A 101,353-nucleotide genomic window follows, 5' to 3' on the forward strand; every position below is an offset into this window, starting at 1 on the left:
TACCTTTCTTCATCTCACTCTCCCTCCCTCCCTACTCCCCTTCTCTCCTCATCGATTCACACCCGGCTCCCTTCAGCCTATCTCGCTGACATGTCATTTACATTTACCACGTATCCCCTCTCTGACTTCCTTCCTCACCTATTTCCTCCCTCTCCTTCTCACCCTCTCGCTGCCCCACACCACCCCCCACATCCTCTCTCTCGCTCTCCTACACTCTCTCCGTCTTCCTGGCTCTCCTTAATACTCTCTCCATCAAACACACACTCTCTCACTCTAGATTTAGATCCCCATTTTTCCATTTCCTCTCCTCTCTCCTCAATGTACCTCTTTCTCTCTCTCTCTCTCTCTCTCTCTCTCTCTCTCTCTCTCTCTCTCTCTCTCTCTCTCTCTCTCTTTCCCACTCTCTCTCTTTATATATATATATATATATATATATATATATATATATATATATATATATATATATATATATATATAAATTTGGGTTTGTTGTAGCGTCCTCTAACCCAATTATTTCTTATGAAATGCATAGAGCCACATGGTTGATGATGATGATGATGATCATCATCATCATACCTGTTATTCACCGCTGCCTAGATATTGGATGTTGCCTGTGCCGGCTTTTGCTAGTCTCCCCATAGGCCCTCTCCCCTTCCATCACAGACTCATAGGATCTCCTCACCACGCCGGCAACACGTACCCCTCCATCAACCACCTTTGACCTGGGGAGCACGGTATACATTTATAGTACTAATACTTTGCTTCAGTTGTACCTCAGAGAATTGAGGTGAAAATACCATTGATTATCTCTCGTTGCATTTTGTGCGGATCAGAGCTAATTATCTTGTAATAGATAGCGGGTGGAAGCGGAGAGCAGCGCTCTCCGGGGAATAATGGATTTTTTATCTTGTTAAGTGGGAGGAGTTGTGCTTTGACAGGGTAAGGGCATGCGGTAATGAGTTAGACTCCTGCAAGCGAGCGCTAGTGTGCCCGCCAAAAGTTACACAGGGAAATGTAACCTTACTCTATGAAAATGACAACGCGAGACGTCAGACGCAATACATCATAATGAGGTTGATTGTTTTAGAGCTTCCAACAAGAATAAAACATGATATGAATGAATAGTAGGTCACATATGTATATATATTTTATTGTAGTTATTATCCTCTACACCAGGGGTTCTTTCACCCAGATATCCAAAAGGGACTTTGGTGTCCCCATATCAACGAAAAATCCTCATAGATTTCCATGACTTCTACATTTATACATTACTGAGAAGGAACACAACAGACCAGGAACTTAAAATGCAGATGAAATGTTTCCATTTCACTAAGGGCTGAAAAGACAGTGCAGCAAAGAAGAACGCTCTTCTATTTTAATGAGGGAAAATTCATAGAGCATTGTTATACATTTTACTGAGCCAATTGGCGACCCAGTTTGGGTCGGGACCCTGAGTTTGGGATAGGCTGCTCCACACCAATGGGGTGTCCAGAAAGATGGAGTAGGGGTGTCCAAGGATACAACAGGTTAGAGGGAATGTCAACGGCACAAATTGACAAACTAACGCTAAAAGATGAGGTTCCTCATACCACTTTATTTTTTCCTTGCGTGCAACAAAAAGCATTGTGTAATGAACACAACCGCTTTCTTGTTAAAATCTGTTCATCTATCAGTTTTAGTTGGGGGGGCAACACATGAAACTCCCTTGTTCTTTAAGTTCTTTGAGTCAGTTAGTTCTTAAAGTTTTTCTTAAAGGTCTTAAAGCAAGGTGATTAGTTAAATAACCATTATTATAATTGTGTGATACAAATGCATAAATACATATATATATATTTAAAGTTCTAATCAAATCTAGTCTCCGTTACTCTCCCATCTAACAATAATCGTAGGCTGCATTTTGAAGATAATTATTGAATATAACAAATCAACAGTATTTTAACAGATTATCGAAGGAGACTACAACAACCCTCGATGAGATAGGTTGTGCAACTTATTTAGCGTTAAAAGTTGCTTTATTTTATGCTGGCCCGTATCTGTTTGAGGGGCTTTGTGAAAGGGTTCTGCTATATTAGCTTAAATCTGAAGGGGATGTGTCTTTGGATAAAGGCCAGTATCAATATTGACAGTGGTGGAATGGGCCGTGGCCTTATGCAGGTTCAAACAGCTTTAGACACTCTCGTCTTTGTGCCTCGTCCCCTGGTCCGGCGTTGCTCACTCTAGCGCTAGCTCCCCTCGGACTCGGTAAGTATAGACTTCCATTCCCTCTTATCTTGTTGATGTACGACTGCAGTTCTGAAACAAATCTGCAACGTGCATCGTTTTTATAGATTTCTAGGCATTTTCTTTTTTTAGACTAGTCCTTCACAAAACGTCAGGGAAATTCATAGGCCTATACGTTAAAAGTTGCGTGACACTAGTCTCCTTGTTCTTTGTTACTAGTTGACTGAAAATGCTTATACCTGATAGTATTAAGATGAAAACTTACCAACTAGAAATGTTGATTTTCCACAAAGCAGGGTTGATAATTGTTGTCTCTCAAATATAAACATTCACTCATTATAAGAAAGGTAAACATTTTTATTCTAATCCTAATTTATTTTCAAATTTCACATTTCACCATTCAAAATAAAGGATTCCAGTTCTTGCAGCACACACAACAGGTCACGGTAGCCGCAGAAACAGCAGTAACAGCAGATGTGGTTATTTCCTGATGGTCTTGCAGCTTGCAGGTCTCCTGTCCAGTCCCTATTGGAACATGCTGTCGCGCAAAACGCTCCTAGCTGGAGCTCTACTACTCTGCTGCTGTGAGTAGGAATACGTCTCCACTCTGACACAGACCATTATCCTCAGAGTCAAGGCACAAGGAAGCAATGAAGCCAGGGGATTGGAACTGCACAAACTTTTGCGTTGCATTCATGCATGGGCCCTGCATTCTCAAACGTGGGTTGTTAAACAGATGGAAAGCTTTGCACAAATGTAATATGTTTCCTTCCCCTGCACCAGAATAAAACCATGCATTGAACTCTCAGCCCGTCACATTTCCCTACATTCTAACACCAGATCAAACAAGGCACACCGACACATCAACACGTACCCATTCAGTGATCTATGGTAATGGCGTTCCCGTAATAGAAACTGTAACGGGTGTAAAAATATCCCAGTTGCCTCTGGGGTTGAAATGAGCCTTCCCCAAATCCCTTTAGCGGCTGTATGCACACAAAGCTAGAGGACCGTGCCTAGTGCCGCGTTGAGTGACTGAAGAGTAATGGTCATTTAAAGCCTGAGTGAACTGAGGCCTTATAAAAAATTAGATAGATTTTTGAATGGATTCCATCGGGCAGAGCTTGAGGCTTTGTCACCGTCTAGCTGCAACATGGAGATGAGTGTGCGGCCGCCTCGTGAGGGAGGTGGAAGGCATGACGCACGTCCTGTTCTAGCGCTGGTCTCACTCAGCGGGGGTGCCGACGCTCGTCACCATGGTGATGAAACAGTTCCACCGGAAGTATACAACCTATTGGCCTGTTTGTTTAAGGCAGAATATGTTTCGCTCGGTCGAGCCAAAACGCACATATTGCTTTGAGCACTGTTTGGCAACAAGCAACAATAGAGTTTACACTACGGATGCATTGAGAGCGACAATTGGCAATGATTTACTAACAATTCCCTTGGGATCCTAAATTCAGGCCACAAATGCGTATAATGAATATATGGTTTGATTATTGTTTTCCAATAAACACATTTTGGGACGTGAGAGCAACCAACAGTCTGGCCAATCAGTATGCTTATCATTAAAAGGTGTGTGTGTGTGTGTGTGTGTGTGTGTGTGTGTGTGTGTGTGTGTGTGTGTGTGTGTGTGTGTGTGTGTGTGTGTGTGTGTGTGTGTGTGTGTGTGTGTGTGTGTGTGTGTGCGCGTGTGCGCGCGCGTGTGTGTGTGTGTGTGTGCGTGTGCGCGCGCGTGTGTGTGTGTAAGTGCGTGTGTGTGTGTGTGTGTGTTTGCACGAGTGCATATCTGTGTATATGGTGTGTGCAGGTTCCAATGCCATGGTGCCAACGTGATTTAAACATTATCTATGCGCAGCAGATGAGGTCAATAAGGCTCGTCTGCTGAAGAAATTAGTGAGTAATAGAATATATTTTCAAAATAAATGGTCCTGGGCAGAGAAATCAAACGGAGCATTTCCTTATACAATTGGTGCAATATTATATTAAACCACAGCAGCGACGGAAGAGAATTGGGCCCATATGAATTGGGCCCAATTTTTTAACAGAAAATTGGGCCCATTTTTTGTTCTGACTTTAAACTCAGAATTCTGAGATTAAAGTCAGAATTCTGACTTCAAAGTCACAATTCTCACACGTCTCATTATCACATGTGGCCCTAATCCTCTTCATTACTAACGGAAACTTTTTATCTGGTGTATTTAGTCCTGGCGTCAGCTCCTGCATCTGAAGCTGAGAAGGGCGGGAACGGGACCGCCGTCGGGACCACCGTCGGGGCCGCCGGGGCGCGGCGCCGCCATGCCGCACAAGATGGCCGACAAAACAAGACTCTTGTGTTCAGAAGTAAAGTGAAGACCAAGAAGATGAAGAAGACAACGGGGGGCGGACCCAGACACAGGAAGGAGCCACGTGACGACTCCGCCTGCACCAGGAGCCGAGGCATCTGCCAGGCCAGCCGCTACCTCTGCCAGGGGCGCTACCTGAGAGACAAGTGCGCCGTGGCCCGGACGCGGCAGTGCTGCGTGCCAGGTGACCCAGAGCCCGACAGGAGCCCTGCTCAGCTCCAGCTAAACTCTCTCTCTCTCTCTCTGCATGTGTCTCTCTCCACCTGTCTCTGGTTTTCTCTCTTACTCTGCCTCTCTCTCTCTCTCTCTCTCTCTCTCTCTCTCTCTCTCTCTCTCTCTCTCTCTCTCTCTCTCTCTCTCTCTCTCTCTACCTCTGCATGTCTCTCTCAGTCTTTGACTTAACTGTCTTTCTCTCCTTTAATGTGTGTGTTTGTGTTTGTGTGTGTGTGTGTGTGTGTGTGTGTGTGTGTGTGTGTGTGTGTGTGTGTGTGTGTGTGTGTGTGTGTGTGTGTGTGTGTGTGTGTGTGTGTGTGTGTGTGTGTGTGAGTCTCTCTCTCTCTCTCTCTCTCTCTCTCTCTCTCTCTCTCTCTCTCTCTCTCTCTCCCTCCCACCATTATCTATGGTTTTCATTAGCTGGACCCTGGAGCATCCTCTGTGCCGGTCACCATAACAACAGAGTCCGGGCGTGTGACGTGTACGGCTGTGGGGCGTACAACCAGAGAAGGTGACAGTTTGGACAGTTGCATGACTGAGCTAGCCTTTTGACGGACTAAATAACTGTACCCGGATCTGAATCCTCCGACAGAGGTGAGGACCTCCATGAAGCTGTGGACCTGGTGTGCGGCGACTTTGCCGTGGTCAACGCACCGTTCTCCGGCGTGCTGGCAGGCCCCGTGGGTCGCGTAGGACATGACGGCCTCCAGTACGACGGCGTCAAGATCATCAGTGATGGTGAAAGTATTCAGCAGCCTGAACGTGTCTTCATGTCGTTTATATGTGTTGTGTTGTTCTTTAATTCAATTCAATTTTATTTGCCTAGCCTTTAATTACCGGAAAACTCTCAAAGGGCTTACCGGTTATATTTATTCCCCCGACCCTAGCCCCCAAGAGGACCAGAAAAAAACTCCCTTAACTAGCAAGAAAGAAATCTTGAGGAGGAACGCAGAGTGGGGGATCCCTCTTTCCAGGGGTGATCAGGAGGGCAATGGGGGCCATAACTAACATACATACATACATACATGCAGGCAAAACATTTTAAATCGGTGACGGGATGCTAGCTGGTTAACCATAAGGCACCTAGTCGCAGTCACCGCGACACGCCTCTTGTGCAGGCCGTTTCAGACCGAGGCTCAAGGGTAGAGCGCGCGGAGGCTGAACTACTGTGTGCCCTTGTCTTCACACCAGGGTCTTATTTACTCCCCGTCGAGGCTATTTAAATCGATCTTCTAAAATACACGCAACCCTAAACGCCAGCTGGAGGCGGAATCAATAGGCCCCCCGGCCACAAGGAAAACATAACGTAATAACATAAGGTATTTATTGACGAACACGGGGGCCATTTGATGGCCATTGTTTAACACAACCTTAGCCCTTTGAACACTAGGGTGGCATTATTGACCTATTATGTTCTGAATTGACGTTGCTGTAGGAATTCGATCCATGGGAACAACTGAGGTTTGTTATGTTCAGACGTTTTCACAACAGATCTCTGTCCTCAAATGACTACTTCAAGAAAAGCAAAAGAGTAATTTCACTAGTCCGGCCCAGGAGATGGAAGCCTTCGTTTGTGGTGTGTGTGTGTGTGTGTGTGTGTGTGTGTGTGTGTGTGTGTGTGTGTGTGTGTGTGTGTGTGTGTGTGTATGTGTGTGTGTGTGTGTGTGTGTGTGTGTGTGTGTGTGTGTGTGTGTGTGCGTGCGTGCGTGCGTGCGTGCGTGTGTGTGTGTGTCTGTAAGTGTCTCAAAGAAAGGGGAAGAGGTCATTTGGAGGGATTAGTCAAGTTTCTGCAGAAACTTGGCTGCAAGGCCAGCAAACTCACTGTTTCCTCTGTCACTAAGACCGGCCGTAGCCAATCCAATTCTGTCCAGGGCTGATAATCGACGAGAGAGCGAGGAGGAAGAGGAAGCCATTATAACGGCGCCCAGCGCTCTGGTCAGCGTTTGCATGTATGCACTCCGTTTTCGGAGATTCTTTTGTGCGTGTACATTAGGAGAGACTTTGCAACCTATAACAGTGGGAGTTTGTGTTTGTGTGTGTGTGTGTGTGTGTGTGTGTGTGTGTGTGTGTGTGTGTGTGTGTGCGTGCGTGCGTGCGTGCGTGCGTGCGTGCGTGCGTGCGTGCGTGCGTGCGTGCGTGCGTGCGTGCGTGCGTGCGTGCGTGCGTGTGCGTGCGTGCGTGTTTTTGTGTGTGTGTGTGTTGCATATCAGGGCATTGAGTGTGCACCTGGGGTCCCAACCTTGCATGGAGCTGTGCACGCATGCATGTCATTTTTCATTCTTTTGGTACTCTTCTGGTATAAGAGGGCACTGTGGCATGATGAGTAAACATCGTTACTCTCCCGTCTTCCTCCACCTTTAATCGAACTATTAAGGGATGTAGCAGCCTTACTCCTTGGCCCCTTGCATCTCTACAGCACACATACATGATTAGGCCATCCTAAACACATTACTGCACTGTGATGCCTACGCCAGCGCTGAGATGTTCCCTCATTAGCACTTCCGAAGGTTTTAATGAGCTTGTCCACGCGTGCTTTGTTGTGTCGAAGATTAAACCACTTTAAAGTTTCTCCTGCCGGTTTTCTCCATTATTTATCGGGGTCCAAATAAGGCAGGTTAGTATCTGAGGTGTCGTGTACACAGGTAAAACGAGACAGTTAATCTAGTAGATAAAGAATAACAATACTTTTTTTCATGAATTTAATGAATGTACCCCTGATAATATCATGTAAATCAACTACTCGTCTGGACTCTCTTCGCTTTATCACTCCGCTCTACCTCCCATTGCAGGCGCGGCTACGGATTGATAAGGCTTTCAGATGAGGCCTCCGTTTGTTTTATGACAGACTATTAAATGTTGGTTTATCCGTGTGTGAGGATATGTATTTGTTTTTCATTGTTGCACATTTTTAAAAGGTCAGCCAAACACTACGATCAAAACAGGCCCTTAATCAGTGTAAGACGATACCGTGCTGCTGTTTCCAATCAGCTCGCGCAGGAGTGTAACGACTTACCCTGCAAATATATCACAAACAACCTCCCTAATCTGAGTAGAGCACAAACAACAATTTCAATGATAATGATTGCGTCTTCCTTCCCTCTCCAGTGTACTGCGTGAAGATCTTCAACGTTCGTCCTTACCGGTACTTGGGGGCCGTCTCCAAGGGGGAGGGCTTAGGCTACGTGCTGCCGCTGCAGGACCGTTTCTCTGGAGTCACCTCACACCTGGAGGTCCAGATGTGTGACGGCTCGGACCCCTCCCGTTTCCTCTGAGCCGCCCCGGGCCCTCCGCTCTGATGAGCTGGCTCCTGATCATTCACTTTGCATACAGGCTTTGGTATAGCTCAGACTGCATGGCTGCAGACTGTGCGTCGAACCTGACATTGTTAACTAAATAAACTGCAGTGCTGACCTTAATCAAGACACGTGTATTCTCAAATGTACGCTCAAGTGTAAAAATGTACATGGTGGTGCAGTAGGCTACACGAATGGAGAGTGGCTCAACAATGTAAGCCATGCTACCTAATGGGCCTACAGTTGGTTTGCTAACCAAATATTGGCTCAACACTACCAAATTAGAGCACAGCTTGAATTAAGGAAACTTAATTAATTAAAGTGCAAGTGAACCCAGGATAGTAATCGTTGATAATTTGTCTCTGTTACCTAACATAAATAATCTTTTTTTATTCAGACGATTTGCAAGCGGCTGTTGCATAAGAAGGATGATACACTCGAGCACTTTGGAAGTAAACAAGGATTCAAGCCCAATGCTGGGCGGCACCCCTTGTTTGAATGTACCTTACATAATCCACTCGCACTTTGTAAGAACAAGTATCAGAAGGTTGGCATGGAAACATGACAAACTACAGCATGCAGGCTGGCTGAAAAAAAATTAGGAAGAAGGCATTTAAAATAGAACATTTTATTTATTTGTACACAGATGAAACATGATTGTAGAACCACATCAACGCAGGAGGTGCGGTCAGCTAATGAATACATTTCCAAAGTTATTGACTATACCTTACCCAATTCAATCCAAGTAGGGTACAACTATTTTGTGGTCATGGTGAACGCTGAAGAGGGCTAGCTGCTTTTGGGGCTGCTGGGGCCTGTAGAGGCTGCTGGGGCCTGTAGCTAGGAGGCTGCTGGGGCCTGTAATAATAATAATAATAATAAATGAAATTTATATAGCGCTTAATATGGTACTCTAAGACGCTTTACATATTGGCCTATCAAAACTATGTAAAACAGACTAGGAATAAAAGAAAAACAGAGGTTAAACATTAAGAATAAGGTGGGAGTTAGGTGGGGAAGGCTAGTGTGAAAAGGTATGTTTTGAGGGCAGATTTGAAAGAAGAGAGGGTTGGAGAGACTTTGATGTGGGAGGGGAGTGAATTCCAAAGGGTGGGGGCAGCAACTGAGAAGGCCCGTAGCCTGGAGCTAGGAGGCTGCTGGGGCCTGTAGCTAGGAGGCTGCTGGGGCCTGTAGCTAGGAGGCTGCTGAAGCCTGTAGCTAGGAGGCTGCTGGGGCCTGTAGCTAGGAGGCTGCTGGGGCCTGTAGCTAGGAGGCTGCTGCTGAGGCTGGGAACTTGGTGGACACTGCTGGGGCCTGTAGCCAGCAGGGGCCTGGGGCCAGCAGGGGCGTGGGGCCTGTAGCCAGCAGGGGCCTGGGGCCTGTAGCCAGCAGGGGCCTGGGGCCTGTAGCCAGCAGGGGCCTGGGGCCTGTAGCCAGTAGGGGCCTGGGGCCTGTAGCCAGCAGGGGCCTGGGGCCTGTAGCCAGTAGGGGCCTGGGGCCTGTAGCCAGCAGGGGCCTGGGGCCTGTAGCCAGTAGGGGCCTGGGGCCTGTAGCCAGTAGGGGCCTGGGGCCTGTAGCCAGTAGGGGCCTGGGGCCTGTAACCAGCAGGGTGCTGGGGCCTCTAGCTTGGTGGCTGCTGCTTTTGAGGCTGCTGCTCATAGCAAGGAAGAGGTTGCTGTTGTTGCTCAGAGCTTGGAGGCTGCTGGGGCTCACGGCTGGGAGGCTGGCGGGGTTCAGGGCTGGGAGGCGGGCGGGGTTCAGGGCTAGTAGGCTGCTGGGGCTTATAACTAGGAGGCTGCTGGGTTGCATGGCTGGGGATCTGTTCGAGCATGACTGGCTTCTCTTTGGGCACAAATGCAATCTGCAAAAGAACATACCTAGGCTTCTCCGGCTCATCGTAGTAGCCAGTCAATCCTTTCCTGCACGCAGTTATTTGAAACTGTGGATGCCTGCTTTTGAGGCTGCTTGGGCCTGTAGCTAGAAGGCTGCTACTATTGAGGGGGCTGGGGCTCATCGCTTGGCGGCTGCTGCTTCTGGCTGCTGCTGGGGCTGGTTAGGAGGCTGCTGCTTTTGTACAAAGGTAAAAGATGCCAAATACTGTTTACTGTTTATTGTACTTGCAGTTCATTTAAGGGGCGTGCTTGCCTTGAGCAGAGGAGTATAAAAGGACAGATATTGTGTACCCTATCTCAAGGCACTATTTGCGCTCTTGCATTGGCAGAGATACTGTAAAATCACAGCAAACGATGTATTTGCGCCTGTGGGCACTCTGGTGTATGACATGTTTAGTTGTGACTAATATCAAGGATGTTGTCGAGTGCTAGGCAGCCCACAAAGCATGATCACTTTTTCAACCATTCCCCTGTGTAATATTGATCAGGAAATATTATTTTCGAACAATTGATGGATATCGTATACAAGGCAACTTGTTTTGAATCAAAGTTTAATCTAATCTTATATTCAAATCAGAATCATATTGTTGTTACATACTAGAAATTGTACTTCTAATGTACTAATTGTTCTTAATTGTTCTTATGCTGTGTGGACCTGAGACTAAAAATATTTAAAATTGACCTGGGCATGGAAGACAAAGTCTTCGCCCTCTGAACACCAAACCCCAGAAATATCCCCCCATGTCCCCTGAGGTAATCGTCAGCCGATATCCGATTGTTTTTGAAGAAGCCAGAAAACCAACAAAAACTAGTTCATTAAAGAAAAATAATAATTTTCTAAAAAGTACTGAGACTGTTTCTGTTGAGCAATGCCCTATTGGTTCTACATCCGGGACCCTGGGGTATATTCCTGACATTAAACCCCTTTCTCTAATTTATAAGGGATTTCGTCAAATTTCGAAAATTAAGAACATTATGTCTAAAAGGAACATTTTGTCAAACATTGACCATTTAGCAAACGCATTCAACTTTGTAACTTTTCAAGTTATTGTAAGTTAAGTTGGTGTCGCAGTTATGGGACAATTATGTGAAAATTTAAAAAAAAATAAAAATGCTATTGTTAGGAGAATAAACTGTGGGAATCTTTAAAGTCCTGTACGTCCTCTTGTACTTTTATGCTTTACTTTGTAAACCCACGTCCTGTGAGAAACAATTATTTGGGTAATTGTGATTGACAGCTAATAGGCGTAATAGGCGTATTCTGTGGGTGGTCGGGTTAATAATTGTAATGACGTGTCATTCAAGCCTTCTGATTGGTCGGACCGAAAAGTGAGTTACAGTTATTCCGGCAATTGGTTGCGTAATTCAGACCACTCTGCAGCTACACAACCTTCACCAGACCTGCTTGTTGATGTAATGCCATATATGCAACAGAAGAAGGCGCTGTCTACCAGTGGTCGTGTGCAGTTCTTCCACATTGCATGCGTTGTTGAAATAAAAACTGAAGTAACGAAAGCCTATTCACTTTGAGTGTCAGCGGATTTTTACAAATCACATAAACTCTGGCATGAACACTGGAACCAGCTAAAGACCTGAATTTATTTATCACACTCCCTAAAGGTGAACATGAAAACCCTTGTTCGTGGCCAATTGTTGGATTGTCCATGTCCTCCCATACAGCCGCTGTAGGATTATGCCACAGTTGCATGAAGCATGATCAGTGGTTAATGCCAGTAAACCAGTGTACTGTCCCAGTGGTGTGGAATGGGAGCAGCAGGCACTGGTGAGCTAGGATAGGCTGGGAGTCTGGTTGCAGCAGAATACGGGACGAGGCTCCTTGGCTCATATACTTATAGTCCGCCTCTTCGCTGGGCAGGAAATCTGACGTCGATCGCTTACAAAGGAAAATCCACAGTGGTTGCAGAAGTCTCGAAGTCAACCTGACCAGCAGCGGGGAGGAAAAAAAAACATAATTCAAGTTTCTTTATAGTATTGGATCTATTTGTTCAACCTCTCAGGACTTGTATTTGAGGAGAAGGGCAGCAGAAGAGGGACACCATGCCACGGCGGACCGTGCAAGAAGTCACCGTGCAGGACGTCCAGAAGCGGAGGAACCCCAACAAACACTATGTAAGTAACAATGTAACACTGTGAGTCAAAACAAACACTATGTAAGTGTAACTATGTAACACTATGTATGCCTAAGTCAAAACAGACACTATGTAACTGTAACAAACACTATAGGTCAAAACAAACACTATAGGTCTATGTAAGTAACAATATAACACTAATGTAGCCTAAGTCAAAATAAACTCCATGTAAGTATAACAATTTAACACTATGTAAGTGTAACAATGTCACACTATGTAAATCAAAACAAACACTAATTAAGTGTAAAAATGTAACACTATGTAAATATAACAATGTAACACTACAAGTCAGAGAGCAGCCCGATTAACCAGTAAAGTTCGGTTCATGTTGTCTGTTTGTGACTCTGTGCCCACTGCCCACCATGGTGTTTAAGGCCTTCCTGCTGGATGGTTCTGAACTTCTGGTGGACCAGCGGTATAAACTAGGCTACAACAAAGGAGATATCAAGTTACATTTTCCACAGCTGCATTCTCCAGATATGACCTGATTACTAACGTTTTAGTATGACTGAGAACGATCTGAAAAGTCGTTGACCAAAATGATCATTACTATAAAGGCTACTTTGTTTTTATGTTTAAGTTTAAAGCAAAGGGATGGCTCAGATGTTTAAGGGGAATCGTCTTTTTTAGATATAACTAAGCTTACGTTTTAAAACACGAGTAGCGAATTGCATATCTATAAGTAGGCCTTGCATGTTTTGATTTTTTTTACCTTTCAATGCATATTTGGAACATAGGCCTACATGTGTAGAGATTTCGGTAATTATCAGGTCATTACATTTTCTCGTAGGCCTACAGATATTGATACTGTCTGCAGATTCCGTCCGGTGGTAGTCAGTCCCTCAGAGGTCCGTTATGGGTTAACGTTAGGCCTGCAATAAAATAAGAGATAAGGAGAGGAATTTGTCAGCATGCAAACTGTGACACATCGTTTTGACACATGGATGGAAGCCTTCGGTTTTTCTTTAACTTGACTCAGTTCCTGCTGTGCTGTCATACATTATAATAAATATTTGTCATGTTTACAAGTATGTGGGTGTGTGTGCGTTGGAAGTTACTGCACCAGCAGTAACTGAACACCTCAGCGTTAATACTATGCTGCTCCAGCAGTTGAACTCTAACCCATTGGTGGCCTTTGATAGCACTGCTTTACGTCCCGCTAGACTAGAGGCGTATAGGCTTTTAGGATTCAACAGGCTGTGCAATGTAAATATCAGTATTGATCCATGAGGGAGTCTGTTCAGTTTGAATGGTCCTTGTTTCACCACCCTCTCCCAGTCTACTAAATATTTGACGTTTAAGTTGGGAAATAATGCACAAGACAAGCATAGTTTTATCCGCAGCTGTTATCTAAAAAAATAATAAGATTCACCTCCCACTGTTTGCTATGTGTCGGAGAATAGTGGTTAACTATTCTCCTCCACATAGCAGACCGTGGGAGGTGAATGTGAGTGATGTAACTCTCTTTCTGATCCAGAGCGGAATTTGTGTGTGTGTGTGTGTATGTGTTGGCTTGTAATTTGTGTTGCTTTGTAATCTGTGTGTTTGTAATGTGTGTGTGTTTGTAATCTGTTTTGCTTTGTAATGTGTGTGTGTGTGTGTTTGTAATGTGTGTTGCTTTGTAGTGTGTGTGTGTGTGTGTGTGTGTGTGTGTGTGTGTGTGTGTGTGTGTGTGTGTGTGTGTGTGTGTGTGTGTGTGTGTGTGTGTGTGTGTGTGTGTGTGTGTGCGTGTGTGTGTGTATGTTGTCAAGTAATATTATTAGTCACTACATTATATGTATTATCATACTTTTTCAATGGCCTTTATCGCTTGGTGCAATGTCCCAGATATTAATCCTGCAAATAAAAATATATTCAAACCATTCCTTTCCAATCATTCCAAGGATCTGCTACAGAGAAGGGTAGGTTAGAGCTTCAGTGAACGAACCAACTGTTCTAGTATAGGCATCGTGGATCTAAGAGGTTACCTAGTACAAAGAAATCAAACGTATCCCGGGAGCTAGTAATTTCCAAACTCGTAAAACGATCCCAGCAAATTCACCAAGTGCACGGATCCCAGAGGAGAGCCATCATAACAGACGTGATCGGTAAGCCACATCCCTGGCTACGGGTTATGCCCAGGGGTAAGGCACCGATGTAAGTGGGGTAGGCGTCTGATGCAAGGTAGTTAGGGGCTGAGCGAGTCTCCTCACCAGCCTGTTACAACCGTTACTGGATACAGGTTTCCCTGGCACCTCCTTTCAGGTGGTGGTAGAATTGACGGATCTGACAGTGTGCACGTGTGTGCGTCTGTGTTTGTGTGTACGTGTGTGTGTGTGTGTGTGCGTGTGTGTGTGTGTGCGTGTGTGTATGTGTGTGTGTGTGTGTGTGTGTGTGTGTGTGTGTGTGTGTGTGTGTGTGTGTGTGTGTGTGTGCGTGTGCGCGTGTGTGTGCGTGTGTGTGTGTGTGTGCTAGCTTGATGAGCTGAATAACAGACCTTAACACGGTCAGGAGGTCTTATCATGGTCCCGGCCTCAGCAGCACACACACAGACTGGCAGACCCCCCCATGGCCCTCCATCTGCCCATGCTGTGCAATGCTGTTGCACAAAACAAAGCAGTTTGATCAGCAAGCAGCACAAAAAAACAGCCCTTATTTATCTACCATTAGCCGTGCATTTTGTGCACGCATGATTATTATAAAAACAAACACTGTAGGCATCCAGCATCCTTTAGTACATTTCAATGCTAATGGGCTTGAGGAACATTGAAATGTAAGCAAGGTGAGGTGATTGTTCATATTTTACGGGTTGAAACCATTTTTCTTCCAACAAACCTATTTTCAAATGGTGCTAAACCTATTTATTTATTTATTCTTATTTATCACCCAAGCACTTACAAGACTAACTCTAGCACAAGAAACAAAATTGTCATTGGTTTGGAATTGTACATAATAAGTGAGGGCAGGACTGTTAGTTATAGATTCTCAGTCTGGATGGGACTGGCAACCAGGGGCTTCCCAGGGGATCTTCGAAAACGCTTTTACACCCCATGTTTGTTTGTTGAAAAAACTCCAGCAAGACTTTGGTGATTAGATTGAATGACATGTTCTTTAGTTGGTTAGTGTTGACTGGCTCTGTAAGTTGCTGAGGTTGGCAGTCTTGGTCCTGAAAAACAAAGACAAAACGGAGCTGGTTAGTTGTGTGTCGAATTGAATCTAGCGTCACATTTACATTTACATTTAGAGCATTTAGCAGATGCTTTAATTCTAAGGGATTTACACTAAGTACATTTGTCAGAAGAAGGTGAAACAACAATATATCGCTGTTGATCAATTAGGGTTGTTCATGGAATAGAACCAAGTGCAAAGCACTTACAATTGCTAGATAAAACCATTCCCCACAAAGATAGCTAGGATAAGACGCTACACAACTAAGTACTATAACTAAGTACGACATAGTGAGCGACGTGCGTACATTAAGTGCCAGGACGTTCAGCATACATTAGTTGGAGGGGGTGCCTATGCAGAGCCTAGATGAACCCTGAACAAGTGAGTCTTGATTCTTTTGTGGAAGCTGGAGAGTGACTCTGCAGTACAGGATGTCACGATGCTTCATAATGCTTGGAACCTCTCCTGTCCCATGTCATCCCTCTTCATGCCTTAGAGACTTCACTCCTTCCTTTTTCATAGGAAGTATATACAGTGATGTGTGTCTGCGCCAGACAGGACATGAAGTCATGCGTTCTGCTGCATGTGATGACGACTGAGGATGACGTCTTCTCAATCCAATGTTGCCCAATTCAAGTTCCCGAAGGCTACTGTTGCAGCTATTGCAAATAATAGCCTGCCATTGTTTTCATACCCTAGGGCCCTCATTTAGCATGTCACGCTTTTATTAAAAGCGACTGACGGGTTCAGCAGAGAACAACAGCTGACTTTAAGTGCTAAGCGACCATGTTTGTCCAATTAAACACAGAATTAATTTTAGATTTGTATTTATTTATTTGATATTTTGTCTAATTGATGTTGTTCTCTGTCCTTAATCCCTTGATTGTTTTTTGTTTTGTGCTTGTTTGGAAGTAGCTGTCTGAATAAGAATGTTGCGTTTATTGGTGGTTGTCAAGTGGTGTTTTAACATAAGTACACAACTGACCAAGGGGCCTTACTTCACATAGTGTATCATAAAATGGAATTCCCAGGCCTGCATTCTTAAGGATAGTTTACCAGCACTAACTAACCTGAGGCTCTGCAAGAGGTATACTAATAAAAAAACGATGGGAAAATAAATAAACTTTGAGTGATGAGGTTGAGAGGAATCCCACTTCTGGGATGACAAAGTGGTCAAATGGGCCGACATTATCGAATCATTGATCTTATCCTGTCGTTAGCCTAATGGCAGTTTGGATGCACTAACCACATTTTGTTTGTGTCCTATGTGTGTCTCAGGTTTACATCATCAAAGTGTTGTGGAGCGATGGGAGCACAGAGATCATCTACCGGCGATACAGCAAGTTCTTTGATCTACAGGTGAGGGTCTTCTCAATGCTGCTAACACCTTTTATGTGTCCGTGTGTCGTCCAGCATGTACTCAAGGGGTCAGTCAGGTAAATGGTAAATGGGCTGCATTTAAATAGCGCTTTTCTAACCAGTGGCCACTTAAAGCACTTTACGATATCGCCCAACATTCACCCAGCCGAGCACACATTCACTCACGGCGGTATCAACAATGCGAGGCGACAGCCAGCTCATCAGGAGCAGTGCTCAGTGAGGCGTCTCGCTCAGGGACACCTCGAAATTCAGCTAGGAGGAGCCGAGGATCCAGGTAGCAACCTCCCGGTTACCAGCCGACCCGCTCTGCCTCCTGAGACGCATGCCGTTGGTGTCTCAGGTTCGATTTGGAATGCTCCCTGGATTACAGACAGAAATTAACGATAGCGTTTCAATCCGCACATCATCAACGCACACTTCAACTGCTATGTTCAGGCATTCATTTCAATTCCATTTGATGCAACGTTTAATGACCACACAGCTAAGGCTGGTGGAATTCTCTTAAAAAGAAGGCAGCACAACAGAGCAGTAGAACATATTTAGAATATATATCCATGCACATTCTTAGTGCCCTCAGTTGTCTGACAGACAGCCTAGCCTCAAGCAGAGAGAAACAACATGGGACTGGTAATTGAAGCATTTGTTTGAGTTTTGCTTATACCTCTTTGTTGGCCTTTTTACTGAATCAAATAATGCTGTACAGAACCAGAACCCAAGCCTAATAAATGCTAAACCAATGAAATAATATGCATGTTCATGTATATTATGCATATAATATATAACACAGAGCAAATGGTAAGAAAAATACATAGTCTATAATACAAAGGTAGTGGCTGGGATAACCATCAGTTTGGTGGAGCAATTGGCCAGCAGGCGTTTGATTGGGAGGCACAGTTCAGTTGGCACGTCTCCCCTCATCCAGCCGTAACCACTGGTTCTGCTGTGGACCCTAGGAGTCGCAGTCTGACCTTCAGTTTGCAGTTCAGTTTACACAGTGGTGAGGATGGATTAGATCGTATGGCAAGATCGAAGACGGAATGGCTAAATCTATAACACAGTCCCCATGGCGACACTGTGGCTACTGCCAACCCCTCCTGGCCCCGCCCACATGACTTCGGATAGGTTACTGGGAACAAGTGGAAAAATGAACCGAGGACCGCCATGGAATGAATAACCACAGAAATGTGTGAATCATTCTTCTGGTCGTCACACTAGTGGCAGTGTGTGTTCTCTTCACGAGACAGCCGGTCTCTGGCCTCGTGTGACCATCCTGATCTCTCTAGTCCACATCCTGCTCCTCTCTCCAGATCAGGCGACCTCCAGTCTGCTGAGAACCCCGCCCAAAAGAGAAATGACGGGACTGATCGCTAGTGCTAGGAGGAGGGGGTTTAAGTTTACGATGGATAAGATGGGCAGCAGTCTCCACTATTCCAATACGTATGCGGTGCCGAAGCAAAGGATGGCAATCAACAGAACAAACAGAACTAACGTTTATTTGAAGTGGACCAATCTCTCAGAGAGGGGGTTTATGTTTTTGCTTCGGGATGGGCAAAGGGAGCAAGCACATAACGCACTTGACGTTATTGAATCCGATTTTCTGCAGTCTTTTGACCAACGTAAGGTCATCCCAGGGAATCACATAGTGAAACACGAGGCTTCCGAGGCTGGCGGACGTCATTACAGTTCTTCTTCTTTAGCACTTCCTTGTTTTGCCTCATCGATCCAGACGCTCCACACTGGGTGTTTCTGATCTTTAGGAAACCCCGATGTTTCAGGAAGAGCAGAAACCCGAGGAGGAGCTTCATATTGCTGGCGAGTGTGTACTCCAACACGGGGAGGGATAATTGCATTGCTTTCCATTCCCTCTTTGATGGGATCCCATCAGCAGGAGTTTGTGCAGGCAGGATTGCTGGATGGGGCACGGAACGATAAAATGAATGCAGACAGGGATTCACGGTACAACAACAACATGGATTGGAACCGTGCATGTTATTGTTGTTATGTTGTGCAGTTCATCAACCAAGGCTACTTTGTCAACTAATTTAATAAGGTTTTTAAAGAATGGAGAAACGCATCTTCATTGGTTTGAATTATTTTTTGGACAATGAGAATAATGTTTTATGGATTAGGAATGGGTTGATGACCAATTGACAATGGAGCCAGTTCGGACTCATGAAATCGATTAAATCATCACATCAGACCGATTGTAATGAGAATCTTTTGGATTTGTAGCCACTTCTCTGTTAACTGTCTTGGCCAGTAGTGTGAGCAGGGACATTCCCTGCTGGGATTTGACAGGCTGCTGCTGTTGCTAGCCCGGGGGATGGCCATTGTGATGTGAGGTGGATGAAGAGAAAGCCCCACATGGTGAGATCACAGGCTGTTGGGTTAAGGTATGATACCATTAAGCTGGCAGTCCAGTGGGGGGTAGAGGTGACCTTGCCTCGTTAACTACTTTATTCCCCCTTGGGCCTCACTGCTATTGACGCTGAAACAGGATGCTGAACCCGGGCAGTCTTTGAATTCAATTTGTGTCATTTGGGGGTCACATGTCATGTACACATCAATTGCTATACCCCTCACTGAAGTACTGCTACGTCACCTCCTGGAGGCCAATACGACTTCCCTTACTATCCAGTTCACAGACCCACCTCAACTAAATGTTGGTTGAGTGTTGTTTACTCCTTTTGTGAATCTTGATTCCCCTGGCCTTGGTATGTGATTACAATGCATTCTCTCTCTCTCTCTCTCACTCACTCACTCACTCACTCACTCACTCACTCACTCACTCACTCACTCACTCACTCACTCACTCACTCACTCACTCACTCACTCACTCACTCACTCACTCACAGGCTCACACTCTCACACACTCACGCACACACACACTCACACACAGGTTGTCTAGCACGTGTTGTTTAATGGCTACTCTTGTGTCAGCTAGCCCTGGTTTTAATTTGCGTTTGGCGGCCGAGCGTATCGTTACACATACTTGTGTGTGAACTCTTGACAAAGGCAATAAAGAGGTAGTCGGTTCTTCCCCTATTGGGAAGCTCATCTTTTCTGCCAGGGCAACGCCACTATCCTTCTCACCCCAGCCAATGTATCCAGTGATTACGACACACCGACATTGTGTTGTGTTGTGTAATGTGATCATCATCAACATCGAAAAAGAGCATGATGGTCCAGTCAGTGGTTTGACTCCAAGCCGAAAGGTTCCAAATAAAAATCCCCATTTTGTCTAGAGCAGCCTACTGAATCCCAGTGATTCCCCCATGTGGTTGTCCAAGGAAGTGTTGTTTTTATGTTTCCATGCCACCAGGAACACTTTTCCATTCTGTCCACGTGTCATTTTTCTTTAGATATTCACACAAACCCAGCCCCCCATCCAGCGTTCTTCATTATGTATTCCTGTATTTAAATGTTGTAACAGATCCAAAACGCGGTGCTGCTTGCTGCCGTTCCACATCATATTTTCCAGACACATGAAGTTATTTCAAAAGGAGGAGAAGGAATAAGTTTAGGGTATAGAAGAATCACCGGTGTCGCTGGAGAAACAAAGAAAGACTATTAATTTTAATGATACACCCTAGCATGTAACTGCAATTGTTGGCAGTGTGTTTTCTCTTTTCTTTAAACAAAAGATGCCTAATGATAGATTTCAGATAATAAATCAGTAAAAGGTCAGAAATAAAGTCAGGGTTTTAAGGAAATGATAGTAATAGACAGTAATAGTAATTTGTATTAACACGTCTTTGAACTTGTATTGACTGGTTATTTACAGGATGCATAATTATGGATCTACAAATCTTTCAGTGTGACTACGCATTAAGTTTTCTCAAGGTATTCTCGATGGTCTCTTGAAATATTCTGCAAGGAGTTGAAAGGTCACCTCCCTGCCTCTTTTCTTTAGAGCGGTCTTCTAAATTGGTCGTTTTCTCATGATATTTCTGGGATTCAGCGTTTAATGAATGGTTGCAGCCCAGCCCAAATCCACACACAATCTGCTCTGCTATGCTAAACCTAAAGTAGGTGTTTTGTTTGTGTTCCTGAAAGCCCTCCAGTCCACCCTGTGCTAACATGCTGCTGAGTCTTCACTCTAAACGCAGTGGTATGACAGGGTTGTACAGTGTGGGTGAATCCCCAGGGCAGAGAGAGAGAGCAGGCATTGTCCTGGGACATTCTGAATGTGATTCATGAACTGAGGCCTTTTTAGACTCTCTTCTCTAACCGCCTCTGTTGGTTGTCTGGTCGATGTGAGCGCTCCCAGACGAGACAAACGACATTTCCCATTTTTGTAAATCACATTACTCTCTCTGAACCATGGAGAATTTATCCCATCAAATGACGGCATTGCCAAAGTTTTACAGTAGGACTGGGGTTTGCAGTTTGCGAGGCATAATCGCCGGGGGCGGAACGAGCCGACAATACCAGCTTCTGTTCCACCTTCTGTGACGTCGCTCGCCTTGAACCCCGGTTGATTGATCACCCGAGTTAATCAGTGCTGGTTAAACTCATTCATGTCCTTCCTCCACTACCTTAGTGGAGGAAGGACATGAATGAGTTTGGTTAGGGTGCCATGTCAAATTAACCATCTATCAATTAGTTCCACCGCCTTAAAGCTGCTGTAGGTAAGATTTGGGGGTTCTAAGGAGAGAATGCAGAAAAGATTTTGAAACCAGAAAAAAAAAATAATTTCACCAGCCTCCTCGTGTTTGTCCGTCATTGAGGAGGGTTGCGTTCATTGCACCTGGGATTGACAGAAGAAGATGGGTTCCCCGATCCAATCGGGGAAGAGATGCCCTGATTGGTCAGAAACTAGCAGGGTCCCAGGGATAACAGCTTGGGATTTTCGAAAACAAAAGACGTGGATGTAAGGGTAAAGGATTTTGGAATCTTAGCGGTCAATATGTCCGGAGACACGATGGGGCGCTATGGAACTCTATGTTTACGTCAAATGAAATGCAGCCCCTGCTGCTGCTTATACAGTAGATGTGTCCTTTCTTTAAGTGAAGACGTTCAAGGGGACACTTAACCAAGCGCGTTTTAAAACCCTGAGTGGCTAGAGAACCCAGACTATGCTGTGCTTTTAGCCCTTGACGAATCTACGGCTTAAGAGAGTGTCTGTCTGTCCGTCTGTCTGTCTGTCTGTCTGTCTGTCTGTCTGTCTGTCTGTCCGTCCGTCCGTCCGTCTGTCTGTCTGTCTGTCTGTCTGTCTGTCTGTCTGTCTGTCTGTCTGTCTGTCTGTCTGTCTGTCTGTCTGTCTGTCTGTCTGTGTGTGTCAGCATTCTGTCAAAACCTCTTGACTCCATCCAGATGCCATATTGTACTATGATCACAGAGCATATTAGTGTTTCAGTGTGGAGATGGTTAAAACAAAAAGGAAAAATAACCGGGACTAGGCTTGCATCGTGTCCCATACAGACGCATGGCAGCAATTTAGAGTTTTTTCTGGTGCGTGCGTGTGCGTGTGCGACTGTGCGTGTGTGGGTGTGTTTGTGTGTGTTGTTGGGTGGGGGGAGATTGTCTCTCAGCCTCAAATTCACTACCTCCTCCGCATTCACTCTTCCTTCTTTCTGCTCAATGTATTGATATTATCCCACTGTCCCTAATCCTGTTCCCATCTGATTAAATTCTTAGTTTTTAAGGGGAAAGTAAAGATAGTGTATGGCTCTCAAATGAATGTGATGCATGTTCTTCTAGTCTAGTCTGTTCCGTGGCATAGATAGGACGTACACGAGTGTTTTAGAAACAGGCCTACCTGTCTTCCTTACACCAGTCTCCTCTGAGTCCGGTCTGTGTTGTTGTACCTGTGTGATTTATTGATCGAGTTAAAGTCTCAGATTGCTATGCATTTCCTTTGCTCTGACCATTACACGGATCGTCAATACAGTAATCAATCCCCAGCAGTAGTAGAAGTATTCTTGGCGGTGAATGTTATGGCCTTGACACACCGATCCGACGGCAAAGAGCCGCCACGAGGGCAGACTGTTGCATTGCCCTCCTAGCTTTTGTCTCTGCCGTAAAGTTGCACTTAGACACACTGCAAAGACTATAGCCAAAGGCTCACTAGCACGTATGTCCTGCGTGACAGGAAATGGCTCTCCCTACCAGCAGCTGGTAAGGAGAGTGGGTCTGTGTTCGTCATTCAGAATTGTACTCAGGAGGAGCCCAGACTGGGGATGTGTACGTACACCAAGCAAAGCAGCTTTTTCCCACCAGCTCACACAGTTCTCACTCAGACGGCTGGGTAATATAGCTTCTACGAATCGAGAATGAGTGAAACCGACGAATGATCAGATGAGATAAGAGTGGATGAATGAGATAGTCTTTTTGTGCGTGCCGCCCGGACGATGTCGCTGGCTGCTGGGCTCACTTCCGGTTCTCTTCTCGGTCGTTAGCCGCTTAAGCAGAATGGCCAATCCCCGGGATTCCCCCTCACCGAAGGCCTCTGTCCCCGATTCAACGCACTGAATCGGCCGAACGAGCGCGGACGAGGGGTGACTTATGGCTACGGTACGGGACACACCGCAGAAAGAAGCGCCACAGACGCCGTTGCAAAGATCCACTCACAATTGAATCCGATCAGTTTAATTTGACCAGGGGTCACCTGGATCCAATGCTGCTGATGGGGAAGTCGGCACACTAGCTTTATATTGATAGGCATTAGAAGTTGTACGATTTTGTTTGCTTTGTTCTTATGTATCAACAAATGCAACACATACAGGGAAAGTCAAATTGGTTAAACTGTTCCATCTGGGTCTTGTTGGTGAACATTTGTTTTCTTTTTGACCAATGACTTTGCCCAGAGGCCCTTCTGACGGCGCCCTCTTGATAGACCTCTCTTCCCAAGAGAGGTGTCTTCTTTCATGTTGGAGATGGAGGTCGCGCATGGGCCTGTCCACAATCCAACACGCCTCACAGACACGGATCAAGAAGATTGGCTTCACATATGTGTTTGTTTATCTCTCTCTCTCTCTCTCTCTCTCTTCTTCTTCAAACCCCTTTTCTCGGATCTGTGTTAAAAGTTTCCGTATAAATCCACAGGCCGTCAGAAGGCTGCCGTAGGTGTGAAGTCTTTTTGCCGTAGGCTAGCCGCCTGGCTCCGTGGCTCCACATCAGGCCAGGTGACTGAGGGCCGTGCGGTCTCAGCGTGGGTGGAGCCGAGTGGGCGAGGGAGAACGATGAGAGAGCATTAGGGAAGAGAATAAAGTGAATGTAAGGGAAGGAGAGAGGGAGGGCGGGCGGTAGAAAGAGAGAATGCCAATAAAAGAGCCCATGGTGACTCAGCCAGGTGTCATTTCATTGCCCTCCAGTCGCTTGACGCGCTTGCAGCTGGAGAACACACACACACATACACACACACAAACTCACACACACACAAACACACAATCAGCTGGGGCGGAGTTCCTTAGCCTTTGAATTCATTAAAACACTTAAAATTCCACTATGTCAGTGCTATGCTAACCCAGCTATATAGCTGCACAGCAGGAGAAAAGACAGGATATGTAGTGGGAGGGCTGTCCATACACCATCTGTCCAGTGCATTCCTCATCGTTAACAGACTAGCTTTATTGGCAGGATCCTCCTTAGGAGTTGCTGAATTGTAAGAGAATAACAAAATATGAACATGCAATGTTTAAACTAAACCCATGGCCTTCTTGTATGTATGTTTGACTGTGTTTGTGTGCGTGTGTGTGTGTGTGTGTGTGTGTGTGTGTGTGTGTGTGTGTGTGTGTGTGTGTGTGTGTGTGTGTGTGTGTGTGTGTGTGTGTGTGTGTGTGTGTGTGTGTCTCCTTGCTTTTGTAATGCGTGTACTTTGAATCTTGTGTGACCCTCCTTTTAGTAAACAAACCTGTTGTTTTTCAGATGGAGTTGTTGGATAAATTCCCGGTGGAAGGGGGCCAGAAAGACCCCAAGCGGAGAATCATTCCTTTCCTTCCAGGTAAGATATTCAGGGGGTCGGACGGTCCCAATTTACACACACGCGCACACACACACACACACACACACACACACACACACACACACACACACACACACACACACACACACACACACACACACACACACACACACACACACACACACACACACACACACACACACACACACACACACATTTAACAGCTGGTGCACAATTCAATGTTTAATGCATCTGGTAGGAGCTGTTATCTACAGACCCTACTGGAAACACCTTCTGAAACCACTGTCAGTTTCCATGAATAAAGCTCAGCTTTCCAGGAATTTCATCTCCCTGCATAATGTTCGTTAATTAACATGAACTATCTAATATTAATTAGCTATCACTCTGTTATTCTGTTATTGTATGGCTTTGCATAATAATAGCCTGCAGGAATATTATAGATTGGATTTACTGAGAACTGTGTAACAAATATATCACTTCTGCCAGGTAAGACTGAGATTTTGCCAACCCTGTTGCTTTGAAATCATGTTTGAATGATGCAGTTGGCATTGACCTTAAAGGCATTGACCTTAAAGTAGTCACAACTTTTCTCGGTTTTGGGAACTCAGTGGTGGAACGAGCTCCCTGCCGTTCTCAGGACCGCAGAGTCGCTCACCATCTTCCGAAAAAGACTCAAGACTCACCTGTTCAGAGTCAACCTCGACTCTGCATAGCCACCCTCCCCCTTCTGGCCACCATTGTACATTGTATTGTATTGTGTTGTATTGTATTATAATACTTAACTGTGTAGCAACTGCAGTAGCTGCTATCATTGCTGTAACACGGGGAATTGGTTAGCCTAGCGATTGTTGTACTTGCACTTGGTTCTATGAACATCCTTACTGTACCGACAGCGATATAATGTTGCACTTCTTATGACAAATGTACTTATTGTAAGTCGCTTTGGATAAAAGCGTCTGCTAAATGCCCTAAATGTAAGTGTAAGTATAGCAAAAATCACAAACAACATGGATACATGTTCTCTCTAGGGTTTTTATTGTCTCCTCATGGAGAATCTGGTTCCAGTTATCCGGGCATGTCAAAAGAAGCACTCCCCCCTGAGGGTCCCGCCCGGTGGACCCCACCCTCGTGTTTTTCTCCCGATGAATATCTAGGGGGGGGGGGGGGGGGAGGGGATGAGGGGTTGATGAGGTGAGCCAGAGGTCTGGAACTCATTGAGGGCTCTGAAGCGTGTCTGCGCACACATACACACGCACAGACGCCTAGGAAAACATAAAACACGGGAAACAGACGCGATACAGAGAAACACATGGCCAAACCTCGTAACTCTCGAGACGACGAACAGACGGAAACGTAGATGGGTCGAGCCAGCGTGTGTACGGCGATGGGAGAGCGGAGGGGTTGGATTCTTCGGGCCGTGTTTAATTGACAGGAAGTACAGTCTGACCATCAAAAATGGGACATAAAGTACATTTTATTTTTATCGCCCCTTAATCAATGACAGTCTCAAAGGGCTTCAGATGCCACATCAATTAACGATACAGCCTCTCCTTTTGATTATGCTAATCGGCGGCCTAATAAGCATATCCATGCACCTTTGTTATGCTGTTAGGAATGATGTCGAACCATGAGCGTTCTCTCCCGCAAGTTCCTACCCAGCCAACCCAGTGGACTGTGGCAAATGTTGCTTATCTACCATACATCTAGGTGGACACGCCCACTAGTGATGTCACAAGGGAAAAGGGAAAGGCAGATTCTCAAACTGCTCGAAACGGCCAATCACGCTGACACCTGTTGGCATAATATCACCCCTTTAACCCGAGTCAGTGTAGTTCATTATACAACATCAGCGTTGCTTTGCTGTTCTGCATGGCGACTCATGAGTGAACGAAGGCAACTTAATCAACTCCCTATGGCTCTCTTCATATGAGATACATACTTTGATTTTAAAACCCTATCTTCATTTTGGTTGTATCTACATTAAACGCAACGTGAACGCATCCCCCTGGTGTCCTAGCAGTGCGACCTGTGGCGCTTTGTTCACTTTCCAATCAAGTGTACACTCAAATCTGTCCTCCGCTATGGGTGTTCAGCCATCTGCGGCAGCTGCCATGCAATGATGATTAGCAGATCGAAGTGACTGCTGCCGGGCAACAGTGACCGCAGTAATGGCTTCTTCGGTTTGCCTAACTTTGATGACTTCAGGCAATGGTGAGAAGTTATTGATGAAGGTATCTGGATGGCGATCTCAACGTTATTAAGACGTTAAAAAAAAACGTGAGCGTGGTTGTCGGAGAAGCTGAGTGCTGCACAGGTTCTTCCCGAACTCCTAGACATTGTTGTCATTTAACGTTACATAATTAGTAAAGCTAAAAAAACATACACTTCTTAGAATAGCTTGCCTTCAAACTGGCACATATTTTGTGGAGACGCCGACGCAGTAAAGACGACTTGTTTTCTTCCGGCACTTCCCCGCAATTGTGTACAGGGCCTGTACATCGATATGTGACGTTGCACCGTGTAGCGTGCCGTAGAAAACAGATCATCTTGCAGTTAATTAAAAATCGTTTCTTTACGTATTTGCTGTGGTAATGAACAAAGGGTAGAGACTTATCTTTTTGGAGTCAGCGGGGGCCATTATGTGGATTTAGCGATACTGAAATGTCCACGCAAAGTAGGCTGTGCCTGAATTGTTGTGTTCCTCTTATTTATGATCCTATTTGCCATATGGAAGTTGTAGAAAAGAATTAGTAGACTATTAGTACGAGAGATAAACAGACTATTATCTCTAAATTAGAAATGTGTTCTAGCGGAAGTAAAATGATTGATTTCTGATGTGTTTTTCCTGCATCCGCTCGGACCGGGTGAGGGTTACAAAACAAATAGATAGATATTGATCTATATTCTTTACTCTCTATTGTAAATTATTCATAAAGCCTGAGATCGTGCACCTGGACCATATATTTGTGGAGCTATTAATGATCAACTAATAGCTTTTTTATGTTGCAATGTCGTAGAGTTCAACGACGATGGCTGGGAAGGAATTGGTTAAGACATTTGAGAAAACCCCATCCCCCAGTCTCTTCCCCGTCTCCACTATGGTGTCTGTTGAGGTTTTGAGTTCTAATGACATCTGTCATGAAAGACATGACAGATGTCCAAGTCATGGGCTTGGCTTACATTTTTCCAGCTGGTTTGGATAACTCAACATCTCATCCTGCAGGAAGTGACTATATTCTCAGGAAGTGACTATATCTTAGGAAGTGACATGAAGTGACTGTATTCTCAGAAGTGACTATATTGTCAGGAGGGCATGGCACTATATTCTCCAGGTGTTTGGTTCCTGCTCTGGAGTATTTCTCTTTGATACTCTTTTTTAACTGTAGACATTCTTTTAGGGTTAAAGCCAAAGCGTAAACATTTTGCATCATATTTGTAGCGCACCATATTTAATCATATTGTTTTTAACTTGAATGATTGAATCTAGGCTGTATTGTTTTAAACAGTCCTTCTATAACCTTTCTTAATATAGCCAAACTTTACATTTTCTTTACATTCCTGGTGGAGCAGTTACTATCTGCTGGCCTTTTACTGTCTTTTCTGTGGAGAGACAAATATAAATATGCAACAGAGAGATGGCAAGAGGGAGAGAGATGGCACAGAGAATGAGATAATCAGCTTCAGACAATCTTGTGTTTTGTTTCATGCTGCTGCTTGTCGTATTTATTATTGTTCACAATGCTGGAGATTTGGAGATCATCATTGAAATGGTCGACTTCTTAACGCGTGACTGCTGGTCACTGATTGCGCTGCTGAGGGTTCATGTGAAGCAAACCGTCAAAGCCGCCATCTTGTTGCTTCTTTCCCCCTTCATAATAACAATAATAACTTTGCTTGGTTATTCTTTCCTTTTCGTCAAGAAGTACTTGGACATACAAGTTGCATTTTGTTCCTTAGTCAGTGAGCCTGTCCTAGGATATGTGTTGGGTACATGAGCAATCTACCAGACCTCAGTTGCCAGTGAGACGCCTGCTGTCTGCACCAGTGGTTAACAACTTTGGAGAAAATAAACAAATAGAAAGATAAGCCCCTGTCTTTTGCCGTCCTCCATTGCCGTGAAACAGTACTATTAACCAATTTTTCAAAATGATCTAGACCACCAAGCAACCACCATTTGTGTGTCAATCAATCTGATTATTGGGTTCCAACATTTTATTTTTTATATTATGTGAATGTTCTCGTACTTTCCTAATTTCTCAGCATGTTGGTGCACTTTGGGCCTGTCACAGTACAAAGCGTTCCGGGCGGACTGTTAAGAACACCTTCTAACCCCATCCCCCATTAGGACAGCCTTGCTACTCACAGAGCTACTCGTAAATGGTAAATGGACTGCATTTATGTATCGCTTTTCTAACCGGTGCCCACTCAAAGCGCTCTACAACACTGCCTAACATTCACCCATTCATGCACACACCGACGGCGGAGTCAACCACACACGACGACAGCCAGCTCGTCAGGAGGAGTCAGGGTGAGGTGTCTTGCTCATGGGACACCTCGGCGATCCGGGGATTGATCAAGCAACCTTCTGGTTATCTGCCAACCAGCTCTACCTCTTGAGCCACATTCCGCCCTTGTAACAGAACAGTGTACATACCATCCCTCCAGATTCAAACATTGTCTCCCGTCGCGCACGTTTGGGTGAAACCCTTCCTTAAAGGGGTCTTGTTCGGTGTTGCGAAACAGGACCATTGTAGTTATTTTACAAACGGCGTCGGGCCTCAGTCAGCAAGGCGGCAGCGGCACAGTGTAATTACCGCCTCAATCACAGACAATCTGCTGCACACGCGCGCACACACATACAGATGCACATCATTATCATTCCCACCGCCCCCTCCCCCCTCCTCATGCTGGTTCCTTCACTCTTTCACCGTCGTTCGCCCTCCTGTGAGCTAATCGCTTCTAACGTTGGTCAAGGGTAGAGACGTCGCAGAATGCAAGAAAATGGTCGGAGACAGGACGACTGAAAAAAAAAAAGACTACTTAGTCTTGTAGCGTCTTGTCCTAGCTTTCATTGTTGTATACAGGGAATGAGTTAACCTAGATAAGGTTAGTGCTTGGCTCTTGTTTCTATGAACATCCTTACTGTACCGACAGCGATAGATTGTTTCACCTTCTTTTGCCAAATGTACTTAATGTAAGTCTCTTTGGACAAAAGCGTCTGCTAAATGCCCTTAATGTAAATGTAAGTATGCTGCGTTTATTTTACAGACAGAGGATTGAGTTGAGGAAAAGGTCGCACCAGCACGAGCACCTCGACAGGCTGTCTCACTCCGATCCTTCAGTCCTCCGCTGCTGTTGTCACTCTTTCGTATATATCGTGCTTTTCTATTCACGGCCTCCTGCCTTCCATGGCTCAGCCCGCTCCTACGCTGTGCTGCTGCTCTTCTCAGGGAATAAACCTTGTTTCATACCTCCTGGTCCACACTCTATGCAAATTTCCTGTCACCTCCCCCCCCCACCCCCCCCCAGCCTTATTTGGTCATCCCCACCCAAAACAGGCCTTTTTTCATCTGCTGCAGCCAAGCCCCGCCGAGCATACAGGGTGGACAGTGTCGAGTCAACGCATTCCTCCCCTCAAGCGCCGTCTGGAGGTTGACAGAGGGAGGGAAGGAGGGAGAGAGGGAGGGAGAGAGGGGGAAGGGAGGGACAGCGGGGGCGGACTTTCTGCTTCAGTCGAGAACCAAGTGGTCTCAGGACCCACAGAGGAAGGGATGACTCGCTGGAGCGCTGTGTCTGTCTGTTCCTTTATTACAAGCATCCAAGCATGCCTCACGTTGATAGGTGGGGGATCAAGGCAATCTCTCTGTCTGTCTGTCTGTCTGTCTGTGTGGCGAGCTGGCTGTCTCTCTCTCTATCTGTTTGGCTGTCTGTCTGTCTCTCTGTATGGCTGTCTGTCTGTCTGTCTGTTTGTGTGGCTAGCTGGCTGTCTCTCTCTCTGTCAGTTTGGCTGTCTGTCTGTCTCTCTGTCTGGCTGTCTGTCTGTCTGTCTGTTTGGCCGGTTGGTATTAATTATGCTCCTGAGTCAGCTGTTGATGTGGTCGGTGTTGGACGTGGTCAGCAGGGGGGATTGAGGTATAGGAGATCAAGGCGCAGCCAGATGTGTGTGTGTGTGTGCGTGCACGTGTGTGTCTGTGTCTGTGTGTGTCTGTGTGTGTGTAAGGTCTTACGGGAATCTGCCAAGTAAGCAGGTATACTCAACTGTTGACACATGAGGTGCAAAATAAAAAAATAACTCCCTCTCTCGCTACAAGATAATTATAGATGAAGGAATTGGCCTCGTCTGGCTACATGGCATTCTCTTAATAAGGGGTACTGAAGAAATGCCTGGTTTACTCACACTCACTCGCTCACGCACAACACACGCACAAACTCACACTCACACACACAGACACACCGGACCCGGCGCCAGCTTTAAAACGGTCAGGGGGCGACGGAATATGGAGAGGGACCAACGCATACAGCCGACAAACAACAAACGACGTAGTGCCATCGTAACAAACACACGCACACAGTGCGCCGCCAATACGCACAAGAACCGACAAAACCCAATGCTATTTGAACCTCTAAAATAACGTAATCATAGTTGCAATGCAATGCCACAAAACCAAGGGTAAATCTTCTATGGCAATGGTAAAGATAGCGCTTAGATAGACATAAGCAAAGCCCATTAAAGGTGACTGCAGTCCTTGCCTGCACACAGTAAAAAAAGTACATATTCCTTACCTTCCAGGGTCCTTTTGAAACCCCCCTTGTGATCCATTTTCGGATATCCATTTTAAAACCTGACAGCTAGACTAGTGCCACTGCTTGGTCACAATGACAGTATGGTTGTGCAAGTGTTAATTCGGCAACACACAAAATGTAACACTTATTTGAACTTATCTTCCCCAACAGCAAATGTATACGAAACTGTTACTTTTGAACTAAGTAGCTGTGTTTGGAACTAAGTAGTTGTGTAGGGCCAAATAAGATTAAACATTATTTTGCTCGTAAAATAAATAATTTTAAGCATGATACATATAACCCCACACACACACACACACACACACACACACACACACACACACACACACACACACACACACACACACACACACACATACACACACACACACACACACACACACACACACACACACACACACACACACACACACACACAGTCACTTGTACTATACCGTAGACACATTACCTGCTGGATTTAGACGGCCTACTTGATTTTTCCGGGATGGGACCAACTGTAGCTGGGGGTTATTTGTGACCGGCAATGAGACGAAAATTTACAAAATGTACAAATTAATGTTCCCAGATAATTACTTATTCATGAACTACAAAGGCCATGTATTTACCTAGCATCCAATCCATAATGTTGAGCTGACACAAATACGTTTTATTGATGTGTTAACAACAGTACTTTGTCAACATGGTGTGCATAATAAACTCATTCTCTCACCTGCTGCCACTCTTTGCTAATCGCCCCACAGTCCAAATGGCTTTTTTAATGTCAAATAAAGTCGGAGTGAATAACAAGCACGCAGGGATCCAAATGTCACAGACTAAACTCTAATACACCTTATTGCATTGTTACTATCTGAAAAATATTCAAATGATGTTATCATCGTGCATAAGCAAGATTTGAATAGTCTATCTCAGCCTATCATGATGTACCAACTCATTAAAAAGTTGTAAGAGGCTTCTTGTAGACTTATTGTTCTGTTTTGCTACAGGAAAGATTCTGTTTCGGAGGAGCCATATCAGAGATGTCGCCATGAAGCGTCTGCGGCCCATCAACGAGTACTGCATGGTGAGTCACGTGACCCACATGTGACCACCGTCATGTGACCCGTCACCGCCAGATCTATCATGGCCGACAGATGGATCCATCCTGTTGTGGTTTCTGTTTGTTTTGTTTTTATTCCTTGAGAGCTTTCCGATTAGACCAATTTCTTTGAATTATTGTTCATGATTTTTTTATAGGAACTTTGTGCAGCAAAGTTAGATGATGTTGTTCAACCTTTATAATGTTGTACCCTAAAGAAATTAACAATTTTCTCTGTATTGCTGCCCGGTGAATACAGAGAAAGTCTTCTGAGAATGTTGTGTTTTCGTGCTCGTGCTTAATGGGGAGCTTTCTATTACAGAAAGATATATTGTCAAAGTGTAATACCTCCTGATGGAAGTGTTTCAGTTCATGTGTTGCACACATCAGAAAGAAAAATGACGGAACAGCAACAATACTGGGTCTATTACATTGTTCCAATGGAAGGACTTAAAAAGATGAGTTTAGGCAACAAAACGTGCTGACCTTGAGGCAACGTGTCTGGGCTTTGTGGGTACTGAAGTTCACCACACAGAGGAGTCATGTCTGTGGCTTAGAGTCGGGCCACCAGCATAGTTGTTGTTTTTTATTAAACAATATTGTTTACAAATGTCAACATGTAGTAAAATGCTATGACTACCATGTTGGAGCAAGTGTTGTTTTTTGTTAGTTTCTGCTGAATAACTGTGGCCACTGGGAGGAGGGAAAGAAAGCTTGCTAGCACAAGTCAGCATACCCACAGTCCTTGTGGTTGTTGAACATTGAAAGACCATCGGGGCTATAACGACTGGTCTCGGCTTCTTATGTTTTTCGGCGATTCATTTGCAATCATTAGTGTGCCTTCAATTGTATGGATATATTGAATATCATTGAGCTTTGATTAGAACTACCCCCAGAAGAATGGCTTACTTTATCACCATGTCACGGTTTAACTTTCGATCTCATCAAACACGGTTGAATGGGGACAGCCGGCCTGGCTGTAATACCTATTAAATTGACGTAGACAATGTTTTGGGGGGTTTGGCCTGGGAAGCTGTAAACCTATGGCCTTAAGAGGTTAATATGGGTGTTAAATGAACAACGGAGAGGGTCTTTCATCACTTAAGTGAGAAGCCGGTGGAGAACGCTCTTGGGATGTTTACGTTGACCGTTTCTGAGTCAATAGGGCGGCTTCCGTCGGCAGGCTTTAAGGAGTCTCAGAGTGTTCAGGGAGGGATTCACTCATGGTGACTACTTTGTAAGGGAATGCCTTTTTTTCTTCTTAGACATGTATCACCAAGACAATGGTCAACCTCAAGGAGTTACTTTAGTGGATTGCTAAATGCAAGGATGACAATGACAAAAAGTATTACTCAATTCAACATCAAGTCAATAACTTGTTGTTCCTCAAATGATCAACCCACTTCCTAAAACTTGTCTTTTACAAAGTCAACATTAGAAGACGTTTCCACTTTTTTTTTCATTTCTAATTGGGTTTGGTATTTTCCAATCCTATTTTCGTTCAAGTTGAAGAAAAACCATCACTTTGAACTCCCACTAAAATAACACATGCTATTTTGATAACCCCAGTTGGAGGTGAAGCAGAAATCCCTTTTGATTGACAGCTCAACCAAGCATTCAGAGGTCAGGTCAAATGGTGTGTTTGATCCTTGCCAGTCTCCTTTCCCGAAAGGTCCACCATCTCTGTTTGTTTAGTAGAAGCCAGTTACAGGGGAGGTCTGCCCTTCCCTTCCCCGTCAGGGTGGTTGGGGGAGCAGGAGAGACACGAGGGCTTTCTTGAAGCTTTTCTTTAGTTTTCTCTCCCTTTTCAAGGAGAGCTGCGTCAGCCCATTGCCAACCAGCTGAGGCCCGGGGCTGACTCGCACGGAATCCCCCTGTTTGTGAAGGCGTCTGTTTTTACTTCAGATCTGGAAGAACACAGTCAACTAAAAGGCAATTGTTTGCACAGAGCAAGTTACTGCTGGGAAATGGGATCCCGTAGAAATGGTGTGGGAATTACTTTTAAGGGGGATTTTGCATGTGCAGGTCTAAGTTTGGACATGATCTGTATGGTGATTGCTTGGTACCTCTTAATTCAATAGAGAAGGAATTATTTTCATCATTATTTTCCATTAAACATTTATACATTATTCATGTATATATATGATATGCATTCAAATGTATTTTGGCAACAACTTTTCTTTGTCATTTTTACTTGATAGATGACAAAAAATATATAATTTTCGATTGTGGAATACATTTATTTAGCACTATTTTCGATGGAGGTTAAATGTCAGAATGATCCAAAGGGTACGTGGTTGCCCCCCAACGCTGATTGGCCGGTTCTGTCCAACATTGCAAGGAAAGAAAGGTTACAGCCTTTGAGGTTGATGGAACAATATACACATTCACGGCGTGTCGCTGCCCTTTGCTGTTTGAGTACGTTTCAGGTCTTGGCCGATGGCGTTAGAGAGGGGAGAGGTTTGAGCAGAGAGCTGCTGTTATGGATGACGATAATCCAGATACTTGTTTATCGCCCCCTCATTGAAATGCACAGAAATACATCTCTGCTACTTCCTGTTGACGCATTTGTCCTTTGTTTGAAAGACGCAGAAACCACACACACTCCCAACCACACACACACACACACACGCACGCACGCACGCACACACACACACACACACACACACACACACACACACACACACACACACACACACACACACACACACACACACACACACACACACACACACACACACACACACACACACACACACACACACACACAATTACCTTAATGCTCCCTGCTGCTGGAGCAAAGACCCATAAAGTCAATTTCCCCTAATGGACGCCAGGCTCCCTTTGCAGTCTCCTCCCTGGGGAGAATCCTAATGAGTGGACATGATACAGACTGGGAGGGACCACAATGCTGGACTCACCATGACCCCCCCCCCCTCATCACTGTGCTGGGTTCCCAGCAGAAGACCAGTCAAAATATTTGCGAGGAGGATTCTATTCCATTTTGATTTTTCGGCATAGTTGTAGCTAGAACCTTATCCTCAATATACATGAGAACGCACGCAGAATCCACTCACACACACACACACACAAGCACACGCACACGCACACACACATACAATCTCTCTCTTCCTCTGGCTCTGACCTTGTTACTAATATAGTCTAGTCTTATTTTCTTCATGGCAGCAGTCCCACCATCCATGTAAGCATTGCCCCCCCCCCCCCCACACACACACACACACACACACACACACACAGACACACACACACACCTCCGCATCACTAAGGGCATCATAAATATAAGGGGACTGTTTCCATCCGCCCTCAGGAGAGAGAGAGAGAGAGAGAGAGAGAGAGAGAGAGAGAGAGAGAGAGAGAGAGAGAGAGAGAGAGAGAGAGAGAGAGAGAGAGAGAGAGAGAGAGAGAGAGAGAGAGAGAGAGAAGACAGTGCCAGAGCATCCTCTTCTAAAGGACGGGTTGCACTTAGGATTATTAAAGCCTTGCAGTGTGTGTGTGGGGGGGAAGTGATGGATGGTGGTGAAGGGTGTGGCCGGGCATGGCGGTGGCTGGTTCCCGTGTCACCGGGCACTTAAGCGATGCCCCTAGGAGTATCAATCCTTCGGTATCTCACGATGTGATTGGATTTTGATTCTTGGAGTCCCGATTTTGAATGAAATCCCGCCCCAAACGATGGTATCGAACTGAATCTTGGGTTCAAAGTTTGATTCCCAATGGAACCCTACTCAGTACATCGGGACCTGTTGAGGTGTGTTTGATGTAGACTCTGCTGAGGACGTATTTGAATCCATAACTCTTGACTGATATCTTATTAATCAATGTTTTTCGGATGATTGGTGAACAATATCAATTAATTGGCTTTTGTTTGGAAAGGAGCTCTTTTTTAAAGATTAGATTAGGAATTAAGTAAGATGACCAAAGTTCGCAAGTTTATGGTGGCTGGTATCCTCGCCATCCTACCATCCAAGTGTTGCAGTAGCAGCATCATCTGCTGTAATGTCCCTTAGCCAATCTGTTCCTACTGCGCCAGGCCATGGGTGAAAGGGTGCAACAAGACGCAAAGGTTCCAGAACGTATTTGCATAGGTGAACACTACAGTGACAATCACTGTCGGTGCCTGAAAGGTTATCCCGGTAAAAAAACGGGAATGTTGTATGAAAGAGGTTAGCTCTTCATCAAATTACCTGTATAACTGATAATATAGTGTCCGTGTACAATTCTGCAACTAAACATGGTGTTTATAATCAATGTATTGTAGCTAAGAGAGGGTTTCAGAGGAAATAGGTAAATTGCTTTCAATCAGAACACATCTTCTCCATCATCATTTGGTGGCCATATTGTGCAATTGGGTAACTACCTAGATAACATAGATAACTACCTGTTTGTGTCTCATACAGTTTATAATGTCAATTCTGCATTGGTGTGCATTGGATTTATTGATTTATTTGGAGATTTTGCCTAAGCCCACCTACTAAAACCTCCTCATCTTTGCTGTACTTCACTTTGTTGGCATCAAATATTTACCCAAGTACCCCTGAGATCCTGTGCTTGGCACTGTATTACCATAGGGGTAACAACTGAAAATAAACTTGGTGTTATTCACTCTAAAACATGACACCAATCTCAGCCGGAAAGGAAGTCTTCACCCTTAACCAAATACTAACCACAATGACTATTTCCCCTGCACAGCTAACTTTATTTTGGTACCAACATAACATACAGTATTATAGCCCTTGCAGTTGTGGAGAGATACACTAGATAGGTTGGGTATACTACCCTCAGAAATAAGCCCAGTGGTGAAGAGGGGATATGTCAGGGGGGATTGCCATCGGGATTGAGCAAGAGGGAGATAAACAAGAGGGGAGAGACGGGAATTAGATGAAGAAGAAACTCAAGACAGGGCAAAAGAGGCACGGTCACTGTGGGAGAGGTGAGGTCATCAGGCAGGGGGAGAGGACGGGGGGGGGGGGGTGACTGGAGAGAGGGAGAACAACAACACTCTCTCCCTCTGTCTCTCTCTGTCTCTCTCTGTCTCTCTCTCTCTCTCTATCTCTCTCTCTCTCTCGCTCTCTCTCTCTTTCTCTCTCTCTCTCTCTCCCCCTAGCTTAAAGCAGTGTGTTAACATGTATCCCTTCAGAGGTCCTTTAAGCTCAGGAAGTGTTATTTTGTGCTCATGTCTTCCTGAATGTGTCCCTCTCGCTAGGCCCTCACCCAGCTGCCCGTGTACATCTCGCAGTGTGAGGAGGTCAGGGTGTTCTTCGAGACCAGACCTGAAGACCTCAACCCACCCAAGGAGTAAGCACACACACACACACACACACACACACACACACACACACACACACACACACACACACACACACACACACACACACACACACACACACACACACACACACACACACACACACACACACACACACACACCCCTTATGTTTTTTTGTCACACTGGAAGGCGGGCCACTTTTAAGTTTTAAAAGTCATCCTTTTTGTAGGCCTCCAAAAAGCGCAGCTCTGATTAATCAGGTTCCTGGCCCATTGACGTCAGTATGGTGATTAATATTGTTTTATTACCGGCAGCTTTGTTCATGTGTCAGCCAGCCTGGTGAATCATAATAAATGTAACTCACCACATTTGTTTCAAATGCAGCCGTTGACAGTGGCTCTTGGCTGAGACACGTTGACCTCCAGAATGCACTCACAGCATGTTGGAGCATTCACTGACTCCCCTTCTGATCTCCACACACACACACACACACTCTAGCAGCGCTGGCATTAATGTGAACAACACCTTTCGGATGTTGAGGTAGTGTCTTTTGCAGATCCCCGGGCAGAAACCTCTGACAATTTCCTCAAAGCCGACTGGGAGGACGTGTAGTCATAGCAACGTGCGTAGGCCAGGCGTGCCTTGATAATGACAGGATGGTGACAATGACATGGCGTTGTGTTTGAGATGGAGGTGTGTGTATGTATGCGCGCGCGCGCGTGTGTGTGTATGGGGTGGGGGGTAATAATTAAAGTAGCTGTAGTTTCTATCTCACTAAAAGGCACCCCAACCACACACACACACACACACACACACACACACACACACACACACACACACACACACACACACACACACACACACACACACACACACACACACACACACACACACACACACAATAACACACACACACACACACACACACAATAACACACACACACACACACACACACACACACACACACACACACACACACACACACACACACACACACACACACACACACACACACACACACACACACACACACACACACACACACATTCTTCTATTTATCATTGCATTTGTGGAAACTTTTAACTAGTATCTAAGTATATAGTGAGGCAGGGAGAAAAGGGGAGCATTCAAAACAAGGGATATGGCAGACGGTACATCAATCACATCGGGGACCGATTCAATAAAAATACAAACCAGATTGAATGGACACTTGCTTTTTGCTAATGCAGTGTGCTTGTTAGCTTACTGACAGCGGCGCTAGACCTCCGTACCCGCGGAGGTGTCCTGCGATTTATTGATAGCAGTAAAACACTACCTGGGGGGGGAAATAGAATGTATTTTCCGATTGTGTACACAGTTATACAATGCAACACAATTTAGCATTTCAATTTGTTTGACCTCTATAGTGTGTGTGAGTGTGAGTGTGAGTGCGTGCATGCGTGCGTGCGTGCGTGCGTGCGTGCGTGCGTGCGTGCGTGCGTGTGTGTTTGCGTGTCTGGTTGGGGTGCCTGTAGTGAAGAGGATTGTGCAGGATCAGACGAGGGAGAGTTAAGATGGGCGGGGGACGAGGAGAGAAAAGAGTTTAAGAGAGTGATGAAAGAAGGGAAGACCGGATTTCTTTGACGATGGGGAAAAACTATAAAAAAAAAAGTTTGAGAAAAGATCATTATTAAAATCTCCATGGTTGATGAGGGGAACAAGGTCATGGTTAAAATGACGATCAAAAGAGAGTTTGTACCAAGTGTGCTAGGAAAGAGAAAGCCGGATATAGAAAAAAGCAGAAGCTGTGCTATGCCAGTGAGAAGGAGCGATGTAGCAAGCACAAGGACTTACTCACTGGCTTGGGGTAAATCCTGTGTAAATGTCCAAACTCTCTGCAAAGGGATGGCAACTGGCTATGACTGGCTAGGAGGACTGGCTCAGATCAGCTAGGACTGGCAATGACTGGCTCTGACTGGCTATGACCGACTATGACCGGCTAGGATTGGCCCAGGACTGGCTAGGACGTGACGAGTTAATGGAGCAGCTAGCCCTCTTAGCTAGCTTAGCTGGACCTATGCTGGACCTAAACTGTAACCGAGATTACAGCTGCTGGTTCCTGTGAATAGTTTAATTTATAACGGAAGCTAGTCCTAAGTAGGTCTTAAGTATGCCCAGTGTATAGGACTGCGTAAGAAGGTATCCCTTGAACTTGGAAAAGAAAATTCATAAGAGTGATTGTCTTTTTATAAAGACCCCCCCGACAACTATTATCTGATCGCATATTATTACCACATACCGTTACTGTACGTGATTAAAAGTTTAAAATAGTGAGGCAAGAAACTAACTAACAAAATTGTACCCTGGTCTAAACTACAGTGGATATGGTTTTGGGCTGATTCCATTTCTTGTGGGTACATTAGGAGCAAAGATTTAGCGATATTTGACAACACAATGTGCATGTTGGTGGCAAATAAATAAAGAAAGGAGAAGGAAATAAGAGCTGCAAGAAGTAAAGAGGAAAGAGAGCAGAAGAGAGGGATGGCCAGCAGTATACATCTGGGTATCTGTGCTGTTGATTAATAGCCGATTTGCCCCAATAATGACTAAACGACTTAACCAGATGTCCAAATTGCTGTATCATATTCAACTGGTTCAATGTTACAGAACCGTTATGTAGGTCAGAATCTCTGAATGGGAGTGCGAGTCAGAAAACCCCATGGGAGAGGGAGAGAGAACAAGATTTGAACTGATAAAAGTTGTCCCTGATAAATTAACATGAGGCCAGCAACTGAATCAAACTAAAAGTCCAACATAAAACGCAGCCATCACAGGCGTAGATGGCTGTGGTTACACCAGAAAACCAGGCAATCAAAAACATGTCCTACTGTAAACCATGCACACATTTGGAGTATGTGATGCATATCTTCATGTGGTGCTTTGTTTCCCTCCTTTTCAGGGAACCCATTGGAAAGAAGAAATCAGGTAAGGCAAAAAAATATATATATATCAGTGTTTGAATGTAACATTGGTTAGGACTGATTTCGCTCCCATTATTCTGTAGTATCTTCAAAATAAAATCGTTCCACCACAAGACGCTCAGCCTGAGGTGCATCATCATGTAAATTGTTGTTTTACAGACAGATTCTTAGACTTTGTGGCAGGCGAATGCATGCCAAGGCCTGGCCTGAATAAATATCTCTTTGTTTGGCCATAGATACCAATTTAAAGCTTGTTTAATTTAAACCGTTTTAAAGAATCTGATAATAAAATAACCTGAATTATTTCAGGTCACCTTGTAAATTAACAGTGAATGTTCTGGAACTGGGAAGCGGAAATTTCAGAAATTAGATGAATGCTACAGAAGTTAAGCGAAGCACATACCATGCTGACTAATTTGTCAGATACAGCATTACGTCATTCTTGTGGATGTGTTAAATCAGTTATATTATGGTGAGAGTTTGGCGCCATCTTGTGGTGGTGTGTTGCTGAGCATTTCATGAAATACATTTATTACAGGTCCATATTGCACTACAATTTACCCCTCCATGTTCTTGTCCCACTTCCCTTCTTTCGCCATTCATTTAACATCCATTCATCTCAGGAGCCGAGCACTTTCATCACATCATCATATTATTTATATTATTTTTTTCGTTTCAATTCTCTTCGCCATTCTCCATGGTTTTTTTTGTTTTCTTTTGTTTTCTTCTCATCAGGGCTTGTGGCGAGAGCGTCTTCTTTCCTAAAGCGAGGTAGTGAGTGACAGCCTGCCATGTCTGGTAATCCCCCCCCAGTGGGCTCTCAGTGGGCTCCAGCCCTCCCCAACCTGCTCTGTCGCTGACAGGAAGTTAGAGAGAAAGTTAATCTGGGAAGGGGTGGAATTTCTACGATATTGTTCTTAATACATATAAAAAATCGTGCACATAACTTGGTATGCTGTGATCGCAGCGTAGAGCGTACCCTAAATCTATTAACGAACAATGTTTTTAAATACTGCCAGCATTCTGTTTCCCCAAATGGACAGACCTTAACTTTGATCCTCCCAGCCCTCACACATGTGTCTCTATAAATTATTAATAATTAATAAGGTGTGTCATTAATACACAGCTGTTTGTTGAAAATGTATATGTTGTTGTAATACAATTGTCCCTAAAAAAACGATTTGTAATGTTGCTGGGTTGTTTATTTTTCCTATGCTAAGCCCTGAGTTTTGTAACAACTATCTCTAGTTCTGAGCTGGCTTCATGTTTCGCTGGTGACGGGTCTCCGGCTGCTGGCCTCTCTTTCACAGACGAGCTGATATTCAGACGTTTTGTTTGGTCTTGCCCTTTACTAACCCCCCCCCCCCCCCCCCCTTTGTCTTGTTTTACTGACACCTTCTCTTCTCATCGCCTCCTCCTCCATTAGCTCCCCCTTCTCTTCTCGCCGCTCTCCCACCGTCAGCCTGTTCCCGGTCTTCCTTCTCCCTCCAGAGAGAGGGGCTCTCGTAGTCAAAGCCCTCACCTCCCTGCTCTTCTGTTGTTTACCATGATGGATTCACCATCGGCACCAAAGCTCACTTGCTTTGATGCAACCAGTTGTATCTTACACATAAGATTTTTTCAAATCAATGAAAAAAAACGGTTGGTAAAGGTCGGTGGAACGCCTGCCTTCCTTGATCAGGAAATAGTTGTTTTGTTTAGTCTAATCCTGAACAAACAAAAGGGCATGGGGAAGGTGGAGGCTTGCTTCAACATTGTCTATAGTTCCCCCGCTGGATAGAGAAAGTGTAATCCATTCAAACAAAAAAAAAAAAGTGATCAAAATAAAAGTTGTGTTACATGGTGTGTGTGGTGTGGTTGTGCGTTGCCCAGGGGACACAAGCTCCACAGACCTGCTGCTCCTGGACCAGTACGTGGCTGTCACGGACTACGAGAAGCAGGAGAGCTCGGAGATCGGCCTGCACGTGGGCCAGGTGGTGGAGGTCATCGAGAAGAACGAGTCCGGTACGCCTCCCCACCATAACGTGTCCTATTGAGTCAGTAGCCTCGCCACGATAACATGTCCTATTGAGTCAGTAGCCTCGCCACCATAACATGTCCTATTGAGTCAGTAGCCTCGCCACCATAACATGTCCTATTGAGTCAGTAGCCTCGCCACGATAACATGTCCTATTGAGTCAGTAGCCTCGCCACGATAACATGTCCTATTGAGTCAGTAGCCTCGCCACGATAACATGTCCTATTGAGTCAGTAGCCTCGCCACCATAACATGTCCTATTGAGTCAGTGGCCTCGCCACGATAACATGTCCTATTGAGTCAGTGGCCTCGCCACGATAACATGTCCTATTGAGTCAGTGGCCTCGCCACGATAACATGTCCTATTGAGTCAGTGGCCTCGCCACGATAACATGTCCTATTGAGTCAGTGGCCTCGCCACGATCACATGTCCTATTGAGTCAGTGGCCTCGCCACGATCACATGTCCTATTGAGTCAGTGACCTCGCCACGATAACATGTCCTATTGAGTCAGTAGCCTCTATAACATGTCCTATTGAGTCAGTAGCCACGATAACATGTCCTATTGAGCCGTCCAGCAGTAGCCTCTTGTTGATAACATGTCCTATTGAGTCAGTAGCCTCTCGTTGATGTCCTATTGAGACAGTAGCCTCTCGTTGATAACATGTCCTATTGAGTCATCCAGCAGTATCATCTCCACAATAACATGTCAGATTGAGTCATCCAGCAGTAGCCTATCCACAATAACATGTCCCATTGAGTCTCCAGCTCATTTTCGTTTTTGTTCAGTCTTTTTGTTTTGATTGCTCTGTTCATTGCTGGCGCTGGAATAATTTTCATAAGCAGACTGCAGCGTTCCTGGTTGGGGATGGACTGAAATTCTCTCGCCTTAGGGCTGATGGGTACTAAAATCTGTCGATTTTCGGGGAGACGCTAGAGACCAGACTGACCCGCAGGGAGGGACAGAGTGTGACCTGGAGATCAGGGGGTCCCACGAGGTTAGCTCGGCAGCCCCCTTATCCAGCGACTTCAGATGAATACACATCGCATGTTATTATGGAGGTGGGAAAGGGGTCAGGGCATCTCTGCCCGAGCATGCCTACAGGTAGATTGTGCCCATTGGGGATTCAAACCCCGAACCTTTCAGCTGGTGGTTGTCACATGACTTTCAGGATTCAGCCTTTTTCCTTAAGTTTAAGTTGCAACTTAGTTCCGGAGTCACTCAGGATGATATGCTAACAATATCGCTCTAGGCTGTGAAAGTTGCATCACTCTCTGTTATGTAATAGAAGGCTCCTGTGTCTCTTATTTACTGTTTAATATTGCAGTGATGGAGCAGACGCAGTAAATACAGACTGTCATTAAGGAGCAGCTAGTGGGTTCCTTCCCTTTATGACTTCATCTGGTTTAATTGTTATTGTTTGGCATTGGAAGACGTTTGGCAGATGAAATACCCTAAACCCCCCCTCGAGTCCTTTCACTGGATGCCCACAGGAAGGGGGCTTTAGATGGAAGCTTGATTTAATTCCAGTAGGACACGACGGTGAATACAGATTGTAACAGGGATATATTCGTTGCACGTACCGAATAGAATGATTCAGCACTTTTGTTTAAAAGTATTTTGCACACTATGGTGTTGGCGCAGCTTGGGTCAGCCTTTCTGCACTGATGTTTGATGTCTTTGTTTTTTAGGTTCATATTTCTATGTGTATGATTAATGCTCGTGTAATCTTATTTTAAAACTGACATTCAATTAAAACAAATTAAGCATTTTGATTTGAGTTTAAAAGATCCAGACGGAACAGATGTACCAATATGCATCGCGGCATGATACTCAACTGGAGAACATTTCCCACATTTAGCATGGATCCTTTTCCCAGAGCAGCACACAGCAGTGCCAACGCGGGGGGGCCGCCCCCAGCATTAACATGATCAAGGCAGCCAGGAGTTTCATGTGTCAAAGCACCCAGCAACGTCAAAGTGTGTTAACCTCACCCTGGTACATCAAAGCAGCAGAGCCATGATTAGCGCCACGAGCCCCAGCTGTGCCTGTCCTACGAGGACAAGCTCCTCTACGGGGGGTCTCCAGGCGGCATGCCTCCGGGCGGGCGGGGGGGGGTCCTCAGTGGACGGACGATGAGCTGGCGGTGTGTGTCCCCCCTCTCAGGCTGGTGGTTCGTGAGCACCGACGATGCCCAGGGCTGGGTCCCCGCCACCTGCCTGGAGGCCCAGGACGACCCCGACGACTTCTCCCTGCCGGGGGACGAAGGTACACGGGCTGCCCTCAGGCCCTGGTTCTTAGTTGTGACTTTTTCTGTCTTTTTCTCCTTTTTTCTTTTTGAAATGATTTCGATTGATATTTTTATTTCAAGGGTTACCAATTGAGGCGGCTTCACTTTAACTTGATAATACCCACATTTTGAGCGACATTGGCTACAAAAACAATAAAATAAATACGATCAATTACGATAAAACGCTAAAATAAATCTCTACGTGTTCAAGATCCTATGAGTAGGACTGTTCATCTGGGAAGCGTCCAGATGAACAGTCCTACTTATGTCAGGATCTTCCACTGCATTTTGTTTTAGAGCCCAGGGAACTAGGAGGAACTCCACGATGAATAGCGCTATGTCCTAAAGGTTTTTGGTAACGTTGACTTCCTGTCTGCCGACCCCCTGGCCCCGCCCACTGTGGATGTGTCAGTGCCTCGGAGGTTCTGGTCTTTGCCCCGGACCCTGCGCCGCAGAACCCTCGGGGATCTGTCCAGCGCAGGCTGCGGGCCAGGTGGAGCGCACGCATCTCTTCTCCCCTCTGTGCTCTGTGCTCTGTGTGTGGGGGTGTCTGTGTGGGTGTGTGTTTGTGCGTGTCTGTTTGTCTGTGTGTGTGTGTGTGTGTGTGTGTGTGTCTGTTTTTGGCTGTGTTTCTGATTGTCTTTGTGTGTACGTGTGTGTGTGTGTGTGTGTGTGTGTGTGTGTGTGTGTGTGTGTGTGTGTGTGTGTGTGTGTGTGTGTGTGTGTGTGTGTGTGTGTGTGTGTGTGTGTGTGTGTCTGTGTGTGCATGCGCAAATTTTTAATCGGTCAATTAGGCAATTCATCAATTCAACAATTTAGTGGACTACTAAGTAAATATACCAACCTTTGGCCGGTTGTAGCTTCTTTTCTTTCTCCTTTTCAGAAACCTTTTTCCTGTTCTAGACATAGACTGCATCTTAAGGATTATAAAATTAATACTTTGGAATGGTTAACTTAAACTCATCAGACACAAATTCAGTCCAAGTTACATTGGGACGAACATTTTGCTGCCACATAGACCAAAATAAATCGATAATACAAATGATTGATGAATTGAACAATCATCAGTTTGCAGCCATAGCATGCATGCTGCATGTGTGCATGCAGCAGCACATACCGAGGCATGTCAGAGCCTCTTGCATGCTGAGCCTCCTTCTCTTCCCTGTACTGTATCTCACGTACGTTGATGTCAGTCAGTCAGGTGCCAGGGTGCGTTTCCACCTTGGCGTTCAGGGTGTTCATGTGTCCGTTGTTTGTTCCACGCGTTTCATCTCCCACTCAAAGAAGACACTGCCTAAAGCTTTATTTCAACCAGCTCGTTCATTACGAACCGGTCGGTGGCTGGCGTAGACCGTCTCACCTCAGGGGCCAGGCTGGGGTCAGTGTGTCTACTCCAGGGGCCTTAAGACATGGTACTTTGGCCAGCACTTTCTAGAGCTAGGGTCATTACGGTCATAACAACATGTATGGTAATGTTTATCCCATATCCTCCACATTTACATCACTCCGAGAACTGCCAGTGAAACCAATTCAATTCAGGCCTTGGGGTTCAATACATGTCGACCCGGCTGAGATGTGACACCCGTTTGGGTGCTAAAACAATGTATAGTTTAAGAGATTATCATGTCCTATTAACAACCTGGTCCTGTCAGTCTGATTCTATGTTGTGCGCTTCAAACTGTGAACCCTGCATCTGCCCTGCATTATGCAAGGAGAGTGAAGACATCTCCCCATTGCACCTGAACCTTCTTATTGCCGAAGCCATCAGCGACACGATCAAAGCGTTAAGCTCTGAAAAGCGGAAACTGGTGTTCAAACGGTGGGCCTCTCCCTGTTGACCATATGAGACCTGAACCAAACCAGCAGAGCAGGAGAGAGAAACGTGTTGATCTTGGTTGTTGCGGTTTACCTCGGCAAAAAGAGAGACCGCCCGTGGCCCTGCTGACCCACTGTGTGTCCGCTCCCCAGAGGAGAAGGACTCTGTGGTGCTGACCCACTGTGTGTCCGCTCCCCAGAGGAGAAGGACTCTGTGGTGCTGACCCACTGTGTGTCCGCTACCCAGAGGAGAAGGACTCTGTGGTGCTGACCCACTGTGTGTCCGCTCCCCAGAGGAGAAGGACTCTGTGGTGCTGACCCACCGTGTGTCTGATCCCCAGAGGAGAAGGACTCTGTGGTGCTGACCCACCGTGTGTCTGATCCCCAGAGGAGAAGGACTCTGTGGTGCTGACCCACTGTGTGTCCGCTCCCCAGAGGAGAAGGACTCTGTGGTGCTGACCAACTGTGTGTCCGCTCCCCAGAGGAGAAGGACTCTGTGGTGCTGACCCACCGTGTGTCTGATCCCCAGAGGAGAAGTACTCTGTGGTGTACCCCTACGCGGCCCGGGACCAGGATGAGATAGACCTGGAGAAGGGCATGGTGGTGGAGGTGATCCAGAGGAACCTGGAGGGCTGGTGGAAGATCAGGTACAACACTAAGACACCAACACCCAACACTATCATGGTCTAACACCTCTTTATTTTACAGTTCAACACATTATGTGTAACGTTTAGCTACATCCAAAAGCATTCACATTGAGATCTATAGAGACCATCATCATGCTAACTGCGTGGTACCAGGGTACCTAGCGGTGGAAGACCTGCCGACAGTCCCACAACCGAGGCTCTGACAAACTAAAAGCTGAAAGCAGATCGTCCCAATTCTGTGGAGACTGGACCTTAGTGTAATCCAAACCTCGGAAAATATCATTGTAAGTAGCTCTGCTAATGACAATTATTATGATACATTATACCACAGCAGTGTACTTTAGTACTTGATTCTGATGGCCCATCAGTTACCAAGTATGTGCCTTCTTTTTCAGTAGCGGGAACGTTTAGCACCTCTGCTTAACGTTCACAATCGATAAGCTATAAATAAACAACGGTCAAATAAAACCATCATGGACAACCCAGAACCAATGCACTCAGAGTGCCGCCCGGGATTTTAATGTCAGTACATCAAGTGGATAAAAAAAATCTATACTGTTACAGATTAAGGCAGCTGATAACAAGTCGCTGGGGAGCGGCGAGTGTCCCGTTTATGGACGGTGTGGCCTCGGCTGTCATCGCCCCGGACCTCGTTTCCCAGTAACGGGACAGCCCAGCGTTGTTTATTCCTTGTGTATGGAGCATGCGCCTCAACCCCATGGCCCCCCCTGCAGGTATCAGGGCCGCGAGGGCTGGGCCCCGGCCTCCTACCTGACCAAGGTGGACATGCAGGCCCAGAAGCAGTCAGCAGGGGGCGCTGCCAATGCCAGCACCAGCGACCTGGAGGGAGCGTCTAGACCGAACCAGCTGAACAACGGGGCTAAAGACCCCCAGAAGGAGCCCAAGCTGTCCCCCTTCTCCGACGGCAGCAAGCTGAGTGAGTGGGGGGGGGCTGGAAGGAATGGTCGAAGTGTTGACCGTACATTGGTTGCACTGTTGACGTCCATATTTTCCCTCTATGGTTACATGACATTGATTAACTTCAGGTGACTTCTTTTTGGACCTTCGAGCTATGAACTCAATCTTATGAACTCAAAACGGCCAAGTTATAGTATAAAATGCACTTTTATGAATATACAAATATATTTTTTTTTGCAGGAACGATTAGAACGATTTGATTTCAATGTCGTGCATCACTTACCTATCTGTTTGTGTTGTTTTTCCCTCCACAGAAATGGGTTTGCGACAGAGACCTCCGCCACGCAGAGACCTCACAATCGTGAGTAATGCTCCCACTTAGAGGGGCGGTTTGACCGCTCTAAAGAGATGGGGCGGAAGAATGCATTTGCTCACCTTTAATTGGCTGGTAAGATCGAATGCCCTGATTGGTCAGAATTGACCAATCAGGGCATTCGATCTTACCTGACGGTAACCTCCTCCTCTCCTCCGACCCCACAGCCGCGTGGGGCCAACCTGCCCAAGCCCCCCGTCCCGCCCCAGGTGGAGGAGGAGTTCTACACCATCGCCGACTTCCAGACCACCATCCCCGACGGCATCAGCTTCCAGGCCGGCCTCAAAGTGGAGGTGAGTCCGCCGCCACCGCCGCCGCCGTCCACGGGGCGCCTCCTCCACCTCGGGCCAACACGGCTCTGTCGGACCCCCGCCCTGACCCTGATCGCCCTCCCGCCCCCCTCCAGGTCATCGAGAAGAACTCCAGCGGCTGGTGGTACATCCAGATCGAGGACAAGGAGGGCTGGGCCCCAATCACCTTCATCGACAAGTACAAGAAGACCAGCAGCGCCCTGCGGCCCAACTTCCTGGCGCCGCTCCCCAACGAGATGGAGAAGCTGAGGCTGGAGGACGGGAACGCCGCCGCCGCCGCCGCCGCCACCGTCTCGGCCCCGGAGGACAGCTGGTCCAAGCCTCTCCCGGACGAGCCCAGCGCCGCCGCCGCCGCCGCTGAGGCCTTCGCCAGGCCCAAGCTGAGGGATTGGAAGTCCGGTGGCAGCAAGGGCTCCTCGGCGCTCTTCTCGGAGCCCCTCCCCCCGGCGCCCTCCGCCCCCCCGCTGGAGGAGAAGCCGGCGCTGCCCCCCCGCCGGGAGTCCATCAACAAGGGCTTGGAGGCGGAGCCGCCCGAGAGGCCCAAGGCCGAGCTCTGTAAGCCCCTCCCGCCCAAGCCCCCGGCCCCCGGGGCCCTGGGGGGCCCCAAGCCCCCGGCCCCGCTGGCCCTGCTGGCCCTGGGGGGCCCCAAGGTGCCCCCCCCCTTCCGGCAGGAGAGACCCGCGGAGCCCAAGAAGGAGGACAAGAACAAGGCCCTGCACCTGAAGAACGAGATGGGGCTGGAGTGCGGCCACAAGATCTCCGCCAAGGAGGTGAAGAAGTTCAACCTGAAGCCCGTCCCCAAGCAGCCCCCCAAGCCGCGGGCCGAGCCCCCCGAGGAGAACCCCGAACCCGCCGGACCCGCGCTCTTCATGAAGCCCAAGCCCGGGGTCCGGCCCAAACCGGTCCCGTCCGCCAAGCCCGAGGCCCCGGCGGAGAACCGGCTGGACATCACCAACCTGCGGAGCAAGCTGAGGCCCGCCAAGCCCGCGGAGCCCGGGGCCCCCGAGGCCGGAAGCCACCCGGCCCCCGGCCCCCCGCCGCCCAGCAGCTCCCACCCGAGCCCCCCTCTGGGCCCCGCCCCCAAGCACTTCCCCAGCCCCGCCCTCCTGAACAACGGCAAACACGCCGACGAGCCCCGGCTGCCGCCCAAGCAGCTCAACGGACACGCCCACGAGAGCTCCCCCCCGCCCGCCAAGCCAGGCCCGCCTCCCCACAAGGAGCAGCCCCAGAGGCCTCCCGCCCTGGCCCCCCGGAGGCCGCCGCCCCCCAAGAAGACGGACCCGTCCAGCCCGACCGAGACCCCCAGGACCCCCCCGCACTTCCCCAAGGAGGCCCCGGAGGCCCCAAAGCCCGAGCTGCCTCCGCAAAGCAGACCCCCGCCTCCAAAGCCAAAGGCCTTCGTGCTCCCGCCTCCGCCCAGGGAGAGGGAGGAGCCTAAGGCCTTGGTGCTCCCGCCCCCGCCCAGGGAGAGGGAGGAGCCTAAGGCCTTTATGCTCCCGCCTCCACCCAGGGAGAGGGAGGAGCCTAAGGCGAACAAGATGCCCATCCCCCCCAAGCCTCAGCTGAAGACCAAGAAGCCGGCGCCGCCCAGAGACAAGCTGCCGCCCCTGGTCAGGGAGGCGGGCCGGGACCAGCTGTACCTGGCCGTGGCCGACTTCGAGGGCGACGAGCAGACGGCCGGCTTCAAGGTGGGCACCGTGTTCGAGGTGATGGAGAAGAACGGCAGCGGATGGTGGTTCTGTAAAAACGCTGGCGAGGAACACGAGGGCTGGATCCCTTCAAACTACCTGAGCAAGAAGCCCTAGGTACTAAGCGACGGCACCACCCTCCTGCCTTATCTTTTGTTATACGTTTAAAACAAAAAAAAAATCACTACTTTGTATTTAATTTGATTTTTCATTTTATTTATATGTATCCTTTTTTTTATTTGTTATTGTTACATTCCTTTTTTATACACAGTATGTGCTTTTAGTGAGCGTCAACCAGCAATGAGCCCTTGTTACGCGGGGTTCTTAGACGTTTTTTTAATCAAATAAGCCTGTTTGTTTGCTTTACTTTTGGGTGCCATATATAGAGCTGAAGGGAGCCTCCGATTTGCAGTCGTTTATGTCGGGGTGGTTGAAATGTTCAATGCCATCGCCTTCGATGTTACTGTGCCTCAGTATGATACGCAAAATGCTTGATGTGTTTTTAGATATATGCAATTCAAATGATCATTGTTTGTTATGGATAGTTTAAAAAAAGAGAATAGGAACAGATGCTGCCGCATTAAATACAAAAAAAAAGTGACAAAAAATTCAATCAATCGGTAAAAAAAACATTTTGGGCACAAGCGGTAAAATAATGTATAATTCTGGGGCATTACTTTGCCCGTTTGGACAGGAGACAGAAGATGGACAGGAAAGTAGGTTGAGGGATTGTAGTAAATAATCACAGGCTGGGACCGAACCAGGGTGGCCAAGAGGTCTAACGTTTGCGTGGGGGGCTGGCTCACTGGGGGTTCGCCACCCCCTGAATCCAATTATTTTTTGGTCAAGAAAAAGTATTCCTGCCAATAAAATGTTTCTCTTTTATATATATATAATTTTTTTTTTTTACATGTTTTTCTTCGACTGCATAATCAATTCAGCAGGCATTTTGTTAAAAATATGTGCACTTTTAATCCTTTGTTCAAGTGAGTTTGCACATGCTACAGAAAGTGGGATATACCAAGTGGGTTTTTTCTTTACGTTCTTGTTTACACTCAAAACGGATAAATCCAAAAAGGTTTTCTGTAAATACAGAACACATCCAAATCGTCTCCTCTAGATCGTCCGTCTGGTTTACAAAAGGAAGGATTGGATGCCAATGAGCTCTTGTAAAAACAATTCAGTATTTTTCAGTCTATTCTCGTTTGCGAGCCAAACCTTGTTCAGATGAAACCATCAAATAATATTTTACATAAACGCTTGACTGGTCTCAAGTGTTGTAGGTAAACTAAAAATAGTTTTTAATGTACAGAAATAAAGTCTTTAACTTCTTACTTTTCATCAACGGGGTGTTATCTTAAATAAACAATTTTAGAAACACAAAGGGTCAAAAAAAGAGCAGTTGTCTTTTCAAGAAAAGAATTGAACGTTCCAGAGAAGCCTGACAATATCAATAAAATAAATTAATAACAATTGTTGGTGACAGTCACTAAAGCACTTATATCGTCTTCATGGTAGATTATTCAAAATATTTTGCTGTTTATTGCTAAAGATTGCTACAACACATTAGCTTAATAGCATTGAAGCGCCTTTGACAAAACTAGACAATATAGTTTGGACTAATGATGTTCTGCCTCTAGTTGCTTTGTGTTGAAACACACTATCAGTTTGTTTTCAGAGTGCTATTGTGTCCATCCCAATGCCCGTTTGTGAGCCTTCCACAAGGTACAGCTACTGGTTAGTCAGTGTTAAGCTTCGTATTTCAAAAGGTTCAAAGGGAGGAAAGCAATAATTTCAAATCTACAATGATAAAAAGTTTGGAACGGTTGAACGATTCCTTCAGTACTGTATTCGGCCCCTTTGTTTGCCTATATGTCCTGTATTTCTCAGACTTATCTTACTGTCATATGAAGCCAATAAACATTTCCAACCTTACCTGTTGTTACTGACTCTAGTGTGACTTTAAACGTGTGTGACTTAGGCGTTATTAGCTCTAAATTGTATTCAGTATAAATGATACAAAAACTTTAAGAATTAAAAATAATTATTTATTTCAGTTAACAGTTTTCCCTTCTAATTAACAGATTCAATCGCTCTCCAAAGCATGAGGTGTAAACGTAAGTGGAAAGGAGACATGGATTAGGCTGTTAACGCATGACAAATTATTTATTTACAATTGACGCATTTTTGGAGCAAAAAGAGGCGACACCTCAATATGTACCTGATTTAAAGAAGTTTAAATCTGCGAGCCCAGGTGCTCTAAAGACCCCAGCGTCCTCCTTCAAAAGCAGCAAGATCTTCAACTTTATTTGTTTTAAGTTCTGGTTAATTCAGAAAAGAGCAAAACACTTTCATACACTTTCGATTGCATTTCGTATGTAATACCCCGATAAAAAAAGAAGGAAATTGGAACCCTGGTCCCCAAATATAGACATCGCTGCAAATATAATATATAAATATTGCACTTTAGGTTAGGGGACAGCACATTTAGTAAAGGCATAAACGGTAAAACAATAGAACTTAACTTTTAATATATCACATTGTTTATGTCCTTCAAAGAAAACAGTACATTGCCTTGGCTTTGGTAAGATCCTCTCCAGTGTGGGGTCATTTCTGTTACAGTAAAAATACAAAGAAAGTCCTCATGGCAGAAAGAAAATATTACTAGCTGTCTCTAGTTTGTAAAAAATACCACCCTATATCATAAATCTGTTAAAAATAAAATTGTTTAAGATATATTAAAGTATACCTCGATTTACGGCAGGCAATATTTACTTTGTGCATATAGAGTCCTCTTAAATAAAAAATCGAAAGAAAGATAAAAGTGAACATGGATATCCTTCAAACCCTGCATGTTGATTAGAAATACAAAGTACATTTAATTGCTCCTTAGATAGGATGTCCAGTAGTAATAAATATAGAAATAAAACGGCAGCCATGTCCTTTTGGAGATCTTTCTTTTCTTTGGAGGGGGGGCTTTGTATTCTGAACAAATTCAGATCGGAGAAAGCTTCGAGACTGCGTGTATGAATATAAAAATATAACCTATATTGATTGCTTAGCTTCATGCTCCAATACAACGCCAAACAGAAATTCATTCAGGGGGACGTCTCTTCCAGGGTGTCGATGGACATAAAAATAAAGATATATCTACTTCTGACCAACAAGTGTCCCAACATGTTGCCCTGTGGGGGATGGACAATACACGGCCAGCGTACCAAGTGTAGGCCTTGTGTTAATCAAAGCAATAGCAGACAGAGTAGGCGGTCTAAACACTGAGACCACATGGTATCCCCTCCATAATCATCTGGGGAGTGAGAGCTCAAAAAAGAGAAGAAAACATTTTGAAACATAAATATCTCCTACAACAAAACAAAAATCCCTCTTAATTCAAATGAATGGGGGATAAGGCAGCTGGAAGCAGCGGGCTATCACACGTGAGTGTGCATTTGTGTGTGTGGGAATATGGGTGTGACAGCATGTATCGATGTGTGTGTGTTTATGCATGTATCTATGTGTGTGGTTATCTATGTATCCATGCGTGTGTGTGTGTGTGTGCATGTATTTATCTATCTGGCCCCGCAGGGGTGGGATCACATGGTGGAGGAGTCCGTGTAGGGCAGGAACTTGGACAGCTTGTTGGGGGAGCCAGGGTTGGGAGGGTCCCCGGCCATCTTGAAGAACTGCTCCTGCTCCTTCTTCCTCAGCTCCAGCTCATCCTCTAGGAGCTGGGGAGAGAGGGAGAGAGACAGAGAGGGAGGGAGAGAGGGATGGGGAGAGAGAGAGTGGGAGTGGGATGGGGAGAGTGGGACAGAGACAGAGAGAGACACAGATAGATGGAGAGGGAGAGGGAGTGGGAGAGAGAGAGTGGGACAAAGACAGGGAGAGAGACACAGATAGATGGAGAGGGAGAGGGAGTGGGAGAGAGAGAGTGGGACAGAGACAGAGAGAGGGAGAGGGATGGGGAGAGAGAGTGGGACAGAGACAGAGAGAGGGAGAGGGATGGGGAGAGAGAGTGGGACAGAGACAGAGAGAGGGAGAGGGATGGGGAGAGAGAGTGGGACAGAGACAGAGAGAGGGAGAGGGATGGGGAGAGAGAGTGGGACAGAGACAGAGAGAGGGAGAGGGATGGGGAGAGAGAGTGGGACAGAGACAGAGAGAGGGAGAGGGATGGGGAGAGAGAGTGGGACAGAGACAGAGAGAGGGAGAGGGATGGGGAGAGAGAGTGGGACAGAGACAGAGAGAGGGATGGGGAGAGAGAGTGGGACAGAGACAGAGAGAGGGAGAGGGATGGGGAGAGAGAGTGGGACAGAGACAGAGAGAGGGAGAGGGATGGGGAGAGAGAGTGGGACAGAGACAGAGAGAGGGAGAGGGATGGGGAGAGAGAGTGGGACAGAGACAGAGATGCAACATTAGTTTGGTCTCTTAACATTATATGCATATTGTGACACCTACAAAATGTCATTATCAATCCATTTTGCCATATTTACAGAATCGCAATACATAAAAAAATGAATCATTCCAATATCGTATCGGAAGCTCCCTGCCTATTCCCCTCCCTGCACATCAACATCAGAACACAGAAGACGACCTCCTCCATTAGGGCTAGGTCAAAATATCAGTACTGCGATATATCGTCGCCCTTCTTCGTGCGATACGAGAAACGATACACTGGCGCCAAATATCGATATAATATATATTTTTTAAATGTAACAATTTAGATTGCATTTTTATGCTCCATTCCTGAAGAGAAAGACAGGAAATATCGACCAAAGTATCGATGTTTTAATTAATAAAATAAGGTTTCTCCTCTAGGTGGTGCTCAACACATGAATGGAAAGGAAAGGAAACTTCATCTGAAGTTAACCAACCAAAGACATGTAACTGAAAAAACTCAGTTTGGACCACGAATAAAGACCGAAATCCAGCACTATACCTTTTCATAGTCAATTTTTATTCATTGCTAGACGTATGTCGTTATGCGTCGATATAGGATTGTCCAACAATACATTGTTTATTGCAGAATCGCTGTGCGGCGATATTGGCGGTATCGCGGCCCATGTATCGAGTATCGGGAGGTACCCTGTGATTCCCTCCCCTAGTCCCCATGGTGTTGCGTATCGTATGGTGAGGTACCCTGTGACCCCCCCGGTCCCCATGGTGTTGCCTATCGTATGGTGAGGTACCCTGTGACCCCCCCCTGGTCCCCATGGTGGTGCCTCCCTACCTTCTTGCGGGGCTTCAGCTGGTCCTTCCAGTCCCTCAGCTGCTGCCCGTGCTGCTCGTCCAGAGACTTCAGCCGCTGGGTCTCGTTCTCAATCAGCAGGTGGCACTTCTCGTTCTGCACACACACGGAAACACAACAAAGGTTTGACACATTTTAAATAAGAAGTGACAGAAAAATAGTACACAATACAAGTAGTAGTAGGCAGATGTGTGAGCACATTGACATGAATGCAGTCTTATCATGTCTTATCTTCCTTCAGTGTAATGACCAAACACACACACACACACACACACACACACACACACACACACACACACACACACACACACACACACACACACACACACACACACACACACACACACACACACACACACACACACACACAGAGGATGCAGGGGGTTTCTCGAAGACATCATGACATAGGATTAGGGTTACATCAATTAAAAAACTAAAGCTCTATATGACATTTCTACTGCAGCTATTGTGCAGGTTTGAGAAAACGCAATACTGTAACACTTGCTCCTACTCATCGAAGGGCTTGTTTCACCCAGTGCGACTACAGAATGCAGCCTGTAGCATGCATAGTCCTCCCAGTGCCCTTCATTGGTGGCACTGGTTGTTAACAAGGTGACGGCGATCCACCATGGTGGCTGAGGCTTCACGGGGCTCACCTGTAGCTGCTGCAGCTCTCTGATGTTAGCCTCACACTGACCAATCATCTCCCTCATCTGGTTCTCATGCTTCTGCTGCTGGTGCAGACGCTCCGCCTTCTGACGCTTCTCCTCCTGCACGCCAAACTATAACACAGAGAGAGAAGAGAAGAGAAGAGAAGAGAAGAGAAGAGAAGAGAAGAGAAGAGAAGAGAAGAGAAGAGAAGAGAAAGAATAAAAAAATAGACAGAAAGAAGTTAGATTGATCGAACAAAATTGCATGCATGTAAATCTGTTTGTATGCGTAACGGGCGCAATTTATATCTCAGGTTAAATTATTAATGTACAATCTCAAGAATAAAAAAAAAGGATAATCCTCGTCCCCACCACCAATCCATGTGCACCTCCTCCTTCCTCACCTGCTTGACCTTGTCCCGGTTCTCCGCCTGGCTGCCCGTGTTGTTGATGCGGAGGCTTCCCTTGAACAGGGTCATGCGCGTCTTGGCCTCGCGCCGCTGGATCTTGGGCAGCCGGTTCTTCTCCTGCTGCTGCCGGTACTTCAGCAGCTCCGTGATGCGCTGGTTGTAGCACTGCATCTGCTCTTGCTCCTGTGGTCACCCAAAGAAAGCACAAACCATCAGATGAGGCGGCCCCCCATAATGCCTGTTTAGTCCGAAGGCTGTCCCCCTTCACTGCGATTCACTGGTCTGGCGCTTGTCTGACCACAAGCTACGTCAATTAAAGTCTCCATTCTCCCTATACCTGAACACATTAACCCACTGGGGAGGCCAACCTGCAAGTGGCCCTTTAACAGCACCACAGGCCCCTATTCAATGGTTTTGGAGAAATGTGATTGCAAATAATATCGGCAAATATATAACTTTGTATATATAAACTTATTACGAGTAGATACACAAGTGTTTACATTCTCCTCTCCCCTAGAGCTCCCTTTTGCTAAACAATTGAAAGGTTTTATGTTAGTAATGTCCTGCGTGTGTTTTCCCACGACCAGTCCCTGAACAACACATGCTTTTGTGCTGCGGAGGAGCTCCCCTGAGGAGTCATCACCTTCTCGTGCTTCTTGAGCAGCTGGTGTCTCTGGAGGAAGTACTGGTCTTTGAGCTGCTGCTTCATCAGCTGGTGTCTCTCATGGAGGCTCTTCTCAGACAGGTCCCAGATGGCCGCCTCGCGGTCTGACCGAGAAGAGGACACAAAGCACACAGTTTAATTCCTCCATTCTTCAATGGATTGTGTAATGCATGTGTTACCAGAAGAAGAAAACTAAAACAAGAGAAAACAGCTGAATGAACAATCTGAGTCCAACTAATAAATCAAACACACAATCGCACAAGAGATTCAAGCCTCAAACGGCATCGGGGAGACAGTGATATTCTGGTGACTTTTACTTTGATAACTGGGTTATATCTATAATAATCGTTAGCTATAATGATAGTAGGGTAGCTGTTGTATGTGTGCAGTGAGTGTGGCGCCTATGTACCCCTGATGAGACGCTGCTTCCTGTCCAGGCACTCGCGCTCCGTGGCTGCGATCTCATGGCGGTTGCGGTGGATGATTTTCTGCATAGTGGTGGCCAGTTGGTTCTTCTGAGAGGCCAGGAAGGTCTGCTCCTGAAACCCAAAGAGAAGAAGCCGACAGCGTTGAGAGTTAGCCCAAATTCACGTTGCCTCTTAAAGTTGCCTCTTAAAGCGGTCAACGCGCTAGGCTTAGCTCGGCTTGTTAAGACTACATTGGCAACGCCAACCTCCTGTGTGTGTGTGTGTGTGTGTGTGTGTGTGTGTGTGTGTGTGTGTGTGTGTGTGTGTGTGTGTGTGTGTGTGTGTGTGTGTGTGTGTGTGTGTGTGTGTGTGTGTGTGTGTGTGTGTGTGTGTGTGTGTGTGTGCATGTGAGTGTTTTTGTGCATGTGCGTGTTTTTCTGCGCGCGTGCGTGTTTTTCTGCGCGCGTGCGTGTGAAATGGTTACCTCTGTCGTTTTCTTCTGCTGGAAGTCATTCATCGAATGCTTCAGGGACTCTTTCCGCTGGTTCCTGGGAAGCCTGTCCACAGCTTGTTTGATCTGAGATGAAGCATGAAAACAGAGCAATGCAGAGAAGATCATCGAGAGTCCCGATTCATTTGACATGAGTACAGCCCATGATGCACACATACTGTTTGAGCTCACTAAAGTCATAGACTCACTTAGGGGATAAAAAAAAAGGTTAAACACAATTCAAATAAAAATCAACAAACAAATATAGATGTACACAATACAACTAGCAGCAGCAGACGCGTTGAAGCGAGTACATTGACATGAATGCAGTCTTATGTCTTATTTTCCTTCAGTGTAATGAACACAAACACATAGTATCTCACACACACCCAGCACATAGTCTAACACACACACACACACACACCTCTTTCTTCCTATGCTTGAGATTCTCCTGGAAGCGGGTGAGCTCGCGGTCCTGCTCGTTGCGGATGCGCTTGGTCTCCTCACGCAGCTTGTAGGCGTGGTCCGCCTCCATCTTCTCGATGGTCTGCTTCTGGTGCTTCTCCAGGCTCTCCAGCTCCGTGTCAAAGTGCTTCTTCTTGGCCTGCGGAGGAGGAAGGGGAGGAGCCAAGTCACCACCTGACAGGAAGTACTGATGTCTCCGTCTCTAGGCCTCTTCAGTGTGTGTGTGTGTGTGTGTGTGTGTGTGTGTGTGTGTGTGTGTGTTTGTGTACGCGCGTGTTTGTGTGTGTGTTCGTTAAATGTGTACTTTATGTCCAGCATGGTGTACCGTCAGTGTGCATGTAATGCAGACACATGTGTGCGCATTTGATCCAATAATAAGTAACCATAAAACTAATACATCATTAAATAATAAATTGTAAAATAAAAATATATATTAAATCAAAATAATATTATATTATTATGATGAGAATTATGTATGATGTATGAAACAAAGCAATAATAGTCCTATTAACGATACACTCAGTGATCACATGACTACATGTACCGTGATGCTGAGAGAAGATAAGAGGGGAGCCAATTCTCCTTATGGTAAACCGGCCACCATCCCATCATCCATTTAAAATGTTTTGCCCATATATATATATATATACATGTCAATTATGGCACCCATGGCATTTCTGAGCATCCCTGGAAGGAGGGATCCCCCACTCTGTGTCCCTCCTCAAGAAATCTTCCTAGTTAAGGGAGTGTTTTCCTGCCCTCTGGGGGGCTAGGGTCAGGGGGGTATCATAAACACACGGCCTGTTTAACCCTCTGAAACCGAACCGATGGTTAAGGACTTGGCAAATAATAATGAATTGAATTGAGCCCCACGTTCATCTCCTGGTCGAAGCGCCGCGTCATCGTCTCAGTCTGCAGCTCCAGCTTGGTGTTGAGCACGGCCTGGGCCCGGTGCTCCTCCTTCTGCAGGAGGCGCAGCTCCCGCAGCTCCTGGCGCCTGCACACACACACACACACACACACACACACACACACACACACACACACACACACACACACACACACACACACACACGTCTTATTCGACAAAGACCACGTACAATATTGGAGCAGCTGAAAATAAACGTTTTATTCAATATATTTTTTAATGCACGTCATAGAAAACGTGTTTAGAAATGCAACCCCCATTTAAATGTGCAGTGGAAAATATAATCCATTGCAATGTTACGCACGCACCACTAGATGGCAATAGGTTTCAACTATGCATAATGCCACAAAGTGTAAATTCCTAAAATTGTAATCCTTTTCATTCGGTGAGGGAATATACGTTTGTTAATTATCTTTATTTTAACGGACCAGCATCCCTTTAACAGTCCGGTCAGTTACAGTCCATACTCGCAACTCTGAACATCTCAGATTTCGTCCATTTCTTCCACCCGCACCATAAACGTCTTGACCTTTTCATACCCAAACCTAAAAGCCACTGCACCAGTCCTTCTATTCTCGGGCTGCAGTCTCTATCTGTGTTTCTTTGTACAGAAGTGTCTCCAGTGACTATTCTGCATGAGCTAATCTCGGTGGACCGAATGATAAAAAAAGAAAAAAAACAGGATTCCGAAAATAGTTTTAGTTAAGGACAACAAATGCCCCAACATGGACTCCAGCGATGGGATGTGGGGCTGCAGTGACTCAAGATGGATCTTATGTGGAAGCCTTTGCCATTGCAGTCTACCTACACACCAGCCTCCCCATACTGGTTGGGGATATTTAACATAATATAAATAATTGAATGAAAACAGAGTTTTTCTAAATCGATGTTTTTGATAAATATTGAAGTTTGATTTTCAAGAACCTATATCTGTGCAACTTTTTTGAACAAACTGCTATGCGTGAAAGATTGTAAAAAAAATTGTTAGCAACAAATCATAGTCCAAACGTGTGTGATCTTTTTTCTAATAATTTCCTACAACATCCTAGAACTTCTTACAACTTGGTGTCTTGAATTTCTGGTTGTGAACGTGTTGCGTTTTAGCCCCAAAAAGGGTGGATTGAGTGTTACGGACATGCATCTGAATGGACTGCCGGTCGGCTGTGTCTAGGTCAAGTGTCTGCTAAAGGACAGTTAATGAAGAGTCAAATCACCAAATGGTGAACGGACAAAGAGGTAAAGAACCGCAACAGTAGGAGAGACCATGAGGACCAGAACACACTCTGTGTCTGTGTGTCTGCGTATGGGTGTGTCTGTCTGTCTGTGTATACGGGTGTCTGTGTAAGAGGTTGAAGGGGTCCTGCTGTTAGTGTAAGGGACTGAGAGGGGGCGGGCGCCCGTACCTGAAGTAGCGGCTCTCCTCGTCCTTCTTCTCGTCGTCTCGGATCACCTTGGAGGTGGTGACGCTCACCTCCACGCCGTCCACCATGAACTTGCGGGTGCGCTTCAGCGTCTTACTAGAGAAACGGGATTCCTGGGGGGGGGCGGAAGGGGGAGAGGTGGAAACAAATGGAACGGTATTTTCATCAGTGTGCGATACGAGATCAGAGACTGATTTGCGTTTTAAGAAAACTTTGAAAAAATGTGCACACAAACTCACACACACAGCCATACACATCCTCCCCAAGTGGTGGAATGTGGTGCTTGACGGAGGTGCTTTAGGTGCTGCGTCATGGTATTCAGTTGCTGAATGACACGCCACCATTCCGATCACCGGCAAGTTCATCCTCATTCTTTGCACGGTGCCATTTGATAATTATAATTAACCGAAAAGTGATCAATGGTTGATTATGAATGAGTTCTGGCTGCAGACTACGTGTGAGGCGGCCATTCAAGCCCCGCCCCCAATGTGCCAAATGTCGATAGGCAAGAGCTTCAAACGACGGTGGCGACCAGCAGAAGGCGAAACTACACCCACAAAAACGTCGGTGTCCAAAGCAATGGTGAACCGACTGCTAGTCTTTGAGTAAACTCTCAATCGCTGTGTCATCGCTTTATCCCAAAATAGCAGTGGTGGGCTATCAGGGCCAGCAAGGCCTTCGCTGCTGGCCTAAACACTATCAGCATCACTGACTTATGTTTTAATATATTTTTTGCCCATGAATATGTATTAAATTATTTCCAATAGTCTATTCTCTTCATTTCATAGCTTTTCTCTTGGTTGCGCTGCTTCCACTAGTGTATGTTTATGTGAGAGCTTTTATCCAATCATATTTCAGCCATCATGTGTTGCCAGGGTCAAAGAAATCTGCCTTGACACCTTCAGAATCGATAGTACTGGCGTCTTTAGCTTAAAGTAAGTGGCAAAGACGCTGTTGCTTAAGTTTAAACAATCAGATTTCGAGTTGGCAACAGCAAGGCCATCTAGCAGGCGTCCAGTGACATCGGCATTTTCACGTCCTTTGATTGGATGGTCAGAGAGGTACTAGTCAGAGCCAGCAAAGCATCGATAGCTACCGGCATAAACTAAAATAAAGCGAATAATAAATAAATAAATAAATAAAGCGATTCCCTGAAGCGATTTAAAACTTACTCCAGAAACACGACTGGACAGACTCGACTTTCAGCATTAGACTCCATGGCGATAGAAAGGGACTTATTGTTGGAACTGAAACGCACAGATAAACTGTACAACAGAGTAATCAAACTCTTCTTGAGGAAAGAAAGGAGGATGGACTTTGAGTACAAATAGTTTTGGTGAGTAATGCATTTTATTTAAACGTTTTAATATTTTTGTCATTTAATTAGCTAATATTGATGTTTCTGCTAGAGATGATGTAGTACGGCAGCTATGGCTACAGTGAAATAGACTTATTGTCCTAATTGGGTTTCTTGCGTTAGTAATGGCATTCTTTCTTGCTACATGAGATACCTGTCTGTGTTGCAACGCCCTGTTATACTGCATTTCTGTGTAATATTGATGGTTTCTATAGCCATGGAGTCATAATGATTGCATTAAGAGGTGGATTAGTTCATGTAGGACACCAGTGAAGGCCTAGGTAGGAAATGCACAGCCCGCCGCTGCAGAATAGTAATTGTCAGGTTGAGCGGTAAACGGCACGGTGACAGCCTACTGAACAGGGCTTCTGAAAGGGGAACCCCAGCTTAGAGGCTCACCCCCTCACCAACACACTCAGCACATGGGTGCGGAGGGGCTGGAGAATTCTGAACCAGCTGAGCAAATAAACAGCAGCTGAGGATGGCCTCGTCACGCAGAACAGCCACTGGAAGTGACTTCTGCCCGGAAACAACAGCCAGCCAGCCAGCCAGCCAGCCAGCCAGCCAGCCAGCCAGCCAGTCAGTCAGTCAGTCAGTCAGTCAGTCAGTCAGTCAGTCAGTCAGTCAGTGAGTGAGTGAGTGAGTGAGTGAGTGAGTGAGTGAGTGAGTGAGTGAGTGAGTGAGTGAGTGAGTGAGTATGGGTGTGTTTAAGTAAATATTCACAGTTTTCCTGTACATCCCTAGGGGCTTAAGAATTAGTGGAAACAATCTAGCTATCTAGCTGTTTGGCTTTTAAAAATATACTGTGTGAAGTGGCATAATGTATCGAGGGTAGCCAGATATATAGTGACCTTATGGTGACCACACACACACGCACGCGCACGCAGGGTTAGCGTACTGTATGAATGAATGGATGTTAATGTGTTCTGTATGTGTAAATCCATACAGATCGACTCACTGACTCACTTCTGAATAAATAAACGAATGATCGAATGAACATAATCATATGTTCATTCAACAACGTTATTCATAAATGACAAATGACAAAAATGATATGAGACAAAATAAATCGTGAATAAATGAATGAAAAAGACAATCCCAATGAATGGATGAATGAGTGAATGACGGCATGCAGAAGTACACAGGGGCCGTGCAAGGGTTCACCCGGCCACACAGGGTCACAGGTCAGGAGGCCGTCCAGTGGCAGTGGTCAGCACAGAGGCTTCCCCTTCATGTGCGGGCGGTGAATAGTGAATGGGGGCCCGCACACACAAAGGGCCACATTGGCCCCGGTCAACCAAACCAGTAAAGAAAAAAAGCGGCATATTTGGCCTGAGAAAAGACTTGGTGTCTGACGATAAAATAGAACCCTCTGTCTTCTTGCTCAACCTTCTTCAACCCTGGCACTGTTTCCACTCGTCTCCCACTCTCTCCGTCGGGCTCTCCCTCTCGCTCATCCTACCTCAACCATGACCAAACATTTCCCAATGTACTCAAACTTAAAAGCTTGCGACACCCATGGAAGAATAAGGAGGAAGTACTGCGAGTAAGGAGGAAGTCTTTACTCACAGTATGGACAAAACAATCCCGCCCTTGGTAACCCTCCGCGGCGAGACACGGAGACAAGGGGACGCATTATGGCTGCGTCGACACGGGTTCGACATCCCCTGCAGCCCCTGGTGGATGTGATGTGCGAGACTAGCCCCATCTCACAAGGCACCTCTCTGTCCGGCGAGCTGCACACACCCGCGGCCAAATCACACAGCCCTGTACGGCCGCTTGTGCCTGTGCCTGCGTGGCTGATACCCTACGTTTGTGGAAGCACCGTCGCTCAAACTGTCCGAGGGAGCTTGAAGCAGCTCATTACTAGTTGGAGTATTAGGACTAGTCCTTAGCGGGTAAACACGTCCCTCCCATATGAGAAGACCCGGGGCGATGGGCTGCGGTGGGGCTCACCTTGTCGACGGACGGGTGCAGCGAGATGGTGTCCTTGCCCGGGCCCATGCTGTCCGAGGCCATGCTGCTGGTGTCGGAGTAGCGCTTGCTGGTGCGGCCGTTGGGGTGGGACGAGCCCTCCCCCACGGACCCCCGTTTGCTGTTGCTGCGCGCCGCGTGGGGCAGGGCGGCCGGGGCCGGAGAGCCCGTCTCCCGGGGTACCAGGGGGCCCGGGGTGGGCGCCGCCGGGGTGGGCGTTGCCGGAGTGGGCGTCGCCAGAGTGGGCGTCGCAGGGGTGGGCGTCGCCGGGGTGGGCGTCACCGGGGTGGGCGTCGCCAGAGTGGGCGTCGCCGGGGTGGGCGTCGCGGGCGTGGGCGTCGCCGGGGTGGGCGTCGCCGGGGCAACGACAACGGCGCTGACGGCCGTTGTCCCCGAGACTCCGTTACCCAGAATGCCGCTCTTCTGCTCCTCCTCCTCGCTCGCCACCTGTGACTGGGGGGCTTGTACGTCCACGGCGATCGACCTGGGCAGGGCCAGCGGGGGCGGTTGCTCCGTCTCCGGGGTTTCCACGGCAACCTTGGATATCGTGATGCACATCGGGAAAGTTTGGGTCTAGAACGAGGCTTAACAACTTTATTCATCCCAGAAAAAAACAATGACATGACGCGAGGAGCACCTTCTCTTCGTCCGACGTGGGCGTGCACTTGCCATCCTCGATGCCGGAGTCGGAGCTGGACGTCTTGGTGGAGACGTTGCTCTCCGACTTGCCCGACTCCGAGCGCACCTCGTCGGGCAGCTTGTCGGCCGGCTCCCCCTGGTCGTCCCGCAGGAGGGTCTGGCGTGGGAGGGCCACGGGGGCCGCAGGACCCACCGCCTCGGCCGGCGCCTTGTAGTCCTTCCTGGGGGAGGGGATGGGCGTGGTGGTGCTGGGCGTGGCTGGCCCGGTGCTGGTGGGAGACTGGTCCCCGTCCGAGCTGATCTGACTGGTCTGGCAGGGCTCCTTTCCGCCGGCCTGGATGGAGGGAAGCCAAAAGAAAGAGGAATGAAACGGAGAAGAGGAAGTTGAGCAAACAGGCTCGGCGTCAATGGGCGACTCACCATTGGGTCCAAAGGTTATCAAGAGTCCTACACATCTGCCTTTTTGTGCAATTGGTCCAATCCCAAGAATTATTTGTTCATAAATATGTTTAATTTATTTATTTTATCTGTGAACTACGGTAACTCAGAGGTTTGGGTTCCCAGGAATGTGGTTATTCATGTACCGGTTGTTCCACCTCAGTCAGAACCACGCTGGGCTGAGCAAACGTCTTTAGCAACGTGTTGCAAGCAAATAAGAGGGCTGTGCCCTTTTAAAATCCTGCCTTTGATCAATTTAGGCCATCTCGTTTATTATCTCATCATAACATCTGCGTCTTTAAATGTGAATCCACTCCCAACAGAGATCATGATCTACTGTCAACATACTAAGACGACAATAAATCATGTCTTCTCTCTATATATTATATAGGGTGAAGTGCTGGCTGCCTGACAGCAAGTTCATCTGCTAGCGTCTAATGGCTAACCACTAACTGGCTGGCTGAAACCCACGGCGTCGAGATGGGTGTTTACAAAACAGTAAAGTGTGTGTGTGTGTGTGCGTGTGTGTGTGCGTGCGCGCGTGTCATAGTGAGGATCAGCAGGAGTGACATCCTCCTGAAAACCTACAAGCTGTAAATCTTTGGTGTTTTCACCCCCCCAAAAAAACGATACATGTTGTCCAATAAGTCAAGATCATCGCAATTAATTTAACATCACATTGACTGGTTTAAGCCCTCGTCATTTGTTCTGCGCTCAACCCCTCATCATCACCACTGTGTGTGTGTGTGTGTGTGTGTGTGTGTGTGTGTGTGTGTGTGTGTGTGTGTGTGTGTGTGTGTGTGTGTGTGTGTGTGTGTGTGTGTGTGTGTGTGTGTGTGTGTGTGTGTGTGTGTGTGTGTGTGTCGCCCCGGCCTGCTCTACGTTAGAGGGCTGCCGGTGTTTACACCCCTTTTATTTAAGGGTCCGCTGGTGACATCCGAACAATGGCTAGACGTTGCAGTATTCACTGCGGCGGAGGGGGTTGCGGGTCGGGTTCCAGCACACCCAGGGCTCACTGCGGCAGCACCACCTATGTCTGGCGGGCCGGGCTAAGGCCGCTGTTCCGCTGGCGGTTCCTTTGTTTGTGCCCGACAGCGACCCGAGTGTGTACACCGCCATGGGCCCCGTCACTTTCTAATCCGGGGGTCAACGATGAATGCCATGAGGCAGAAAATGGATGTTTTCACTTTGGGTGGGGGGGGGGGGGGGAAACCCAGAACAGGAAGGCTGTGTTTTTATAAATGCTTTGCTTCTATTTGAGGACATTGTTGTCGATTGTTCCGTATTGTGTGCGATTTGCGTGAGCGTGTGCGTGTGAGAGATATGTTTCTGCGAGCTATGGCTCATGTTAAGTAACAACCCCACTCCACAGTGGCTACAGAGAAAGAGCCGTTGTTCAGAAAGGTTAAAGTGAGGTTAAAGTGAGTCGTCTCTTCCAGGAAATGCAGGTCTAACGTGTGAACTCGTCTCCATGTCTTTCAAGTGCTGCTGCGGAAATAACTTCTGTGCCAATGGAGTCCAAGTTTGAAAATAATGAATGAATACATAAAACCTTTACATAAATAAAAGGAAAAAGATACAAGATTTGTGATTCCAAACAAGATCCAGTCTGTATTTTCTAAACTCTGTTCTCATCCATTCCCTATCTCTCCAACCCTCGCCCACCCTCAGTAAGTGAGGCACCCTGCAAAGAACAGGAGATTTCTCTGAACCTGGACCCCTGTTGCATGCTGTATATTTACCAGCCGTGCCCTGCTGGAGACTTATTAATAACAACCACACAAAAGGAGTGGATCAGAGAAGGGGAGGAATGCGAGTGGTACCAGGGGCAGCTCAGAGGACTCCTCGTCCTCTCCTTCCTCTCTATTGTCCTCGATTTCCTCCATGACCTCCGCCTTTGCCTCCGCCACAAGATCCCGCAGAGGCCGGTTGGACACCACCGAGCGCACAAACGGGTGCTGTTGGAGAGAGAGAGAGAGAGAGAGAGAGAGAGAGAGAGAGAGAGACAGAGAGTTAGGAAGAGACGACTTTATTGGGATACCAACAGCAATGATTTGGCCAATGAGGAGCCGCCAGAAGCACATGGCTCCTGGCTTGGCTTGATGGTAAAACAAGTAAATGAATAAATAAATGCATTTGCTACTCAGTGGAAGCGAGAGACGCAACTGTAGGGGCATAAGAACAGTGGGTGGGTGGGCTGGGGGTAATATATATGCCATCTATTATTCAGCCCGGCCATGGTATCATTTCATTGGCACAGCTGGCTAACAGGAGGTCCTCAAACAAGAGGTGGATCATGACATGAGCATGCTCATGCCTGCAAACACACACACACACAGGCCACGCACGTTGGAGCACGTGTGTGTGTGCGTGCAAAAACAAAAACACACAGAACGAGTTTTGTGTTTGTGTTCTGGCATGCACCCAGCCGGACCACATTAGCCGCCACCAGCTCTCAAATTCTCCGGTGACAAACAACAGCTCCGCTGCGCTCTGGCGAATCCAACACAGAGTAGAGTGGAGAGAGCAGGCGCACTCAGAGCCAGGAGGAGGAGGAGGAGGAGGAGAAGGAGGAGAAGAAGAAGAAGAAGAAATGTGATGCTTGTCTCACAGCCATGAACCCATTGGCGCACACATACACTGCTAGCGATGTCAGCATGCAGACATGATGGACTTTGCATTCCTTACATAGTGTCCCATGCCTCATGAGTTCGGAGGAATAATTATTGCCTGAAGGCGTTTGCCATCTTGCGTTTCCTCTAGAGTGGCAGGGAGGTTAACTTTCACACATAGTCCTGTACTCATTATGTGAAATGATATCATTAAATGTGCTTTACTGTAGTGTGAAGTGTATTCCAACACATCCAGACAGGAGAAAGGTTTAGAACCATAGTGGGATCCCACTCCACCGCAGTGTTACTACATACATATACATAAATGATTTACTGAGAGTAATGTATGCCTGTCAAACACTAATCTAGAGTGGTGGGACGCACAGGAACATACATGCCTGGCCCCCAGAGCACCACCACTTCCTGACTCTAAAGGTAGGGGTGCATCGCAGACGCCTCTTCACGCTGCCTACAGTGTTAGCAACAAGACATAACAAAGCAGGTATATTGCACCCGGTGGCAGCTCTCCCACACAAACAATAAGATGGGTGGAAACTTGGCTGTGCAGTCGGTGAAGGACCTTCAACATGGGGCCAATAAGCCTACTAGCACAACAAGAGCACAGTATCACAGAATGTCACAACTGTTGAGTAACATAACTAAACCGTAAGCTCTTATACTCAAGGTGAACATGTACCTCAATCTAATGGTCAGGCAAATCTTCACAAATCACAAAAAAATAATAAAATATGAATAAGGGGCCTTCCCATGAACTGATTTGGAGTGAATAATATGCTACTTTCAAAAAGGGGCTAGGGGATTGGTACCATTAAAAGTAGGGTTAAAGGAGATAAGTAGAAGTGGCATCACTGTCTATTTTGGGGGATCTGAAACTAAAACTCCTGATAGGCAATAGGGCAACAAAGGGTTTAGTCCCTTGGAAGATCCCCAGCTGATGAAAGAGCATCAGTGGACATCCAACATACATTAATTATGCATGATGACCATGTTTGTGATACATTACCGCAAGCCAGCAAAATAGTTGCCCACCATTTTACAATGTGGGCTTTTTTTACATAACAAAGCAGACAAAGCAGTTCAAGGCCAAGTGTTTAACATACATAAGGCTTGTCCAACCATTAAAGGGTTGGATTGACCCAGGGGGGTCTGATCTCCAAGCTGATCCCTTTGCTATCTGCCAAGGGTTGTCCGGGCGCAATGCATGACAGCCATCTGCAACCACCGGCATGGAACCCCAGACCTGACCGCGCCCAACAGGACTGGAGCACGGGGAGAACTCCCAAAAGGCCTCTGTCGAGGAGGTGCCTCTGCCCCCCTACTGCCGTGTGATTGGCCAGAGGTTGGACGCCGGAGGGTGGCTCAGACAAAGCTATTGGACGAGGAGCTTCAGGAATGTAAATAAATGGCATTCCCTCAGCTGTGGGACACAGACAGGAAGCTGTGGCTCTTTAATTAAATAGATGCTGTCTCTCTCGCGCGCTCTCTCCCGCCCTCCAGCCTGCCTCCTCCCTTTCCCCTGCTCTGCCTCTCTTCCCCCTCTTATCCACACCCTGTTTGCTTGTTCTCCCTTTCATTACCTCTCCTACTGTCATTTCCTTTGCCGGTCTAAGAAAGAAAGGGGGAAGTTCTTAAGTTTCACAATTGAAACCTTACCAAAGGCTCTAGGTCGAATCTCTCACAAACAATAAGTAAACTAACACCCAAGTTGACGAATGGCATCAAGAAATATCTCAAAATAACAGTAAATAAATGGTTGGCCTTTGCGTACATGTGTAAGCATTATCTGTATAAATGTGCGTGTTAGTACAGACTTGAGGGCCTTCCTCCATCAGACCTCCGAGCACATTTTGCCGAGAAGTTGCCGGAGAACGTACCCCTAGCTATGGGAGAACGTACCCCAAGCTCTGGGAGAACGTACCCCTAGCAGTGGGAGAACATACCCCTAGCTATGGGAGAACGTACCCCTAGCTATGGGAGAACGTACCCCTAGCTATGGGAGAACGTACCCCTAGCAGTGGGAGAACGTACCCCTAGCTATGGGAGAACGTACCCCTAGCAGTGGGAGAACGTACCCCTAGCAGTGGGAGAACGTACCCCTAGCAGTGGGAGAACGTACCCCTAGCAGTGGGAGAACGTACGCCTAGCAGTGGCAGAACGTACCTCTAGCAGCTGCGTGGCCGTGGGCCTGCTCTCCGGGTTCTTATCCAGGGAGACCTTCACAAAGTCTCTAAACTCAGGTGACCTGGCAACAAAAAGAAGAACAAAAAGAAAGTCATCATTCCTCATCCAACCAACGGCAGGAATTAAGGACCGAGCGGTTTGGACTGGGGGGGGGGGGGGGGGTGGTGCGGTTGGGGATTGGGGGTGATTGTTTTCGTAAGATAACCTCATGGCGAAGCCCGGGGAGCACGAAACGTTCCAGGAATGCTGTGTCGGTTGAGAATGATGCATGGCTCTCCGGGGGGGTTATAGGAATTCTTTGACGCAGAGGTATTTCTTAATAATGATTTAAAAATGGTGCGTTCAGCAGTGCTGTCCAGGTCCTGACCCCACCCCCCCCCCCCACCCCCATCATCTTCTATCCCCCAGCCGGCCGTCATAACTTCAGCTGGGGTGTGCCGACTCTTGCGCCCAGTGTTAGGAGACCAGTAATGGCTCCACTGAGAGACTCAAAGCCAGTCTCGTTGAGTTAAAGCCTGGTCTCTTGGATAGGTTTGGCTAAATAGCTGTTCAACAGGATCCCGGCCTGGGAAGATGGCTTGGGCTTTGGAGGAAAGGTGAATGGTAGACGATAGGTTGTTTGGCTGCTGTGATACCAGAGAGCTGACTTTCCCGTTCTGCCATGGAATCAGATTAGCTTGACAGAGCAAAGGCCTGGACTTCTGGGAGATCTGGTTGTGTTGGTTGATTTCCTTTCCCAATCTTTATACTCAAAGGTTCATTTACATTTTGCGGTTTCATTTGTTTACTGAATTTTACATTTATTTATCCAGGTTGAGATTAACATTATATTTTGAGATTAGATCTCTTGTGCCATGGTGACCAGGCAAGCAGGGGAGCCCAGCACCAGGTAGAATACAACAAAAAAACATCCAACACACAACATAGGGCTGTTAAAGCGCCACCATGATGTGCAGAGAACAGCCAATCGGGTTCTGTCTCCAAGTCCTTCAGCAGACCTTTGAAGGCGGCCAAGTTATTATTTACAGCAGACGGCGGAAAAAAGGCTTCACACACACAGTAGTTCTTGCCCTAGCCCGTCCCGACAACAGCAGTAGCCCAGGACGGTTGAATTGTAACCGGAAGGTTGCTAGTTCGATCCCCGGCTCCTCTTAGCTGGCTCTCGAGGTGTCCCTGAGCAAACCTCACCCTGACTGCTCCCTGACTGCTCCCTGACGAGCTGGCTGTCGCCCTGCATGGTTGACTCCACCGTCGGTGTGTGAATGTGTGAATGAATGGTTGTAAGTCGCTTTGGATAAAAGCATCAGCAAAATCCCCTAAATGTAGATGTAAAGGGAACGGACCGTGCAAGCCCATGTTGTATGGTTCATGTTAGCCCATCTCTCTCTCTCTCTCTCTCTCTCTCTCTCTCTCTCTCTCTCTCTCTCTCTCTCTCTCTCTCTCTCTCTCTCTCTCTCTCTCTCTCTCTCTCTCTCTCTCTCTCTCTCTCTCTCTCTCTCTCTCTCTCTCTCTCTCTCTCTCTCTCTCTCTCTCTCTCTCTCTCTCTCTCTCTCTCTCTCACCATCTGTGCGGATGGGACAGGCTGGGGGGCTCGGCCTTGGCTATCTTCAGCAGGACCCTCATTGGGTTGAGCTCGTGGTGCGGGGGCTCGATCTGGGCCAGCTCGATCAGGGTGATGCCCAGGGACCAGATGTCCGCCTTGTAGTCGTATGGCGCGTCCTTCATCGTCTCGCACATCACCACCTCCGGCGCCATCCTGGACACACACACACACACACACACACACACACACACACACACACACACACACACACACACACACACACACACACACACACACACACACACACACACACACACACACACACACACACACACACACACACAGTGAGAGATCAGTTGAGAAAAAAAATTAAGTACTTGGTTGTGTAGCATCTTATCCTAGCTATCTTTGTTGTGTACGGTAAATGGTGCTTGAAGCTTGGTTATATCACTGTACCAAAAGTGATACATTGTTTCACCTAACAAATGCTCGCTTTGGATAGAAGCGTCACTAAATGTCCTAAATCTAAAAGTAAATAATGACGATGTGATGATAATGATATAAACGATAAGATGCACGCATTACAATAAAAAAATTAAGACATGAGCAACACATTGTGGGGAGTTAGAAGCCATCAGGGTTCTACTTGGAAGAGTTCTGTTGACGGACACTTCCGTGCCTCTCCAATAATCGGCTACCCTGCCTTCCATCGAGCATTGTGGGCACCTATTCCTTCACATTCCAGACAATACAGAGCACTTCAAAGCCATGTGCGTCACATGCAGAACGCTACTCCGAACGCTAAAGGTGTGGATCGACCCTGTCCCGCAGAAAGCTCTCCATGCTGATGTAGATGCTATCTGCCAGGGGGCTGTGGAGGCAGGGAGACACCTGCTGTCAGTGGTGCGGAGCCGTCCAGACCTCCAGACATGTGCAAACACCGGGCCCTGCGGTCACATCAGCACGTTGTGCTGACTGAGGCTGGCGCAACACGAGGGCCCCAGCCCTATAAACGTATTTACTCGACACGCTAAGCAACTTTATTGCTCCTGATCCTTGTTAACCTGGGGAGATACGTGTGTCCAGGCAGGGACCGGCGTGCTCCCATACTGCCGTTGTTCTAGTGTTGCGCAACGGGATGTTTACGTGGTAGTGCTTGGGGTGAGATTCCCTTGACTGGTAATCAGTAACCTGCCCTGTAAACGCTGCAGAGCCCAGGGACGCACCATGGAACAAAGGTCCAGCACTGAGCTCTGAGGAGGGCAGCTGTGAGTGGTGGGGGTCGTGTGTGTGTGTGTGTGTGTGTGTGTGTGTGTGTGTGTGTGTGTGTGTGTGTGTGTGTGTGTGTGTGTGTGTGTGTGTGTGTGTGTGTGTGTGTGTGTGTGTGTGTGTGTGTGTGTGTGTGTGTGTGTGTGTGTAAACTTCAAAGTGCATCGTTACACACTTAGGAGAAACATAATGCATTCATCCAAAGAGTTACACAGCGTTAGATGGATCATCTTGAAGGCATGGCAGGTTGGGTGTCTTGACCCAGGGGAGTGAGAGGCCCTACTCACCAGTACGGTGTGCCAATGAAGGAATCCCTCCTTTGTAAGGTTTTGGTGTTCTTTGCAGACACACCAAAGTCAGCTGAGGAAAAATAAGAAAAAGGAGCATGACAGGGTTAGCAGGACATTCCCCCCTAGAACGACGAGAGGTCGATTGATAACGTGGTTTACAGCCTTCTCTTCCTCCCTCCATTTCTGTTTTTGGGCCTTTTTTTAGTTGCTCCCGGATGGTGGGAGTGGAGTGATCAGTTTCTTGCTCGTTAAAGTGTCATGATGACACCGTGCTGGGAGGGAGACGCGAGAACAGTTGAGTCATAGCAGGATAGCCCACATGGCCCCCAGCTCACGGTATTGAGCGGTGTTTTGGGTCAGGATCACAACACATAACGGAGCCACCGCAGAAGGGAATGGTTGCAAAGGGAGTCCATTACAGTTGCAATAAAGTCGCTTGAATCCTTAGACGAATAAACTAACTCGGGGGGACGAGAAGATAATGGATTCTTCATATTCAACGTGCAATGTTAGTAAAGGAAAAAGAAAAATATTAAAAAAAGAAAAGATCTTCTGCAAAACAATGTTTCCCTTCAACTTTAAACCTTTTCTGCGATATCACTCAAGATATGTTATCTGGAGGAAATGTAGAGAATGGTAGAGAATGTCTTTCTCTCACAATGAAAACGATTCCTTGGTTAATTTGCCACAGGGAGAGACGCCTGGCTCACCTCAGAAAGAGCTGATTGCCATCTGGGTCACAGACGAACCATTTAATGAGTTAGAGAGGCCGTTCCCAGTGATTAAGACTAGAGGAGGTGTCTCACAAACAAAACAACAGGAACCCAGACGTAAATACACGACCGGCCCTACTAAATAAAGCACAGCCTTTTAGGCATAGGGAAGAAATTAAGAACCTGAATCATATGTAGGCGAGAGGGGATTGAAGGGATCTTCTGGTGCTTCAATGGACTAAGCTTGCGTTGATAATCCATATTTAGTTCAATTAAAATTCTTTATTTGCTTAATGTATATGAAGAACTCTCATTCTAAGAACTTGCAATATAGGATATTACAACGCCTAGTTAAATGCTGAATCAACCCATTTCACAAGCTCAGTTTAATAAAAAAAAATAGAATTCCAACTTTGGGTAATGTGATGTCAGCAGGGTTAAATCTAACACCCTAAAAAGCTGATCCATCATGTCAGGGAAACACACACACACACACACACACACACACACACACACACACACACACACACACACACACACACACACACACACACACACACACACACACACACACACACACACACACACACACACACACACACACACACCTTTCAATTTCCTCAACATCTCTCCGTCTGTCTGTTCGTCTGTGGTGCGGTTACATTTTCTTTAACTTTCCTTAACTTTGGGAGAGTGTTCGAGCTAGAATGTGTCGTTTTGCAACACTCCTTGTTGGCTATCCTCTGCAGGTGACCTTGTCTGAGTCAGGGGAGTGCGGAGCTGCGAGCCGAGTACATGTGCCTGACACTCACACACCGTGAGGAGTCTATCGCATCCAATGGTTCTCAAAGGGGATGAGGTGGATGGAAATAGTTCACATTCTATATGTTCCTGAAAAATGAAAGCCAAAAGATGGATAGGGAATTTATATTCTGTTTGATATAAAAGTGGAACATGGCAGAAGTATATAAACCATGGGGAAAAAGTCAATTTAAAATGATGCAACATCCAAGAAAGACAAATCATCCTTCGGAACAAAAGTCGATAGTGAGGAGCGGTTTATGTTATTGCCTCTCAGACACTTTGAAGTATCTCGCCTGCTTTGTGGGCCAGTTACCATACAACATCTCCCATTACAAACACTCAATATTCATCCACGCAAACTAAATTAAAACCAGATTGCAAAGGTGGCGTTTTTTCAAAAACCATGGGGATAAGAAGTCACCCTTCTTCCTAAAGCTCGGCCAAAACAGATAATTCAAATCGGTTCGAATTTTAGCTGAAGCAACCCCTCAACCTCGTCCATAAACATCATCGTTCAGTCGAGCTAAGAACACGAACGTATCACGCGGTGTCTGTACCTAGCTTGATGTCACCGTCTATCGTCAGTAGGATGTTGCCCGCCTTGAGGTCCCGATGGATGATCTTGATCTGGTGGAGATAGACCAGGGCTTCCAGCATCTGCCGACACACCACCTTGATCTGGGACTCGATCAGGCCCCGGTCCAGCTCTGGAGGACGGAGGAGGAGATTAGATCATCAGTAGATGGCCGGAAGGGTTCAACGTCACAACAGAACAACGGCGAGCCATCTCTATCGAGTCCTGCTTCACATCGCCCCGTTTGAGTTGATGTTCTGAAGCAGTGGTTTTGACGAGCAGTGGGCCCTGGTCCTAAACCGGCCCACCAACAACCCAGAGACCCCCTGCCAGACCAGAGCAGAGCGACGGCTCTCTGGTCTGTGTTTGGTTAGCTGCGCTGCGGCTACACCCGGCTGGGGACAGGGAGGGAGGGAGGGAGGGAGGGAGGGAGGGAGGGAGGGAGGGAGGGAGGGAGGGAGGAAGAGGATTTGTGGATTACGCCGTGATAACACACCAGGAAGGGGTTCCCACACCAGTCTCGGCGGCCTCATACACCTTCAAAGCCAAGAGTTCAAAACAGGGAATACATACACATGGGGGTGGGGGCCAAGGAAAGCACTAGGGCATCACAAAGTCATCCAGGAGGTTATCCAACACGACCAAACGGACATCGGGTAACTGCTCCCCAACATCCCTGCCGTCCATTGTGCTGTTCCATTTTTTTATTTTTTATACGGTGAACGGATAATTTATTAATTAATGAATAAAGTTGTTATCTATATATCATGGAAATCAGAGTGTCTTCATCTGCCAACCTAGGTGAGTCATCATCGCTACACTGCAATGGAGTCATTCTCTCAATGAGACAGCATGGACTCCACCTTGAGAGGGCAGTGCGGGTCTCTGGTCTGTGACAGGTGTTTATGTGTGACCAAGAGAGAGAGAGAAGGAGGAGAGAAGGTAAGGGGTGGAGCCTCATGGCAGAAAATGGGAGGGGAGTGGACAGAGAGAGGTATAAATACAGGAGGCATAAAAATAAAATCTCTTCAGACGCCAAAGGAGGAACAGATCTCTCTCTCTCTCTCTCTCTCTCTCTCTCTCTCTCTCTCTCTCTCTCTCTCTCTCTCTCTCTCTCTCTCTCTCTCTCTCTCTCTCTCTCTCTCTCTCCTCTCTCTCTCTCTCTCTCTCTCTCTCTCTCTCTCTCTCTCTCTCACACACACAATTGTAATTTGTGTGAATATATTCTCACAGGATGAGGGCCTATGAGGGTGTGAGCGAGCAGTGAGGTGTAAAGTTGAAACCTACCAAGCATGGTGGCGTCTACAGCCCCCCCAGCGCAGAACTCGATCATGATCTGGAGGGAGGGAGAACAGGATTTTCACGTTCATGTCGTGTAGAAATAACATTTAGTTCTTCAGAATTAAAAACATTAACCCAAAATGAAATTTACTCTTAAAAGAAGACATTGAGAACACATCAAAAACACTGTTTCAAGTTTGTGTTCAACACTGTGCAAACGCACTATTGTTTCACACGTCCAGACTTGGAATACTGAAAACATTGCAGGGGAATGAAAGTAAAAAGAGATTGGACAATCAACTTTGTTGTCGTCGCAAAAGTACAAATAAGGTTGTGCGGCCTGAACAGACCCTTCCACTGTCCACAGAGGATCACTAAACCCCTTCCCGGGCTGTGGACGGGTCCTCAGTCATTGCCTCATGGAGCCATACACACGGTCAGCGGTGAAGTGCATTCAAACGTGATGTACGAGTCAGGGCTGAATGTCAGACGGTTCTACTCTGCACTCTTCCCTGCCAAGAACATACTGGGGCAGAAATAAGTTAAACAGAGAGAGAGACAGAGAGAGAGACATAGAGAGAGAGACAGAGAGAGAGAGAGCGGCAGAAACCTAGATCACCATAGCAGTGAAGAGGGTTTTAGCCTTACAACCATGGGATACACTTGAGCAACATTTTGACGTGGCAGACATCCATACTCTGAACAATGGCCTCTTATGAACGCCATGCACGGACATCATTGTCTGCCAAGCGGTCCTATCACGTTACTCTCTGTGTCACAGACTTGTCAACCCGTCCAACAGTTTGATTGTTGTTGTTTGTCCAGAAGTGATGACATGCTGCGAGCGTCCCTTAAGGCTTTTTAGAATCACTTCCTGATACACGACACCGTCACGTATCACTGACAGCAGTGAGTTTACCCGGAGGTTGACACAAGTGTCAAACATCTTGCATAAGACGCACCCATGAAACAATCACTCAAAATGAAATGTTTTAGCATTGTGTGACACACACACACACACACACACACACACACACACACACACACACACACACACACACACACACACACACACACACACACACACACACACACACACACACACACACACACACACACACACACTTTTGATTTTCTCCATTAGTGATTGTCAATGCAAGTCCTTGCTCCATTGCAATACATGTGACAAATTACACAATTGCCGGTCTGAATGTGATACCCCTGTATCCATGTCATAGTTTATGAGTGAAGTCTTGCAGGATTCGTCAGTAACCTTATTTAAATTACATCCTGGTCAAAGTATGCAGGACATTCTTCATGACCATGCCTTACAAACTAAGTTTGTGTGAGTTGAACTCGTTTCAATGAATCAACGCAGCGACACCAGGGTCTGTGTTTATCCAGACAACCCCCCGCTCCCACCCCCCGCTCCCAGGACCTACGCCAGGCCACTGCATAGTTTCTGTCACTGCTTTTGGATGTAATCTGGGTGAGGTCGAGGGCATGATGTCGTCGCTTTGAAGCGATGTGATCCGACCGGCTGGACTACATACAGCCTCAATCATCACAGACACGCACCACACACACGCACACACACTTTGATATGACACAACCCTGATGACGACATCACGTGAAGACAGGTGCCCTGCCCTATAATAAAAGCCCCATAAACAAACCTACAACGTTAGTCACCGTGGCACGTCGCTTTTATTGGCTTAATTGATTTATTCTGGGAGGGCAGAAAGTCAACACAGGTGAGGTGAAACTATTATAAAGTATTCATAGGATTTCTATCTTCTGCCTTTTACAGTATATGGAACCCGAATGTATAATGTTACACTCACACATATCATTTAGAATGTTTACAATTACACTACTGTTCCAAAGTTTGGAGTCACCCAGGGGTTTTAATCATCAATTACTCTTTTAACATGATTAGCTAAACAATGTACCATCAGAACAAAAGAGAGATGGTTGTTGAAAATGGGCCTCTAGTATATACACCTGCTAGAACAGTCCTTTACCACATTAACAATGTGTGGACTGTATTTCGGATTTTTTCAATGTTATCTTCATTGAAAAAAACAGTGCTTTTCTATAAGAAATAAGAGTGACCCCAAAACACATTGATACAAATGTGATCGCACAAGCTTGTTTAGGTACGAAACCGTAAAGACTGCCCCGCCAATCAATCTTCACCTGTCCCCTTTCATCCTCCTTTACGACATTCTTGCTCGCTACAGGAATGCGAGGCTGAACCCCAGTTAGACGTTCAGAGAGTCTCAGATGACCTGCAGAAACCTTCCAAGAAACAACGCCGAGACCTGAGTGTGTGGGCCTGACGTCATCCACCGCCCAGGTCCTTCCACTGGGAGTTCACACTTCCTCAGGAATCAAGGCTGAGGAGTCCCTGGCAGGTTTTCAATAAGAAGAACCTCTTCTTCGTGAAAACAGGAAAGACCGCATGCCCCGTGTGTGTCCCCGCAAAGAAAATAACATTCCGTGAGAAAAAGACATCAAGGCGGAGCATTCATTTGCGACCCGTCGTTCATGACTAATTCATGGATGATGCGTCGTCTCAGAAATGTGTGCCTTGGTATGTTTGACAAATGTCACGATGCTGACGGATAACAAAGGCCCAGCATTCACAAGAGATGAACCTATCATTCACGTCCCTCTGGGTGAGGGAGTCCGGAGAGCTGGAGAGATGGAGGATGGACTCCAGCTCAGCAGAGATTGGGAGTCCAACCGACCACACCAAGACACAATCAAATGGAAAGAATATCACAAGAAGGACATACCATCGATAGATAAGGTTATCTTCAGCACAGCACATTGCCTTCTTGGTGGGAGGCCAAAAAGACAGCTGATTAATGATTGCGATGCAGAATGGTATGAGATCGAAACAAGAACCAAACCCTCATCCGTCCACATTGTTTGTCTCATAAAAATAACAAGAATGATGTCGTTGTCATTGACATAATTTCCAAATTGGAATTGATCACATGAGTGAAATCAATGCAGTTGTTGCTACTGATGATTGAATTTGCCTGATAAAGACTGCTATAGAATCAGAATGCAGTCCTTACAGTAAACATTTAGGGTTAGGGTTACATCGATCCCATCCTGAATAAACCCATTACAGAGACACTCTTTACGTGTCTGTGACACACATCATAAAAAAGAGGGTTCCGGTAGCGAGGAAATCAGATCAGAAACCGTTGAACTGGCAAAAGCGCTGAATCGCTTCATCTCCTGAGCTAGCATTGTTAAAGTGCCCCGTACGCTGTGATACAACTACACACCGCTCTGATGGCCGCTAATCATGAACCACATCAAGGGGCAGCTATTGTTTCGACTCCTCTTTGTGTTTCATTCCAACCTTCTGCCATAATTTGACCTACCCTCATACTTTTCTTAGCGCCAATCTCGACCATTGCTGTGGATCTAAGGCCCACTTGGTTACTCATGCATTAAGCAGCGCGGCCCGGGTTGGTAGACCACATTGTTCTTGCAGAAGAACACAAACAGCCCTTCTCTTGCCTGTGGTATTTCTCCAGCAGCCCCCCCCCCCCCTTGTAGTGTGTGTCCATCTGTCAGAAGGAGTGGGTAGGCAGTGGAATGTGCGGCGCTTGGCCAGCACAGCCAGTCCAGCTGAGAGGAACAGAAGGTACGGAGACAGACTGGGGTGGGGATCCTCTTCTGTCATGGTGTGCTAGCCACCAGACTACTGTATGTCACATTGTGCAAAAACAGTCAATAATGTCTACTACAGGATGGGTAGTCTGTCATTCTGTGTTATGACACAGAATGTGTTTGGACAAATTGTTAGATTAACCTATCCCGACCCACTTATAAAACCCATTACTGTTCCCACTGTACTGTAACCCCACCTCGGTTTTTACCAACAGAAGGCGAGATACAAGTGCATGCAGATGATTGGAGAGCTGGTTTTGAAAAGCAGCAATGGTTTAACTGTACGGGAAATGGGGGTTCGGCCAAGAATTCATGGCCAGAAATCGTCAACAATGTCCACTCAGCAGACTCTGTTGCTGACTTTGAAGTTGTACATGAGACTTGAATTGTTTTCAATGTTCAGGGGCCATAGGTAGCTTACAGAGGTACGATTTGCCCCATGTGCCGGTGTTCTGAATTGGATGAATGCTTAAGAAAGTTGATTGTTCAACACAAATTACAAAGTGTAGCTTTTTCTGTACAGCACAGCCTTCAGTTTTATTTAGTGAAGTAAAAAATGAAATGAAGATGCAAACATTTTGTTCTCGATCTAGTTCTACGGTCATTTAATAAGCAATAAGACTTCTACACCATGAATTTGACAATTACGACAACCTATTACTAAATGTTATTGTTATTGCTGTTGTGGTCGTCGCAATGTATGTCATAGGAATTTTGCTGTTATCATTATGTAATGACTCGTAAAATCCTGTTTATTGATCATGGATTATAAATGGCATTTGAACTTTGAATCTATTGCCACTGTTCTAAGAAAGTTCCAACACTGACAACAACCCTAAGAAAGGTGCTGTAGGTCATATTCAAGAGTTATCACTTGATAGGCCTCTGATAGAAAATCCAAAGCCATTTGTTTTCAAATACTGAGTGAAATTCTCGGAACTCTGTATGAAAAGATTTAGATTTAGACTGGTCCAAATCATTTCTGACCAATCACAGGACCTGTTTTGTTCAGCTTGCCTGTCAATCATAGGTGTGTGGAAGGCAATACTTCCCAATGGCGGAGAAATGGCGAGAGGGAGGGAGCAGAGAGGGGACGGGGGCATTTTTCTATCTTTACCAAATGCAGCTTTAACTCACCACGACTCTGAAGAAACAGAAGGTGAAAGTAGCCTGCCCTGCCTTGCTTTTTAAATCATGATTATTAAAGGAAATCACGATCACTCACACCTGATATGGGCACAACCGGACACATTAAAAACACACCAACATCTCAGTCACTATGCTGTCATGTACCCAGATGCCCCACCCTTACTTCTGTGAACCCTGAACTTTCAAGTAGCTTTGAATGAAAACAACATATGTGCATGCCCAAACCCGGACAAAATATCTTTTTCATGTTGAGCAACAGCATATCAAGTCCCCAGTGGGTACGAGTACCAACGGTCCTTTGGTTTTACACCACTTTGTAATCCGGAGATATTCAATGTCAACTTCTTGCGTGATTCATGGAGTTATTTTCCTTGGCCGTGGTGACTTGGCAGATTACAGAGTGAGGTGCACTGCGCTCAACAAGAGAGAGAGGAGGCAAGCGAGACGCATGTATAAAAATAACAAAAGGCCAAATCTGGATGATCCAGATAAGGTCATCGTGGGTCAGCAACCTCTCGCTCTTAATTGTCTAAGTAATGTACACAATAGGCCACTAAGCCATCATCTTGCTGAAGCCTTCATGGGTTATTCATAGGAGTTCTTAGATCCAACTAATGAACTCCTAGGACTTACAGGTGAAACCAGCTGTTTGGAGGAATGGAGCAAACACTCTGCAAGCCTTTTACCTTCTAAAACTCTCCTGTCTCCTCTTGTGTGTCCGAGCCAAGTCATGATTGTTTCAAAATCTCCTTAAGTGTGCATAAAAGTTAAGCATTAACGTACAGTGAACAGTGGAATTCTACTGGACTAGTGGTAATAACTTGAAGTGCAACTCTGACTGGGGAATTGTTTGCATGATTCAACTTTACTGTTTGATCAGTTGTCAAGACGACCCGTCAATCAGCTCCAAAGACACATCGTGAGACAATGCAGACAAAGCTATAGGGGCAACAACTGCGAGACAAAGGAGAGAATGATGTTAGGGACTCACCCAGAGTTTGTTTTCATGGTAGAAAGCATCGAGTAGCTTTACGATGTAGTGGTGGTCACATTTAGCCAGGATGTCAATCTCCACCATGTAGTCCTCCAGCTCTTCCTCCGATTTGGTGTCAATGACTTTGGCTGCAGCCAGAACCTGTGTCTCCTTGTTCCTGGCCTGGGACAGACAAACAGAACCAACGTTAGAACCAGGCTAAGGATGTGTCGGGTGCTGGCTCTATACATAATCATACACTTGAAATGACCTTGGAAATGTATGTATTATCAAAATATATAGGGCAATCCATCTTATTGATGCACACGACACAATGTAGGCCATATTCTTTTGATTGCAAAACTAGTTTTTATAGGAGAATTTTCCAACTGACCATTGACGTGTATGGAAGAATATCAGAAAGAAACAGTGGATTTGTTTATTTCCCGAGGCAGTTCTCCTTTTTCATGAAGTTACAATACTGCACGAATCACTCGATTACCAATAACAACATGGCCTACAAAGACCCTCCCATTCCTGTCAGATATACTTCACTCATATGCAGCACGAGAACGAGAGGAAGTGGTTAGGTAGAAAACAAACTTGCCACAATCAGAGAGAAAGACAGGGGAGGCCCAGAGCATTGAACCATCTGACTTCATGCAGTAAAGCCTATTTAACCAACTGACTTCATGTAGCAGGGTCGGGGACTATTTAACCAACTGACTTCATGTAGCAGAAACTATTTAACCAACTGACTTCATATAGCAGAGACTATTTTACCAACTGACTTCATGTAGCGGTTTCAACCAACCAACCTCAGGTAGCAGAGACTATTTTTATTCAACCAACTTACCTCTGGTAGCGGAGACTATTCAAACAACTGACCTCAATTAGAATAGGCTATTCAACCAGCTGACTTCAATAAGAGACTATTCAACCAACTGACCTCAAGTAGTAAGGACTATTCAACCAGCTGACTTCAATTAGAGACTGTTCAACAGATACTTGAAGTAGTAGTGACATCAAAATGTATGGCTTTAAAATCCACAAAGAACCCTTGGTTTAAAAATAGGCTTGTAGCATTTTCACACCACTTCATCTTACAGTACAATCAACACATCTTAACATGCGTACAACCCCATTCCATTGCTTATTAAGGCAACAATGGAAGAAAGCAAATAGGATGACGGATTTGTTTTTTCTTCATTTAGACATTAGAGTACTGCTGCATTCAACCATATAGTACACAAGCAAACTGAGATGCACCATTCCAGTGATGTGAAATGCTAGTCTGGTGTGGAAGCAGTGGAATGTAGACATTGACTTGCCATAGGTTATGATTCCCTTGAAACTATGCCTAAGAGCCGCTCTGATAACCATACCAAAAGCAGTTTTGCCTTTCGTTTATCTGGAGTGAAATGACAGCAGCCCATTGTGTTGTGTGGTTCAGACTTGGAATGTGTTGAATGGAGGTTTCAGTTCTCCAGGGGAAGCGCTCCTGTATGAATCATAAGCTGCTAATACACATTCTAGGTTTTCAGGAAGTGATACCGCTATTTTGGTAAGTGTTGCATGTAAAGGCAACCTTACACCAATTGTTATGCTTAACTTGTATACAACTAGTTGAATAAATCCAGAACCACACACTTTCAATCGATAATGTGTCTTTAAACGTGTTTCTTTAAGGGAAATATAACCACAAATCAAAAGATTGCACAGTAGAGCTTAGTTTCATCAAGATGGAACAAACTTGTATAGATTAGACAACCCATCCACGCTATGACCTTCTCAATTCATAGATTCTCATCAAAAGACGAATCATTGCTCCCTCAAAATAAATAAAATGTGTTTCAACACAAATAATCAAAAACAAAGCATGTTGCTCAAAGCACATGTCGTCTACTGTGTGGATAAGATGAACAACAGGAAGAGGAAGTCCACACCCTCTCATACCCAACGTGGAGCAGGAGGAACCACTACACACAATAGATGACACATGTTTCCAAAGCAACACTTCTACTTGTCAGCTCTACTTGTCCTGTAGCTTGGGAATGACTGAATGGGGGGTATTTATGACCTTGATGAAGGTGTGGTATAAGCAATGTTGCATTGAGCTCTAGAATACCTCAGCAACACAGCACTTTGGTAGGAACAAACCATTCTAGTCGTGACTGAAACTAGCCTTTCCACACCTTCAGTATGCATGGCAAAAAATAATAAAAACATGGATTGAAAACACTTGACTTGATTGTTAAAGATATTGTGCCATCATGGAAATGTTGTGACATGGCTGGTTGAATGGCATCCGTGGGAAACACGGAAAGCCACCACTATGGTTGCACATTAAGTTAACACAGTATCACGGAGAGTGTTTCTTGAGTTTCAAAAAGCACAGGAAGTCACCAAACCCACATAGACCGAGGAGGAGGAGGAGGTAATGAAGAGGATTATGATAGCAGTGATCAGTAGCGGATGGCTCCTGATTTTCCCAAAGTAACAATCCGCTGAATGTATTCAAAATTAAAGCAAATCCAAAAGTAATAGGAGTGCTAAAATGACAATGCACATCTGGATTGATCGTGGTCTTGCAATCTTAATCGCATGTGTAAAGTGTTCTTTATAGGAAGTACTGCAAAAAAATCGAGGGATGAGACAGCATGCAGCAGCTGGATCTTGAGACATATGGCAGGTGGCAAGATATAGCTGGTGTGTGAAGAAGGGCCAGGTTGGCGTTTGTCTGCGAGAAAACGTGCAACAACGTTCAAATAAACGGTGTGTGTGCGTGTGTGTGTGTGTCTGTGTCTGTGTGTGTGTGTGTGTATGTGTGTGTGAAATGGACCTTGGTGCCAGACTGTGGGAAAACATCTGAACAAACACAAAATAGGGACCACAAGGCAGGGGCGGGCACACACACACACACACACACACACACACACAAAAAATGGCAAAGCATCAATCGTGTTAGGTGGTCAGGTGAGACGCATTTCACTACAGGCTAGGGAAACCTCACCAGACAACTGCCATTAGGCTAGCCCTCCTCTCCCTGCTCTTCTTATTCCTACTGTGTCAGGAGTGACAGTGTGAAAAAAACACTAAAAACTAGGGCAGGGACTTGGGAATTCTTCCCAAAGGCCCTATAAATACAAGGCCTGCCACGGTGCCTTTTCTGAACACTACAGAGACATCCTTTTGGCTTTTTCTCCAAACACCCCAACTCTAATTAGAGCCCACTGTGGAGGGCTTCTGTGTTAAAATAGACAAGGGGTGGGCTTGCTTTTCTCCAGCGTTGCACTAGCCAGGCCAGAGAGACCGTAGTAGAGGGTAAACAAACATGGTTTCCGTGGTCACCACGGGGTGGGGTCACCACGGGGCGGGGTCACCACTGCGTTAACACACGGACCCCCATGACTTCTCAAGTGATTTACAGCGGCTGACATGTGACCCAGACGCATTCCCGGAGGCGGCGTTGAGTTGTGGACCCCTCCAGATATGAGGGGGAGGGAGTCTAACGGTTAAGGGCTTCGGTGGGGACGCGTGTTCACGTCATTGACGAGAAACCGATGTATATGCCACGTGTCGCTGTAAATAACCAATAACATAATGTTAATGTTAATAATGAATGTCTCTGAAGAGACTACCCATGTCCATTAGAGATCACTCATGCATTATGCATGTACTGCAGACTCGATCTCCCCAGGATGAAACACGCGGAACAGCGTCGGTCTAAGCCTAAGAGTGATTCTGGGAAGTGTGTGTCTGAGTGCAGGTTCAAAATTCTAAGCATGTGTAAGTACATTTTAAAGCAACACTGCACAGGGGAAATGACAGGGAGACGCCCAACAGTTTCTAGCGGTGTGACTTTAAGGCTTGTGTATGTGTGTGTGACTATATGGCCTGTGTGTGTGTGTGCGTGTGTGTGCGACTTTATGGCCTGTGTGTGTGTGTGTGCGTGTGTGCGACTTTATGGCCTGTGTGTGTGCGTGTGTGTGCGTGTGTGCGTCTTTATGGCCTGTGTGTGTGTGTGTGTGTGTGTGCGTCTTTATGGCCTGTGTGTGCGTGTGCGTGTGCGTGTGCGTGCGTGCGTGCGTGCGTGCGTCACAGACAAGGGGAGAGCTATGCATTAAGAAGAGCCATGAGTTCCTCAAACCTCTGCGACTTCACTAAGCCCATCGTCCCACAAAGGGACCGAAACATGTCACCCACCAAACTGGCTCTGACCGGCCCCGGGGCTGTCCGAGCACAAAGAACCGAGCAGGGGCCTCGCTTCAACAACAATCGCGTTGCGGATTCCACACTAAATGCTGGTACACAGATACGAGATGAAATGTGCGTGCGTGCCTACGACCGCAGTGTGTCTCAACACCTCTTAATCCACTTGGAATTTGCAGTGACGTAGTCAATTGTGATTTAAATGCCTGGTTGGTGGGTGGGTGGAGACGGTAGATTGATTCACTACCACCTGACGAGTGGGTGTGTCGAGGTCAGGAGTGGGAAATATGATATTTTTGTGTGTTCGGATGTAGTTTAAAGAGCATGGACTAACAAGAAAGAGAACAAAAGTATAGGCTGAAGACATGCCAACTCTTTAAGGGTTTAAGATTCACTATACCCATCATGATTGAGATATCAGGGACACATTTCCTTACTTTTACCATTCCCGTTTCAATACTCACAAACTGCTTAGTGTACTAGCACAATGAATCCAGGCGTTGTATGTAGGCCTATAAAGAACACTGCTCCAAAGTCGCATTTCCACATTTTTGCAATAATGCTGAACACAACGCAACGCCAATCAGGGTTGGTTATTAAACTGCTACCCTGGCTGTCCATTTCCTTATTTCACATTTGGAATGGTCAGCAGAAATGTGTTTCAGAAAGTGAAGCACAATGTGCCGGGGTTGGACTGAATTGCCTCATCATTGTCACTGCAGTACGCCCTTTGGTTCCCCATCGTCTCTCCGCCCGCACTTGTAGATTTATGTTTGCCTTCAACCCACCTTCCCACTGACCGTAGAATGCATAAACAAACCCCGGACCCCCGGTTGCAGCTCAAGAAAGGGTTAAAACTGTATAAGGGTCAGTCAGTGACCTGTAACATAAGTGAACAAACATATGTGCAAGAACAGACGCTTATTTAGTGCCATATAGTCTCACACACACACACACACACACACACACACACACACACACACACACACACACACACACACACACACACACACACACACACACACACACACACACTTTATTATGTGGTGGCTAATATTTCCTTAATTCGCTCGAGGCACAAGTGTAAAGTGGACAGGCTGGATCACTGCACATAACTATGGAGAGAAATGTCTCTGGGGTCATTAACCTTCAGGTTGTGCCTATGGTAGCACAGAGAGTGCTGATGCCTGCATTTTCTGCCTGCAGAAGGCGTGTTGCAGTCAGTGGTGTGTGTGCATGTGAGTGAGTGTGTGTGCATGTGAGTAAGTCAGTGAGTGAGTGTGCATGTGACTGAGTCAGTTAGTGTGTGTGAGTGAGTTTGTGCATGTGAGTGAGTGAGTGGGTGAGTGAGTACGGTACCCTGTACATCTCCTTGCTTGTGTGAACACAATGCTAATCCCCAAAGCGCTTGTGAAGACATGGGTTGGCCTCCCGTCCTCCTAATGCCCCAGAAGGAGTCCAATAGCCGCTGCTTGGCAGCCATTATGAGGACATGGTGTCGCGACAGCACAGGGCCCTGGTGTCACAGCCTTCGTGTCAAGCCTGTTTGTTTCCCCTGGCCTGCTGTCAACATGTGTTGTTACTAGGAGATCAGTTTGTGTGTGTGCAGGCTTAAATCCCCGCCAGCTGTAGGATATATTCTATGCATAGGCAGTGGATGACGGATAGAAGAGGTCTCTGTGGAAAACACGTGTTATTTTGTCAATGGAGGACAGAGGTACATATTGAGAATAATTTACTTTGTATTGTTCTCTATCGCTCATCCAACATCAGATATCTTTTGTTCCAATTAAGAATGGTAATAAGTGTTTTCACAATGTGGGAAAATGTATCATTTATTGTGATGTGATATGTTCTGTTTTGTAATCCTAATCCTAGAGGTAAATATGGCGACCACCGTGGGGGCAGTACATAGCTCATTATAGATTGTGTATCTTCAAACTGTCCTTATTTTAATCAAAAGGAGAATCTTCAATGCAACTTCATTTCTGAGATTGCTTCAATGTAAAACGAGACAGGGAAGAGAAAGAAAATGCAAAAAGGGTTGACTTACATTACTGAGTAATTTCAGTCAGAAGATTACCCCCACAAAACCTTCATATCCTGAATAATAACAGAAACCAACTGAGGGGTTGTTTATCTTGACACTCATTAACGCTTAGTTATTATTTCAACTGAGACAACATTATCTCTTAACCACACACACACACACACACACACACACACACACACACACACACACACACACCACACACACACACACACACAACCACACACACACACACACACACACACACACACACACACACACACACACGTTAGCTATGACAGGCATGAAACCGCCACGTGTCTCGTTTGTGACGTCCATATCTAAAAATCACCTGCGGCTGCCGAGGAATTTATATGGTGCAACAAGTACTGTAGCGACCGGAAGCCCGTTGAATCTTCTGTACATTTCGTGATTATAATGCTGGTTTCTGAATATTTTCCAATGATTAGATCGTTGGTCGTGACTTATGATGAGTGGATAACTTATGACAAAACTTAATGAATAACCTCAAAGCAACATTTCAATGAATCATCTGTTTAGGCCCTTTGTTCAGAACAAAGCCCAAGAGTACGTGCCCTAACATTTATTTAAAAGCCCTTTCGGTCCATCTCAGCCCACCCTTTTGTAACCTTTTCACTGGTGTCCCCTCATATCGACCGGTATAGCCTTCCATGGCTCCAAAACCACCAGATCAAATGAAAGCCGCTGAGAAATGTGCTGCAGCATTAATGCAGAGAGGACGTGTGCCTGCTACGACAGACCTTTCAGAGAGGAAGCTGAGGGGGACTCCCACGCCCGCCCTGCCCCCCCCCCCCCCCCCCCCCGGAGAGAGGCTCTTATCGTCAGGCCCCACGCGGCTGCTCCTCTAGATTAGAGACCCTTAGGACGGCCACGTCTCCTGGTCCTCTGGCATAGGCTCTGCCAAGGGTCAACGGTACCAAGGACTCAGATCTAGATAACCACGAGTAGAAGAGTGTATTCAAATGTAGCCTTGAGCTTGATAGACTTGCTAAAAGGAGGGTATGGGCCAGGTTTTTGGGCCCCATATCGAGCAGTTCATTTCCAGCGAAGCCATGGCTTCACATAGCAAATGAGTACAAAACTCCTACTCTGAAAAGTCTGAATGACCAAAAAAAAAAAAGTCTGGTTCTAACGCTTGGAGGAAATGGTTATGGGCAGTCAGCAGCCACTGCGCAAACACACGGAGCACAGAGTCTTAACTGCAGGGCTGTGTGCATTCTCCTCTCCCTGCGGATGCAACTTGCGGCAACAGCAGGGCCACTGAGTGTCTATGGAGACGCTGTCTCTGAAGCTGCAGCGGTGCGCGTGGGCCCTGAATGAACTGAAGGAACCATTTGACTCCTCATGCTTCTATGTCAGACACAAGTATTATTTCACAACCAAACAAGACCTCACCTGTACAGCAGCGCGCGCCACACACACACACACACACACACACACACACACACACACACACACACACACACACACACACACACACCACACACACACACACACACACACACACACACACACACACACACACACACACACCAATATTTGGTCATGACTTGTCTGAATAAGATAAGTGTGTTGGAGAGTAAAGAGTGAACTAAAGGATAGTGGAAATTAATGTGGGGGGGGGGAGCAGGAGGCTTCAGAGAGCAGGTCAAATATGAGGCTGAACTGCCCATGCACGGTAAACATGCACCCTACAGCCCCCAACTCAACTTTAAATCAACTACTTTTAAAGAGCAGCGGTTTTGACAAAACATGATTAACTGGAATGAAAAGCACTGCTGCTATTGACATGTTGGCTCTCATAGTGATAAGGATTATAAACATCCCACTGGTATAGTGTTCTGGTATAGTGTGTTCTGCATAAGCTCACTGGAGACCAGTATGGAATGTGCCCCTGGCCAAGAGAGGTACAACGAAACGGCTTTTGGCTAACTTGTACATCGCCCAAGGTTGTTTACATGAACGGGTTTTGGAATCAATGCTGGTGCCACATTGATTGTAGGTATGAAAAACAAAAGAGGGGCTTTCCTTCCATATTTGCAACACACACACACACACACACACACACACACACACACACACACACACACACACACACACACACACACACACACACACACACACACACACACACACACACACACACACACACACACGTTATTGATTGCATTTATATGTCATTGAATTGAAGCACTCAGAAACAACACTGATGTCCACACTGAGAGAGAAAGTGTTTCCATGACTAAAGACACACATGGAGTGTGGGGGGGGCGTTGAATGAGGATGATAGCCCTGATGTTTGAGAGCACACAGGAAGTACACCCCTGAAGCCTTCCCACAACTTCCTGCCGACAGTCCAATCCCCCTCGTTCTCCCTTGTGGAGCATTGAGGCCAGATGGCGGCAGGTGGAGGCCAGCCCCACCACTGTCTACACTGGGCAGACTAAGGTCTTTGATATTCTGCAGCCATCACTGGAGCCATCACTACTTAGGGTCCAATCCATTTGTTATCATGAGTAGATTGATGAAATCAATAATTTAGATACTCCAATTTTTTTTTATTATTACTACAAAAACAATAATCCTGGCCCCTAATGACGACAATAGCAATGCATCGTCCATCCATGACTCAATCATCCCTTGGATCATTTAAGCACTTTCCTTCAGCAATTGATTTTGGGGAATGGGACAGGAAGATCAAATGATGGCTCCAGCGAAAAGGTTCTTACCACGCTACAGTGGGAAATAAAAGGGGAAGGGGGCTGGGTTATTGACCATTTAGTCAAGGGAAACCAAACTACTTGATTGCCATGAAGGTGTCGTGGAGTCTATGCAGGTTTCATTCTAACGACTTAACCAGATGATTATCTCACACACACACACACACACACACACACACACACACACACACACACACACACACACACACACACACACACACACACACACACACACACACACACACACCACACACACACACACACACAGTCTCCTGCCCTCCTGTCGTGTCAGGGTTCTAATGAATTGGCTGACAGTTGACAATGCAAAACTCCCCCTGAAGTGTTCCTTGTGGGCCAGTTTTATACAGTCCCCAGTGTCTATGTCCCGACCCCTGGACAGGCCAGACGTCTATCCTCAGTTGAGGGGAAAAGCAGGGGGGGGGGGGGTTGGAAATGACCTGTCATTCCCCTAAGAGAGAAGCAGGTGATGACAGGTCAAACATTGGTTTGCAGTCAACACGCGGACAAACAAACGTAACATGCAAGTGTTGGATGCACTGAGAAGAACAAAGAGGGGGGGGGGGGGGGGGGGGAGTGTGTGTGTGTGTGTGTGTATGTGTGTGTGTGTGTGTGTGTGTGTGTGTCCTATAGATAAATAATGGAGGTATTCCTGCCTGCACATCTGTGAAATGGATATAAAAGGTCTAGTAAAACATCAACACCCGCAACAACACACAGATATCCCTTGGAGAGAGTGGACGGACGTCCCTTTGCCCATTTCAGCCCCTGTTCAACTTCAAACAATCCCTTTTTGCATTAAATTACTTTGAAAAAGCTATTTGATTTAAGGCTGAATACAGACGGATTAGCAACAGCCATGTATGGTCGGGGTCCTAACATATTGATTGATGTGTATCATCAGTGCAAGTACATGATTTTCAAGATTTCCGTACATTAGGTCGCAGCTTATCTGGCTTAGAATCAGTTCTTGATGTTTGAATAAATCGTTGAACACTCCTAACAAGGGAGTCCCCATCAGTTCAAATAATTTAACACAACAGGATTAACATGAGACTTTAGCTCCACAGGACATAGCTCATGGTCAGCTCATATCCAGCGCTACCTCATAGGGCGACTCTGATAAACACATACTATACTGCATCATACCTTTTTTCTTAGGATGACCTGTGCGTTCGTTTACTCAGCGCATGCACAGCATCCAAACACAACAAAACACACCCCAAAGAAGTAGACTCCCTTAATAAAGAGCCACTTGTTCTGCTTTTACACTGACTGCCATGCAAGTAAGGCATCACTTCTTCCACAAACCTCTGCCCACAGTCAAAGAAGCCTATGTGCTCCGCAACGCATTGGCGTCTCCTCACCCATGGCCACTGCACACTAACGCAGAGCCTTACGAATCCAAATTACAAATTAGTCCATTGAATTATTAAAAAGACTGGTGAGAATATATTGGCAGCAGTGGAAACAGAGGGAGAACCTCGAAAGCCTGAGATATCCCCTGTAAGGAGGGATAATAACTTCACGTTTCACCTGATGGACTCTGATACACCCCATAGTGCATAGATCAGACATCCATTTCCAGATGTTATCCAGATGGGGCTCTGTGTAAAGCATGTTTTCAAACTGACAACCCGTAGAAAACCACAACAAACGCACCAGCCGGTTCTAGTAGTCTATAGGAGGCTAGGAGACCGCCAGGCTTGACACAACACGCCTGAGAGTGTTAACACTCAGTCCTATAGACACAACAGCATGGTGACACGTTACCAGTCAGTCCTTATAGACACCACAGCATGTGGACACGTTACCAGTCAGTCCTATAGACACAACAGCATGGGGACACGTTACCAGTCAGTCCTATAGACACAACAGCATGGGGACACGTTACCAGTCAGTCCTTATAGACAGCTCAGCATTGGGACACGTTACCAGTCTGTCCTTATAGACACCACAGCATGCTGACACGTTACCAGTCTGTCCTTATAGACATCAAAGCATGGGGACACGTCAAAGCATGGGGATACTTGGATACTTGACAAGTTACCTTGTACACCACACCATAGACACGTTACCTTGTACACCACAGCATGGGGTCTACACGTTGCCTTGTACAGTAAGGGGTTACACGTTACCTTGTACAATACGGGGTTTACACGTTACCTTGTACACCTTCCCGAAGGCTCCGTCCCCCAGCTCGCCGATGATCTCCCACAGGTCGTTGGGGTTGATGTCCCGGTGAACATGTTCGTACTGTTTAACCCGTTTCTTAATATCAATGGTTGGCAGCCGTAAGATCTTACTGAACCTGGCGAACGCCATGGTGTCGCAGGAACGCGGATAAAGAACTAAAACCTAGAAATTCGCAAACGAACGAACCCGCGCGCCGACGCGCAGCCGCGGTGAAGATCCTTAAATACCGAATGCACGCTTCAATTATTCCACGTCTTGAGAGGAAAAGTTACAATGAGAACTAAAACGTGTGGAGGTGGTTATTCTTCTACCAGGCGTTCCATTTCAAACTATCGGAGGTAAAAGGTGTTCAAGGTGAGTCTCTGAATCAGGAGACCCACTATCTGCTCCAAGGCGCGCGCTGCCACCTGCCGCTCTAAACACATTCAACAATCAACTGCTGCCAAGGCAACTGGTGCTACTGCTTACCCATGGTCCCGACAGCCAGCCCCGCCCTCTACTTCAACGCCCCGCCACTGCCGTCGTGGAAAGGGAGTTCGTTGAACATGAATCGGTCTTTTTTGATGCAATGACGAATGATTAAAACGAACTCTACTTCCTTGTTGGGGTGCTGGACTCGGTCACTGGTGCAGGGGTTGGGGTGCTGGGCGGGGTCACTGATGCAGGGGTTGGGGTGCTGTGCGGGGTCACTGGTGAAGCGGTTGGGGTGCTGGGCGGGGTCGCTGGTGCAGGGGTTGGGGTGTTGCTGCCCAGTTTAATGACAAAGGAAGATAGTGGAAGTTTCTCGATCATTGCAAGCCGGTATCGGTTTCACCCTGTTGCTAACTTGGTGACACACGTAAAAAGTACTTCTGACTCCTTGAAGACCAACTCGGGTATTCATTATTCTTAAATGTGCCTATAAATATCTCAAAGTTGTAAACATAATCCTAGACAGCATCACAGTGCCATCTTGTGGACTATTTGTGTCATTGCCTCACTGACTGTATTACTGTATAGGGTTAGCTAATATAGATAATTAGATAATAATAATAATAATAATAATAATAATAATAATAATAATAATAATAATAATAATAATAATAATAATAATAATAAGCAACATCTTGGCTGGATCAAATCCTTCATATGTTCTGGGTTAATAAATTACATATATTCATTATGAATCAATCAATAGACACATATTTTGAAATCCATTTTGAGATTTTTTTATTTGACAATGACAACCTAATCTTACTCTTTCGATGTCATAGACCACAATTCTGATTATGTAATAATGGTAAAGTTCCATGACGTCGTGACTGAAGAAGTGTTTGCATGTATTTTGATTCACTGTCAATGTTTCACCTTTTTCATTCACATTTAAATATATTAAACTAACAAGAAAACTATACTACACCTGGATACTATGCATCTTGGTTCAGTTCCCTTAGCCTTTGGAATTAAAATAGCCCCAAATCATCACATACCCTTCGCCACCACTACGCAGGATGCATAGTATCCTGGATCCATGAAATAATTGGCTTTTAAAAATAAAAATTAATAATCTGCCTGCCTCTATGGGAATTTAACATAAGAGTGTCTATACTTATACACCCTGTATTTTATTGGAGAACATTTATTTGTTTGCAAATACTTAATGCCATTTGTTTAATTAAGGCATTAAGATCAATTTCCAAAAGACGATTTTGTAGTCCTCTTTTTAGTGAACTTATGCCTACCACTGTAATACTGTTTTATATATCATGATTTGCAACTTTTTATAGAACATGAACACTACCCTTTGTGACCAGCAGAGTGAAGCTAGTCAGCAAACCATTTTTTTACAGGCATAGGATCATTTTAGGCTTACATAATTTAATCTTGCATTTCTAAGTCTGTTCAATGCAATATTTTGACACCACCTCAAAATTGTGCAATTTTTGTACACACTTATTTTCATTCACTACTCAGTCTATAAAAAGACAAGGGACATGAGCCTACGTGTCTAAAGTAAACTAACTCAAAGTTAGACTAAACAACCCACAAACCAACAAAACCTGAAACTGTGGTGCCCACTATGCATTAAACACAATGTAGTACTGCTGGCAAGTTCACCGGAAGTTCAGGTTGTCACCGTAGCAACCATTGATGTCTACCTCCAGCACAATACTTTTTCTTATCGTCACTTATGATCCAAATATCTGTTTTTTTTTTTTGTATGTGTTTGTTATTTCAAATCAATGTTAGTCATGCACTAGAGTTACATTTCCATAGGAATTCATCAGTCTGTTGAAGTCATGTTTATAAGGCTGTGGCATAGCGGCGAGATGGTTCAAATGAACTATTGCTATCTGACAATCCACAGCATTATTTTATTAGTGAGAGTCGGGGCATTAGCACAATGGTTGCAATGTAAATTGAAGATGAGGAACGTAACCATAATCAATTGTATTCCTCTCTTCTGAACTGTTTTCATGTCATCAAAAAGGGCTGCAAGGCTCTTTTGAAAACCGTGTATAGTATTTATTTAATCACAACACAAAGAAACAAATGGTATTACCTCCTAATAGATATGTGAAAACACATTTTCTGATGTAAAAAAATGGCTATATGACACAGCATGCAAAGATGCTGACGATATATCCACCCTCCTGGCCTCGCTCGCTACTTTTCATTTTCCTTTTCTGTCTCTCGACCGTCAGTAGATCCAAGCTCATTGAGGGCATTCCTACAAACCAAGAGAAGAATGGGATTATGTGTTTGTATGTGTTTGTATGTGTGTGTGTGTGTGTGTGTGTATGTGTGTGTGTGTGTGTGTGTGTGTGTGTGGTGTGTGTGTGTGTGTGTGTGTGTGTGTCTGTGTGTGGGTGTGTGTGTGTGTGTGTGTGTGTGTGTGTGTGTGTGTGTGTGTGTGTGTGTGTGTGTGTGTGTATACGTGTTTGTGTTTGTGTTTGTGTGTGTGTGTTTGAACAGGCACTTGTGCCCAGCATAAAAAGGTCCTATAAAAGCCTCAACGTTACATTAGGTGATGAATTGACTCACTGGCTTAGCTGTGATATAAGTCACTCTCTAAGAGCACAGCATTGATGAGCAAACAGGAAATGAGAAAATGAGAAAAAGAGTGCAACAGAGCAATAATCCAGACGAACACCGTAATTATAGCAGAGTTGATGTCATTTGAACTGAATAAACAAATGAATTAAAACATTGGAGGAATGCAAAAAAAATAAATGTGTATGTACGTATTTGTATTTACTAATCATTAATAGTTAAAAACCAAAGGATAGTGGGTGGAGATATGGAGGAACAACGAAACATATAAGGACGTCTCAATGCAATATTTTGCATACAATGCCTCATAATAAATAAAAATAAAAAATATGTTTTGTTGTTGTCTATTACTACTAGGTAGAGATTATTATCAATCTTATTATACATTTTTAAACTGCAGGAAACACTTGTACAGTTGCTGGAGCTGGTCCGAATAGTCCTATTTATTCTCAATAAAAGTGAATTAACTTGTTAAATATAGAGAGCAGTAGAATTTAGGGAATCTCTCTGCCATAACATTATGTTTGTGTGATGTTGGAGAGAAAGAGGTTTCACTTAATGCAGAGATGCAATTGGTCATAATCTGCATCATAAACCCTTTTTAATAAGGTCAGATTTCCTAGCCTGTTAAAATAGCATGCTGGTTAAGTCTCACTTTATCCTAACTAGACTCTGGGGCGCATCATACCTGAGGCTACTGCTCCCTCTTTCATAACCCCAAAATCACTTATATTATGGGCTGTGAATGTTTGGATTCTAGAGCAACTAGGAGGACAGTTTTAACGCCTGTAGTCTTAGAATGTATCGTTAGAAGTGGTGTATTATTTAACATGGATTTATTTGTTAAGCTATTTAACCTGGATTCATTTTTTAAGCTGTGGGCAAGTGGAAGGTGAGTTTGAGGGTTCATGTTTAGAGTACCGGTAAATAAAAAGAAAGTGGGACCCTTAACCAAAATTTTGTCATTTCAGAAACCACCATTATGCTTTTTTTTGCTCATTCCTGAGGCATAACCTTTAACTTCAATATCATCATTCAATTTAATATGATATGTTATGATATCCATAATAATAATGTATTATGATGTCATACAATGTGAACAAATGTGGTGTAACCCGAAGTCATAGAACATGATGGAATGTGCTTTAAGGGGATGTGATCTGATGAGTTGTGGTGTGATCTGATTTGATCTGTTGTGATCTGATGTGATCTGATGAGTTGTGGTGTGATCTGATTTGATCTGTTGTGATCTGATGTGCTATAAGGTGATGTGATGAGTTGTGTTGTGTTCTGTTGTGATCTGATGTGCTATAAGGTGATGTGATGAGTTGTGTTGTGATCTGTTGTGATCTGATGTGCTATAAGGTGATGTGATGAGTTGTGTTGTGATCTGTTGTGATCTGATGTGCTATAAGGTGATTTGATGAGTTGTGTTGTGATCTGTTGTGATCTGATGTGCTATAAGGTGATGTGATGAGTTGTGTTGTGATCTGTTGTGATCTGATGTGCTATAAGGTGATGTGATGAGTTGTGTTGTGATCTGTTGTGATCTGATGTGCTATAAGGTGATGTGATGAGTTGTGTTGTGATCTGATGTGATGTGATCTTATCGAGTCTTGATCGGATGATATGTGATCTGATGTGAACGGATGTTTTCTGACTGGCTGGTGCCCCACCTCTTGGCCTCACTGGGACTGGATGACGTAGAGCCTTCTCAGGGCCCGGGGCCGTTCAGGCACACAGAACATCCAGCCCCCACGGGAGCGTCCATGGCTACGCGGGCCTTCACAGGCCTGCTCAGCACCAATGGAGGGATGGAGGGAGGTTTTACCTTGGCAGACTCAGGGCTTGAGAACAACGACCTCAGGGCAAGGGAGGAATGAGGGGGGATGTACTTGCATTTAGGTGGATTTCAGAGTAAAGTTGGGATGACTTTTTGTCAAATTCCTTTACTAAAAAACTATTTTTCAATATTGATAGGTAGATAGAGTAGTATATAGTAGATATAGTAGATAGTATTATACAATGATAATAATATGTATATATCTATTCTATATACGTATATACATATATGTGTAATTATATGATTATTTGTAGAATACATGCTTAAAAACATCACCAAATCACAACCATTTCAGGAACAAACAATAGCGATAATCAAAGATGAATGGTAGATTAGTAGGCCTAACTGTTATAGTAATACAATAGAAAAACTGCAACTGAAAATACCTGAATAAATATTGAGTTTGACATAGCAATTGGCACACACATGTACATGCATGCCTAGGTACAAGTCTGGAACGTATGCCATCGGGCGGCTCTGTGTAATAAGGCCAAAATGGACGTCATCCTTTATTCATTCATTAATCCGATTTAAGCATTGTATACCGCATACACATCCGTATCAGATAAAATAAAAAACATTAAAAAAATAAGAAAAATGCATTTAAAAAAACTTCCTAAGCGTCAAATGTATTTCTTACTTCTGTGTTCTCCTGTAATATTTGTATTTTTTAATAGTAATATAACCAACATAAATCACACATTGTTTTTTCGTATTTTATCCCCAAATGCATCTTCTACATTCTACCTTTGCTTTCACTTAGCGTTTCGGGGTCACGCTTTTGCTGAGCTGCCCGCTGGCTATCGCCGAGTCATGGAAAGCACGTTGGTGGAGCAGGTCAGTGGGTAGCAGCCATGTGGTGGTTCCCAGCGGGGGCCGGTGACCGCAGGGGCCAGTGACCGCAGGGGCCAGTGATCTGAGTGTACGGGGGGGGGGGGGGGGGGGGGCTGCACTAGCACTGCAGCAAATTCACAGGCACAGTCAGGTAGACAGGCAGCACAGTGACGCAGTGTCCCAGATGAGCCACGCTGAGCCGACGCCGAGATGAGGGGTCTTGTCTGGTCACGGCTGAAGAAAGGGCTTTATATGTCGATTGGCATATTCCTTTTCCTCTTGGGCCTGTGTGCAGTACCAGGCATGACTAATGTTTCACTCTCAAATCGATAAGGCAACTGCAGAACCAAGACTCCCTTCTTCTAGGTATGTCTTTATAACCCAATGTTGTGTGTGTGTGTGTGTGTGTGTGTGTGTGTGTGTGTGTGTGTGTGTGTGTGGTGTGTGTGTTGTGTGGTGTGTGTGGTGTGTGTGTGTGTGTGTGTGTGTGTGTGTGTGCGTGTGTGTTTTTGTGTGTGTGTGTATGTTTGTTCATACGTGTGTGCATGTGTCTGTGTGTGTGTGTCTGTGTGTGTGTGTGCGTGTTTCTGTGTGTGTATGTGCATATGTGTGTGAATGTGTGTGTCTGTTTGTGTGAGCATGTGTGTGTGTGAGTGTGTGTGTGTGTGTGTGTGTGTGTGTGTGTGTGTGTGTGTGTGTGTGTGTGTGTGTGTGTGTGTGTGTGTTTGCTTGCGTGTGTGCTCATGCGTGCGTGTTTGAGTGTATTTTTTTTTTTTTCCTGTAGCGAAGTTTAGCCAATGACAATGTGTACTCGTTCCTCCAAATGAACATTTGTTTTATTGACCACAATCTTCATTATGATACACACGTTTCTAAAAGGATTAACTGAGTACCAGAATGTTATTGTTTTCCTCCAGGTTGCCCCGTTCCTTCACTGATTCCTTGTTCCATTAAATGGAGTTGATGTCTCCAAGAGGACTCCATATTGGATCTGTGTTCGGGGACGAAGAGTGACATGGGGAGCAATTACCTGGGGAGGGCTTTGAAGAACCTGCTCTGTCAGCTAAAAGCCCAATAAATCAGAGTCAGAGTCAGACGACAGGAACAACAGAACTGGCAGAAGAGAGGGAGATGATGGTTTGATAGGAGCACATTTGTAGCAATGTAGCACTCGTTTATAAGGAATGCAGTCTTGCAGAACCCTGCATGGGTGCAGGTTTCACACTTTTGCACCAATTAATTTTAATCGGTCAAGGATGATTTGACACCCACTAACCCCACTCTTTAAGCTTGCCTTGGTGCCCACTAACCCATAGGATGCTTTGATAGCCACTAACCTTACATTTATATGCTCTGATACCCAATAACCTTGCTCGTTAAGGTTATTGGCTACGCCCAGGGTATTGCCATACCTGGGTTAAGCTGTAACGCTGAAGTCCACAGAAAAACAGTGGCAGCAGCAACACTGAAGGCTGATTTTG

At 46.0% G+C, this 101,353-nt stretch overlaps 3 protein-coding genes across 7 annotated transcripts; 2 read left to right on the forward strand and 1 right to left on the reverse strand.

Annotated features, from left to right (window-relative positions):
• The first annotated feature begins 2,161 nt into the window (after window positions 1-2,161).
• LOC130386439 (leukocyte cell-derived chemotaxin-2-like) lies at window positions 2,162-8,773 on the forward strand. 2 transcript variants are annotated; one of them, XM_056595362.1, is made up of 6 exons: window positions 2,162-2,241; window positions 2,723-2,804; window positions 4,426-4,749; window positions 5,199-5,289; window positions 5,371-5,522; window positions 7,884-8,773. In XM_056595362.1, exons 2-6 carry the CDS (start codon window positions 2,756-2,758, stop codon window positions 8,048-8,050), a joined length of 783 nt encoding a protein of 260 aa, XP_056451337.1. In that variant the 5' UTR covers window positions 2,162-2,241; window positions 2,723-2,755; the 3' UTR covers window positions 8,051-8,773. The 2 variants fall into 2 exon arrangements, with proteins under 2 accessions (XP_056451337.1, XP_056451338.1); XM_056595363.1 differs by having other exon boundaries at window positions 5,371-5,516.
• Window positions 8,774-11,490: 2,717 nt separating this feature from the next.
• On the forward strand, window positions 11,491-54,234 carry sh3pxd2b (SH3 and PX domains 2B). 4 transcript variants are annotated; one of them, XM_056595366.1, is made up of 14 exons: window positions 11,491-12,093; window positions 16,539-16,619; window positions 24,510-24,585; window positions 32,355-32,431; window positions 37,668-37,759; window positions 40,670-40,695; window positions 41,427-41,465; window positions 42,564-42,695; window positions 44,876-44,977; window positions 47,344-47,461; window positions 48,196-48,398; window positions 48,694-48,740; window positions 48,920-49,045; window positions 49,159-54,232. In XM_056595366.1, the coding sequence occupies exons 1-14, from the start codon at window positions 12,022-12,024 to the stop codon at window positions 50,866-50,868; spliced, it is 2,901 nt and encodes a 966-aa protein (XP_056451341.1). In that variant the 5' UTR covers window positions 11,491-12,021; the 3' UTR covers window positions 50,869-54,232. The 4 variants fall into 4 exon arrangements, with proteins under 4 accessions (XP_056451341.1, XP_056451342.1, XP_056451343.1 ...); XM_056595367.1 differs by having other exon boundaries at window positions 41,427-41,462; window positions 49,159-54,231; XM_056595369.1 differs by lacking the exon at window positions 11,491-12,093 and adding an exon at window positions 12,219-12,224 and having other exon boundaries at window positions 49,159-54,234.
• On the reverse strand, window positions 51,353-94,623 carry stk10 (serine/threonine kinase 10). Its single transcript, XM_056594757.1, has 20 exons — window positions 94,133-94,623; window positions 82,964-83,128; window positions 77,134-77,182; window positions 75,830-75,979; window positions 73,753-73,825; window positions 72,215-72,409; window positions 70,633-70,714; window positions 67,663-67,797; window positions 65,400-65,735; window positions 64,745-65,299; window positions 61,414-61,544; window positions 59,956-60,079; window positions 59,042-59,221; window positions 58,612-58,704; window positions 58,130-58,259; window positions 57,700-57,824; window positions 57,051-57,239; window positions 56,653-56,778; window positions 55,979-56,092; window positions 51,353-54,479 (listed from the first exon to the last, which is right to left on the reverse strand). The coding sequence occupies exons 1-20, from the start codon at window positions 94,289-94,291 to the stop codon at window positions 54,345-54,347; spliced, it is 3,246 nt and encodes a 1,081-aa protein (XP_056450732.1). The 5' UTR covers window positions 94,292-94,623; the 3' UTR covers window positions 51,353-54,344.
• Window positions 94,624-101,353: the final 6,730 nt, after the last annotated feature.

This window comes from Gadus chalcogrammus, chromosome 7 (genome assembly GCF_026213295.1).
Source record: "Gadus chalcogrammus isolate NIFS_2021 chromosome 7, NIFS_Gcha_1.0, whole genome shotgun sequence".
NCBI classification, from domain to species: domain Eukaryota; kingdom Metazoa; phylum Chordata; class Actinopteri; order Gadiformes; family Gadidae; genus Gadus; species Gadus chalcogrammus.

Coding starts and splice junctions, on each gene's coding strand:
- LOC130386439 (XM_056595362.1), top strand. CDS start 2,756: ATGCTGTCGCGCAAAACGCTCCTAGCTGGAGCTCTACTACTCTGCTGC. Junction 4,750..5,198: donor GCGGCAGTGCTGCGTGCCAG/GTGACCCAGAGC, acceptor GGTTTTCATTAG/CTGGACCCTGGAGCATCCTC. Junction 5,523..7,883: donor GATCATCAGTGATGGTGAAA/GTATTCAGCAGC, acceptor TTCCCTCTCCAG/TGTACTGCGTGAAGATCTTC.
- sh3pxd2b (XM_056595366.1), top strand. CDS start 12,022: ATGCCACGGCGGACCGTGCAAGAAGTCACCGTGCAGGACGTCCAGAAG. Junction 32,432..37,667: donor CCATCAACGAGTACTGCATG/GTGAGTCACGTG, acceptor CCCTCTCGCTAG/GCCCTCACCCAGCTGCCCGT. Junction 40,696..41,426: donor CATTGGAAAGAAGAAATCAG/GTAAGGCAAAAA, acceptor TCTTCTCATCAG/GGCTTGTGGCGAGAGCGTCT.
- stk10 (XM_056594757.1), bottom strand. CDS start 94,291: ATGGCGTTCGCCAGGTTCAGTAAGATCTTACGGCTGCCAACCATTGAT. Junction 59,222..59,955: donor GCTTCGACCAGGAGATGAAC/GTGGGGCTCAAT, acceptor CCTCCTCCGCAG/GCCAAGAAGAAGCACTTTGA. Junction 57,240..57,699: donor TGCTCAAGAAGCACGAGAAG/GTGATGACTCCT, acceptor GGGTGACCACAG/GAGCAAGAGCAGATGCAGTG.